Here is a 144,179-nt window from a genome sequence, read left to right on the forward strand (position 1 = left end):
CACAACTACTCAACTCTGCCATTGTAATATGCAGGCATCCATAGACAATAGTAGATGAATGAATGTGGCTGTGTTCTAATAAAACTTTATTTATAAAACCAGGCAGTAATCCAGATTTGGATTTTAGTATGCTGACCCCACTCTATGGCAAATTAAGATAACTGCAAAGTAAAAGATATCGCATTATAATTTGTACCCATTTATTTTTCCCTTATTTATGTTTGATCTCTCAAAGATGGAGAGGAATGTGTTTATTCTACAAGTGCATTTCTAAAGTGTTTTTTTCCCTATTTTCTTCAAAGATTAAATGAAATTTTCTTTATTGATTTATTGCCTCTAATAAAAAATTTCCTCTTAATATATATAATACAAAATTTTAATTCTCCTTTTAATTCTGCCTTTCCTACATTATTTTCTTATTTCTGACTATTCCATTTTAATCTAAGTTTTGTGTCATATTTATTAGACTGAATTCCTCTTATATTTTATTGAGAAAACAAAACATATACAGTCTAAAATCATCTCTTGTCTCTTGTAATGACCCTTTTCTCTAGAATTTTTATCCTGTAAAACTCCTGTTACTTATTATTATAAAATCCCTTACATGCTCCATGTTGTTGCTGTTCTTATTTTTCTCTTCATTCTTTATTGAAGAACAAAAACACTGATATGTGTGAAGGTTCTATTTTCTTATAGCTTAGTCACTTGAGTGCATCAATTACACCATTTTTAGATCTTAAGTTCATGAACAAGTTGATGTGCACAGGCTCTCATCAGATTTCCATTGTCCAGAAAGCATTTACCTAGTGCAGCTTTTCTGAAACGCAGCGAGGTGTATTTCTGTTTTTACGGGGTATCACAAGGGAAATTTATTCCTGGATAGTTTGAAATAGTTTGAAATTCTTTTTTTTCAAAAGCAGTTTATGAACACTAAGTTTTAGAATTAAATGCTCCATCTATTTTTTATGAATTAGCCACAATTTCCCTGGAGGCAACAGTCAGATATCACTTCTAGGAATGGATGGCCCAAGAATGGATGCAAAAATTAAGTTATTGGGGAGACAGAGGTAAATCCTGGCAGGCAACCTATGCTGTCTCATAAGGCAGAGTGTGTAATGTATTGAGTTATCTCCAGATTTTCTTTTCATCTGCAAGAATCCAAGTCTCCAATGTAGTAATTAACCATATTTATGTGTGGAAGCCAGCTATTATGCTCCTTCAGTCTGATATTGCTTCTATTTCATAAGCATATGTCTCTTGTGAAGCCTTTCTCAATTTGGTTTATCTGCTATATAATTTAGAGGGTTGTGTCTACATGAACAATGCTGGAGATATAGTAGATACACAAGAAATGGCAACTGTTTGCTATCGGCATATCCTTAGTTATCAATGCTATCGGGATCTTCCAAGTATTTTCTGTGTGTTCTTTATCTTTCCATAGGACATCCTTTAACTTAGATAAGTGCTCCTCAAACACATATATGAAGCAGATTAAGTTCAATTTTCTCATCTCCACCTTTAGAATGTCTTATTTAATAGAAATGAATGAAACCTAGAAACAATTATTGTTAACACGTCCTCCAAATGATTCTGAGATTGAAAGGCAGGGATCTACACTTTGAAAAACTATCTTAATTTTATGATATTTTGAAGCTCCTGGGTGTTGCATATAATATATAGAAAAACATCTACTTTATTGAATATATATTTCCAGATCGCTTCAAGATCTTTCGTTGTGAAGGTGCACAGCTTGAGTATAGACAGGTATGAGAACTTCCTACCTTGTAGCCAGAAAGTGAGTTCTGACAGTCATTTTAGCTGCAGGCAGTTCTGTCAAAAGATTAAAAGTAGTAACTATTATTTCCCTTGCCTGAAATGGTCTTTATCTGCAGCTGGGTAGCTCTTAGGAAGAGAAGGAATTGTCACTATTTTTTTTCAAAATAACAAAAAGAAAATGTTCCCTGATCGAGTTTTAGTGCTGAACTTCTATGGATCTTCAGAATCAAAGGGCAAGTATATTAGCACTGGGTGGTACTTTTTTTCACAAAGTGGGGCATAGGATACAGAGAAATGGGGGATAATGGTAAGCAATGATCCTTGAACTGAATTTCATTCTATTGCCGCATGCCTGTACACTATGCTGTTCTAGTATATTAGGTTAAAGCCTTTCTGAATTTATTAATATTTCAATACTTCCTATATTAAATAATATTTTCTTAATATTTCCTCTCTAACTACTTGTATGCAGGACAAGTTTGAGAGTTTGTACTCTGGAAATTAGTATAATGCTTAGCTTAAATTATAGTCAATGCATTTTATTTAGATTCGAAAAAGAGCGTCTGTACCACTCTCTAGAATCTAGAGCATCAAGACCAATTTTCAGGGATTCTATTTATTAAAATGGGCCTTATGAGATAAATTTTTCTCTGAAGAATGAAAACAAATCACATTTTTGTTTATATTTCACTGCAGTACATGTATATTACTTTGAAAAAGGTTGCTCAACTAGTAACAGTTACCTAATTCTTAATTACACCATTTCAAATAATCACTGTAACTTGTCTATACTTTATTCATTTAGCAAAATGTTGCAGATCTTACCACATATACCCCATTCTATTTCTACTACAGTTATTTATGTCTCCAGCTTTTTCTTCCTTACTAAGTATTGAAGCCATGTAGTATCTTGATATTCTTATATTTTTCCTGCATTTACATGATCTTTTGCATATGGTGAATGCTCAATATATATGAAATGATTTGATTGTGTTTACTTTATTGCTTTTGTTATAATGATGTTTCATGTTTTAAAGATTTTTATAGAAACTCCCATTATCATCATTACAAATTCTCTCTAAAAGGAAGATTCACTGATATTCTGATAAAAGAAAATGTCTCTTATAAGTGGAAGCTAAGCCTGCCATACCTAGTTACAAATATTTAAAGAACTAGATAATTAAAACTGATTTCCAATTAAAGCCAACATATCCCTGAGATAAATGAGAATATTTATGGGAATAAGTAAGGTCAGATTATTTTACATTAATGCTAAATAAAGTTCTAATCAATGAAAGTATCAAAAATTAGAAGTTTGTTATGTTTTTATTTTTAAATCTGCTTTATAGTTCACATCTCATATAGCATATATATTCAGTATCCCATTGTTTATTTCAATATAACACTGTAGATAAAGGTTATGCACTTAAATGATGGGTTATAAAACACATCAACATATCACCATCTATAAACACTTAGCAGCTAGATACTGGCACAGCAACACACAATACTATGATACAGAGGTGTCCATCCACCAGTTTAGATCCCATGGACTTGACTCAAAATACCACATGCATGCCAAGGCTGGTTTTACTTAGCCCGGCAGATCTCATTTTGAGATCTGGGCTTTGTTTTAGTGCCTTTTGGACCTTCCCTAGGTAAGTCACCTTGCTACCACTGCTCTCTGTATGTGCGGTGGCTTTCCCTGTTTGTAATTGTGTTGTAGCAAGCACTTAATAAAGCCTACCTCCTGCTGCCTTTAAGCCCATCAGTGGCAATTGTTTAGGTGCTCTGTTATCATCCATCTACCCATATACCCTACCCAGCAGAGTTATGCTTCAATATGCATTACTTCAAAGTGGACAGACTGGCTGCCCTCCAGGACCTCATCATTCATGACTCCCCCTCACCACTTAATTAAATAGAAAGTCCCAATGAAGCTTCTCTGGAAACCATTTATAGAGTCCTGAGACACATGAGTAAGCTCTTATCAATCTGTGCGCAATGAGAAATCTATAGATTTTCAGTTTCATTGAGAGTTTGGGGTAAACTGAGCTAGACCTTTATCTTCCTGCTGAATATAAGACACTATCTGACCCCTTTGCCTGAGAAATTCCTATATGTTCAGTAAACACCAGTTGGTGTTAGATGAATGCTATATGTTTGGGATACTCAAATATAAAGTCTTAGCCTCAAGGACCACATTGTCTTATAATTAGTGTAAAATATAATAAATGCTATAATAGAAGTTAGTAAAACATTTTGGAAGTACGGAGGAAGGAGTTCTGCTTAACACATAAAGGAGGAAGAAAAGTTAGGCAGAAGTGACACAAGCTATTACAAGGTAGGCAGTGTCAAAGATATTGGCAAAAAAGCCCAGTCCCACCAAGAGAAAGAAGTAAACTCTAAGAAAAAATGTGTGTCTGGTGAAAATTCAGTATAAAAGATCAATAAAGAAACATGGGTTAGCTCTTTCAGACCATGAGTTATCTCAATCAATTCATTGCAGAAGAGTCCAGTCCCATAAATTTATCCATGAATAAAAATGTCCAAAGAGAGTAAGTAGTTTCCCTACTATATGCAACTATGAGAGGGGGACCCCAAAAACAAGCAAGCAAACAAACAAAAAACAGAATTATCTTCTGGAAGCCTTGCAGTACAAGCTCCCCTAGCTAGGTGAGTATTGTAGGAACCCATCTGTGTCAGCTGGCATTGTTGTGAGATGCTGAGCTTGGCTTCAGTGAATTTTGTTTGAAGACTCTTTCAACACTTTTGCCCTTTTCATGATGAGTGATTTATGAGTGCACCTGCCCACACCGTGCTGAGGGTTCAGCAGCTTTTGACGAAAAATAACATGACCTCCATGACCCACCTTTCCTATTCACCCTGATCTCTCCCTGAAAGACCTTTTTTTAGTTTCCCTGGATGAAAAAAGTCGTCAAAGGGAAATATTTTGCCGATGTGGAAAAGGTGACACAAAAAACAGCAGAAGCACTAAAAGGCATCAAAATCAGTGAGGTCAAAAACTGTTTTAAGCAGTGGGAAAAACATCTCAGTGGGTGTATTTCATCAAATAGAGAGTACTTTGAAGGTGACTGAAGTTTAAATATATATGAATAAATATACAATTTCCTAATAAATAAATTCCGTGCTCCCCGACCCCAGGTAGTTAGTAACATCTTCAGGTCTAGAATGCACACTTCCTGACTGAAGTAGGGTTATAAAAAAGGGGCGGGGACATATTCTAGTGCTTGAATGTTCTGAACTGTGTAAGTCCCCTTCGTGGGCTCTGCAGAGACTTTTCCTAATACATAATATATAGGAATCAGGATTTGGAATTACATGATTTCTCACATACCAACTCTGGGACTACAAAGCATTTCTGGTGAAGAAGTCTTCCAGATTATAATGAGTTGACAAAAGTAATGACAGTAATCTCTTCTTTAGTCATGAGGACCATTATACACACCAAATTAAGACTAATCTCCAAATTTGAATAATACCTATAGGTTTCTATATAAACCAAGCAAATGGCTTAAATATCATGTCAGTGGAGAATAGTTTTAACCTTAACTTTAATTTCTCTTTCATTTCTGACACTTGATTACATGTCTTCCATTTTCAAAATTTTATTTATATTCATATTTTTGATACCATTCTACTGCTTTCTCCTGGGTTTCTCGTACCTTCTGTTTGTGCCTTCTCACTAATCATTTAGGATTCCTCTTTCCTTGAGTCTTGGTTTTCATCAGACCTCCAACCTTAGCTCCCCTATATATATTTTTTTCACTTTGAGATCATATTTAAATGCATTGCTTCCCAATGTGTTATTTATAATTAGACCACTTGGCCAACACTAGAAAGTATCCAACTGCCTTTTGTACTTAAATACACAGAAGGGTCTGAATCCAAACATGTTTTAAACCTAACATCATCTTCTTCCTCAAACCTGCTCCTCCTCCAGTGTCCCTGCCTTTGAAATAGCATCACCATTGGCCCTGTTGTCGAAGGCAGAAATCTGAGAGTCATCTTAATCACCTCACAGAGTCCTCACTCATTGGTCACCATGTGCTCTAAATTCTACTTCACTTGGATCCTCTACTTCCTACATCCATTGCCATGCCTTTTATGCATGCCCTAATCTCTTCTTGCCTGGATAACCTGTCTTCTCCCCTCTCCACCCCGCTCTCATCATCTGCAGAGAACTTTCAAATACATTAATGTGATTACAATTCATCAATACTCCCTGGTTGCTGTCAGCCTAAAATTCAAATAACCAAACTTAGTTACAAGGGTCTTCAAGATTTATCTCTGAATTACCATGTCTGTATAATCTCTTTTGCACCTTTCATCCCATGTATATCAGCTGCTTCAAGATCCCTGAGTATATAGGTCTACTTTCTGTCACCACCACTTTTACTTGCTGCCCCTGCTCAGATGTTTCTTTCTCCACCTGTGATGGCCTTCCCCTCTTTCTTCAGCTAGATGACTTCCATTGATCCTTCAAATCCCAGCTTAAGTGTCATCTCTTTGGGGAAGCCCTCCATGATTTAGGAGCCCTGCCCTTGTTCCCAGGTGCATCTTGTCCTTAGCTCCATTACAGTGTGTGCGGACCCTTCCAGGTAATTCATTAAGAGACTACAAGTTCCCCAAGGTCAGAAACTGATCTTACTCAGATATCTACACTCAGTTCATAGCACAGAAGCTAGATTGTAAATGAATGGACATCTTGTTTAATCAAGCATAGTGGAAGAAGTGGGGGAAAAAAGTCTAAAAAAAGGGATTTATTTAAAATTCCTTCTGGACATTCGGGTAGGAAAAAAAGTGAGATTGACACTAAGTAGGAAAAGTTGGCAGGTGATACAAGTTTGAACCATTGTTTTTACAGAGAAGATGTATAAAGAGGGGCAGTGCTTAAATTTAGCCCTGCAGATACATAGGGACTCTAGGTAATTAGAGCATCCCTTGAGAAATAAAACATTTGTTTTAATTTAAATGTGCAGGAATCTCTGTTTAGAGAAGCTCAATAAAATTTTTATTCTCTTCTGTATACCAGGCTCTGTGTTCTTCCCTGGGGATACAGAGATGAATAAGATAGATAGTTACTCTCTAGTGGAAAGAAAGACACTTGTACACTGCATAGTAAAAGGCAGTGTGATGTTAGGAATAGTAGTATATCTAAGATGACATCGAAGCAAAAAAAAAATGAGGCAATGCTTGTTTGCAGGAGAAGGACAATGGTTGGAAAAGTATTAAGGAAATCCTCTTAGAAGAGAGGACTTCCAATGACCATTAAAATATAATTAGGGATTTACCAGTTAAAGAAGGGAAAAAGCAAAAGAAACCACAAGAGAGAAGACAAGCATATAGCTGTATGTTGTGTATAAAAAATAAGTGCTTCAGTAATTTAGAGCATAATTTATTATGATGGGGACAGCTGCTGTTTCCCTTTCACAGTTTCTAAAGAGTTAGTAGGGACCACACCATGAAAAATTGGTGTGCCATGCTGAGAAGTTTGGGCTGAACATATGCTTAGTGGGTGGACACAAAAGGGTTATCATGAGGGAGGGGGCAAAGTCAAATTTGCAACTTAGAATGGACCACTCTGGGTAGAGTGAAATGGATGTCCTAGAGACAGAGGAAAGAACAGAACAGAACAGAGTGGGGGAGAGAGACCTTTTAAAATGTTTGGCATTGGACACAAATAAGAAGAGTGGAAAGGCTGCTTTCCAAAAACATTTAGGAAATAAAACCAACAGAAATCAGCAACTGGAATTTCTAATTTGAAGCTATTTCAGCATCACATCTTAAGCTTAAAAATCTTATTATTTAGAAAAATTTTAACTTTGTAAGATGAAATAACAAAGGGATTGTAAACTTCACCAGTAAGCATGGGTATTATTCTGCTTTCAGATGGGATTCAGGCCTCAAGAAAATCGTACTGTGTGAATCATTATGAAGTATTCACAGTGCATTGCAGCCATACGGTGAGTTCACCAGCCTTGACATGCTTCTGGGCCCTTAATTAGATGCACCTGATATGGTTTATTTTTTAAATGAGGAACTGCTCCTCTCGCTAAACTGTTCCTGGGAACGAATGCCAGAAGGCACCCCGGTGCCACGTCAAGTACAATGTATATATGCTAATTTAATCTGGTGATTTTAAGTCCAGATGGATTCGATAAGAAGTTATTTTTTAAGTTGAATATATAATATATTAAATATTAATATGTTTACATATGTAATTTTTGACAAAGTTACAAAGAGCAGCAAAGATTTCATGTCTCAAAACATTTTAAAGATCTTTAATCAAGTGATAATAAATTTTTGATCATATTTTTTCATGCCTATATTTGCTTTACTTCTTTGTGTACATTTTCAAATACAGTTTCACTTTTGAATATTTTTAGATTTACATAAAAGTTTCAAAGATAGTACAGAGTGTTCTCATGTATCCATCACCCAGTTTCCCTAATGTTAATAATCACTTACATTAACCGTGACATATTTGTGAAATTTAAAAACTTAACATTGGTGTACTACTATTAACTAAATGACAGGCTTCCTTCAGATTTCACCAGTTTCTCCACAGATGCCCTTTCTCTGTTCCTGGATGTGATTCAGGATACTGCACTGCATTTAGTCATCATGTCCCCTCAGCTCTGTGACAGTCTCTTAGTCTCTTTTATTTTTCATGACGTTGGTCATTTTAGTAGCATTGGTCAGGTATTTTTTAGAATGTCTTTCAGTTTGGATTTTCCTGATATTTCCTCTCATGATCAAACTGGGGTTATAAGCTGGAGCAGGAGGAGGACCACTGAGACGAAGTGTCCTTTTCGTGACATCCTTGCCAGAGGTTACATGAGAGCAACACGACTCATCTCTGGTGATGTTAACCATGATCACTTGCTTAAGGTGGTGTCTGTCATGACTCTTCCCTGTAAAATGATTTCTTTTCCTTTCCATATTCCATTCTTTGGAAGTCACTAAATGCAGCCCACACTCAAGGTAGTGGGAGTTATGCTTTATCTTCTAGTGGAGAAAATACCTACATAAATTTTATGGAATTCTTCCCTAAGGGAGATCTGTCCCTTCTCTTCCATGTATTTATTTATTCAAACATTTACATCAGTATGGACTCATGGGCATTCACTTTATACGTTGGGTTAGAATTCAATACTATTTTGTTGCTCAAATTGTTTCACCTTCGTCCAATAGGGACTCTTCCAATTGGGCTTCCAGTTCTCTTTGGCGTGCCCACATTATTTTGCTTTTTGAAAACCGTGTTACTTTTTGGCCCTTCAAGAGGCTCGAAGTTCATTTGTATAATCTCTTTCCCAGCCTTGGAATTAGCCATTTCTCTAAGGAGTCCTGGTTTCTTGTGTTGGAGAATGAAATTTAGTGATAAAGATCTGGACCACACTGCTTTTTTGAAAACACTGTTTTTCCATTGCTTATCGTATATTCTAAGAGCAAACCACAAGGTCATGCCACCCCATTGTTCTTGTTCAAAGAGCCATTGTGACTTGGAGAATTTTTAAAAATACAAACTTCTGGTCACCACTGTTGGGGACTGTGACTTCATAAGCCTGCAGCTGGGCACTGGCCGGGTGGTATTGGTGTTGGTGTTGTTACACACCTAGGTAATTTTGTTATGAAAAGTAGTTCAGGGACTACCATACACATAATTAACTCCATTTTACAATGGGACCAAATAAGCCCCAGAGAATGAGCCACATATCCAAAGACACCCAGAATAGAAAGTTACTCCTTCACCCTTGTTAAACTGGGTATTTTCCATGCTTACATTCTCAGTGTGTGTTTACTTATACATTTTAAATCAGTGAGTGTCCACCGTGGCTCCTTCTGGGGGAGTTTTAATAATCCTGACACCCAGATCCCACTCTTAGAAATTCTGATTTAAATGTTCTGGAGTGGTACCTAACAACCAGGTTTTTCTTCCATCAGGGCTCTGACACTATAGATTATGTTTTCTCTATTGAGATATTTCAGAGTAATGTTTGATTTATATTGTATAACTTGACATCTCAGGTTCATCAGTTTAATTTGACAAACATATGTAGCATTTACTTTGTGCTTAGCAGAGCGATAGACTGAGGAGGAAGCAGTTAAGAACGTGAATCAGTTATAGTCTCTTCCAACCAAGAGCTTCAACTGTAATAGTGGGACACTGGGGTGGATACAAGTAAGTAGAAAACTAAGTCCAGACAGGTGAGTACTAAGAGGAGCATAAAGTGCCAGAGAGGGAAATGGGGGTTCAAAGGAATAAGGAACTAGATCATGTTGATACAAATGGACAATTACACTCTCTGGCTGAAGTAAGCGGTGCCTTCCCTCTGAGACTCCATGGATGGCCATTGCCAAAGCGGTCACTTTTCAGGGAAGGCAGAAATCATATTATTTTGTGTGAAAAGTCCATTAGTATCACACATTAGCTACCACAGTTATAGCCCGGGTCTTAATTAAGCTCCCTCAAGCAGGATGCTAAGCAAACTATATTAACAATGGATCCAGATGTAAGAAAACTTGTTATTGTTAGGTGGCTTGACTGCAAATTGCTTTGTCCTATAACTGGGCAATGCTTTTATTACTGTTTTTACTGCTGGTAGATTAGATTGTCTGTTGTAGAAATTATGTATAACTGCACTGTTTTTAATATTTGCTACTGTAATCATTTCTGTAATTATGATACGGAAGCTATGGCTGCAAGCTGTTCCCGTGGCTGGCTATTTCACTGAGTTCTAATGATGGTATCTATTGAAAATTTTATCTGCAAAGGCCCTGCTAGCAAGTGCCTCCCTGGTGATACGAAGCAGATAAGCTTTATCAGATGCTGTTAATGAGCTTGATTTATGATGGTGGTGGTTCAGTCTGAAAAGTTATTTGGGGTTTTAGACATTTAAATTCCAGTGTTTGGTATGTCCTCCCCCATCCCCTGGGGAAAGAAAGAAATCTGTTAAAATGCGAAACCACCAAGCGTTGTAAAGTAATACCATTCACATAACACATTTTCTTGTAGAAACTATCGTCAAGGTGCAATGTCAAGTCATGTATTACATACCAAGAACAAGATTCATGAAGCTGTTAATTGAAAAAAAAAACTAATTATTAACCAAGGAATGGCCTCCATGTTAGCTCTGGGAGTTGCCTAAAACACTACAATTAATGAGTCCATTATCAGTTTTCAGAGTTAGGTGATGCCCCAGCAGCTATGGCTTTCCTGGTTGAAATTGTGCCCCACCATCGCATCCTGTTCTGCCTGATTCATACTGTCGTCAGAAAGTGTATGTGTAAACAGTATGTGAGCACACCCCCCGCCCCCAAATTAAACACAAACTAGCTTTACGCATAAATAAAGAGAGTAAGGGCCCACAGTGGTGTGACTTATGGGGTCTCCTCTTCCCCAAACTCATCCTTCTAACACCCTACCACTCAAGCACTATGGTGTCTGGGGTTCGGCCATTTGACCTTTGGGAATGACTTTGCTCTCCCCAGCCTCCTTTTAGAAAATTCACATATTGTGGAGACTAATGCATTAAGTTCTCACGGGTTATATAATTGTTTTGCCCTGAATGAATTATGTCAACTTGGCCAAAATGGAATAAATTGCTGCTCACTGTAGTAGTGAATTTTTCTACATTGAAGTGTTAGAGCAAAAGACTAAAGGTGTTGGCAGGTGTTAAGGACTTGAATTGGTATTAGACTACTAAAGGGTACACATTTTTCTTCCAATTCTGAGCTTTTATCATTGTACCAGGTGAGGAAACTTCCTGGACTTTTGGCCTTACCTATAAAATTGGCTACTAGAGTATCTTCACTCACTTCAAGTCTCATAATTCATCCCTTATTATATGAGAGAATATGGGAGGCTAATATACAGGAGAGGACAGCAGAAGAGAAGAGAAGAAAAGAAAAAGATCTCTGAAGAAATGCTTGACCATGATCATAAAGGAGGTGTTGGTATGATATTACATTGGTGGTTAGGAATTCACCTGGGATCATTAGAGTATGGTCGGCTGTGAAATCCTCTAAGCTTAAAATTTCCCTTTCTCCTGTTTGGTTAAGTTCGGTGAGTGGTGTGCTGTATGTCTGTGCCAACACCTAAACATTCTCTACATGAGACAGAAACAGCATAGGCACAAGACCTCACCAGTCCTATTGAAGCTTGATAAATTCCTGAAACTCATTCACCTTTCTTGTTACCTCTTTTTTCTCTCTAATCCCTCTTTCATCATAATAAGACTAGTGGTCAGCAACCCAGTTTCTGATGTTTTCTGCTGTTTTCTCCACCTAGTTTCCTGGTTCCTTTTCTTCCCCTATGTTTTCCTCTCTATCTCCTTGTAGACAGCTCTATGATGAGGAAGGAGATCATGGCACCAAGGTGAAAGCGAATGACACTTTTTTTCTTGGTAACTATTGAGGTTCAACTGAAGACATAATTAAGAAAATATATTTTAAAAAGGATGCCATTTCTACCATTCTTTCCCCAGAACACTGTGTTTTCTTTTTGTGTATCTCTACAATACTATCTTCTTTATTCAGCTTTGTAAAGTGTTGATGAGGGTATTGACCCAACTAAAAGGAGAGATTATTGAAGAAATTCATGTGAGCACCTTGTTTATTAAGAGAAGCTGCATTCTTCTGGCTCTCTTGAGTTTGTATCATTAGCTAGATTCTCTCTCTGTCTAACCATACTAAAACTAAAAATGTTTCATGAGTTAGATCACTTTAACAATGACATCATTTGAGTACTGTCACCTAGGTAATGGAATTATTTCCATAGCAACAGAGCCTTTATCTTTCAGCTATAAAATTTTGACAGATGGGAGAAACTGATTAAAGATTTAAAGCAGGACATAAATGTAATATCTTACAAATTGCTATAGTTTTATACAGATTAAATATGAGGTGTATATATTGTTATTTATTTCCAGTTAATTATGCTTTTGACCAAAAGGATAGTCTTTTTGAAAAATTGAGGTTAGATTATTAAATGCAGGAACACTAACAGTAGAATGTTTAAAAACTATAAAATGTTAAGAGAGGAGTAAAAGGAAGACAACTATAAAATGATTATTCTTATTAAGTTGACCAATTAAAAATCTGCAGTTTTTGCAGCTTTAACCTGTACCTAATGAAAAATTCTGTTAAACTATATTCTCCTTTGTTTTTCACATTACAATTATAACTTTCAATTGACTTAAGTCTTGGGTGTGTTTTATGGCTGCGCACTTGTGTGTGTATGTGTATGGTGTCTATATGTTTTCCTTTCCTCCATAAAGTGAACTCAATGTGCATTTTTTAGGTGACACTTTGTCATGTTAATAGTTTGAACTTGTCACCTAATTAAAGGGGACACAGATCAAAAGGCCATTTAAGCATTTCTTACTTCTCTACCAAAATATAAAACAAAATGTGGATAGTCAACTTCATTTCTCACTCTGAATTCATTCATCTCCAAGGATATTACTATTTAGTAGGAGAAGTGGGTCCAGTAAATTGCTTTTATTGGACCTTTCCAAGCTTGAAAAACACCACTGATTTCATGGCCAAAGAAGTACAGGGCATTAGAGCAAAGATTTAAACAAAAAGAGAATGCTTATTAATAATAATGTGTTCCTTGGCCTTTCCAGGGACTGGGGAGAAAGTTTACTCATAAAATCATCAGACTATAAAAAATAATCATCTCTATTAATAAATAATATGTGCATGTACATTTTCCTATATCCATTTACCAAAGAATGAATTGTCATAATATCCAAATAAGGCCTTGGGAAAAATCAACATTAGTATATATTAATTTGTTAATATTTATATATAGTACTCATTCTCTTTAGGATTTTTTTTTTTTGTCTCCTTCAGATCACTAAAATTCATGTAGCAACTTGAAGGCTGATTACTTTATCAAGATTTTTTCATGATTTAAACCCAAGTAGAGATCGCAATTCTAATTTATATACATATGCTTAAACAGAAAAAAAAAAAAAGATCTATTTCAGGTCATAGCCAAAATCTACAATGTTCTTTTTGTTTTTTCGGGTTTTTTTGGCCCTTAGAATGCAGTGTGGACTCCATTCAAATCTATTAGTGCAAGTGTTTTGTGGCATAATGTGGTATGTGCATGTGTGTACTTGTCAGAGATTTTTCTAAAGTTATCTGGCAATCTTTACAACTGAGTTAAAACCTTTCTATCTGCTCAAGCAAGGAAATTAAGGTTCATTTCATTCACAGAGGACAAACCTCTTCCAAAAGAAGTCATGAACAGGTTGAAAAAACTAGACCTCAAAAGGCTACTTATAAAATTGAAGAGTGTTTCACTCCATGCTGACCTTGATACAGGACTCTGAAAAAGATGGAGCGTGGACTTTAAAGTAATAAAAACATATTTTAATATTTGGAGTACAACTTACTAGCTCTGAGACCCTGTTCATCAAGACCACAGTTTCTAATTAGGAAAATAAAACATTAGAAAAGAGCCCTGGCTGGTGTGGCTCAGTGGATTGAGCACCAGCTTGTGAACCAAAGTGTCACTGGTTCGATTCCCAGGCAGGGCACATGTCTGGGTTGTGGACCAGGTTCCCAGTAGAGGGCATGCAAGAGGCAACCACATATTCATGTTTCTCTTCCTCTCTTTCTCTCTCCCTTCCCCTCTGTCTAAAAATAAATAAAATAAAATCTTTAGAAAAATAATACCTACTCCTTAGTATTGTTTGAAAATGACTTCATTTACAATGGATATAAGGTGCCTAGTACATTGCCTGGAACATGGTAGACACTTGGTAAATATTGACTCCCTTCACCTTTATTTTTATAATTTCACATTCCCCTTGGATCAGGTTATGATTAGTTTTAGAATCTGGGTGAGTTAAGGAGGAAGTGACCAATTTAAACCCAGTCTGAACTACTCATCTATAGGCTAGAGAGAGGGAAGCAATGGAGGACTAATGAGCTGGGACACAAGGACGGTCCCTGGTGAGGTGTGCAGATAGAATCCCCCCTAAGCTTAGTTTGCAGGTCAATAGTAAATAAAAGAATGAGTTCCTTTCTTTGTTTCAAGAGACTGTTGCTAAAGAAATTGTGGAAAATAAAATTTTCCCACTTGAAGTTGCTGTGGATGAAATTTTGGCAGAGCCATTGCCAGTCCTGTTATCTGGGTCACCTAAAACAATTGTACCAGTAGAGGCTTAAACACATTAGGTTCAAAATGCATTCAAATAATTTCAGGCAACTGCAAATATGTCAGTAGAACGAACTGTGCATGAAGGCGTAACTGATCTGTCTCTTTAGGAAATGAGATCATAATCAGAAGGAATATATTTCATTTACAAGTAGAAAAACTAGGATACAAATTTTATTAAAAAGTGTGGGCAGCTACTTAACTCTTCCTTGGACAAAATTATTTTGGTTAGTTTTAAGGAGGAATAAAACCTCTCACACAAGATTGCATCAGTAGTTTGTTTGCAAATGAGATAAGTGGGTTCCTGGGGTGGTTAGTTTAGGGCATGGATTGTACAGTGGTAATCCATCCACCATGTCTGCTGCGGAGAGACCAGTTTCATAGCCCCAGATATATCTAAAAGGGGGCGAGGAGTAAAAAGTTGGTCAAGTGTTAGATTAAGGAGCAATCAGTGTTTTACATTTCTTCCCTAACAGTCATGGCAAATAAAAATCTCCTGCTGTGGCAGAAGAGTTTGCTCTCTGCACACCGTGCTATGGAGAGGCTTAGATCATGAAACATCAGAGAAAAATGAGCCAAACAAAGCTGTCATACTAAATTCATAAAGATGATATGACAGTCTCCATATAAGATTAGAATAAAATGGGATTTTCTCTACTCTAAACTTGACAGAATAAGCAACAAGGGTGAAATACACAACTAGTAAAAGTCAAAACCAAGTTGAACTATAACAACAAAAACAGAAACAAAATAGTAAGTCTCTGGGTAATGTGAAAAGGCAAAGCACTCTGACCAGAATCTAACCTATACTCAACATTTTCTTCCTTCCTTCATTTCTTATATGAATAATTTATTGGTGAGGTAAAGGAGAAGGTGATCTTAAAATGAGCTTCTGTTTCAGTTTTGTCTGAGGCTTGAGGTAGCTAGAGCAAACCCTGTGTCTAACAGTCAGATTCTGGATCACCTAAACAAGACTGGGAAGGAAGTGGACAGACAACTAGTGGTTTGCCTTCTTTGGCTCAACTTTAATCTTAAGGATATGTAAGAAATTTGAAATGCCAAGAAAAATTTGTATTTTCAGAGACTATTTGTTCCTAGTGTTTCTCCTATGGGAGAAGAAAAGCACTTGCTTAACAATTACCTTAAATTGCATAAAAGGAGCTACAGGGAAACTCATCAGAAAACTGTATTTGCTGGACTTTTCAGGAAGCAGAAATCGGAGCCAGAACCATGATTTTTGTGTGTTTGGTTTTTCTTCTGAATAGCAAAATAAATAATTACATTGGAAAGAATACGCGTGTCCTTAGATGACAAGCCAGAGCAGTGTGTTATCGGGACCACCTGTGGATTCCATGTTGGGAACAGGCCTGGGGTCCTTTTGAAACCCTATTCCAGGACTGCTTGATGGCAAGCGACAAAGAAAGGACTGGGATTGCTAGAAACACAGAGTTTAAGAGAGGAAGTAAAAGTAGCTATTAGAAAATGATGCATGGAAGCAGTATAGTAAATGTAAATGTAGGTTCCAAGAAATCCAAAATGTGCCAATAAACTTGCTTTATGATCGTACTCTATTGACTTCTGCTCTTTCAAAATAATTGTATCATTTATAATGAGAAATGAGACAATCTCCAGCTCACTTTCATCTACAAGCAAGCCTGTAATCAGCCGCTTATCCAGGCAGAAGATTGGAAGATTATTATCTTTAAAAAATTTAATTACTTCAAAGGTATTGCTTATACATTCTGACATTTCGGTTCCCTCAATGAAATGTCAGAACCCCTAAATAGTCATACTCCACAAAACTCCTCTGCTCAAATATCCTTGTCATGCACACAGTTTAGTGCTTTAGTTTTATTCTTAAATATGAAGAGCAGGAAAGAAGCATAGGACAAAGAAAGAAATCATTACCATAAAAGACAGAGGAAAAAAACAAAGTTGAAAAAAATGTAAGCAATGAGACAGAAAACTTTAAAAAAGAACTATAATTAAGATCACAAGAGGTAAAAGCAGATATTTTATACATAAAACAAAAGTGAGGCAAATGGACAAAAATAGGAAAAGAAATAGCTCTTAGGAATTACAATATATGATAGAAACAATTTAATAGATTGTTCAAGTAATAAAATTGGGTAAATTGTCAAGGAGTTGGAACGAATATGTAAAGAGGTGAACAACAAAAAAAGAGTTATATGTCCAAATTAGAGGGTTGTTTCTAAAGATTCACTATCCAACTGAAAAATTACATTTTCTGAAAGAGAAAGAAAAGAAAAAATGGGTAGAATCATAAAATAAATTAATTAAAATATTTCTTAGAATTGAGGAACTGAAGTTTTTAGATTGAATGGGTCCCCTAAGTGCCTAGCATCATGAAAATAAATAAATAAATAAATAAATAAATAAATAACACAAATACAATCCCTATTGAAAACATCTTACTATTTCAAAATTGCTATAAAGAAAAGTCTCTAAAATTTTCTAGAGGTAGAAGATAGAAAAAAGGTATAGAGGACAAGAATTAAGATTTACTGTGGTTTCAATTCTTAGTGGCCACATCTGAACCTTTAAGGTAATAGAGCTAAGTCTTCAAAAATCTGAGTGAAAATTATTTCCAACTCAGAATTCTCTGCTTAACTCATCTAGCAACAAAGTGTAAGATACAATCAAGATATTTTCCTTCAGGTGAGGTATCACTATTTTATCTCCCCTATATCCTAGAGGTGAGGTTAAATCAACTAAACTGAAAAGAATAATCCAGAAAGAAAAATTCAGGAGCCAGGCACCAGGCTTCCTAATACAGAAGGGATGGGAAAGGAACTCCAGGATGAAGGTGAAGGGAAGCCACAGGATGCCACTGTGCACCCAGCCTAGACAAAAAGGGAACAGGAAGATGTAAGACTCTAGAAGGTATGATCTAAAAGTTTAAAAAGAGAAGATGAACTTAGAGATCACTTGATGTTTGACCATATTAACAACTGTTTCATAAAATTTACCTCCCCCAAATTGATATAACTTTTTGGGGAAAATGGGAGAGGTGTTATGAGTATATGGTGCTAAAGAGTTGGTATAGGTTAACTATGAATTTTGAAAATTAGTGATTGAAGGTAGATCAATATAAAATTATTATTAGTTTTATTTAGAAAAGATGGCTCTCAGTTCTTGAAAAAGACATTCCTGGTTTACAGAGGGTTTACTCTCAAAGGGCTAGAGAAAGAATCATGCCTACAACTTTCTAAAGTAGCTGTTCGAAGAAAAAGTAAGTCAGGAGTCAATAATCAAGAATAAACCCGTCTGAAGTGAGGTCAAACTGATGCTGTCTTAGTCACTGAGAATAGAAATAAGGAGATCTCCTTCATTATATCCAAGGCTAATATGACATTTAATCAAAACAGAAAATAGTACATACTAAAAAGGAAAATTATAAGCCAAAATCTCTCATGAATATTGATACAAAAGTCCTCAATAAAATATTAACTACTATACCTAGGAATGGATTTTAAAATTATGTTGGTTTTATCCTGAAAATGAAGTGTTAAATTTAGATTTAAATATCTATTAATGCAATTTACCACAGAAAGAAATTAAAGGAAATTCACAACATTATGTCGATAGCTGCTTAAAACACATTCAGTGGAATTAAACACCAATTCATTAACTGAAAGAAAAAATTAAGTTAGAAAATTACTAAGGTAAATTCTTTTCTAATAAAGAGTATTCACAAATCCTACAGCAAAGTCATAATGTAAACATTAGAAGCATCTGCATTCCTTATAATAGCAAGCACAAACTATGACAGTTGCTGTTGCTACTTTGATTAAATAATATACTGGGTGTGTTTACCAGCATAGTAAATAAATATACAAAACACACAAATAAAAGTTATAATTAAAAGGTATATGGTCTAAAAAGAGAGGAGGAAGGAACAAAGTGCCATTAGTCACAGATGATATTATGATTGCCTACATACATGACCTAAGAGAATCTACAGGCAAATGATTAGAATTAATGGAAGTCAATCAGGTATATAAAGTCTATATTAAAAATAAATTTCATTTATTTTTTTAAAGATTTTAATTATTTATTTTTAGAGAGAGGGGAAGGGAGGGAGAAAGAGAGGGAAAAAAACATCAACGTGTGGTTGCCTCTTGCACGTCCCACCTGGGGATCCAGCCTGCAACCCAGGCATGTGCCCTGACTGGGAACTGAACCAGCAACCCTTTGATTCACAGGCCAGTACTCAATCCACTGAGCCACACCAGTCAGGGCATAAATTTCATTTCTGTACACAGTAAACAACAATAAATATAATTTAAGATATATTTATCATTGGTAGAAGCACCAAATATAAAAGAATTATAAGACTAAGTATAAATAATGATGCTCATGATTTTTATGGAGAATACTGTAAAGCTTTAGTGAAAGGTATTAAAAATGACCTACATAAAAAAGAAATATCCTGTTCATTAATAGTTTCAATATCATAGACATAGCAATTCTCATTAAAATACTCTATATGTCCTATGAATGCCAAAGAAATCCTGACAGGAATTTTAATGAAATTGAACAAGCTGATTCTAAAATTAATATTGAAAAGCAACAAGTCAGGAATAACAATATATTCCTAAAGAGCAGAATAAGAAGACTTGTTTTAATTCATCTTATTATAAACCTATTTTAATGAAGATTTGAGCATTTATATAAGAGTAGATTAATAAGAAAACAGAATAGAAAGCCGACAAACATATGCATACAAATGTACAACTGTACCTATGAAATAAGTGTCATTACAAGTCAATGGGGAAAGGATTATGGAAATTATTCCAGAATATAATATATAGAGGAAAAATAAAATCTGATCCTTTTTCATATGTACCCAAAATCAGATTAAAGTGATTACATAACCTAAATGTGAAACTTAGAATATGAGTAAACATCTTTGTGATTTGAGGACTGGGAAGAATTTCTTAACCAGAACACAAAAAATATAAACATAGTAAAGAGTTATAAATATAAGTATATTAATTATTTCTGTCCATCACAATACATCATTTAACAGGTAAAACAAGGTTATCAATTAGAAGATATTTGCAAAACCTAGTTACACAATGACTAGAATTGAGAAGATAAGAAGTCCTCCTCCAAATCAAAATATAAAAGAATAATTTAGAGATGGGAAAAATATGTGTACCAGCACATCAGAGAGGAAGCAGAGTTGTCAGTAATTACACAAAAAGATGACAAAACTTATATTTATAGAAATGAAGATCAAAATGAAGTATTGTATAAATTTCAATGGAAAAAAATGTTTCACAATACATAGTAGTTACTGTGTGAGAATGTGGAACCATAAGGACTCTCATATACTTCTGGCAGGAGTGTGAATTAGTAGAACCATTTTGAAAAGATCCACAAACCTACATTAAGTTGAATATATACCTATGTTCTTCACAACCCAGCAAATCTTCCCTGAGGACCTATGGATTCTGTTGTACTTGAGCACAAGAAAACAGAGCAAGATTTTTTACAGCATTGTTTTTTTTTAATTGCAATAAAATTAAAACAAATAAATACCCACTAGAAGTTGTGGATAAATTTTATATATTTGAAATACTATATAATAGTAAAATGTAAAGGCCATAAAAGAAAGAGAAAAGACTGAGAATATATGCCAAGTTGTAGGAATAAAAGAGACGTAACAAATAAATGCAGTAAGTGATCCTGAACTGAATCTTAGACTGAACTTGCCAGGGTGGGAGGGTGCAAATAAGGGAGGCTGATTCCAAAATCCATTATGGAAAGAAGTGGTGAAATTTAAGGGTTGCAGATTAGATAATACTGTTGTATTAATGCTAATTCTTTGCTTTTGAGAGTTGTTCTGTAGTTATATAAGAAACTGTCTTTGTTCTTAGTAATTACACACTGGAGTATTTAGGGGCTACCATATAATCTCAAATAGTTCAGAAAAAATATGTTATATATATTATATAAATTCAGTGTAGGTTACTTCTTGTTAGTGGTGCTTTTGCTGTTTACCAGTCATAACTTGAAAAGACATTTCCGTTCCAAAGGACAATATTAACAACAATAAGAAATGATGAAATACAATAAAGGGAAAAAAGATAAAGTAGTAGCTTTAAAAAATTCATACTGAATTTTTACCATGAACAACCTCATGTACTTAGAACTAGAAGTTTAGAAAAAAAAATGCTGGCATCCTCAGCAGGCTAAGCATACTTGCTACATGCAAAAGAAAAAATATATATGGAGTTGAGTCTTAGGTCAGAAACCTGGTACAGTGTGCTTGGCTTTAAAAAAAAAAAACCAAAAAACCCACTGTGTTGGCTATTTATACCTGACTAAAGAAAACCGTATTTCAAAGGCAAGCTGAGGACATGGAACTGATTGCTGCTGCCTGTTCTGTTGCACATTAAGTACAGACCAGGCTAAGAATAATCCACATGCCCTTGATTAGTTTTATACAAAATTGTTACCTCTACCAGGTACTCCCAGTAATAGGCCAGCCAAGAAGGGGCAAAAGCGTGACAGTGAAGGCTGGGCTGTGGTGGTTCGAGGGCGGGAAGTATGACCTTTACCAAATACTTTGTAAATCAACACAAAATGCGATGCTAACCCCTACACCACAATATCCCATGGATAATTGACTAACTGGGTTCACATTTATGGATGTTTTAGCTATGCAGAGACACCATCTTTTAACTGATTTATCCTTTTATTTTCTCGCAGTGCATATTAAAGCATCAACAGGCATTTGGCATACTCTCACCTATAAACACAGTGGTTTTTGGTCCTGAGAGTTACCTTCCAATGATTTCAGAAACCATACCTTAGCAACTGACAAATTTAACAAAATCTAAGTGGCCGATATAAAAAATGTGCAGATGGCTTCTTAGTGATGCAGTTCTTAAAATGTGCCCAGCAGTTGTTTAAAATATAAATTTAAGAAACAAAGCCTCAGGATTGAAAATTACCATAATTTTGCCTGTGTAAGGAGCTTTTAACCAACAGTACATAGAGGTTAAGATCTTTGTTACTTCTCAATTTTATTCAAAGTATCTGAAATATATTTTTCTCCTTGTAAACATGTAAATTTTTTATACGTGAGATATTTTATATTGGCATTTGAAAAACAAACTTTTAACTAAACTTTCAGCTCTTGTTTGGTCATATCTTTTTTTGTCAGAAAACAGGTTTTCTATGCACTATACACCAAGAAATTGACTAATTTGCCCCTGTTGGAATAAAATGTTTCCCATGGTTCTACCTCACTATTATAGTAATTTCATGTGGATAAAATAATATCCCAAATGTTACTCCCACCTTCTCAACATGTGCAGAATGATTTAGAGGCATTGACATATGAACAAAACTCTGGTACAGCATATTATACTTAGATAATAATCAATCAAAATTAAATTATACCCCAGAAATAAACGCATACATATATGGTCAAATAATTTATTGATACAACAAAAGAGTCAAGAATATAAACTGGGGAAAGAATAGCTTCTTCAATAACTGGTACTGGGAAACTGAAAATCTATAAGGAAAAGAATGAAAACAGACCCTTATCTTATACCATCCAAAAATCTGTGACAGGACAGCAAGAAGCTAGGAAAATTCCCAAGCAAGTGGAATGGGGAAACTGAGACAAGAAAATTAAACAAGGCCAAACTGTTTAAGCAACTTACAACCAGCTGGTGAATGACAAGGCTTTATCTCCACTAACTAAGGACACTTTAGAGCAAATGGTTTACACCTCTCTTCTCTAACCAAAGGCTACATAGTTTCAATCTCCCTGGTCTGAGAAATAGAGAACAGAGACCCAGTTAATGTCATTTGTGCCAGCTAAATGCAAGGACAGATGAAGTCAGGGGAACAGATAACAAAAACTCCATTAAAAGCCAGACCCAAGATAAATGTAAAACAGTATAGCAGACCGAAGAATATTCCCAACCACCTCCATGTGCTCATTTTGATGCATCAGCATATTAAAAATGCATCTGGAAAGCTAATGAATATTTTGCTAAACCCTCTCCTAAGAATCTCACCTATTAAAAAAAGATAAAAATCCCTCAGTACAAAGACTCGGTGCAGGGCTCATTCTAGAGCGTGCCCACGCCCCTTTCTGGGCCTGAACCTTTTATTTCCTCTTAGACTCTTAAGGGGCTCCAGGAGACTTGTACCCAGGGGTGCAGTGGGCAAAAGCATTTCAGCCATGGCTTACCCACTAATCCTGTCTCTAAGGCCCCCTTTTGCTCTGACTTTCCAGAAAGCAAAGAGCAGTCCCACCTTAGCTCTCTCTTTTCCTATAACTTTTCTAGGGAGCCAAAGCAGAGCACCACCTAGACTCTCTCCTCTTATTTCATCTACCTTAAGTCCTTCCTTTGTTTCATTGTCCCTAGGCTTGATAAACATACTCTCAAAATCACCTGGATTCATCTTGTGAAATCTTTCCTACACAAAGTCAAGAACCCACACACTCCAGGTCAGCCTTAGGTAGACCTGCTCCAGGCTGGTTCCTGTCTGGTAATAACTCTACACAAATGGATTAAAGGCTTGTACATAGATTGGAAACTATAAAACTCCTAGAACAAAACAGAGAATAAACTCCTCGGCAATGATTTTTTTTTTTATTGACACTAAGAGCAAAAGCAACAAAGGCAAAAATAAAGAAGTGGGGTTACATCAAACTAAAAAGCTTCTGCACAGCAAAGGAAGCTGTCAACAAAGTGAAAAGACAACTTATGAAATGGGAGAAAATACTTTCAAATCATATACCAGATAAGTGATTAATATCTAAAATATATAAATGACTTTACAATTCAACAACAACAAAAATCCACCCAAACAATTAATGAAAATACAGGTAAGAGGATCTGGATAGACATATTTCTAAAGAAGTTATACAAATGGTCAACAGGTACATATAAAGGTGCTCAACATCACTAACCATCAGGGAAATGCAAATAAAAACCGAAATGAGATATAATCTCATACCTGTTAGAATACCTATTATCCAAAAAAGAGAGAGATAAGAGTTGAGGAATATATATTTATATATTTTATATATACATATATACGTGTGTGTGTGTGTGTGTGTGTGTGTGTGTAAAGAGAATCCTTGTGCACTGCTAGTTGGAATGTAGGTTGGTATAAGCACTATGGCAGCAAAATGGAGATTCCACAAAGTTCAAAAATTGATCTACCCAGCAATTCCACTTCTGGGTATATAGTGGTAGGCAAAAGTAGGTTTATAGTTGTGAGTATACACATACATACTCACAAACAGTTTATGTTTGTATTATTATTTATTAATTATTGAATTTTTTCATCTTAATAATTATATACCCCTACTTTTGTTCACCTCTGTATATCCAAAAGAAATGCAAACAGAATGCCAAAGAACTGTCTGCACTCCCATCTCCATTGCAGCATTATTCACAATAACCAAAATAAAATGCAACATAAGTGTCTGTTAATGGGTGAATGGATAAAGAAGATAAATATATAACAGACTGGGCAATGGGAGGGAAAGGGAAAATTTAGCCAAACATTGTAAACTTTCAGATATAAGATGAATAAGTTCTGGGTATCTAATATTCAACTGGTAACTACAGTTACTAATATTATGTAACATATTCAATATAAGAAATTATATTCAATTATATATTCAACTTGAAAATATATTCAAATTATATATTTGAAAGTTGCTAAGAGTAGATTTTAGATATTCTCACCAAAAAAGAAATAGTAATTATGTGATATGATAGAGGTATGGATAATGATATGGTGATAATCATTTTGCAAAATATAACTGTAATGTACACCTTAAACTTATACAACGTAATAAGTCAATTAGGAAGTCCAAGATGCTGGAGAAGTAAGTGGAAACTACACTAACCTCCTCCCAGGACCAATCTGGAATTACAACAAAAAAATAGAGAAATCATCCTGAATAACCAACTGAACACTAAATGGAGAGAAGCCTTATAAACAAGGACAGACAGAAGAAATGACTTAACCACAATGAGACTGATAGTGAGTGCGGAGGAGGCATGAGAGGGCTGGCTGGGCACCCAAAGGTGGCAGCTGAAGTTCTAGAGGGATGTTTCAGCGGCCGGTGGGTTCCCTCTGAGAAGTGTGGCATCTAAACCCCAACTTGAGCTCCCCAGCCTACAGAACCAGAGCTAGAAAGGAACCCAGATAACATCCAGCTGTGAAAAACAGCAGGGTTTCTGTCTGCCAGTGAGAGATGGCTGGACACACAGAGAGCCTCTAAAAGGGACAATGCAAGAAATTTCATTTGCAGCCACTTACCCTGGGCTCCAGCAGAGGGAGGGCAGAGTGGGCTAGAGGCGCTTGAGGAGAGTCTGGGGTTGGTGGCTCTGGGGAGAACTGCAGGAACAGCCTCCAAGATCCCTGTGCTGAATCATTCCCTATACTGCAGAGGCCATCTTTCTCAGGTAGAGCACTCCCCTCCAACTGGCATCAGCCTGAAGAGAAGCAATAACCCTGCTTGAAGGAATTACTCTGCCCCACCCTGGGGAGTTTAAGGTGGGCTGCCGATTACAGCTTGATTATATTAACAATAGATTAATTCAACAGCTGATTAGTTTAACAACTAAGGCAGAATATAAAAAGAAGCAGCTGAAATGGGAACACAAAGAAACAAACCCAAAAATGAAAGAACAAGAGAATTCTCCTAAAGAAGAACAAGATAAAATGGAGGGAAGCAATTTATCAGATAGAGAGTTGAGAGTAATGATTTAAGGATACCCAACGGCATGAAAAAAAAATAGAAAACATAAAAATGGACCAGTAAGAAATAAAGAATGCGATATCTGAAATAAATAATATACTAGAAGGAATAAAGAGTAGGTTAGATGAAACAGAGGATCAAAAAAGTGATTTGAAAGACAAGGTAGATAAAAACACCCAGGCAGAGCAGCAAAACGAAAATAATATTTTTTTAAAAATGAGAAGAGCTTAAGAAACATTTTGGACAACATGAAACATAACAACATCCCCATGATGTGAATATTGAAGAGAAGAGAGCAAGCAAGAGAACGAGAACCTATGTGAAGAAATAATGACCTAAAATTTCCCTAACTTGATGAAGGAAAAATACACACAAGACCAGGAAGTTTAGAGATTCCCAGATAAGTTCGACCCAAAGAGGCCTACATCAAGACACATCATAATTAAAATGACAAGGCTTTGACCTGGCTGATGTGGATCAGTGAATTGAGTGTCACCCTGCAAACCAAAGGGTCACCAATTTCATTCCCAGTCAGGGCACATGCCTGGGTTGCAGGCCAGAACTCCAGTAGGGTACACACAAGAGGCAACTATACATTGATGTTTCCCTCCCTTTCTTTCTCCCTTCCTTTCCTCCAAAGGAAGAAAGGAAGAAAGGAAGAAAAGAAGAAAGGAAGAAAGGAAGGAAGGAAGGAAGGAAGAAAGGAAGGAAGGAAGGAAGGAAGGGAGGGAGGGAGGGAGGGAAGGGGGTGAGGAAGGAAGGAAGGAAGAAAGGAAGAAAGGAAGAAAGGAAGAAGAAAAGGCTTAAAGACCAGGAGAGAATCCTAAAAGCTACAAGAGAAAAGCAGGTAGTTACCTACAAGGGAGCACCCATAGTCTGTCATCTGATTACTCTCAACAGAAACATTTTAGGCCAGAAGGGAGTGGCATGAAATATTCAAGCTGATGAAAAGCAAGGATCTAAAACCAAGACTACTTTACTCAGCAAGAATATAATTTAAAATCGAAGGAAAAATAAGGAGCTTACCAGACAAGAAAAAACTAAAGGAGTTTGTTAACACCAAACAGGTACTGCATCAAATGTTAAAAGGTTTGTTTTAAGAAAAAGAAGAAAAAGAGAAAGAAAAGAAAAATAGAAGAAAATAGTCTAATAATAAAATGGCACTAAGTACATACATATCAATAATCACCTTAAATGTACATGGCTTAAATGTTCCAACCAAAAAACAAAGGGTGGCTGAATGAATAAGAAAACAAGACCCATATATATGCTGCCTCCTAGAGACCCATCTCATATTGAAACATAAACAGAGACTAAAAGTAAAAAGATAGAAAAAGATATTTCATGGAAATAGAAAGAAAAAAAAAGCTGGGCTAGCAATACTTATGTCTGATAAAACAGACTTTAAACCCAAGGCTACAGTAGAAGACAAAGAAGGGCACTACATAATGATAAAGGGAAAATTGAACAAGACAATATAACCCTAATATACATTTATGCACCCAACATAGAGACAACTAAATATGTAAAGCAAATCTTGATGGACATAAAGGGAGAGATCAACAGAAATAAAAGCATAGTCTGGGATTTTAACACTTCATTGATGTCATTAATAGAACTTCCAGACAGAAAATCAACAAGGAGACAGTGGCCTTAAATGACACAAGAGATCAAATGGATTTAATTTATATCTTCAGAGGATTTTACCCCCAAAATGCATAATATATATACTTTTTGAGTGCACATGGAATATTTTTAGGACAGACCATATGTGAGGTCACAAAGCAAGTCTCAATAAATTGAGGAATATTTAAATCATGTCAACCATTTTCTCTGCCCACAATACTTTGAAACTAGAAATCAATCACAAAAAGAACACTGAAAAATACACAAAGACATGGAAGCAAAACAACATGTTATTAAACAATGAATAAGTCAACAGCAAGATCAAGTAAGAAATCAAAGGATACCTTGAAACCAATGAAAATGAAAACACAACAATCCAAAATCTGTGGGACACTGGGAAAGCAATCCTAAGAGGGAAATTCATAGCATTACAGGCCTATCTCGAAAAAACGAGAAAAAACTCAAACAAACAATCTAACTTCACACTTAAAGGAACTTGAAAAAAATCAACAAACAAAGCCCAAAATGAGTAGAAGGGAGGAAATAATAAAGATCAGAGCAAAAATAAATGAAACAGTCTTAAAAAAATGGTATAAAAGTTCAACAAATCTAAGAGATATTACTCTGAAAGCTAAGCAAGATTGATGAAACTAGCCAGACTCACCAAAAATAAATAAATAAATAAATAAATAAAAGAGAAAGAACCCAAACAAATAAAGTCAGAAATGACAGAGGAGAAATAACAACTGACACCAAAGAAGAACAAGGCATTGTAAGAAAATATTGTGAACAACTATACGTCAATAAACTGGACAACCTGGAAAAAAAATGAATGAATTCCTAGAAGCATACAATCTTCCAAAACTAAATCTGAAAGAATGAAGACTCTGAATAGATAGATCATACCTAATTGAAATTGAAGCAGTAATCAAAAAACTCCCAACAAACAAATTACCTGGATCACATAGCTTGACAGGTGAATTCTATGAAATATTCCGAGAAGAACTAACCCCTCTCCTTCTCAAACTATTTCATAAAATTCAAGAGGGGGGAAGGCCCCCAAACTTATTTTACCAGACCAGAATTATCCTAATTCCAAAATCAGATAAAGGCACTACAAAAAAAGAAAATTATAGGCCAATATCCCTGATGAACATAGATGCTAAAATTCTCAAAAAAATGTAGCAAATGAAATATAGCAATGCATCGAAAAAAAGTCATACACCAAGATCAAGTGGGATTTATTCAGGGAATGTAAGATTGGTACAACTTTTGCAAATCAATAATTATGAATCACCACGTAAACAACATGAGGATAAAAATCACATGATCATATCAATAGATGAAGAAAAAACACTTGATAAAATTCAGCACCATTTATGATAAAAACTCTCAGCAAAGTGGGATTGGAGGGAACATACCTAAACACAATAAAAATCATAGATGGCAAACCCACTGCCAGCATCATACTCAACAGGCAAAAACTACAAGTATTCCCCTTAAGACAGGGAACAAGACAGGATGTCTGCTTTCACCTCTCTTATTGAAATAGTACTAGAAGCCCTAACACAGCAATCAGGCAAGAGGAAGAAATACAAAGAACCCAAATTGGAAAGTAAGAAGCAAAATGGTTATTATTTGCAGATGATACTGTACATAAAGAACCCCAAAGATTTCACCAAGAAACTACTAGAACTGATAAATGAATTCAGCAAAGTAACAGGATACAAAATTAATATCCAGAAATCCATTGCATTTTTATATGCCAATAATGAACTAACAGAAAGGGAAATTAAGAAAACAATCTCATTCACAATTGCAACAAAAAGAATAAAATATCTAGGAATAAACCTAACAAAAGATGTAAAAGACTTATATTTGGAAAATTATGACGCTAAAGAAAGAAACAGAAGAAGATACAAATAAGTGGAAGCACATACCATGTTCATGGATAGGAAGGTTTAAGATCATTAAAATGTCCATACTCAAAGCAATCTATAGATTCAATGCAATCCTTATCAAGATTCCAAGGATGTATTTTACAGAACTAGAAGAAATATTTTGAAAATTTATATGGAACCACAAAGACCTTGCAGAGCAACAGCAATCCTGAGAAAGAAGATCAAAGTGGAAGGAATCATGATACCTAATATAAAACTACATTATAAGACCATAGTAATTAAAACAGCATGGTACTGGCATAAAAACAAGCACATAGATATATGGAACCAGATAGAGAGCCCAGAAATAAACCCATACCTTTAGAGTAAATTAACGTTTGACACAGGAAGCAAGCACATATAATGGGCTAAAGATAGTTTACTTAATAAGCGGTGTTGGGAAAATTGACAGGTAGGCAGAAAAATGAAATTAGATCACCTCCTTACACCACACACAAGAATAAATTCAAAATTGATCAAAGACTTAAATGTTAAATCCAAAATCACAAAAATCCCAGAAGGAAACATAAGCAACAAAATCTCGGACATTGCTCATAGAAATTTTTTTATCAGATGTATCTCCCACAAAAGAAAAAATAAACAAACGGAACTTCATTAAACTAAAAAGTTTTTGCACAGCAAAGGAAATCAGCAACAAAATAAAAAGACAACCAACAGAATGGGAGAACATGTACACTGATAAGGAGTTAAAATGCAAAATTGATAAAGTACTTACAAAATTCAACACCAAAAAAATGAAGAACCCAATTGAAAAATGGGCAAAAGACCTGAATAGAAACTTCTCCAAAGAGGACATACAGATGGTCAATAGACATGAAAAGATGCTCAACATCACTAATCATCAGAGAAATGCAAATTAAAGTGACAATAAGATGTCCTCTCACAGCTGTCAGAATGGCTATCATCGATCAATCAACAAACAACAAGTGCTGGTGAGGTTTTAGAGAAAGGGGAATACTTTGCACTGTTTGTGGGAATGCAGATTGGTACATCCACTGTGGAAAGAAGCATGGAGATACAGCAAAAAATTAAAAACAGAACTGCCTTTTGACCCAGCGATCCCTCTTCTGTGAATATAGCCAATGGAACCCAGACACTAATTTGAAAGATCATAAACAACCCTATGTTCATTACAGCATTATTTACAATTGCCAAGAAATGGAAGCAGTCCAAATGTCTATCAGTAGATGAGTGGATAAAATAATTATGGGACATTTACACAATGGAATATTACTTGGCCATAAAAAGAAATTTTTACCCTTTGTGACACTATGGATGGACCTGGAGAATATTATGCTAAGTCACATAAGTCAATCAGAGAAAGACAAATACCATCCATATGATTTCATTCACATGTACAATCTAATGAATAAACTTAACTCACAAGGAAAATGGGGACAGACTCATAGATGGAGAGAGGAGGGTGGCAGTTAGTGGCAGGGGAAGTAAGGAGGTGGAGGGATTGAGCAAAAAGGAAAAAGGACTCATGGACATGGACAACAGTGTGGTGATTGCTGGGGGGAGGGGGTATAAAAGGACTAAATGGTAATGGAAAAAATACAGTAAATATTAAATAAAAAATAAATAGGTCAATTACATTTCAATAAATATGAATAAAATAAATTAATAGCTCTACAGTCAAAGACGGAAAAATAAAATAAAAATTAATTATTAAAAAATTATGTTACATATTTTTACGTGTATTTTTGTCTTCCTCACAAAAGTAGAAGCTTCAATAGGACCGAGGCTTTGTTCTGTTCACTGCTGTATCCCTAATGCCTACTATAGTACATGCTTGTGATGGGTTGTGAAAGGAAGAGAGCAAGGAAGGAAGGAAAGGAGGGAGGGACGGAGGGAGGGAGGGAAAAAATAAATTAGGAATCACAAGCAAGATACAAGTTCTAAAATCTTAACCCTTTGTTCCCAACTCAAAGCGCTGAATCAAATTCCTAATAACATGAAACACACACAGATAACACACACATCGAAAACAGAAGAACAAAAAACATGACTGCAGTTCCAAGTCAAGATAAAACCAATAATGGTTCAGGGAAAATTTTTTCTCAAAGCACATGATAATTGGATGTCATTATATTTACATATATAAAAGTCACACGTGGGTTAAAGTAAAAATAATGAGGTTTATTAATAATTTAATTTCATAATTCTAAGCATTCCTGGAAATTTATTTTATTCTCCTTCGAAATTGATTGCAATTCTGCTCCAAGTTTGTAGATATACTATGCTAGGCATTTGCTGGAAAACTACAATATAAAATCATTATCCAGATGTTGTTTCAAATCAATACTCCAGATGGTAGATATTGCATCTGAAAGATCCAGTTTGGGAAATTTTCGGAATCATTGTTAAGCTAAAACTTCCCGCCAATGCATAAAGTCAAACGAGAACAGATATCGTGTTTTCGCTTTTGTCTTTTTATCTGATCTTGCTTCTTTTCTCCTCTTCTGTTGCCGCCACCGTAAATCAGCATTTTCAAGTTTCATAGGTAGTATCGTAGTAAGGATCCTCTCAACTTGTCACACTCTCGTTCCTAATCAGCTCTAGAAGCTGACTCCGAACGGCAGACACAATGTCTTTGCTTATAAAACCTTAGACCCTCCAGTGCTTTCTGGAGAAATTTGAAATTATTTAAACTAGTTTTAAAGGCTTCTATAATCTGATGCTACCATGCCTATTGAATGTTTCTTTCAGAATTTCCCCAAAGCAGCAGCAACTCTGTTCATCGCTCCAGGTAACCGAGACAAGAAATAAACTCTTAGCTCAGGTTAAAGAATGGTGACAGTAACTTCCCCTCAGAAATCCCAGGGCCTGAGCACCAAACAGGTTACTTTCTCATTCCAGATGTATGTCCACCACCGCTTAGCTGTGGCTGTACTCCATCATACTGTCACTCTGGGACCCAGGCTTCTAGGCTTGTCTTAAACGTTTCAGGATGGGGCTGTGCAGGTCACAAGGTCAAGCCTGACATCAATGGGAAGGGCTAGTGTCAAGCACCCCAGGGAGAGGCAGTGATTAATTTAAACAATACTACAGTCTAGCATAAAGCAAAAGTCATTCTCTCTCTCTATTTTTTTAAAAGAATATATCCATCACTCAAAGATCATATGGTGTTTGCCTTTCACCGCCTCGCTTATTTCAACTCAGCATAATGCTCTCCAGCTCCATCCGTGCTGTCATGAAGGTAGTAGCTCCTTCTTTATTTCTGCTGCGTAGTATTCCATTGTGCAAATGTACCATAGTTTTTTGATCCACTCATTTACTGTTGGGCACTTAGGTTGCTTCCAACACTTGGCTATTGTAAATTGTGCTGCTAGGAACACCTGTAAGTGGACCCTCATCAACAAGATAAACGAGGGAGCAAAATAAAACGAGCAACATTGAAAAAAAGAACACACTGACAGTAACCAGAAGGGTTGGGGAAGGAGGATAACAGGGGAAAAGAAGGGGAAGGGTCATCAAGGAACATGTATAAAGGACCCGTGTATTATAAAGGACCCATGGGCAAAGTCAAAGAGGGGAAGGATTGAGGGTGAGAGGGCCAGGGGAAAGTGGTGGAGGGAAAATGTAGACAACTGTACTAGAACAGTAATAAAAAAAATCACTAAAGAAAAGATAAAATCGTCAGACATACTCTCCCGAGGCCCAGCCCTCTTAAGGCAAGTGTTACCGGGGAGAGACCTCAGTCAGGGCCCCCTCCACCACCCGGAGCTTGTTCCTTGGTTCTCGTATCTCTCAAAAGAGATGAGTTGAAGTGAAAGACAACATGTATAGTGGAAATGAGATAGCAAGTTTATTTATGAAACGCACATGAGCATGAAACTAAATGTAGGCATCCAGCTAGTCTGAATGCCCCACTCGTAGAGAAAATAAATGTGTTAGTAAGTTTGTGCTATACATTCGATCCAAGTCTACAAGTTGGCATTCAGCTATTCTGGGCGTGCCAAAGACCAGGGTTCAGGGATTACTACATACGTTAGTCAGCTGCTAAATTCCCACTCCTTCTTCCCCTTCTAAACCTTGGGAATAATGTACAGCTACAGGTTTTCTTTCGCAGCTAGCAAAGCCTCTTTGTCTTAATGAAATTGCCGCAGAGCCTTCCTTTGCCAGCACAGAGTCTCAAGGACTCCCCTCCTCCTGCGCTCTCCCTGGGACTCCCCTCCTCCTGCGCCATCCCTGCTCGGGACATTCCGAATGCCCGCCAATCTTATTGGACCAGGCTCAGGACTGCAGAATCAACAACTGAGGCATGTCTCCCTCCCCCTCCCCCTCCCAGCCTTAGTTTACTACCTGCCCTACCTAGCAGGAGGAACACGTTCTCCCTCCTGGTGATTTCTTTGTTTCCCTGATTCTCCTTCCTACCCCCACCCTTTAGCACCGAGAGCCTGGAGTTTTCCACATAGCACACATTCTGAACACATCTAAGTGAGAGTGACTTTACATTTCATGCCAAGATGTTGTGTTTCAAAATTGCATTCTTGGTGAATTAATTTTTTCTTTTCTCCTTCCTTCTTTATAATTTCTTCCCAAATTAAAATAACTGCTAGAAATTAATAAGAAAAGGATATAAGACATTTACGACATTTGAGTTCACTTAAAATATATACAAAAGGCCAATAAACTTGTAAAACTATGCTCCCCTACAATTATTATTAAAGAAATTTGAAACAATTGGAATTTTACTTTTCAGTATGTCAAACATAAAAAATTTGTAAGCCAGTGTTAGGTATGTAAGGAGGTATGTACTGTTGACGGCAGTATATATTTCTGTAACCATTTTAGAATCCATTTTGGCAATATCTATAAAACATTTTAATGCATATTAATTTTGACTCAGGCTTCCATAGCTAGTAAGAGAACTATAACAGTGTTAACAAATTATCCCAAAATAAATAAACAAGTGTACTCACTTTAACCTGGAAATAACTTAGTCCTGGAAGAAAAAAGAAAAAAACAAACCAACAGCATACCAAAACATTCATAAAGAGAAATAATCAGAAACTATCTAAATGACCACCAATAGAAATATACCAAACAATAACAGATTATGCATTTAAAACTACATTTTATAATTCGATGTGCTTGTAGGTAAAGATTTCTAAGCTATATTAAAGTGAATGAACAGTGCACACAATGCACAATGCAAACCCAAGCCTGCACACATATGATGGCATGATATGAAATTACTTTCTGGATATCTACACACACACACACACACACACACACACACACACACAAGAGGGAGTGACAGCAGCATTTGTTTTTGAAGGCAGATGATGATAGAAATTTTGACCTTTTATTTGTATATTTGTTTGAATTTTTAAAACATAGTTTGATTTAAAATAATATTAACAGGGATTATTTGTGGGTGGTATTTATAGACCATTGTTACACCTCTATTTTTTTTAAACTTTTGCCTGTCTTTAAAAAATTAATAGTGTTATAGATATGGGAATAGGCGATTCTTTTGCCTGTTTGAAAAATGTGTACTCATGGAAAAAAACAACCAGCAGAAAAAGAATTAAAAGAATAAAAAATTAGCATAGAACCCCACTGCCAGGACTATAGTCTTATAAAAATATGTAACTTGTGGAAGAATAATGAGCATCAATTACAGGTCATGTAAGGTGAGTAGTGATCAGGATGTCCCTACATCCCTCAACACAGAATACATGCACCACAGACTTCTGGTTTACCTAATTAAAAAAAAAAAGATGACGGAATATAGGGTGGTGGGACAGATGGCTTTGCTTAAAATTACTAAATCTGGGGTATACATTATATCTGCTTTCACCAAAAATTTATGATAAGGAATCATTGCATTTAGACATGGTACTTATATATGACACTAAGTGTGAGCAACGGTTCCTTAAACTGATTGAAAATATGTGAGGACGGTCATTTCTTCCCCAATGCTTCAGCTAAGAACATTCCACTTAGCCACATTTTTAAAGTTACGTACCACCACGTTAGCCTCACTACCTCGGAATAAAACTATGATTTTTGTTAAAGCTCAAGAAGCCACTAGTGAGGCAACATATTAAGTTATTACTCCTTGGGGCCACAAGTAGGTTTGTTTATAGTTTTTTTCAAAAAGCGTTGAATATTACATGGAAAGAAAAGGTAAAGATAAAAGGAGGTGGTATTGCTTAATAAAGATAGGGAATACATTTGGTATGCTTTTGGTCAGAGTATTTCTACTTCTTGCTACCACTACAGCCATTGTCAGAAAGCATTTGATTTCTTTCTGAAAAAATTAAATCATTTCATTTTAATTATGACTAATCCTTATTGTGTTTCCCCTTGTCATTTTCTCACCTTCATTAGTGTCCCTCTGTCTGAGGTACCTATATGAGGATTAGACAATGCAAATTTTATTTTAAGCCCCACATCGTGCTGACAGTGAATCAATCCACTGAGCCTCTTGCTTTGCCAAATAAGAACTATGGTTAAGAGAAACTTACTGAATTACCCAGGCCCACCCACTGGGTAAATGTGGACGCCCCATGAAATCCAGAGATTTCTGATGCAAAGACGGTTTTGAATAATACTGCTCACCTTGCATGATTTGGAGCATACGGCGGTGGTGGTTCTGCATTGCCAAGGAAATAATGTTTCTGTCTGCATATATTTTAACGGTTCACACAGAAGCTCTACCTACGTGTGGCTCACAGAAACATTAGAGGGCCTTTGCTGCACCGTGCTGGAATTCACTGCAAAGGCTGATATTCTAAGGAAAATCATCAGGACTCACATGGAATTACATTTTAACCTGATGCCAAAACTGCCACAGCAGCTCCCATACATACAGTGTTTCGGAAGATCACACTTCTGTGTACGTCTATATATGAAATGCTGACAGCCAGCCTGATTGAATTGGTTGAACTTCTCCCATGAAATTGAGATTTTATTGAAAAGTGTAAATTCAACTGATTGATTTCTAAAACATTTGTAATGAATTTTTTTTTTTTTTTAATTTCTAAGTACAGGTTTCTCCCCGCTGTTAGAAAATATTCACTTTGGGGAGACAAATTAACACTTTCATTTATCCTATTCGAAATAATGAAATGAAACACACATTCACTCCCTCCCCTTCTATGCTTCCCTACCACCTCTCTTTCTCTGTACAGCGCTCCCTCTGTGAATCTAATCTTTTTAAACCGCTCCTCAGTCCTCTACTACCCCAACTAGCAAAACCTCTCTCTGGCATTGCCCCAGGAACCCCCACTTTCTCAATCACTGCCGCCTTATCGAGCATTACTCTTCTCTGCGTCACCTTCTCCAGGCTCTCCCTCATCAAACAGACAAACAGCTCATTTTATCCAGTCACGACAAATTTGTGAGTGAGAGATTCAACCTACTATCCCTCTCAGTTAGTCTGTTATCGTTGTGATAACTGCACCCTTAACAGACTACTCCCTGAAGCGATTGCCTTCTGACAACAAACACTCACTTTTCCTACTCAAAGGTCTGAGAATCAGCTGAGGTGTTTTTGGGACAGGCTGGGCTTGGCCCTGGGCTCTGGTCAGGTTTCGGTCCGCGTCACCTAACTCATTCTGGGGCTCAGCCTACAGGGACAGTGGCTTTCTGAGACACGCACTTCTCAACTTCTCATGACAATCAGAGGAAAACATGAGGCCAAGCCAAACTGTGCAAATACATCTACGGTCTCGGCTCACATAGTGTCCAGAAGCACTTCTTCAGCAAAAGCAAGTCTCAGGACCAAGTTCAATATAAATGAGATAGTGAAATACACTTCACTCACTGGAGTGCACTGGAAGGTCACATGGCAGAAAAATAGTGAAGAATTGAAAGTCTGCATAGCTTCCAAGGGAATATATGTGGTCTTTAGTGGGAATTTACTAGAGGCAATACTGTAGCTTAAGTGGAAATAGAATTTGTATGGGTGAAAAATGCTTGAAACTTTGTAATGTGAGAGGCAGTTGAAGGAATGCTGTATCCTATGAATCACATCTGACAAGATACTCTTCTATTTCATCAATCATATAATAAGAATAAAATCTAGTGCCTACTACATGACAGGCACTGTTTTAAGTGCTTTTCATATGTCAGTTCATTTAATTATCACAATAACCTTCCAAATTAAGGACTATTCTGATTCTCTATGACAGGTCAGGAAACTGAGTCCTAGAGAGATTTACCAACTGGCACATTTATCCTCTTCAAAATAATGTCATGAGATACACGCACACTTCCTCCCCTTCCTAGGCCAACAGTTAGTAAGGCGGGCACTTACAGGAAGTGCCATACCCTTATTGCAGTAAGGATATGGGTGTGAAACAGAAAGTTTTCAAATTAATGGCAATCATAATAATACTAATAGAAAGTTTATGATAGTAATAATAAAAATAATAGCTATTTTGTTAAGCACTTATAAACATCACACACATTAAAAACGTCATTTAGGTTAGTTTGTTACATACTCAGATTCATTACCTGAGATAATTACTGGGCTTATCTTTAGTTTACAGAGGAAAAATTTGAAGCTTAAAAGGTTAAGCAACTTTTGTTTTGGCTTTGTTGCTTACTATACAAACAAGGCTTGATGATGGCAGCTTAACTCCAAAATCACGAGAAGTTATACTTAGGCCCATGACTGGAACACTGTAGGAAGTCAACTTAATAAACACTTATAGATAAAAAGGAATGAATTAGTTAATAACCAAGACAGTAAAACCTACACTGGTGCTGAGAACCTATTCATCAAACGCTCAGAACTTATGTCTTTCTCAGCTCCTTGTTTTCTACAAGGGATTATTTGTGTTCATCTGCATTTTTGCATATGTATAAAACTGGATTTTTCCAATTAGATAAGAATATCTTAAGAGCATACAATCAGTTTTGCTTTTTCTCTAGGGTTTAATTTAACTGTGTGCATGCTGTGCACACTCAGTCAGTGCAGGGGAGAAGCAGACCCAGGGTTCTGTGCCTGGGTCGTGCCTCTGTGCCTGCGCAATCTTTCAGTGCCTGTTGCTTACAGTGACTCTGGCCTCTCCCCTCATGAAATCCAATTCAATTCACGAAAATATAAGCTGTAATAAAATAAAAATTAAATATTTTTATAATGTATGTAATAACAGTATGTTTTTCTTTAATGTGGTCATGCTGGGTGAACCACTGATTATCACTTTAAATATATATATAAAATATATATATATTTAAAATAATCATGTCTTATTACAGATTAAGCCAGTTCTCTCTTCCAAGCAGATTATCTCTATTTAAATTAAAATTTGGACTGCTTATTGTCAGTATGTCAATACATGTTAGATAAATTAAAATAAATAATAAGGAAAATGGCAGTTTGTTATCTTGAAGTAGAGCTATTATTAAGTTTAATTATCTCTCATGATTAGAAAATTTGAAATTGAAAAATGTAGTCTAATTTATAATAAGGCATATAATTTAATGCAACAGGGAAGTAACAAAAAAAAGAAAACATTTCAGTAGAATGGGTTGAAGATTCCCCCATGCCTGCTATTTCTAAGTAGTTCTATTTTAGAAAAACATATCTAGTAACCTGATTTTTTTCTAGTTACTTTCATAATTATAATCATATTTCATGCTCACTAAAGTGATGTTAGAATCATAAGGCAAATTTAAGATTTAGGATGAAAGGAGAGAGCTCGTATGTTGTGATGGATGTAAAATGTCGTGTTGTCACACAGACAGACAGCATCACACAAGAAGAAAAATGGTATTTAGTTGTGATAACTCATCCTCTATAAATGTAAATTATAAGATTGCCATTTGGAAATATGGTTCCAAAATAAGCACTTGGGTTATTTCCCATTACTCTTTGATCTTCCAATAAAGGTCAGGCATTCTCCATGTACACTGAAGGCATAACAGAAATGAAGGCCGCCATTTCCTTGCATAAACTTTTTTTCCTTCAGAACTGATCCACTCAGGCACCTCACACATCTTACTCTTTCCTACACTGTGCTTCTGCATACACTGTTCCCTACGACTGAAATGTTTTTTCTCCCTTGCCTTTAAATACACCAATGGCCATTTTTTATAATTCCAAATTTTATCTTCTCCTTGCAGATTTTAAAAAAAGTGTAACAATTTTTACTTGAATACATTCTTCCTATCATTGCTTTGGTGTTTATCACTGAAGTTTATTGTACGTTGTATTTCATTGTCTCCTGACAAAGGATCTCAAGCCCTTTGAAGGAAACGGACTGTGCCTCCCAACTCACAGGCATATCAAGATTACAGTCTCCTTAGCTGACGTCCTAAGGATTGAAACAGGGTATTTTCAACATATCACTGTTAGGAGTATTCGCAGGAGATTTGATGTCAGGAAGTCAATTTGTAGCCGTAAGTTTTCATATACACATCATGTTCAATAGCGATTTGATGGCTACCTCATTGAGAGATGGTGGATCTTTGAATTTGGTGAGGGTGGAAAGCCAGAGTCACTGCAAGCAACAGGCACTGAAAGATTGCGCAGGCACAGAGGCACGACCCAGGCACAGAACCCTGGGTCTGCTTCTCCCCTGCACTGACTGAGTGTGCACAGCATGCACACAGTTAAATTAAACCCTAGAGAAAAAGCAAAACTGATTGTATGCTCTTAAGATATTCTTATCTAATTGGAAAAATCCAGTTTTATACATATGCAAAAATGCAGATGAACACAAATAATCCCTTGTAGAAAACAAGGAGCTGAGAAAGACATAAGTTCTGAGCGTTTGATGAATAGGTTCTCAGCACCAGTGTAGGTTTTACTGTCTTGGTTATTAACTAATTCATTCCTTTTTATCTATAAGTGTTTATTAAGTTGACTTCCTACAGTGTTCCAGTCATGGGCCTAAGTATAACTTCTCGTGATTTTGGAGTTAAGCTGCCATCATCAAGCCTTGTTTGTATAGTAAGCAACAAAGCCAAAACAAAAGTTGCTTAACCTTTTAAGCTTCAAATTTTTCCTCTGTAAACTAAAGATAAGCCCAGTAATTATCTCAGGTAATGAATCTGAGTATGTAACAAACTAACCTAAATGACGTTTTTAATGTGTGTGATGTTTATAAGTGCTTAACAAAATAGCTATTATTTTTATTATTACTATCATAAACTTTCTATTAGTATTATTATGATTGCCATTAATTTGAAAACTTTCTGTTTCACACCCATATCCTTACTGCAATAAGGGTATGGCACTTCCTGTAAGTGCCTGCCTTACTAACTGTTGGCCTAGGAAGGGGAGGAAGTGAGCGTGTATCTCATGACATTATTTTGAAGAGGATAAATGTGCCAGTTGGTAAATCTCTCTAGGACTCAGTTTCCTGACCTGTCATAGAGAATCAGAATAGTCCTTAATTTGGAAGGTTATTGTGATAATTAAATGAACTGACATATGAAAAGCACTTAAAACAGTGCCTGTCATGTAGTAGGCACTAGATTTTATTCTTATTATATGATTGATGAAATAGAAGAGTATCTTGTCAGATGTGATTCATAGGATACAGCATTCCTTCAACTGCCTCTCACATTACAAAGTTTCAAGCATTTTTCACCCATACAAATTCTATTTCCACTTAAGCTACAGTATTGCCTCTAGTAAATTCCCACTAAAGACCACATATATTCCCTTGGAAGCTATGCAGACTTTCAATTCTTCACTATTTTTCTGCCATGTGACCTTCCAGTGCACTCCAGTGAGTGAAGTGTATTTCACTATCTCATTTATATTGAACTTGGTCCTGAGACTTGCTTTTGCTGAAGAAGTGCTTCTGGACACTATGTGAGCCGAGACCGTAGATGTATTTGCACAGTTTGGCTTGGCCTCATGTTTTCCTCTGATTGTCATGAGAAGTTGAGAAGTGCGTGTCTCAGAAAGCCACTGTCCCTGTAGGCTGAGCCCCAGAATGAGTTAGGTGACGCGGACTGAAACCTGACCAGAGCCCAGGGCCAAGCCCAGCCTGTCCCAAAAACACCTCAGCTGATTCTCAGACCTTAGAGTAGGAAAAGTGAGTGTTTGTTGTCAGAAGGCAATCGCTTCAGGGAGTAGTCTGCTAAGGGTGCAGTTATCACAACGATAACAGACTAACTGAGAGGGATAGTAGGTTGAATCTCTCACTCACAAATTTGTCGTGACTGGATAAAATGAGCTGTTTGTCTGTTTGATGAGGGAGAGCCTTGAGAAGGTGACGCAGAGAAGAGTAATGCTCGATAAGGCGGCAGTGATTGAGAAAGTGGGGGTTCCTGGGGCAATGCCAGAGAGAGGTTTTGCTAGTTGGGGTAGTAGAGGACTGAGGAGCGTTTTAAAAAGATTAGATTCACAGAGGGAGCGCTGTACAGAGAAAGAGAGGTGGTAGGGAAGCATAGAAGGGGAGGGAGTGAATGTGTGTTTCATTTCATTATTTCGAATAGGATAAATGAAAGTGTTAATTTGTCTCCCCAAAGTGAATATTTTCTAACAGCGGGGAGAAACCTGTACTTAGAAATTAAAAAAAAAAAAAAATTCATTACAAATGTTTTAGAAATCAATCAGTTGAATTTACACTTTTCAATAAAATCTCAATTTCATGGGAGAAGTTCAACCAATTCAATCAGGCTGGCTGTCAGCATTTCATATATAGACGTACACAGAAGTGTGATCTTCCGAAACACTGTATGTATGGGAGCTGCTGTGGCAGTTTTGGCATCAGGTTAAAATGTAATTCCATGTGAGTCCTGATGATTTTCCTTAGAATATCAGCCTTTGCAGTGAATTCCAGCACGGTGCAGCAAAGGCCCTCTAATGTTTCTGTGAGCCACACGTAGGTAGAGCTTCTGTGTGAACCGTTAAAATATATGCAGACAGAAACATTATTTCCTTGGCAATGCAGAACCACCACCGCCGTATGCTCCAAATCATGCAAGGTGAGCAGTATTATTCAAAACCGTCTTTGCATCAGAAATCTCTGGATTTCATGGGGCGTCCACATTTACCCAGTGGGTGGGCCTGGGTAATTCAGTAAGTTTCTCTTAACCATAGTTTTTATTTGGCAAAGCAAGAGGCTCAGTGGATTGATTCACTGTCAGCACGATGTGGGGCTTAAAATAAAATTTGCATTGTCTAATCCTCATATAGGTACCTCAGACAGAGGGACACTAATGAAGGTGAGAAAATGACAAGGGGAAACACAATAAGGATCAGTCATAATTAAAATGAAATGATTTAATTTTTTCAGAAAGAAATCAAATGCTTTCTGACAATGGCTGTAGTGGTAGCAAGAAGTAGAAATACTCTGACCAAAAGCATACCAAATGTATTCCCTATCTTTATTAAGCAATACCACCTCCTTTTATCTTTACCTTTTCTTTCCATGTAATATTCAACGCTTTTTGAAAAAAACTATAAACAAACCTACTTGTGGCCCCAAGGAGTAATAACTTAATATGTTGCCTCACTAGTGGCTTCTTGAGCTTTAACAAAAATCATAGTTTTATTCCGAGGTAGTGAGGCTAACGTGGTGGTACGTAACTTTAAAAATGTGGCTAAGTGGAATGTTCTTAGCTGAAGCATTGGGGAAGAAATGACCGTCCTCACATATTTTCAATCAGTTTAAGGAACCGTTGCTCACACTTAGTGTCATATATAAGTACCATGTCTAAATGCAATGATTCCTTATCATAAATTTTTGGTGAAAGCAGATATAATGTATACCCCAGATTTAGTAATTTTAAGCAAAGCCATCTGTCCCACCACCCTATATTCCGTCATCTTTTTTTTTTTTAATTAGGTAAACCAGAAGTCTGTGGTGCATGTATTCTGTGTTGAGGGATGTAGGGACATCCTGATCACTACTCACCTTACATGACCTGTAATTGATGCTCATTATTCTTCCACAAGTTACATATTTTTATAAGACTATAGTCCTGGCAGTGGGGTTCTATGCTAATTTTTTATTCTTTTAATTCTTTTTCTGCTGGTTGTTTTTTTCCATGAGTACACATTTTTCAAACAGGCAAAAGAATCACCTATTCCCATATCTATAACACTATTAATTTTTTAAAGACAGGCAAAAGTTTAAAAAAAATAGAGGTGTAACAATGGTCTATAAATACCACCCACAAATAATCCCTGTTAATATTATTTTAAATCAAACTATGTTTTAAAAATTCAAACAAATATACAAATAAAAGGTCAAAATTTCTATCATCATCTGCCTTCAAAAACAAATGCTGCTGTCACTCCCTCTTGTGTGTGTGTGTGTGTGTGTGTGTGTGTGTGTAGATATCCAGAAAGTAATTTCATATCATGCCATCATATGTGTGCAGGCTTGGGTTTGCATTGTGCATTGTGTGCACTGTTCATTCACTTTAATATAGCTTAGAAATCTTTACCTACAAGCACATCGAATTATAAAATGTAGTTTTAAATGCATAATCTGTTATTGTTTGGTATATTTCTATTGGTGGTCATTTAGATAGTTTCTGATTATTTCTCTTTATGAATGTTTTGGTATGCTGTTGGTTTGTTTTTTTCTTTTTTCTTCCAGGACTAAGTTATTTCCCGGTTAAAGTGAGTACACTTGTTTATTTATTTTGGGATAATTTGTTAACACTGTTATAGTTCTCTTACTAGCTATGGAAGCCTGAGTCAAAATTAATATGCATTAAAATGTTTTATAGATATTGCCAAAATGGATTCTAAAATGGTTACAGAAATATATACTGCCGTCAACAGTACATACCTCCTTACATACCTAACACTGGCTTACAAATTTTTAAATGTTTGACATACTGAAAAGTAAAATTCCAATTGTTTCAAATTTCTTTAATAATAATTGTAGGGGAGCATAGTTTTACAAGTTTATTGGCCTTTTGTATATATTTTAAGTGAACTCAAATGTCGTAAATGTCTTATATCCTTTTCTTATTAATTTCTAGCAGTTATTTTAATTTGGGAAGAAATTATAAAGAAGGAAGGAGAAAAGAAAAAATTAATTCACCAAGAATGCAATTTCGAAACACAACATCTTGGCATGAAATGTAAAGTCACTCTCACTTAGATGTGTTCAGAATGTGTGCTATGTGGAAAACTCCAGGCTCTCGGTGCTAAAGGGTGGGGGTAGGAAGGAGAATCAGGGAAACAAAGAAATCACCGGGAGGGAGAACGTGTTCCTCCTGCTAGGTAGGGCAGGTAGTAAACTAAGGCTGGGAGGGGGAGGGAGACATGCCTCAGTTGTTGATTCTGCAGTCCTGAGCCTGGTCCAATAAGATTGGCGGGCATTCGGAATGTCCCGAGCAGGGATGGCGCAGGAGGAGGGGAGTCCCAGGGATAGCGCAGGAGGAGGGGAGTCCTTGAGACTCTGTGCTGGCAAAGGAAGGCTCTGCGGCAATTTCATTAAGACAAAGAGGCTTTGCTAGCTGCGAAAGAAAACCTGTAGCTGTACATTATTCCCAAGGCTTAGAAGGGGAAGAAGGAGTGGGAATTTAGCAGCTGACTAACGTATGTAGTAATCCCTGAACCCTGGTCTTTGGCACGCCCAGAATAGCTGAATGCCAACTTGTAGACTTGGATCGAATGTATAGCACAAACTTACTAACACATTTATTTTCTCTACGAGTGGGGCATTCAGACTAGCTGGATGCCTACATTTAGTTTCATGCTCATGTGCGTTTCATAAATAAACTTGCTATCTCATTTCCACTATACATGTTGTCTTTCACTTCAACTCATCTCTTTTGAGAGATACGAGAACCAAGGAACAAGCTCCGGGTGGTGGAGGGGGCCCTGACTGAGGTCTCTCCCCGGTAACACTTGCCTTAAGAGGGCTGGGCCTCGGGAGAGTATGTCTGACGATTTTATCTTTTCTTTAGTGATTTTTTTTATTACTGTTCTAGTACAGTTGTCTACATTTTCCCTCCACCACTTTCCCCTGGCCCTCTCACCCTCAATCCTTCCCCTCTTTGACTTTGCCCATGGGTCCTTTATAATACACGGGTCCTTTATACATGTTCCTTGATGACCCTTCCCCTTCTTTTCCCCTGTTATCCTCCTTCCCCAACCCTTCTGGTTACTGTCAGTGTGTTCTTTTTTTCAATGTTGCTCGTTTTATTTTGCTTCCTCGTTTATTTTGTTGATGAGGGTCCACTTACAGGTGTTCCTAGCAGCACAATTTACAATAGCCAAGTGTTGGAAGCAACCTAAGTGCCCAACAGTAAATGAGTGGATCAAAAAACTATGGTACATTTGCACAGTGGAATACTACTCAGCAGAAATAAAGAAGGAGCTACTACCTTCATGACAGCACGGATGGAGCTGGAGAGCATTATGCTGAGTTGAAATAAGCGAGGCGGTGAAAGGCAAACACCATATGATCTTTGAGTGATGGATATATTCTTTTAAAAAAATAGAGAGAGAGAATGACTTTTGCTTTATGCTAGACTGTAGTATTGTTTAAATTAATCACTGCCTCTCCCTGGGGTGCTTGACACTAGCCCTTCCCATTGATGTCAGGCTTGACCTCGTGACCTGCACAGCCCCATCCTGAAACGTTTAAGACAAGTCTAGAAGCCTGGGTCCCAGAGTGACAGTATGATGGAGTACAGCCACAGCTAAGCGGTGGTGGACATACATCTGGAATGAGAAAGTAACCTGTTTGGTGCTCAGGCCCTGGGATTTCTGAGGGGAAGTTACTGTCACCATTCTTTAACCTGAGCTAAGAGTTTATTTCTTGTCTCGGTTACCTGGAGCGATGAACAGAGTTGCTGCTGCTTTGGGGAAATTCTGAAAGAAACATTCAATAGGCATGGTAGCATCAGATTATAGAAGCCTTTAAAACTAGTTTAAATAATTTCAAATTTCTCCAGAAAGCACTGGAGGGTCTAAGGTTTTATAAACAAAGACATTGTGTCTGCCGTTCGGAGTCAGCTTCTAGAGCTGATTAGGAACGAGAGTGTGACAAGTTGAGAGGATCCTTACTACGATACTACCTATGAAACTTGAAAATGCTGATTTACGGTGGCGGCAACAGAAGAGGAGAAAAGAAGCAAGATCAGATAAAAAGACAAAAGCGAAAACACAATATCTGTTCTCGTTTGACTTTATGCATTGGCGGGAAGTTTTAGCTTAACAATGATTCTGAAAATTTCCCAAACTGGATCTTTCAGATGCAATATCTACCATCTGGAGTATTGATTTGAAACAACATCTGGATAATGATTTTATATTGTAGTTTTCCAGCAAATGCCTAGCATAGTATATCTACAAACTTGGAGCAGAATTGCAATCAATTTCGAAGGAGAATAAAATAAATTTCCAGGAATGCTTAGAATTATGAAATTAAATTATTAATAAACCTCATTATTTTTACTTTAACCCACGTGTGACTTTTATATATGTAAATATAATGACATCCAATTATCATGTGCTTTGAGAAAAAATTTTCCCTGAACCATTATTGGTTTTATCTTGACTTGGAACTGCAGTCATGTTTTTTGTTCTTCTGTTTTCGATGTGTGTGTTATCTGTGTGTGTTTCATGTTATTAGGAATTTGATTCAGCGCTTTGAGTTGGGAACAAAGGGTCAAGATTTTAGAACTTGTATCTTGCTTGTGATTCCTAATTTATTTTTTCCCTCCCTCCCTCCGTCCCTCCCTCCTTTCCTTCCTTCCTTGCTCTCTTCCTTTCACAACCCATCACAAGCATGTACTATAGTAGGCATTAGGGATACAGCAGTGAACAGAACAAAGCCTCGGTCCTATTGAAGCTTCTACTTTTGTGAAGAAGACAAAAATACACGTAAAAATATGTAACATAATGGCATGTAGCAAGTCCAACGAAAAACAAAGCTAAAGATTAAGAGTAAAATGCCAATTTATTGAGGAAAACCCTCTCTGTATGTCATTTGAGCAGAGAGCTGAATAAGGTAAGAATGTTAGCCAAGCAAATACATGAGGGAAAATTGGTTCAGGCAGTAGTAACAACAGTACAAAGGGCCTGAGGTCAGAGCATACTTCCCATTTTGCAGGAATCCAGAAAGCCATTGTAACTCAAGGAGAGTGAGTGCGTGGGAGATTGGATGAGTTGCAAGCCAGAGGGCACCAAGGGTTGAGAACACCAAGCAGTTTTGTAGGATACAGCAAGGTTCTGGATTTTCTTCCAAATGGGGTGGAAACTAAAGGTACTGAGCAGGGGAATATCATCTAACTAATGTTTTAAAATGCTAAATGTGTGGCACAAGAGCCAAATGCCTGTGTATGAATTCCTAGCCCTATGTCAGATTTCTGAATTACTCTGGGTCTCAGTTTCTTCATGTGTACAGAGGAGTTACTTATATAACTCTTTAGGGATGTTGCGAAGATTTTACAAAAAGTTATTCAATAAAACTCTTACTACAATGCCTGAAACATATTAAAATATTCTTTATAGTTTTATGATTAGTATTGTTGCATAAGCATCATTATTATTAAGTGAGCCTATTGAAAGCCTCGAGAGTAAAAGTGATAACTGTGTCAGAGAACGTAGTAAATTAAAACATAAGGAAGACCCAGTCCTGGCTGGGTGGCTCAGTTGGCTGAAGCATTGTCCAATACACCAAAAGATTAAAGGTTCGATCCCCAGTCAGGGCATGTGCCTAGGTTATGGATTTCAATCTCTGGTTGGGGTGCTTGCGGGAGGCCTACCGATCAATGTTTTTCTCTCACATTGATTTTTCTCTCTGCCCCTCTCTCACTCTCTCTCCCTCTCTCAAATCAATAAACATATCCTCAGGGAGAATTAAAAAAAAAAAACTTTTAAAGTATGGGGATGATTGAGAAAGTGTTGGATTATATGATAGGAAGTAATCTCTAAAATAATAATTTAAAAAAGTGAGTGAAGGCAATGGCCAAATTAAAAGTTTGCTTTTTTCCCCCCTATTACATACAGAGATATTTTACATCTGGTTTTACTTTTATTACTTTTGCTTATTTTTATAAACTATAATAGTGCCAAAACCAAGTGGAGTAATAGATGATCTTTGACATACTTCCATAACACATTTAGTAGTCTTATCTAATTTACTGCAGAAGTGTTAAAAACAGGAATATGTGTGAAGCAATTAACCACAAATATGTGACTACTTGCCCTCACATGGTCCTCAAGTTAGAGTATTGAATGCTATTTTAGTTAGAGCTATTTCTCTCATTTCATTTGTTAAACTTTTTATCAAAATAAATTGATAATATATAGTCACTGTCAGTGAATGATGAAAATGGAAGTTACTTTATAGCCACTGTTGATAAAGACAGCTCTATTTATTGCATTTTTAGTTCAAATTCTAACATTTATGTTTAAAACTCCAGATCAGCCAAGAGTAATAAATTTAGAGAATGCATACTACCACTGAATAATTTAGTAGGCTGAAAGCCTTTCCTCATTTTCCTATGAAGGCCAATTAGAAAATATTGGAATTCCTTTTTAGCTGTGTTATACATTATTATGATACTGTCTGGAGCCAAGTTGGGCTGTTAGGTTGTCCCTGTGAATTTTACACAAAATTAAAATGTGAGTAGTTTCAAGTAGGATCATAATGCTTTTAAATATTTGGGTTTGATGACTGGGTTTCAGGACCAGAGGTGGGCAGGGGGCTGGGGAGGGTACGGATTAGAGGAGCAGAGTGATATGAATGCCAATCAGCTATAATTAGCTTGTAATAGGCTGAAGCAGGTTTTCATACCAAAGTCATCTGGCCAGCCCATCATGCAGCCATTTTCCATGACCATTGGAGATTTCACAGGAGCGGGATCTCAGCCAGGGAACAGTTACTGACTTACAGAAGCGCCGGCTCCAAATGGAAAATATATGGGATAATTGACAGTGTCCAGTATTTAGCTGGAACATGTCAGCATGTTCATCAATGAAAACGTCTGTCATGAGAGTGTTATTGTAATAATTTTTTAGTATTTATATTATTAAGCATGCCAAATGAGAGCCATGTTTACTATTTCTTTTCTTGTTTTGAGACACATTAGGAAAATAGAAAGCTCAAGTCTAATGATATATATACACATCTATACTCACTCTATGTAATATGAATATGCATGCTTTTGCCAGGTTTTCTCTTTCAAGTTAAAAGTAATTGAAAGAATTCACAGCAGTAGTAGGGTTCAAATCTTATTCCTTCCAATATCTGAAAGATGCGTTCTGTTGAAATCAGCCCAATTATTTTTAAAAGGAAAGTATCAAAGGCAATGAATTAAAAGCTAATATTTGTTAGACTAATAGGAGAGAGAAATAAATGTCTATAGTTGATGCATATTTATCAATATATTTGGACAAAGATAAAAAAACTTTATTTTCATATATTACTTTGAAAATCAAATATTTTTATTTTCTTTCAGCTTTTTTGAGGTATAACTGACAAACAAAACCAGAATATTTAGAGTGTACATCCTGATGATTTGATATATGTATAGATTGTAAAAGGATTCCTTCCATCTTGTTAATTGGAAGACTATAAATAAGAAATTTCTATTAACATAACAAGATTCTGTACAAGAGAAATGACTTCTTTCAGGAATCTTGTTGCAGAACAACACTGAGGCCTTTGAGATACTTGAGAAGGAAACAAAAGGACTAGGCATTGAAGCCTGGGGTACAGAGATAGGAAGGGGGATCTGCTCATCTTCAGAAGAAGCTTCTTTCTCTCTCAGGAAGTTTACAGGTTGAATTTGCCAGAAATCAAAGAGCTGTACATATGTTACTTTAGGGTACCATGGGCACCCTTGTACTGTTCATTCACCATTAAAAGATTCATTACTAAGTCTATAGATGCAAACTGGAAACACAATGCACTTTCTCATTTTTACATAGTTATATAAATCACTCATCTGCCTATCAGGATGCAGTGATGTTGCAGAAACTTACACTGAAGGAAACTGAATAGTTGTAATAAAGAAATCATATCATAATAAGCTGGACTAGGACCTAGCAGGTTTTGAAAAATTTGTTTATTAACAAGTCTTTATTGAGTCCATTAGGTGCTGTGTGAAGCAGAGGAGACTTAGTGTAATGAGTATTGATCATCTGGACATCCTTGAGTATTCTTTGATAATCCTTCTTGAGCAACAATAAAATATATCTCTACTACTTTTGTTGAGTGAATTTTACTAGTTTTCAGCTTGAGACTTTGCCATTGAATTGCAGGTACATTCGCGAGATAGTTTACAATGACTGATTTAGCAAGATTGATGTCTGACACCAAATATATTAAATCTGTAATGGCCTCTGCATGCAGCAAAACATATATCTCATAGTCAAGATGAGGTTATTTGGAAATTAACCTACTATTTCGTCATTAATATATGGCTTATCTTAGACCACAGGCGTTCCATATTAAAGCACTAAAACCTTTACTGAAATTTCTGTATAAAACTTAAAAGCAAACCTACATACACGCAAAAGATTAAATAGAAACCACAAAATTTACTTGATCCTCCATATCTTAACTTTATTATATTAGTTTGCTTCTCTGTATTCTCCCACAACTGAATTCCTGTAAGCAATCAAACCTCATCTTTTACATTTTATTGATGTTTTCAGTTGTTAATGCCAACCCAGTGAATTTTTCAAAATTTAGAGAAACAGTTATGTTTCTCTCTCTAGCAATGCAGTTAAATGGATGTGCTGTATTCTTTTTTTTTTTTTTTGAAAGATTCATTTATTTATTTTTAGAGAGAGGGGAAGGAAGAGAGGGAGAAAGACATCAATGTGTGGTTGCCTCTCATCCACCCCCCTATTGGCGATCTGGTCTGCAAACCTGGCATGTGCCCTGACTGGGAATCGAACTTGCAATCCTTTGGTTCACAGGCCAGCATGTAATCCACTGAGCCACACCAGCCAGGGCTTAAATGTATCTGCTAAATTCTTTAATTCAAAGGAATGCATGCTCAAATACTAGGCTTCCTTTATGGATTGAATTCTTAGAATATTGGAGTAGAGTAGAAAACATTAGTTCTATTAGTCTGATTTTATAGGTAGCTTATTAAGACTTAGGCCAGGAAATTCATTGCTTGAATACCATCTCTGAATAGACCAAGAATTTGAGAAATTTATACTCAAAGTGAATATACTCATGCTTCAAATGTTACAATGATAGAAAATGGATACAGAATTAGAAATATAATGAAAAAATAATAAACATATCTTATGACTTCCTTAAAATGTTTTCAAAATGCATAAAAACCTAATTTCTTGCTTCACAATTTTATACCTCATTTCTAAATATGTTTCCTTGTTAAAAATCCCACACTGGTATCTTGAAGAAATAAAGAGTGTTACCATATCAGTTAGTATTTTTAGATATTAGTTTAATTGGTTAGAAAACTAACTTCTGGAACATTGCCTTCTGAGATTTAACAATCACATTCAGTGCTGTGACATTTCTTCCTTTATGCCCTAAACCTTTCATATGGGTATAGAAATGTACAGTCATGTCCTGAATTGCTCATGGTTGCAAAATTCAGCCAATGTCCAATTAGTTGTTAGTGGAGATAGAACCAATTTAAGAAAACCTATTCTATGCAAAGATAAACTTAAGTAATATATGTGACAAAAGTTATATATTTTTGTAAATTCTGTAAAATAATTCACATTAGAGTTTTATTACCATATGGTGCTTTCTCAAATGTGTTTGATGATTAAACATGTTAAAATATAAAAAATCACAACTAAATAAAGCATAACCTAATCATTCATTTTTATAAACACATCTATAAACATATAAATGCTTTTCAAGTCATAAACCTTAATTTCTAATTAGATGGGTATTCAGGAAGTTAAGTCAAAACACCTTTTTCCTACATTATAAGATTGCTTTAGGCAGTAGCATCCTTTTCTGAGGTACTAACTTTTCATATTTTGTTTATATAAGTTGAATACACAAACCAATACACATATGTAATGTTTGAAATTCAATAAAAAAGTAAAAATACTTGATTTTATTTTTCTTTAATAGTATATCACTGTATATCTAAGTTGTATTTTCTATCTTTTTCCTCTGAAATTTTTCAATGAATTTAGGTTGTTTGGTATCATTATCTATGATAGTATCATTTCATATTCTTAGTTTCACAAATTCAGAATACTTTCCTATTTATTTGGGGATGCCATTTCTTTTAAAGTAAAATCCATTCAAAGCTCAGTGCCTTACCTTGAAGCTCTGGCAACACTGATCTCATTACTTCATAAATTCCCATTTGGCCTTGGCTGGGTGGCTCAGTTGGGTGGAGGATTGTCTCATGTGCCAAAAGGCTGTGGGTTGGATCCCCCATCAAGGTACATATCTAGGTTGCAGGTTCGATGGCCAGTCAGGGCATGTACAGGAGGCAACAAATCAATGTTTCCCTCTCTCTTCTTCTCTCTCTAAAATCAGTGAACACGTCCTCAGATGAGGATTAAAAGAAAGGCAAATAAATAAATAAACATCATGAGTATTGTTATGTACTGGTACTTTTTAAAAATAAAAAAAATAATAAACTTCCATGTTGATTCACCACTATATGCTTTTCTTTATTCAAATCACTTTTCTTCCTTGGAATGCCCTCGCCAAATCTCTTAGATGTCTATTTCCCCCTCATTACTTCAGACTCAGCTTGCACATCTTAAATGCATAAATTTCTGTGCTAACATTGAAATGTTAGCTTCTCTGGTACATACACCACAAAATATTTATCTATGGATTTCCAGAGTTGATACAGTGCCCGACACAGAGTGAACATCAAGAAAATGTTTTCATTAAGTTATTGTGGCTTTGAATTCATGTTACATTTTCTTACAAGTAGTATTGAGTTAATATTCACCTTTCCTCTATTAGTAAAATAGATTAAGTATTAATCAGAAAGGTGAACATTTTTTCAAAAATGAAACTTTCTTAAAAAAAATTTTTTTTTCCTATCATGTAACTTTTAGGTAGTCCATCTCTTCTCACATATTTATCATCCCATATAAGTATTTGATATATAAGATGAGCTAATTTGATTGAAGCTCTGAGAGTTTCAGTCTTATTAGAAATTCAGAATATAGCCTCCCATGTATATGCTTACTAGATAAGATATATTTTTGCTTTAACTTTACCTAGAACCAAGAATAATGCAGTAACAGGATCTTAACTATGAGCTTCACTATCTTCCACATATTTCATTGACTTATTTGTCTAACCATATTCTATGGGTGGAAATATTTCTTTAAAAAGAAATTAGTTCCATTAATTTTTAATTTTTTATAACTTAAAAATGACCATGAAAAATTTTAAACATACCCAAAATAAAGAATAGTACAAATAACTCCTGTATACATCTGTTACTCAGATTGAACAATTAATATTTTATGCATTTGTTTTATTTGTGATTTTTCTTTTTTTGTTCTGATAATGTATTTAAAAGTAAATTCCAGGATTTATGAAATTTCACCCATACATACTTCACTATGCATCTATGAGGACATTTTCTTACATAACCACAGAGCTATTATCAAACAACAAAAAAAGTTATTTGTGGAGACTTCTGGTCAAGATACCAGAGAAGGTAAATGCTATGCTCACCTCCTTTTACAACCACAAAAATTACAAGTAAATTATAGAATGATCACCCTGGAGAACCATCTAACAACACTAGCTGAATGGACATTTAATAACTAAATATCTAAAGAAGAAACCACATCAAGATTAGTAGGAAGGGTAGAGATGCAAAACAGGCTGGTCCTCACCCATCTATGGCAGTTGATAGTTGGGAGAGATGTCTCAACTGCAGAGGTTCCCTCTGAGAAGTAAGGGGTCCCAGCCCCGCAGTGGGCTCCATAGCCAGGAAACCAGTGTTTGGGAAGAGGAGTTGCCACAGCACCTGACTGTGAAAATCAGTGGGTATTCCTCCAGGTGAGATGGAGGGATGTTGTCAACTTTTAAGTGGCTGGCATACAGACCCAATAGCTCACAGATACCCTAAGCTCTAGCAAAGAGACAGCAGCTCAAAAGTCACTAGGACATACAGGAAGAAACGGAATTATATATCCTCAGGGTGAGACCTGAAGGGGCAGCTGCCATTGTTCCTGTGTTGAGCCCTCCCGTCACAAAATCTGTAGGTAGGCACCATTGTTCCTGTGTAGAGATCTCCTCCCACATAACCAGCATCAAACCTGAATCTACATTGACCTGGTAAACATCCTCTGCCCCACCCTGGTAACTACCTGAAACCCTGCTCCACCCAGCTCATGCCCTGCCCAAGTCACTTTCAGTGGTAGGCAGCTGGTCTTGGTCCATGCTGCGGACTTTCCTAAAACTCTCAAAGGTCTGCAGTCCTCAGTGCCTCTTGCTGAGTAGCCTCAGACCTGGTACTGGTGGCAGCTTGCCTTGGTTTGCAGCAAGGCCCTCCTTCCCAAACACCTCTGGGCCCAGCACAGGAGGCTACTTACTGTGGATCACTTATAGCTCCTACAAGGTGGCCCCAGGCTGAACAAAGGCAGCTAGTGACATAGGCCTATACCAGAGACCTTCAAAAGAGACTATAAAACCAACACACCCAGTGACCAGCTTCAGACTGCAAGAGATAACCATGCTGTGAGCTTCACAAATGAGACACTGAAAGTGTTGTCTCGGCAGACTGAAGAGTTATGCTGGGATATATCTCATACCATGGAGTCAGCCACCACACAGTGGCTTGTCTGTTGTAGTTGTGGAGAGTCTTCAATCTTTAGACTGATGTGCCAACAGCAATCAAAGCTTAACTACAACAGGACAGAATATAAACACTGTACAATGCACAATGCTGAGGCACTAGACTCAGGTGATCAGCAAACTGTGCCATTGGCCCCCACAATATACATTCTACATAAGGCCTCATTGCCAAGACTGGGAGACATAGCAGATATTCCTAATACATACAAACATAGAGAGGTAGCAAAAATGAGAAGACAAAAAAACATGTCCCAAATTAAAAAAACAGGAAAATTCCAGGAAAAAACTAATGTGTGTGTGTGTATGTGTTTGCGTGTGTTTAAAAACACTAGTTATGAGGATATTCAATGAACTTAGGGGAAGAATAGATGAACTCAGTAAGAACTTCAACAAAAAAGTTAGTAAACATGAAAAATGACATAGAAACCATAAAAAATACAATCAAAATGAGAATATAATAACTGAAATGAATGTACTAGAAGAAATCAAAATTAGATTCTCTGAAGCAGAGTATCAAATCAGCAATTTGGAAGACAAGGTAGTAGAAAACACCCAATCAGAACAGGAAGAGGGTAAAAGAATTTTTAAAAATAAGAATAGTTTAAGGGACCTCTGGGACAACATCAAGAATAGCAACATACTCATCACTGAGGTACAAGAAAAAGAAGACAGCAAGGAATTGAGAACCTAGTTGAAAAAAATAATGGCTAAAAACTCCCCTACCTTGGTGAAGAAAATAAATGTACAAATCCAGGAAGCACAGAAAATCCCAAACAATGTGAACCTAAACAGACTCACACCAAGACACATCTTAATTAAAATGCCAAAGGTTAAAGACAAAGGGAGCTCCCATAAGACTGTTGGTGGATTTTTCAACAGACACTTTACAGGACAGAAGAAATTGGCATGAAATATTCAAAGTGATGGAAAGCAAGAACCTACACTTAAGATTATATTACCCAGAAAAGCTATCATTTAGAATCAAAAAACAGATAAAGAACTTTCAAGATAACAAAAGGTTAAAGGAGTTTATCACCACCAAACCAGTATTACTAGAAATGTTGATGGGACTTCTTTAAGGAGAAAAAAAATCAAGAACATAATAATAAATAAAATAGCAATAACTACATACATATCCATAATCACTTTAAATGTAACTGAAGTGAATGCTTCAATCAAAAGAAATAGAGTAGCTAAATGAATAAGAAAACAAGACCCATAAACATGTTGTCTGCAAGAGGTCGACCTCAGATTAAAACACACACACAGACTGAAAGTAACGGAATCAAAAAAGAAAAAGATATATCATGCAAGCATAAACAATTTTTTTCTTACCACCCAAAGCAATTTATAGATTCAATGTAATCTCTGCTAAAATACCAGTGACATATTTCACAGATATAGAACAAACATTTCAAAAATTTATATGGAACCATAAACAACCCTGAATAACTGCAGCAATTTTGGGAAAGAAGAACAAAGCAGGAGGGAACACTATACCTGACATCAAACTATATTCCAAGGCCACTGTAATCAAAACAGTCCAGTACTGGCATAAGAACAGACACATAGATCAATGGAAGAGAAGAGAGAGCCCAGAAATAAACCCATGTCTCTATAGTCAATTCATATTTGACAAAACGGGCAGAAGCATAAAATGGAATAACAATAGGCTCTTCAACAAATGGTCTTGAGAGATCTGGACAACTACATGCAAAAAACTGAAATTCAACCACCAAATTACACCATACACAAAAATAACCCCAAGATGGATAAATGACTTAAATATAAGTCATGACACCATTAAAGTCTTAGAGGAGAATATAGGCAGAAACTCTCTATTCCACGCAGCAGTATTTTCCCCGATATGTCCCCTAGAGCAAGGGGCATGAAGGAAAGAATAAACAAGTGGGACTTCATCAAATTAAAAGGCTTCTGCACGGCTAAGGAAAAGAGCAAAATGAAAAGGGAACTAACCATATAGGAAAATATATTCGCCAATGATGCCTCAGACAGGGGTTTGATCTCCAAAATATATGAAGAACTCACACATCTCCACTCCGGGAAGACAAACTATCCAATTAAAACATGGGCAAAGGACCTGAACAGACACTTCTCCAAGGAGGACATACAGAGGGCCCAGAGACATATGAAAGGATGCTCAGCATCACCAGCCATCAGAGAGATGCACATTAAAACCACAATGAAGTACCACTTCACACCAGTCAGAACAGCCACCATAAACAAATCAACAAACAGCAAATGCTGGCGAGGTTGTGGAGAAAAGGAAACCATAGTACACTGTTGGTGGGAATGCAGACTGGGGCAACTTCTGTGGAAAACAGTTTGGGATTTTCTCAAAAAGCTAAAAATTGAACTGCCTTTTGACTCAGCAATTCCACTGCTGGGATTATACCCTAAGAAGCCCAAAACAACAATTCAAAAGAACCTATGCACCCCAATGTTTATAGCAGCACAATTACAAAAACCAAGTGCTGGAAGCAACTTAAGTGCCCAACAGTAAATGAGTGGATCAAAAAACTATGGTACATTTACACAATGGAATACTATGCAGCAGAAAGAAAGAAAGAAAGAGCTACTACCCTTCATGACACCATGGATGGAACTTGAGAGCATTATGCTAAACAAAATAAGCCAGTCAGGGTGTAAGACAAATATCACATGATCTCACCTGTAAGTGGGACCTCATCAACAAAACAAACAGGCAAGGGAAATATAACCAGCAACATCGAAAGTAAAAACAAACCTACAGTAACAAGAAGGAAGGGGGTGTGGGTAATAGGGAAATGAAGGGCAAGGGTCAAATCAAGAAACATGTATAAAGGACCCATAGACAAAGCCAAAGTGGGGAATGATTGAGGGTGGGAGGTGAGGGTGGGTAGGGCAGGAGAAAGTGGTGGCGGGAAAGTGGAGACAAATGTATTTGAACTATTAAAAAAAAGAAAAAAATTTTTAAAAATGGAGGTGGAAATATTTATATCAGGCAAAACAGACTTTAAAACAAAGGCTATAACAGGAGACAATGGAAGACATTATATAATGATAAAATGATAAATCCAACAAGAGGATATAACCCTTATAAACATTTACAAACCCACATAGGGTTTGTCTACATATATAAGACAAAATAATAAACAAAAATTAATGGTAATACAGCAATTATAGGAGAATTTAACACTCCATTAACAACAATGGATTGATCATACAAACAGAAAATCAGTAAAGAAAAAATGACCTTAAATGACACATTAGAACAGATGGTTTTAGTAACTGATATTTTTAGAGCATTTCGCCCCAAAGCAGCAAAGCATACATTCTTTTCAAGAACACAAGGGACATTTTGTGCATGTTAAGCTACAAAACAAGTCTTAGTAAATTTAAAAATATTGAAATCATACCAAACATTTTTTCTGACTATTATGGTGTTAAACTAGAAATCAATTACAAAAAGAAAACTGAAAAGCACAAACACATCGAGGCTCAAGAACATGCTACTAAACAATCAATAGGTTAACAATGAAATCAAGGAACAAATCAAAAGAGATCTTGAAACAAATGAAAATGAAATACAATAACCTCAAATCTATGAGACACTGACAAAGCAGTTCATAGCACTACAGGCCTACCTAAAAAAAAAAAAAAAAAAAAAAAAAAAAAAAAAACAAGAAAAATCTCAAATAAACAACCTAATTTTACACCTGAAGGAACTAGGGAAAAACAATTAGCAAAGTGAGTAGAAATAGAAAATAATAAAGATTAGAGTGGAAATAAATAAAAAAGTGTCTAAAAGAACTATAAAATAAAACCCACAACTGGTTCTTTAAAAAGATAAACAAAATTGGTAAACTGTTGACCAGACTCATGAAGAAAATGAGAGACAGGACCCAAATAAATAAAATCAGAAACAAAAGAGATGTGAAAACTGGCACCATAGAAATACAAAATATTGTAAGAAAATATCATGAACAATTATATGCCAACAAATTGGATAATCTGGAAGAAATGGATAAATTTCTAGAAACAGACAATCTTTCAAGACTGAATCAAGAAGAAACAGAAAATCTGAACAAACCAATAACTATTAACAAATTTGAAAAAGTAATAAAAATCTTCCAACAAACCAAAGTCCTGGTCTAGATGGCTTCACAAATTCACAGGTAAATTTTACAAATCATTCAAAGAAGAATTAACACCTATCTTTCTCAAACTGCTTCAAAAAATTCAAGAGGAGGGGACTCCTAAGCTTCTTTTATGAGGCCAGCATTATTTTAATTTCAAAAGCAGAGAAAGAGACTACAAGAAAAGAAAATTATAGGCCAATATTTCTGATGAACAGAGATGAAAAAGTCCTCAACAAAATATTAGCAAACTGAATCCAACAATAAATTAAATGGTTATCCACTATAATCAAGTCAGATTTATTCCTGGGATGCAATATTTGCAAATCAAATATGTCATATACCACATAAACAAAACAAAAGATAAAAATCATATTATCATATCAATAGATACAGAAAAAGCATTTGACTAAATCAAACATTCATTTATGATAAAAAAAAGAAAATCCCAGCAAAGCAGAAACAGAGGGAATATAATAAGGGCCATACATGACAAGGACACAGCTCATGTAATACTCAATGATGAAAAATTAAGTGTTTTCCATAATGTTAGGAAGAAGATGAATAAGAATGTCCATTTCTACCACTTCAATTAGAAATCCTAGCCACAGCAATCAGACAAAAAAAAGAAAAAAAAGATGTGAAAGGCAGCCAAATTGGAAGAAAAAAGCAAAACAGCCATTGTTTACAGATGACATATTATATAGAGAGAACCCTACAGATGCCACCAAAAAACTATTAGCACTGATAAATGAATTCAGTAAAGTAGCAGGAGACAAAATTAATATTCAGAAATCAGTTGCATTTTTAAATACCAATAATGAACTATCAGAAGAGAAATTAAGTAAATATCCTATTTATAATGGAATAAAAAATGCCTATGAATAAAGTCAACCAGTAAGTAAATGACCTGTACTCAGAAAATTATAAGACATTGAAAAATAATTTGTGGAAAATACAAATAAATATAAGCATATATCATGGTCACAGAGAGAAGTGACATCATTACAATGTTCCTACTTCCAAAAGCAATCTATAGATTCAATGCAATTCCTATTAAAACACCAGTGATATTTTTCACAGAACTAAAAAAAGAAAAATCCTAAAATGTATAAGAAAGCACAAAAGTTCCCAAATAACCACAGTGATCTTGAGAAAGAACTAGGCATGATGCAGTTTGATGTCATGCTACCTGATATCAAAATACATTACAAGGCGATAGTAATCAGAACATATTGGTACTAGCATAAAAACAGATACATAGATCAATGGAACAGAATAGAGAGCCCAGAAATAAACCCATGTCTATATGGTTAATTAGTTTCTGACAGAGGAGGCAGGAAGATACAATGTGGTACAGACAGTCTTTTCAATACCTGGTTTTGGGAAAACTGGACAGATATACATACACATACAAAATAACCAAACCACCATCTTACACTTTGTACAAGAAAAAAATTCAAAATAAATTAATTACCTAAATGTAAGACTTGAAACCATAAAACTCCTAGAAGGATACATAGGCAGTGAAGTCTTTGACATTGCTATTAATATATTTTTATAATATGTCTCTGGGGTAAGGGAAACAAAAGAAAAAATAAACAAATGGGATTACATCAGACTAAAGTATTTTTGCACAGTAAGGGAAACCATCAACAAAATGAAAAGAAAACCTGCTGAATGAGAGAAAGTATTTCCAGTAATTCACCTGATAAGGGGCTAATCTCCCAAATGTATATATGTAAACCTCATACAACTTAACATCAAAAAATGTAACAATCCAATTTAAAAAATGGATAGAGGACCTGAATAGAAATTTCTTCAAAGAGGACATAACAGATGGCCAATAGATATATGAAAAGATGCTCAACATCACTAATCATCAGAGAAACACAAATTAACACTTTTCAGAATACCTATAATCAATAAATCAACAAACATCAAGTATTGGTGAGGACATGGAGAAAAGAGAACCCTTGTTCCTGTTGGCAGAATTGTAAATTGCTGCAGCCAACATGGAAAACAATATGAAAGTTCCTCAAAAATTTAAAACTAGAAATATCATGTGACCCAGCAATTTTACTTCTGGGTATTTATCTGAAGAAATTCAAAAGACTAATTTGAAAAGGTATATGCATCCTTATGTTCATTGAAACATTATTCACAATAGCCAAGATACTGAAGTAACTTAAGTGTCCATCAATAGATGATTAGGTTAAAAAATGATACATATATACCATGGAATATTATTGAGCCATAAGAAGAATGAAATCTTGCTATGTGAGACAACATGAGTGGACCTAGAGGATATTATGCTAAGTGAAATAAATAAGACAGAGAAAGACTAATACTATATGGTTTTACCCATATGTACATACTAAAAACAAAATGAACAAACAAAAACAAAAGCAGACTCATGGATGCACAGAACAAACCGATGATTGTCAGAACAGATCAAGAGATGGATGAAAAGGATGTATGTATTAAAAAGTACAAGTTGGAAATTACAAAATAGTCACAGGGATGTGAAGTTCAGCATAGGAGATATACTCAACAATATCTGAGTAACTATGGTTTCAAGTGCATACTAGACTTATGGTATATGGGGGTCACTTCATAGTTGTATAAACGTCTAACTACTATGCTATGCAACTGAAACTAATATAATATTGAATGTCAACTGTGATTGAAATATTTTTTTAAAATTTAAAGAAATGTAATTTGCTGGTATCAATATGCAATTCATGCTCGTATGTCTGTAATTTTTTAAAACAATACCAGTTATAGATAGTTTGTTCCTATCAGGGTGAAAACAATGTTTATGCTATGAGTGTCATTTCTCTTAAAACTTTTCAATCAAATTGATGCCTCTCTCCTTTATTTTTCATGTTCTTGACTTTTCACAGAAGCCAAATCAGTTCCATTAGTGTCTACCATTTAGATTTGTCTGTTAACTTCCTATTGCTGTAGTTTAATTTGTTTCTCTTTTCTTTATATATCTTGTAAACAGAGGTTAATGATATAGTCTTAATTAAATTTTAGTTTAGTTTTGGTTTTCTTTTTTTGTTTTTTGTTTTTCTTTGGTCAAGAATGCTTAGAAAATGATGCTATGTACTTCATGTTGTATCATATAAACAGAACAGTAATATTTGTCCCACTTTCATTAATGCTAAGATTGATAAGAGGAATCAGGTGGTATTAGACTGATCCCATCATTATGAAGTTCACCATCAATATTTCATCAAATATTTTCATTCATTGAAAATGATTGCCAAAATCAACTCTTTCATAAAAGGTTGAAAAATGGTGTTTTCTAGTTTTATTATTCTTTCCAGTGTGTATATTTCCTTCATCAGCTTGGGCTATTAGGTTACTAAAAAATGCAATTCATAAAGACAAGATAAATATTTGAACCTTTCCATTTTTCAGTTTTCTGATTAGAAGTTGATACCCTAGTTGCTTCCAATTGCGTCCTGGATAGTTTTCTATTTTTGTCTTCCCTATTCCCTTATGTAACATATTGAATACATAATTTTTACATATTCAGTATGGTAAATGATTATATTACTTATTATTTTTCATGTGCAGATCGTCTCAAATTTGGCCAAGAGATTCCCTGTGTGTTTGTTTCTTAACCCTCTGACAAAATCCACTTATCTTAGTTTCCTTGTTTTCTGTTATGATTAGATAGTCCAACATCATGTTGTATATTTTCTACCTCAGATATATAGAATTCATTCACTACTCCAAGGAGCTCTTGTAGTTAAAGACAACAATCTGGACATGAGATGTGCTCATTAGTATTGTTTTGTCATTACTTTAAGGAATTACTAAGAAATAAATATAGTTGAGAAAAAATCAAGAGTTCATATTTATATTTCTAAATCCAATTTAATATTGTAAAACTTTCATTTAACATTTGGATTTTACACTTATCTTTTTTTTCTTTTAAGCTGAATTTTATTTCTTAACAAAGAGTTATTTGTATTAATTTGTGACATATATAGTTTAAAATTTATAATGTCAATATACGACTCTCAGACTACAGAGTACCAGATTTCTTTGTATTCTACTTGCCCTTAGAATATTTTGCATTAAGTCCATACAGTAAAAATAACGTGTTCTAAAGTTGCTCGAAAGAATTCTTATCTGTGTGGTTTATTAAGAATACTTTCCTTTCTTGGTTTAATTTTTAGATATTGTTTCCTATTTTAGATTTTATTTTAAATGTTTTAGAACATTTATGAAAGTGAACTATATTAACAATTTTTTTAAAAATCTTGCCTCTTTACTCATCCCATCTACCCTGTTTCCTCCTGTTCTCTGTAAGTAATTTTATTAATTTTTGATTTATTCTTTTAGTTTCATTTTGTAAAACTAAGCAATATTTATTTATACATAACTTCTTTCTTTCACCAAAAGTAGGCTATTTCATTTACCATTCTATGCCTTGCTTTTTTATCTGTTTGAATATATAATGGAGATATTCCGTATCTGTGCATTAGAGATCACTCCTATACACTGCTGCATAGTGTTTCAGTGGGTTGATGTACAATAGTTTTTCAGTTGTCTATCTCATGCATATTTGGGTTGTTACCAGACTTCCACCATTATAAATAATGCCAGAATAAACAACCTAAGTCTTTTCATATATTTCCCAGTGTAACTTGCTATAGATACTTAGACATGGGTTTGCTAGGTCAAAAGGCAAAGACATACATTACCCTTCCAATATTGCCAAAATTCCTCCAATAAATTTGAGGTGTTGTGCTTACCTTTTATATTCTGAAGAACAATATTTTGAGAGTGAAATGTACACTACATAATAAAAAATGAATTGAATGACATGAGGGGACTTAAGCTTACTTTTGTGGAATTTTTTGATACTTTCATGGTAGTAATGTCAAAATTATACCTTTTTCACATGTTCTGGGGTTTTGGGTAACTGGTTTGCTGCTTGATTGAATAAGCAGATTTTAATTCTTAAGCAATTTTCCAGAGTCTTGGTTTGAATGACATTTGGTTGTTTAAAAAATTGATGCTCAAGAGTTAGTCTTGTTTATTTAGAGGTCAATTCAAGTCTCTCTTTATTTTCCAGCTTCCATTCACATGACTGCCTAAGCAAAAGCTGTTTCTATTACTTCAAAAGGTTTTATTATGGGTTGTGTGTGATGGATGGTTTTGCCCTCCCTGTTGTTTCCAAAGCATTAAAGGTTGATATTGGATTCCTATTCCTTGAAATAAAACTCTATTTATGTTTTCATCATTCTGCTAAGAGGCAAAGATTTTATGAATGACCCTAAAGGGAAAATATTAATTTCCCTCCTAGCTTCCTTTTAATTCTTTCAATTTACCTAGCATCTCTCATTGGAAAAAAAGAAAACATTCTAAGCTTGACAAATTGTAAGTAGGAGATAGATCCTTTTGGGGATCATTTCTCGATAAGCTTTGAAAAAGAAAATATGTTTATAGAAAACAAGAGGAAGACACCCTAGACACTTGAACCTGATCTCATTCTGCTTCAGAGGGCTTTATTTTTGTTTTGTTTTCTAATATATTTTTTTCTTGTACCTTTTAGAAAGATGTGAAGGTAGGAAACAATTAAGGATTTTCCTTCTCTCTATAAAACCCTTATCTTGCAGCAAGCCCGTTTCTTGAGGACAGAAAAGAAGATCACCATCTATTCTCAGAGATAACAAGACAAAAGTCTTTAGTCTCTTTTGTTCTCACAGCTTCATTAGTGATGAGCAGTAAACCTGAACAGAGGGAAACACACAGGAAGATGATGATAAACAAAAGTGCCTGAGTACAGGATGAGTTTTGACCACATCTCTATTCAAAGACAAAATAAATGAGTATACTATGAGGTTCAAAATTATCTTTGTCATAAGTTAGATATTCAGGATCAATTCTAGGAAGAAGAAATAGATAATTAAAACACCAATAATAACAATATATATCTTTACTAATTAAATAAATATGGTGTTCAATGTAGGTAAAACTCACTTATTTCTTTTCCATGTGTGGTTTGTTTTGTATAATATTTCTTTAAAGCAAATTGAGCATGTGCCCTTTTGAAGAACTGAAAGACTCTAGCCCTATGTTAAACAACAAGGCAGAGTATGTTTCATTAATTGAAGTATAAATTTTGAGAATATCTATCTAGAGAAAAACTAATCATCAATGATTACTATCAAACAGAAAATTACTTAGCAATATATAATATTATGTATGAAAAGGTAATTTTATAGCATGAAGGGTACTTAAATATCATGAAGGAGCCAACTTTTAAAAAGATATTTGTAATTTATAGAAATGTATCCTTTTTGAGACTAATTTGGTTATTTTACACCTTTCATATAAAATCTGTCCATCCATCCCTTGTACTTAATATTGTTTTGTAATTTTTATTAATAATGAATGTATTTTATCTCAATGTTTAAATTGATGAAGCCATTAAATGTGTCTTTAAAAACACTAAAAGCGACAAGCAGTCAATCATAAAAACTCTGCCATTTTTCTTTTTCATCTTGGAACAATTGCACATGTATCCAAACTGACTTCCCCAAAAAGCAACTTTCTAAGGCTTTGGATATTCCCACCTCCCACTTCTACAACTATATTTCCATTGACCTTGGCACTAGCACAGCTGATAGGTAAGAGAGCTATCAGTTGTTAGAATGTTAGGTTAAATCCTCTGACCACAAAGTAATCTGACACCAAAGTAAACTACTGAATAACCTTCAATTCTTCCTTGATAAATTAGTACCACTATTGATAAAAACTTTATCCTGGGGATGAGGGTTGACACATGTCTAAATCATAAATATATCCTGTGCTTTATTCAGTTACAGAAAATTCATTTTTGAACTCAGTTTCTGTGAAGTACTTGTCAGTCCGTCTTTAGGCACCCATCTCCAATGAGAATTTTACAAACAAGAGTATATTTCCAATATATGAGGGTTCTCAGATGCCTAGATCACCTTGATCCTGTTTAACTCATATATCTGAATTTGTAGTATAGGGAAGCCAAACCTAAGATGAGGTAACGTGTGTAAGAATCATTTTATGAACTGAAAAGCAGTATGTAAAACTCAGCTAATATACAATTAAGAGTATTTTTTAAGTTATTATTCATTTTATACCTTAACTTCTAAATATTTTGTTCTGGTACAGAGTTAAATTACTTGACAAAGTTTGATCCTTTTCAGATTTGCTTCTAAACTCTGATGAGTGAAACCAGAGGGAGGCTTCAGTCCCAGGGCTAATGTGTTTCCACCACTGAGTGCTCAATCTGATGTCCTGCATATTAGTAGGTTTTTTTCATCCTGGTTGTGAATACGAACTATGCCCAGTACTGTGAAAGCTTTAGGAATTGTTCCACCGTTCCTTTATAATTGTTCTTTCCTCAGTTTTGGGTAATTCCTCACATGTATGTTGTGATCAGTACATTGCTCCACACTTAAGGGGAAGGCCCTGTTTGTCTCCAGAGCTCCTTGCTCTGTGGCTCTCTCTTCTCCAGCCTTCTGCTCCGTGAATTCTAGCTGCTTTGTTTTCCCTGAAAATTCAGCTGTGTTTCTCAAACCAGGGAGACCATCAGGCCCTGTTTGGTTTCTCCCTTTCTGCTTTGCTGCCTGAGCACTGCAGCAGTAGAAACCGGAATGTTGCAGGGCTCACCTCAATTTTGTTCCTTCTTTTAAGGGTTACTTTCTTGTACAGCCTGTTGTCCATGTCTATAAAGCATCGTTGCATATATATTGCCTGTTTTTAAAAATTTTGTTTAAGATGGTAGGATAATTCCAGTTCCTGTTACTCAGTTGTGACAAAAAAAAAAAAAAAAGGAAAAGTTGCCCGTTTTCTATTAATGCTATAGCATATCTACAAAAATTTTCCTAGATAGTCAAATTTATCAGTATTTGTTTTATGATGTTTGCCTTTGGTATAGTACATAGAAATTTTCTTTCTATATAAAGTGACACAAATACTGCCCTCTATTTCTCCTGGGACTATCATAATTCCATTTTTTAATAGAGTCTTTAAACTACTAGAAATTTTGTCGTGGAGTATGAGGTTGGATGAGATTTTTATATATTTTTTGTGATTACCTAGTTATTCTCAAACATTTTTTGAATAATTCATTATTTTCTAACTGCTAAAAAAGCCACTTTTATCATTTAATTTATTTCTTAAAATAACATTTGGTTCTCTTTCAAGATCCACAATTTTATTCATTAATGAGTTTGCGTATTCTTGACATCATTTATATGCAGTATTTATTATTGTAGAATTATAGTATACTTTAAGAGTTTTAGTCTGTATCCTATTATTTTTCTGGTAAAATTTCTCAGATGACTTTTATATTTATTCTACTTCATGAATTTTAGAGAGCTTAGCCATTTTCCTTTATTGATGAATCATTATTTGATATTTGGCATCAGACAGAAACTAGCTTTGCAAAAATAAGTTCTGGAGTTTTCATTCTTTCTCTATTCACTTTAACTATTAAATTGCCTAAAATTTGGAGTCCTTTTGTAGGTTTAACTAAACTTTTATGCAAAATTATCTGAGATCATCATGTTAAAGACGTGGAAAGGATAAGAACATAGGCTTTTATGGGGGTTTTTTTTTTGCCTATTTGTTTTATAAAAATGTTTGCAATATTGTCCAAGGTTATTGTTGTTTTTGTCTTTCTACCTCTTCTTGACTTAATTTTAATAATTTATACTTTTGTAAAAATTAATTTATTTTATCCATGTTTTAAATGTATAACTATAAAATTGTAAAAATATTTCTCACATAATTACAATATTTTATATATAGGTTGTTATATCTCCTCTCTTTATTTTTAATTTTTAATTTTTGTCTTTTTTTGATTGTTCAAGTACAGTTGTCTCCATTTTCCCACCACCACTTCCCCCTACTCCACCCACCCACCTCTCCCACACTCAATACTCCCCTCTTTGGCTTTGTCTATGGGTCCTTTATACAGGTTCCTTGATGACCCTTTCCCTTCTTTCCTGCATTATCCCCCTCTCCCATCCCCTTGGTTACTGTCAGTTTGTTCTTTATTTCAATGTTGATGGTTATATTTTTCTTGCTTGTTTATTTTGTTGATTACATTCCTCTTATAGGTGAGATCATGTGATATTTGTCTTCACTGACTGGCTTATTTCTCTTAGCATAATGCCCTCAAGTTCCATCCATGCTGTTATGAAGGGTAGTTACCCTTTCTTTCTTTCTTTCTGTTGCGTTGTATTCCATTGTAAAAATTTACCAGTTTTTGATCCACTCATTTACTGTTGGGCACTTAAGTTGCTTCCAGCACTTGGTTTTTGTAATTGTGCTGCTATAAACATTGGGGTGCATAGGTTCTTTTGAATTGTTGTTTTGGGCTTCTTAGGGTATAATCCCAGCAGTGGAATTGCTGAGTCAAAAGGCAGTTCAATTTTTAGCTTTTTGAGAAAATCCCAAACTGTTTTCCACAGAAGTTGCCCCAGTCTGCATTCCCACCAACAGTGTACTATGGTTTCCTTTTCTCCACAACCTCACCAGCATTTGCTGTTTGTTGATTTGTTTATGGTGGCCGTTCTGACTGGTGTGAAGTGGTACTTCATTGTGGTTTTAATGTGCATCTCTCTGATGGCTGGTGATGCTGAGCATCCTTTCATATGTCTCTGGGCCCTCTGTATGTCCTCCTTGGAGAAGTGTCTGTTCAGGTCCTTTGCCCATGTTTTAATTGGATAGTTTGTCTTCCCGGAGTGGAGATGTGTGAGTTCTTCATATATTTTGGAGATCAAACCCCTGTCTGAGGCATCATTGGCGAATATATTTTCCTATATGGTTAGTTCCCTTTTCATTTTGCTCTTTTCCTTAGTCGTGCAGAAGCTTTTTAATTTGATGAAGTCCCACTTGTTTATTCTTTCCTTCATGCCCCTTGCTCTAGGGGACATATCGGGGAAAATACTGCTGCGTGGAATAGAGAGTTTCTGCCTATATTCTCCTCTAAGACTTTAATGGTGTCATGACTTATATTTAAGTCATTTATCCATCTTGGGGTTATTTTTGTGTATGGTGTAATTTGGTGGTTGAATTTCAGTTTTTTGCATGTAGTTGTCCAGATCTCTCAAGACCATTTGTTGAAGAGCCTATTGTTATTCCATTTTATGCTTCTGCCCGTTTTGTCAAATATGAATTGACTATAGAGACATGGGTTTATTTCTGGGCTCTCTCTTCTCTTCCATTGATCTATGTGTCTGTTCTTATGCCAGTACTGGACTGTTTTGATTACAGTGGCCTTGGAATATAGTTTGATGTCAGGTATAGTGTTCCCTCCTGCTTTGTTCTTCTTTCCCAAAATTGCTGCAGTTATTCAGGGTTGTTTATGGTTCCATATAAATTTTTGAAATGTTTGTTCTACATTTGTGAAGTATATCATTGGTATTTTCATAGGGACTGCATTAAATCTATAAATTGCTTTGGGTACTATGGACATTTCCATGATGTTAATTCTTCCAATCCATGGAACTGCTTCCAGTAGTGTATTGAATGGAAGTGATGAAAGTGAACATGCTTATCTTGTTCATGATCGTAGCAGGAGAGCTTTTAGTTTTTGCCCATTAAGTATGATGTTGGCTGTAGGTTTTTCATCTGTGGACTTTAATATATTGAGGTATGCCCCCTTTACTCCCACTTTGCTGAGTGTTTTTATCTTAAATGGATGTTGTACCTTACTTATAAAATGCTTTTTTCCACAGCTATTGATATGATCATGTGATCTTTGTCTTTCCTTTTGTTTATGTGATGTATTACTTTTATTGATCTGTGAATATTGTACCACCCTTGCATCCCTGGGATGAATCCTACTTGATCAGGGTGGATGATCTTTTTAATGTATTACTGGATGTCGTTTTCCAATATTTTGTTTAGGATTTTAGCATTTATGTTCATCAGTAATATTGGTCTGTAGTTTTTTTTCTTTGTTGTGTCTTTATCTGGTTTTGGGATTAGGATGATGCTGGCCTCATAAAAAGAGTTTGGGAGTCTTCCCTCTTGGAATTTTTGGAATAGTCTCAGAAGGACAGGGGTTAGATCTTCTTTAAACATTTGTAAAACTCTCCTGTGAAACCATACAGTCCAGGGTTTTTGTGTGCCTGGAGTTCTTTGATTACTGCTTCAATTTCACCATCTGTTAGTCTGTTCAGTCTTTCTGCTTCTTCTTCATTCAGTTTTGGAAGATTATATTTTTCTAGAAATTTTTTCATTTCACCCAGGTTTTCAAATTTCTTATCATACCGTTGTTCATAGAAATTTCTTACAATACTTTGTATTTCTGTGGTATCATTTGTAATCTCTCCTCTTCCATTTCTGATTTTATTTATTTGGGTCTTTTCTCTTTTTTTCTTGATGAGTCTGCTTAAAGGCTTGTCAATTTTGTTTATCTTTTCAAAGAACCAGCTCCTGAATTTATTGGTCCTTTGAATTGTTCTTTTAGTCTCTATGTCATTCAATTCTGCTCTGATCTTGGTTATTTCCTTCCTTCTACTCATTCTGGGCTTTCCTTGTTGTTTCTCCAGTTCTTGGAGATGTAGGGTTGTTCATTTGAAATGTTTCTATCTTTTTTAGGTAGGCCCGTATTGCTATGAACTTCCCTCTCAGAGACTGCTTTCACTGTGTCCCTTAGATTTTGGACTGTTATGTGTTCATTTTCATTTGTTTCCAGAAACTTAGATTTCTTCTTTGATCTCATTATGGACCCATTCATTGTTTAATAGCATTCTATTTAGTCTCCATGAGTTTGAATGTTTTTGAATTTTTTCCTTGAGATTGGTTTCTAGTTTCAAGCCCTTGTAGTCCAAGAAAATGCTTGTTATGATTTCAATTTTCCTGGATTTGCTGAGGTTTGTGTCCTGTCACATAGTCTCTCTTTGAAAATATTCCATGTGCATTTGGAAAGAATGTGTATTTTACTTCTGTGGGATGAAAAGTTTTATATAAATATAAACTGTTATATTTATAAAAGTTATATATTAAATATAAATATATATATATAAATATATATATATAGTCAGTTAAGTCCATTTGATCTAACGTGTTGTTCAGTTCCACAATATCCTTTTTGATATTTTGTTTGGAAGATCTATCCATTGTTGACAGTGGGGTGTTAAAATCCCCTACTATCAGTGTGTTGCTGTCTACATCTTTCTTGAAGTCCTCCAAGATTTTCCTTACATATTTGGGTGCTCCTATGTTGGGCACATATAGGTTTACAATGCTTATATCTTCTTGATGTATTCTTGCTTTGAGTATTATGAAGTGTCCTTCTGAGTCTCTTTTTAAGGCCTTTGTTTTGAAGCTGATTTTGTCTGATATAAGTATTGCTACCCCACCGTTTTTTTCCCTGTCCATTTGCTAGGAATATTTTTTTTCTAACCCTTTACTTTCAGTCTGCGTAGGTCTTTTGTTCTGAGGTGGATCTCCTGAGGCAGCATATGTGTGGGCCATGTTTTCTTATCAATTCAGCTACCCTATGCCTTTTGATTGGAGCATTTAATCCATTTACATTTAAGGTTATTATTGATAGGTACTTATTCATTTTTCCCCTTTATACCTGTGTTCCTCTCTCCCTCACTCTTTTTCTTTATCTTCTTAAAGCAGTCCCTTTTGCATATTGTGCAATGCTGGTATGGTGGAGGCGTATTCTTTTAGTCTTCTTTTATCTGGGAAACTCCTTATTTCACCTTCATTTTAATTGAGAGCTTTGCTGGGTAAAGCAGTCTTGGTTGCAGGCCTTTGCTTTTCGTTACTTGGAATATTTCTTGCCACTCCCTTCTGGCTTGCAGTGTTTCTGTTGAGAAGTCAGCTGCTAGCCTTATCAGGGATCCCTTGTATGTTACTTCCTGTTTCTCCCTTGCTGCCTTTAATATTCTCTTTTTTGTCTTTGATAGTTGCTGTTTTAATTATGATGTGTCTTGGCGTGTGCCTCTTTGGATTCCTATTGATTGGGACCCTCTGTACTTCCTGGACTTGTGTGACATTTTCTCTCCTTAAATTAGGGAAGTTTTCCATCATTACTTTTTCAAACAGGTGTTCTATCCCTTGCTCCTCTTCTTCTCCTTCTGGTATCCCTATTATATGGATATTATAATGTTTCATGTTGTCCTGCATTTCCCTAAACTCCTCTCCATCTTTTTGAGTATTTTTTCATTTTCTTGGTCTTTCTGGGAGCTTTCTTCTACCTTGCCCTTCAGCTTTCTGATTTGGTCCTCTGTTTCTTCTAGCCTACTTTTGATGCCTTCTACTGTTCTTCAAATAAGAAATTGTGATCTTCATTTCCTCTTGCCTCTTGTTAGTTTCTATGTCCTTTTTTGTGCTGATATAGTTTTCAGTGAGTTCCTTGTAGTTTCCCTGTAGTTTTTTGTAATTCTCTCTGAGCTCATTGAGCTCATTGAACTTCCTTAAAGCCACTGCTTTGAACTCAATATCTGATAGTTTCTTGCCTCTATTTCATTAACACTCTTTCTGAGGATTCCTGACTTCCTTTTGATTGGAGGTTGTTTCTTTGTCTTCTCATTAGTTACAAGACACATATTTTTTTCTTCAATTGATCTTTTTTGACTTCCTGACTTTGTGGTCTGAACTTCAATGGTAAGAGACCTGTGAGATTCAGTGGTGCAGTCTCCTTGTTCTCCTGAACTTGATGCTCTTGGGATGCCTTTTATGCCATTTATCTTGGCTCTCTTGAAGTAATTGGGTTTTGATTGTTGTTTGATTGTTCTTTGGTGAGTCCTTCCCTCCAACTTGTTGACTGAGGGCCACTCTGTCTACCACATCTTATGTGTTGATGTGCAGGTGCTGCCAGAAGAAAACCACAAGCCCAGGAAACAAACCCACATCTACAAAAATAACTCACCCTGCAATCCCAGTATCAACAGCAAATGGACCATTATTAATAAAGCTATAAAGAGATTAAGACTATAATAAGAAAGGAAAGAAATAAACTATAGTATAAAATCTAGTGACTTAATATGCACAAACTTGATGAATAAGAAATGAATGTTAAAAAGCTACATAGTAAAGAAAATATTGCAAATCACAGAGAAAACCACTGTGAATTTCATCTCAGTAGCCTCTAGTGTTTACCACTGTTGCTTTTTTTTTTTTTCTGGATCTGCCTCTGGTAATTTCAGATGTTGACCCCATCTGACCTTAGGCAGTCTGTTTGAGACTTCCAGGGATCTACTGTCTGTGGCTGTCTCCTTCAGTTGTTAATCTAGTCATGCTGCACTTAGCAGTCAAGCTTAAGCACCACAGGGCCAAGGCAGAGTCCCTCTGGGGGGTGGGGCTATTGTTTCTTTTCAGGCTGATGCCACTCAGGGGAGTGGTCTGCCTGAGCCAGATGGCTGCTGCCGTATGCGGGAGGATTCAGCACCAGGATCCCGCTGGCTACTCTCTCAGTTCTCTCCCCAAAGCCTCTGTCCCCAGTCTCTCCTCAGGTGTCTCTAGGCCCCTTTGTCCCTGCCTTTGCCAGAGCCCAGGGTAAGTGGCTCCAAATGAAAATATATGTTCTTGGCTCTTTAAATGGCTCTTTGCATTTCCAGCCTCTCATGTCTGGCAGAGAGCAACCCTGCCACCTTTTTGCAGCTGGCTGTTTTCTGTCTGTACTTTTTGGGCTCTGGTGCTGTAGGCTGGAGATCTCTGCTTATAGTTTAGACCCCACTTTTCTCAGGGGGATCCAACTTGCTGTTTAAATATGCCTCTGGCGCTGCCACCCATGGGATCCCAGCCAGCCTTCTTGAGTCTCCACTGCACTCCTTACCAGTCAGGTTGTGCCAAAGCTGATTTTTCTGTCTGTCCAAGGTTATAACTCTTCTCTCTCGCTATTGTTCAGTTGTTTGTTCTGGGTGATTTCTCCATGATTTAATTGTACTTCCAGATTTGTCCTGGGAGGAGGTCAGTGTGACTTTCATTCACTGCTCCACCATCTTGTTGATCCCTATTTTTAATTTTTTAATTAAATTTTTTTTGTTTCTTTATGAGAGTATTGATTTTTACTATGTATTTTGAGTTGAGTTTTAAGTAACTTATTCTTTTTGTTTGTTTTTGAAGGTATTTATTATTCCATTATTTGCATTAGAATATGATATTTTATCTTTTTACTCATTACTGAATTTGAGAGGCTTTTTCCTCTTTTTCTCCTTCTTTTTGAAAACTATCTTTTTTCCTTCTGCTCCTTTTTCTTTTTTTTTATGTTTTTATTGCTTTTAAATATACTTTTTCACACCATGAGTAACCAAATGGTACAGACCTGACCTCTCATCAAAACAACTATGACAATGGACAAATTCAAGAAAACATCTCTTTTTAGACATTGGACAGAAGGACTAAGTGCTGGGAGAAAAAGAAAACAAGCAAGGCAAGTCCTATGATAACCCCAGCTTACTGCATGAGAGACTTTGCAGAGCACAGTGCAGAACTGGAGAAGACAAGCAGAGCATGACAGACCAGCTGAGCTGAGGAGAGAGAGATCAAAGCTTGAGCAAACTGAGGCAGATGAAATCAGAGACAAAGGTAAGGGAGCTAAACGGAAAAAGAGCTCCACAGTAATCCTCTTGAGCTCATTCATTAAGTTGATTATTTTCCTCAGAGACTAGCTCTTGGATTTATCAATGTTACTGACTTCTTTTTTTTATTATTTTTTATTTCATTTTCATCAATTACTTTCCTTAAATTTATTATATGAGTATAATTCTAAACATCATGGCGACAATATTACTTCATTTTTTTTGTCATTTACTTTCTGAGCTATTACTCAAATTGTCAAATTAGATGCCCACAGACCAAAGTTCTTGCTCAAGATGAAGCTTTATGAACAGTTATTCAAGGCTATCATTGGGAACTGTCCCTGTTGGTTTCAGGGACTGTAGCCTTACCAATAGGCAAGTGGGTTCCAAGGCCGGAGCTGAGTAAGGAAGCCTTGGGAAAATAGGCCACTGAGGAGACAAAACCTGTCCCCCTGGCAGGGGCACAGTCCCTGACTCTTCACATCACCCTGCTTGACCCCGGAGGATGGCTGGTTAGTCAATGACAGGTAAGACCCTTCGATGGTAGGGGCAACCTAAGATAGGCACAGTTGCATAGGGGCCATTATGGGAAGGACTTGGGGGACACACAGGAAGGGCAAAGGACCTTCACCCTTCGGCTTTGTCATGGCCAGAGTCCTCATTCTATCTGAAAAAACTCTCCTTATCTGTTGGTGGCTATGCCCTGCCCGCCTGGCTCAGGCTTGAAACAATACTAAAGGTAGGTACAGCCCTAAACTGGATGAGGTGGTTTTGGGGGACAATTAGGCCAAGAAAAGGAATGAATTAAATCCTATGAAACTTACTTTGCTAAGAATGCCCTCCAGTTAATGAGTACTGATGTTTGGGGTTGAGCATAGAATGGTATCAGTTTCCCAGGTTTCAGGGCAGAATGGGCTCCGCTCTGTCTACCAGACCCTGACCTGAGGCAAATCTCTTGTGTTCCTTCAATTGTTATCCATGATCTCTATTTGCTTTCTGTAAACATAGCCTTTTGATATTTATTTATGAGCTTTGCATCCATGCTGTATACCCCTGCACATATAGTTCTCAATAAAAGCCACTTTAAGGGAAGGGCTAGGGCATTCTAGACTAGAGGGAATCACCACCCCTTTCTCTGGCAGACCAAGAAAAGTGTCTGGGATGACTTATTTTATTTCCCCATCTGTGAAGACAGGGAATATACTCTGTGGGACAGGGTCCACCCTCCTCCTCAGGCTATGAGGACTCCAAAGTAGATAAAGTTCTGGGACATTATGGATGACTTCCCAGACACTTTCTTTTCAGGTCGAACCTATACTTTCTGGTCCATGATAACAGATAAGGTCTCTAAATGGAGTTCACAAGTCATTTCACATAGCAGGAGAATTTAAATTGAGTAAAATCTCTGTTTTATACCCAGAGAGTTGTGTAGCTTAAATATATTTTTCTAGTTAGCCATGTCTCATGTTTCCATAGGTTTTGTGTTTATTTACTCTCAGTAAGGCTTTTAGCTAGTGATATTCTCTAAAGGGAATTCTATAGATAATATTCTTCCTCCCTGCAAATATCATTAGTCTCTTTACCCAGAGATCTGTTGACTAGGAGAGTAACCAGATCACCTGACTTTTCCCCTCCTTGGATTGTATTTCTCCACTAAAAGAAGTACATGAATCACAAGCCAGCTGTTTTAATTTTTCCTCTCTATTCTCTATCTCATTTAGTAATAAAATAATTCAGGCATATTCATTTTTTTCTGATGAAATTGTTACCCATATATTTTATATATGCTCAAAATAATAATTAAAATTATATTAATATGACTAATAATTAAAATTTATCACTATTCTATTTTCTAAATATTGTATAAATAATAGTTTGTATTTTTGCTTTGAGTTGACTTGTTAAAGTGTACTTTTAATCTTATTACCAATACCATTTTATTATAACATTATCGGAGAATACACATGACACCATTTTATTGAGGAGGCTTTGGTTGTAAGTGAGCCATTTTTACAAACACTTTGTGGGTATTTTTTAAAGAGCTACTCCCTGTAAGATACAGAATTTAATATAGAGTTATGATACTAACTTTATTAAAGTAATGTTCAGATTCCCTATTTCTGTGTCATAAATTCTCAACTCTGGCTGCACACTGCAATTGCTTGGGAGGTCTTTACAAACCAACAATGTCTGGGAAGCACCCCAAACCAACTGGAAGCAAATATGTGGAGGAAAGACCAGGCATCTCCACATTTCGAGCTCCTCCATGATGCTGATACACTGAGGTTTTACAAACACTGTTCCACATCCTCTTTTGTGTTAGTTTATAATTTATTTTATTTGCTAGAAACAGAGAAAAGCATATTGACATGTCACACTAATTTTATGTTAGAGTCCATTTTTCTCTTGTAGGTCATACATTTTTCAGCAGTTATTTCTGTATTTCAGCAGTTATGAGAATTAACAGTTATATGTTTATTGACGAGAAATGATTCATGCAGATTCTAATTGATTTAATATTTTATTTTCAATCATATATTTTACTTTGAAAAAACATTTCAAATCCTTTTGTCTTTCTTTGCATGTGCATGCTTTATATTTGATCTTTTTCTCTTAAAATTCCTGAATTATGTTTCTTTATGCATATTTCTTATAGTTAATAGTTAAGTGAATTTTTTAAATCCTGTCTGCTCATTTCTTTTTTTCTTATCACTGAGATTTTCAATTTTTAGTTATTATTGTATCATATGTGCTTTTTTTACTACCTCAACTAATTTGCTTTATGTTTTATTCTTATGTTGTCTTTTCCTTTCAGTAGTTTTCTATCTCTTGATGTTTGTATTCTATATTTATATCACACATTAGTGATTTAGAAAAGAGAAATTTGAATAGTAAGGAGGGTAATTAAGTTTTAAAATGTACATACCATTTGTGGTACTGGCAGACTATGTAATTTAGACCAAGCTGCCAATAGAAAACATTTAGAAATACTGGATCAAATTTTTAAAAAAATAAAATGAGGAATCAGGAAAGTGATCAAGAGAGTGAAGATCTGCAGTATTGAGGCCCTTTTCCTCTGGGGGCACCGCCTGATCCTAGAAGATGTGGCTGAGAAGCTGAGAAAAAGATATTTCAGTGGAACTGAGGCTCCAGGTGATAAAAATTAGAGCACAGTTCTCACCAAGAAGGATTGGTGCTGATGGCTCTCCATCAAGCATAAATGGACTGGCTTTCTTAGAAATTAAGGACACGCTTTATTTTAACATTAGTATTGGCTTGTGGAATTTTAATTCTATCTACAAAACAGGCTTATTATTGTTATTTTATATATAACAATATGTATAAAGGTAGTACCATATACAGAGTTCTTTTAGAATTAACTAAATTTAGCATTATTGCTTTGCATTCATTCTTGCACCTTCCACAAGTTTTTATAAAGGATCATTATTCTTCTGACTGAAGTATATTTTCTTTGTTACAAATTGTTACAAATTAATTCTCAAAGTTTTAGAATGTCTGAAAATGTCTTTCACCACCATTTTCATATGAAAATGAAATTGCCATTTCATTTCATTCTCTAAAGGGAATTCTATAGATAATATTCTTCCTCCCTGTAAATATCATTAGTCTCTTTACCCAGAGATCTGTTGACTAGGAGAGTAACTAGATCACCCAGAATATTTGCTGGGCGTAGACTTTTAGGTTGGCAGCTATATTCTATCAGCTACTTTGAAGATATAATCTTATCATCTTCCTTCCAGTTTCTTTTGGGACATCAGCTATTAGGCTTATTATTTCTTCTTCTTTACATATTACGTATTTTTTTCTGGCCTCCTTAAAGTTTTCCCTTGTTCTTTGGCTTTTGTCAGTTCTACTATGCTCAGCCTAAGTGTTCTTTTCTTTGCATTTATCTTGCGTGGGGTTTCTAATGTTTCTTGACTCCATGACTTGATGTCTTTAGCAAGTTAAGGAAAATAAACAGCTCTTTTTTATTCAAATATTGGTCTTCCCATTTTTTTCTTCCCTCTTTCTGGGATTCTAGTTCCATGTATGTTAGGCCTTTTCATCACAACTTGTATGTTTTGTGTTTAATTTGTGTATGTATGTGTTCCCATGCTCATTATGGTTATTTCTAAACAAGTGTTTAATATTTCATTAATGTTGTAGAGCTAAGTTGTGGCTTACTATGATGTTATTGTTTTGCAAAGTGGAATTCTATTTCCTTCTAACAGAAAGCTAGAAGTTCTAGAAATGCAAGATCAGCCTCACGCAACCAGGAACTGAAATGAATCAATATCTGAACAAGGAAATAGGGTTTCAACCCCTTGCTTTTAATATCAATACCATACTACTTTCCCTTAAGGGTTTGTTTCAGAATGTGCTTTACACTGATTGAGTCCTTGCTTTTCATTGTTGGGCTTCTTTCGGAATCCTTGAATATCTGAAAGTATCTTTCCGTTCTCTTCATATGAAAACAACAACTTGTTTCCATCTCAGATTCCTGGGTCACTATTTTTTGTCTGTCTCACCCTATATCAGTACTCATGTATTAATTAAATGTTAGGAAAGAGAAATCCTAGGACAGCCCAATGCTTTTGTTTCTGTAAGTCAATTTAAATAGGAACCCTGATGGAATGTTTCTGGTAATCTCTCTCTCTCTCTCTCTTTTAATTTCATAACTTAATTCAGATGTGTAGCTATGACTCTAAGGATAGGTTTTGATAAAATTTGTTTCTCATAAAGAGCAAGGCTTTTTTTTTTCTTTTGACTCAGAGTTCTCTCAGGAATGAACACTTTTTTTCTTTCTTTGAATATAGCTCCTATTTCATTTATATCACTTCTTTCTATTTATTTAGGCACACCAATTACTCACAGGTGGTATTTCTATTTCCTGGCCTCCATATTGACCATCACTCTTTCACTGCTTTCAATAATTTAAGCTTTAATTGGCACCCTGGGAGATTTCCCTCAGCTTCATATTGTGAGATATATTTCTTGAAGTGGTAATTCTGCCATCTAATATTACTACTGTAAATATTAATATTATACTGTTTGATTAATGTATTCCATCACTTTACTTAATAAATGTATTACAGTACAGATTGGTTTAGAAAAAAATGTAAGTTACCTGCCTAAGTCCTACTTTCCTCAGTCTTAATCCTGTCCTCCCTATGAATACACATTCTTATATGAATACACATTCTTATATGTGTTCCTGCCTCCTTTGTGTGTTGAAATAATACACAAAAATCTTTCTTTCATAGGTAGTGTCTCGATATCATTTTTTGCAGAATGAAAATATTAAAGCACCTGCTTTCTCTTTGCCAATCTCCCTTCAACTTCATCTTTTAAATTCTATCGGCTTTTTTAGAGTCAGTGCTGATAATATTTATATTCTTTCGCATAATCATAATTAAACTTCTGTGCTTTATCCATACCTTGATGTTAAAAGTTAAAAATCATTAAGTAACTCACATTAGTGCCCGTGTTGGAGATTCGCTGCAGAACCAGTGAAAGTTGTGTAATTGTGCTTCTTTTCTTAGAGAGCTTTTAGTTACTCTAAGTGCCCTTCTCAATTTCTTTATTAGATCTTTAAATTATTCCAGTATCTCAAGCACTCTATGGAAACTGTCCATAAGACATACGTTTTTGCTTCCATTCTCCCAATAGCCTTCGTGAGACTGTCGCAGTTCCTGAGTCTGCACCGTTGCTCTCTAGGACCCAGAGGTCAGCCATTTAGGGAAGCCTCCACTTTGTGCTCTTAATGCACTATTTCCTGGTTCCTAAATCTACCTTGGTTTATTTTATTTTATTTTATTTTATTTTATTTTATTTTATTTTATTTTATTTTATTTTTTAGCTGGGTGAAATCTTCAAGAAATCCTAATATAGACTATATGGAAAGTAAATTTCCTGAGTCATTTTATATCAAAAATGCCTTTATTCTTCCTTCATACTTGATTTAGAGTTTAGCTGTATATCCAGTTGCAATATATACACATAGAGAAAAGAATTACTTCAAGTCCCTTTAGAACACAGTTTTTTTTTTTACTGTATATTCTTACAGGATAAATTCTGTTCCATTTTTACATTATTAGTGGTACTTATATACTAAATTTCATTATGCAGCCCAATTATTAATATTTATATTCTAATTTAAAAATCTATTTTATGTAGAGAATAGAAAAATGCAAGTTACAAATCAAATTAGTGCTTTTAGGAGCCAAGAATTTTAGTATAAAAAAATAGATATGCAGATAAAAAATTTTTAAATTAAGTGAAAATGCTGTAGTGTTACATAGGAATTGGAAAATATCAGTATGGACTCTGGATTATTTTGCCTTGTGTTTAAACTTATATAATTTCTAGCTTTGTCCACTGATAACTGCTCGAATCAGTGACCTCCCATTAGCAATGAGTAACCCGGTATGCAGGGCTTGGAGGAATAGCTGATTCCAGGTCTAATGCTGGAAATATACAGGATTTGGCTGAAATATCTTGTGACAGAAAGTTTTCAAGAATCATAAGCTAATGCCAAAAACAAACAAACAAACAGCAACCACAACAGGATACAACCTCAAAAACCCCCTTTGGTCAAAGGAAGAACAACCAATAATCTGATAAGTACAGCTGATTAAAACACATTGACTATATAAAAATCTTTGATGTCAAAATTATACTTAAAAAGAGAAAGGGAAAAACTGCCTCATTGGACATGACTGAAAGTAACTAAGGCAACAACTCTGAAAACTAGTCATTAAAAAGAACATTATCCTGTCTATCCCATGTTCAACATATTTTAATATAATCAAATATCTCTGGTTAATGAGGGAAAGTTCTCCTTTGCTGAAGAATTACAGCTGGAGATATGGAAGGAATAACAGAAGAGGAAATCTGTTTTGCAGTTTCTACTGAAATAAAGAATAGACCCAGGCCATGGCCATAATTCAATGAAAATAGTAGATGAAAGATTATGAGATATTTCATAATGATATGATTAGGTTTCCAGGACCTGTATCCACCAACTAGTCTTAGCATCACTAAAGATGGAGCAAGCAATGACTGTAGTCCTAAAACATGATGCAACACGACAAAGAGCATTACCTAAAAGTGCTTTTGCAAAACAAAGAAAGAAAAAAATCTAATTAAGATTCACAACTAACTTTCACATATAGGAGATATATATATAATTAATTAAATGGCACTGAAAAAGAGCAAATAAGCATATCCAGAATATGTGGAATATTCTTTAAAACATTAATCTAGTTTTTGCAAAAATTCAATAGCATGATAGTAAAAAGGGAGAAGTGGGTAGGTTATAGAGAAAATAAGAGACTCGAGAGACACAAATGCAATAAGTAGGGATTGTATGAATCCTAATTCAAACAAACCAACCATATCAGATAATTTTTTAGATAATCATGGAAGTTTGAATATAGACTGAATATTAAGTGGCACTTAAAAATTATTTATTTTAGGTTCCGAGATGACTGCAGAGTAGCTGGAAGCTCAGTCCATATTCTCCGAGCCCCAGACTGATTGCAACTAAACCACAGAGCGACCAACTCAAAACTCCAGCTGAGTGTGAGTGAGAGCGTGTGTGTATAGGGGTGAGTGTGTGGGTGTGCGTGCAAGTGTGCGAGTGCCTGTCCACCTATGAGAGCACTCACAAGTCGGAGGCCCAGGCTCTCCTGGCAGAGCCACTGCCGCCGCCACCGCAACCGCTGCCCAGTCTGGTGCTTCTGGCTGCTGCAGATTTGGAGCGAGACCCATTTTGTGGAATTTGCAATCTCCTCCTCAGGAAGGAGCTGCCTCGGCACCCAAACTTGCCTCTGTGACTTCTGTGCCTTGCCAGGCTGGGCCTTGCACCCTGCCGCCACCAGGAGCCAGGGTCCAGGAGACCGCGGTACTTGCTATGGAGAGGGTTGTAGCCTTCCCCAGCCCCACCCGCCACTGAAACCGTGAACAGGACAGAATCCGACCCAAGAGGCTACAGATCAGCTGAGGAACCAGGAGCATAAGGGCAGAGAGAGGCAGCCGGGGCAGCACTGGCAGCAGAGGCCATGTGGGGAACGCAGCAGTGGGACCACAGTGGCAAAAGTCAGAGGCGGAGCCTCACTGGAGAGAGTTGCATGAGTACCCAGTCACCGTCCCGTGTTACAGTTTTGTTGCTGGACTCTTCCCTCTCTTCCCCCGCTCCATCAGGATGATATGAGGCTTAAAAGAAGATGATGCACACAGGATATGTTCTGTTGAATTGGGAGAGTGGGGAGGGGCTTCTGTGTGACAGATGGAGTTGATGGGTAGGTAGCCTCCTATACGGGGCCTGACTGAGGATGCAACCCACCCCTAGAAGTCCTCTCAGAGCAGAGGGGGCCGTGGTAAGGGCTGAGCCAGCCCCTCAGTCAGCCAGACAGGGGAAAGCTCCTACCAAGGAACGGGCCAACAAAAATCAGGCCCAAATACAACAGGACAGTCCAGGTAATCCACACAAAGGATATTCCTAGAGCACCTAGATCAGGAGACCGAAGAGTCTGCGCCATGGGGGCTTTCCGCTTTGAGGAGAGATGAAAACCAGTGACAATAAACCCATCATCTTTGTTTTTTTAAAGGGGCAAAGCACAGGTTGTGTGTTTGCAGCTACCCCTGTTGGGCCCGAGAGAAGGAAGGGTGGCCCAGACTAGAGTCCTGCAATGATAGTCTGGAGTGGGAGGCACTGGGGAGAATTTTGGGAAAGCAGCTGTGGGATTTTCAGGCTGGATATACCTGGGCTGTACAGCAGCCATCTTTCTTGAGAAGAGCTAGCCCCTCCCAGGGGAAAATCAATGACCTTACCCTGTGACATACCATTCTCCCTACCCTCTGGAAATCCCCTTACAACAACCTCTGAAATCCTGTTCATTCTGCTCAGCAACTTTTTTTTTTTTCCAGTTTTATCAGTTGTGGTGTTCTGTTTTGTCTCAATTTTTTTTTTCCCATCCTGCATCTTAACGCTTGCTGAAGAGACAGCAACATAAACAGACTCAGGGGTCATCGGAGACTGGCGGTAGGGTGCAGCCCATCCATATACTATCCTGAGAAACAGACTGGTGCTTTCCCCTAATGGGAGAGCCACAGAAACTCCTTCCTGACATCTGGCAGACCCAAAATCTGGGCTCTGAAAGCTCACTACGGGCCCCATCCTGACAGATATAGAGAAATAATCCTGGACAGATTGAGATTAGTGGCTCAGGGGAGGGGGAAAACCCATCTTTTCCCTTGAAGTTTGAAAAAGAACCATCCATGGGAGATCTCCAGCCATGGGAGATCCAGGAATCATAGCCCCCTGTTTCTGTCAGAAGTCATCTCAGAAATAGTCAGGTCTGCAACTAGTATATAATTGGCAGCATCCCAGAAGGCAGAGAAAGGCAGAAGAGAATTTTGTGGTGACCTGAGATAGTTGCTGACACATGCCTGGACACAGTGCTGATAAAAGCTGGCTCTGCAGAGCAGCTTGGCCCACCCTGGGAGCAGCCAAGCCTGGAGAAAGCAGCCACAAACTGTGGATCACCAGTAGCTTCGAAAAGGCAGCCAAGGGCCAGATGTGGATAGCATTTGTCATTGGCTTACACCAAACTCAGACAACAGAGCGGTATACAAAGGGAAAACCCAGAAGGTAAGATCTAAACTGTGCTGAGACAAATCAGCTTGTTTTTTTCCCTCATTATCTTAGCTATGTTTTCTTTTTCATTGCCTTTTTATTTTTTATCCATTTTTCCTTTTATTGTTGATGCTCTAATTTTTCTTTCATATCTCCTATTCTATTCTTATCTTTGATTACTCCACTGTTCCCTTCTTCTCTCCCTTTATTATTTTTGTTACTTTTTCTGAGTTCCTTTTGCCTGTTTTCCTCTTTCAATTCATTATGAGTAGTAGTTCTCTTCACCTTTCTCCTCTCATAATCATTTTTCTTGTTTTTAGTCCTCTCATATTCTTTTTTCTCTTCTTCTTTCTTTACTATTTCATTTCTCTTTCTGCTTTTAGTATCCTTTGCTCTCTTGTTATTGATATCATTGTGGTGGTCGGGGGTGGGGGTGCTTGTTTTGGTGTTGTTTTGCTTTGTTCTGCCAGCACCAATACAACAGCATACAACATGTGGTGGAGGTTGAGTCTCTTAGCAAGACAGAGGGGAGTACCCACCAATGAGCAGGTCAATAGCAATCAGGACCCAAGTACAGCAGGAGAGTCCACATAACCCACACAGAGGACATTCTTTGAACATCCAGATCAAGAGAATGAGGAGTCAGCACCACTGGGGTTCACAGGACTCCTAACACACAATGCCACTCCACAAGACAGAGAGTCAAAGCAAATCAATCTAATGCATAGAAACAAACACAAAGAGACAACTAAAATGGGGACACAAATAAATGATCCCCAAATGAAAGAAAAGAAAGACTCTCCAGAAAAAGAGCTAAGTGAAATCGAGGCAAACAACTTATCAGACATAGAGTTCAAGGTAATGGTTATAAGGAAGCTCAAAAAACTTAGTGAGAGCTATAAGAAACTTAGTGAGACTTACATCAGTATGAAAAAGGACATAGAAACCTTGAATTAGAACCCAATGGAAATGAAGAATTTAATATCTGAAATGAAGAACACATTTGTAGGAATTAAAAGCAGGCTAGATGAAGCAGAGGATCAAATCAGCAAGCCAGAAGACAAGGTAGAAAAAAACACCCAGCCAGAGCAACAAAATGAAAAAAAGATTCAAAAAGAAGAAGGATAGTTTAAGGGAGCTTTGGGACAACATGAAATGTAACAATATTCACAACATAGGAATACCAGAAAAAGAAGAAAAGGAGCAAGGGATAGAAAACCTGTTTGAAAAAATGACAAAAAACTTCCCTAACTTGGTGAGGGGAAAAAACCTCACTCAAGTTCAGGGAGAACAGGTGGTCCCAATCAACATGAACCCAAAAAGGCCCACTCCAGGACACATTGCAATCAAAATGGCAAAATTTAAACACAAAGAAAAATCGTAAAGGCAGCAGGGGAGAAACAGATAGTAACATAAAGGGAGCTCCAATAAGGCTATCAGATGATTTCTCAACAGAAACACTATAAGCCAGAAGGGACTGATATGAAATATTTCAAGTAATGAAAAGCAAAAAACTGCAACCAAGATTATACTATCCAACAAGCTCTCATTTAAAATGGAAGGTGAAATAAAGAGCTTTCTAGACAAAAGGAGGCTAAAAGAGTACATTTCCACCAAACCAGCACTTCAAGAGATACTAAAGGGACTACTTTAAGAAGAAATAGAGGGAGGAACACAAGTAAAAAGGGGAAAAAATGACAATAAATAAGTACCTATAAATAATAACCTTAAATGTAAATAGATTAAATGCTCAAATAAAAAGATGTAGGGTAGCGGAATAGATAAGAAAACACGACCTGCATATATACTGTCTATAAGAGAACAATCTCAGAACAAAAGATATACACAGGCTGCAAGTAAAAGGACGGAAAAAAAAATATTCCATGCAAATGGACATGAAAAGAAAGGTAGGGTAACAATACTTATATCAGACAAAGTAGACCCCAAATCAGAGGCCATAACAAGAGACAAAGAATGTCACTACTTGATGATTAAGGGAGTGGCCCAACAAGAGTCTATAACTCTTGTAAATATATAAGCACTAAATATATAAAGAAAATATTGGAGGACTTTAAGAAAGAGATAGGCAGCAATACAGTCATTGTAGGGGATTTTAACACCCCACTGTCAACAATGAATAGACCTTCCAAACAAAGAATCAGTAAAAATATTGCAGAATTGAATGATACTCTAGATCAAATGGACTTAATTGATATTTTTGGAACATTTCACCCCAAAGAAGCAAAATACACATTCTTCTCAAATATACTTGGATCATTCTCAAAGTTAGACCTCATGGTAGGACATAAAACAAGCCTTTAAAAATTCAAGAAAATTGAAATAATATCAAACACCTTTTTGTGCTACAATGGCTTAAGACTCAAGAAAAACACTCAAAAACATTCAAATACATGGAGGCTGAATAACAGGTTATTGAATAATGAATGGATTAACATTGAGATCAAGGAAGATATCAAAAAGTATCTGGAAACAAATGAAAGTGAACACACAACAACCAAAAACCAATGGGATGCAGTGAAGGCAGTCCTGAGAGGGAAGTTCATAGCAATTTAAGCTGAACTAAAACAGATAGAAAGATCTCAAGTAAATAACCTAACCCTACATCTAAAAAAGCTAGAGAAAAAACAACAAGCAAAGCCCAGAGCACACAGAAGGAAGGAAATGAGATCAGAGCAGAATTAAACTACATAGAGACTCAAAAAACAATTCAAAGGCTCAATTAATCCAGGAGCTGGTTCTTTGAAAATATAAACAAAATTGACCAACAATTAACCAGACTCACCAAGAAAAGAAAGAGAACTCAAGTAAATGAAATCAGAAACAAAAGAGGAGAAATTACAACCCATACCAAAGAAATACAAAGGATTTTAAGAAATTACTGTGAGTAACTAGATGGCAAGAAATTGTACAACCTGGGAAAAATGGTTATATTTCTAGAAACATACAATCTTCCAAAACTGAATCAGGAAGAGGCAGAATCTGAGTAAACCAATAACAACTAGGAAAATTGCAGCAGTAATCAAAAAACGACTGACACACAAAAGTCCTGGTCCAGATGTCTTCATGGGCAAATTTTACCAAACATTCAAAGAAGAACTAACTCCTATCCTTCTCAAACTATTCCAAAAAAATCCAAGAGTGAAGACTCCCAAACTCTTTCTTTGAGGCCAGTATTATCCCCAAACCAGGTAAAGACACAACAAAGAAAGAAAATTACAGGCCAATATCTCCAATGAACATAGATGCTAAAATCTTCAACAAAATACTTGCAAACCAGATTCAACAATACCATTAAAAAAGATCATACACAGTGATCAAGTGGTATTTATTCTAGGGATACAAGGATGGAAAAATATTCACAAATCAATGAATGTGATACATCACAGAAACAAAATGAAAGACAAAAATCACATGATCACATCAATAGATGCTGAAAAAACCTTTAATAAAGTCCAGCATCCATTTATAATAAAACACTCAGCAAAGTAGGATTAGAGGGAATACACCTCAATATAATAAAGGTCATATATGAAAAACCTACTGCCAACATCATACTCAGTGGGCAAAAACTATAAAGGTTTCCTTTAATATCAGGAACAAGACAAGGGTGCCTGCTTTCACCATTCTTATTCAACACAGTACTGGAGGTCCTTGCCACAGTGATCGGACAAAAGTAAGAAATCAAAAGTGTCCAAATTGGAAAGGAGGAATTAAAACTGTCATTTCTTGCAGATGGCATGATTGTATATAGAGAGAAACCCATTGGCACCACCAAAAAATTATTCGATCTACTAAGTGAATTTAGAAAAGTAGTGAGATACAAAGTTAATATTCAGAAATTGATGGCATTTTTGTACTATCAGAAAGAAAAAACTAAGAGAAAAAAAATCCCACTTACTATAGCAGCAAGAAAAACAAAGTACCTAGGAATAAACTTAACCAAGGAGGTAAAATATCTGTACTTGGAAAACTATAGAACACTGAATAAAAAAATTGAGGAAGAGACAAATAAATGGAAGCACATAACCTGTTCATGAATTGGAAAAATTAACATCATTAAACTGTCCATACTATTCAAAGCAATCTATATAAAACAGTCTGTTACTGGCATAAGAACAGACACATAGATCAATGGAACAGAATAGAAAGCCCAGAAATAAACTCATGTCTCTATGGTCAATTAGACTAGGGCACAAGCATACAAGGGAAAATAGCCTCTTCAGTAAATGGTGATAGGAGAACTGGATTGGTACATGTGAAAAAATGAAACTAGACTGATAACTTACACCATGCACCAGAAGGATAAAAGACTTAAATACAAGTTGTGAGATCATAAATGTCCTAGTGGAAAACACAGGCAGTAAAATTTCAGATATTCCACATAGCAATATTTTTTCCAATATATCTCCTCAGGCAAGGAAAATAAAGGAAAGAATAAACAAATGGGACTACATCAAATTAAAAATCTTCAGCACAGCTAAAGAAATTACCATCAAAATGAAAAGGGAAGACTCTATGGGAGAATATATTTGCCAATGATACATCAGACAAGGGTTTAATCTCTAAAATATACAAAGAATTCACATGACTCAACACCAGGAATACAACCAACCCAATTAAAAAATGGCTAACGGACCTGAATAGATATTTCTCCAAAGAGGACATACAGATGGCCCATAGACATATGAAAGAATGCTCAACATCACTAGCCATCATAGGGATATAAATTAAAACCACAATGAGATCACCTCACACCAGCCAAAATGACTATCATTAATAAATCAACAAATAGCAAGTGTTAGTGAGGATGTGAAGAAAAGGGAACTCTAGTACACTGTTGGTGGGAATTGGAAAACAGTATGGAATTTATTCAAAAATTAAAAATGGAACTGCCTTTTGACATAGTGATTCCACTTCTGGGAATATACCTTAAGAATCCTGAAATACCAATTCAAAAGAAGTTATGCACCCCTGTGTTCATAGCAGCGCTATATATGTAACAGGGTACAGCCAGCCCCCCGCTTCGCAAAGGTTATTTGTAATGGGGTCCAGAAGGTGGGGTGTCCAAGAAAAATAAATTCTCCCCACCCCAGGGCAGGCTGCCATGGGGGATGGGAGCCTTGAGCAGGGCCATTGAGAATCATTTTGTATGTCAATAACAGGATAGCTTCATTCCTCTTATGCAAAGAGGGCTATTTTGCATATCACCAAAGCTAATCAAGAAGGTTTCAAAGACTTAATAGAGGATGTAACTGGGAGAGAGAGAGGAGAGACAGGGGCCTGCAGGAGAGACAAAGGGACACAGACTCTGGAGAACAGTGTGAAGACCATTCGGGAAGAAAGAGGGGAGAAAGGACTCTTGCTGGTGGGCCCTGAGAAGGTGCCACATGATTATGGATTAAGAGCTGGAGATCACAGCAATGCAGTGGATGGTGCTGAGACCCGCGAGAGGCCTGCCTAGTCGAGCCGGACTTCTGTTCTTTTTCTTCTGAAGGACGGTACCCCTGACTGGCCTGACTGGCCTGACTGGGCGAAGTGGGGAAGGCAGGACAGTGTGTGTGCTGGTGGTTGTTTAAAAGGGATTTTGAGGTTTAAGGGTGACATTTAGCCATTAATCAAACCTGTATAACTTTTGAATAAACAGTTCCTTTCCTCTTCACCAAACTCTGTCATTCAGAGCCATAATTCCAAGGGCGGCGGGCAAAGGACCCACAACCGAGGGCTCCCAGGTAAGTAGGGTGTCATTGTTTTGGTAATAGCATCTGGGCACCCCACCCCCCACAGGTCCATTTATTCGGTAACATATATGATAGCCAAGTGTTGGAAACAGCCTAAGTGCCTACGAGTAAATGAATGGATTAAGAAACTGTGGTACATTTATATAATGGAATACTATGCAGCAAAAAGAAAGAAGGAATTCCTACCTTTTACAACAGCATGGATGGAACTGGGGAGTATTATGCTGCGTGAAATAAGCCAGTCAGTGAAAGAAAAATACCATATGTTCTCAGTTATAAGAGGAAGCTAATGAAGTGAGATCAGGAAATTATTCTGGCAACAACGGGGAAAGCAGGGAGAAAAAGTACAAAGTGATTGGAATAACCTAGGCCAAACTGACGTAAGCCTGAACGACTAGTGGCAATGAAAACAAACTAATGTCAAAACAGAACCAGAGAAATGGAAACAGGAAACCCTGACAGCTGCCAGAGAGAAGGTGGGAGCGGGGGAAGGGAGTGGTGGGAAAAAGAGGAAAGGATTGGTCAAAGAACAGGCGTGAATGACCGTGGGCAAGTATATTGGTGTGGGGATGTACGGCAGGGGCAGAGGCTGGGCTGGGTGGAGAAGGGCAAAGGGGGAATAAATTGGGAAAACTGTAATAGAATAAACAAGAATAATTTTTTAAAAATCGACAAGTTCAAAAGCTGTTTTGAGAAGTGGAAAAAATGCCTCAAAAGGTATATTACATCAAATGGAGAGTCCTTTGAAGGTGACTGAAGTTTAAACAGGTATGAATAAACACACAATTTTTTATTAAAAATAATTTATTTTGTCAGGTAAGACAATAACAGTATAGTTTTGTAAGAAAATGTCTATATTTTTAAAAATATATACTTACATATGTCAAAGCGAAATGACCTCTCTTTATTGACTTAAGATTCTTGAGCAAAGGGAAAAAGGAGATAGATGAAGCAAATATTACAAGATTTTGATGATTGTATCTGGGTGATAGGTATGTGAAGGTTCGGTGTGCTCTGTTTAAAAAACTACTAACAACTTTTATAATTAGCATATAAAACAGATACTTATTTTGTGATATCTTCTGTGCATTTTAAATACTAAACTTTAATATTTAATTTTATCTTGTACTATTTCTAAGATTTAATGTTTAACATTTAGCTCCAATTTGTGTGTGTGTGTGTGTGTGTGTGTGTAAGGGGGTGAGTAATGTTAGGGGAAGATGGAAATTCATCAATTTGATTCAATTCAACTGATATTTATTAAGCACCTAATCTTTGCCGGGTATTTGGGATATGAAGATGGATATGATACAGTAGAAATAATATCAGTTTGTACTCAGTAAATAGAAGTAAATGATTAACTTCTGTCAGGAAGAAATGAGAAATAGCTTCATACAGAATTTATAATTTGAGCTGGGACTTTAAGAATGAATAAGAGCTTGTCAGGAGGTGAGTAGAAAATTCCTCACAGAGGAAACACAAAGGTAAAGGCACAGATTTGTGGAACAAAACCTTAAGGTTTGGGCAACTGCTATTAACTCTGCTGGAAAATAAATGCAAGAAGGGGAAGAGGTAAAATAAAATAGTGATGCAGGCAATAGCCCTGTTTCTCATATTCAGAAGCTGGGAAAGAGAGAAAGTAATTGGAAGCCTGAAAGAGGGAAATTATTCTGTAACAAAGGGAAAGGCAGGGAGAAAAAGTGCGAGGTGATTGGAATAACAGGCTGAACTGACGTGAGCCTGAACTGCTAGCGGCAACGAAAATAAATAAAATAGTATGAATTTAGAAGACATTTATCAATTGACTAGAGGAAAAAGGTGAGAGAATGACTTCATAACCACACCTTTTGCATTATCTTTAGACCATATTCCTTGGAAGTACCCTGGATTTGATCTTTGCTTCTACATTGATTCTTTATCTCATTTGCCATTTAAAAAGGCTAGTGGTTTACTGATGACTAGACTAGAGACTAGAAAGAGACCCACAGTAATTTAGTCACTTGGTCTGTGAAAAATTCCACTCTAGTATGTTATCAAGATTATGGTTTGATCAATAATTGATACTTGGTTAATTGGATATCATATGTCTTAAGCAGGCCACACACACACACACACACACACACACACACACACACACACACACACACAGCCCCAAAATAAACACACAAGCACCAACCATACAGGAAAAGACTGATAAACGGGACATCAATAAAATTGAAAACTTGGTTCATCAAAAAAAACCAAGAAAGTAAAAATGTAAGTAGAAAGTAGAAAATATTTCTAAAACAAATAACAGGAAAAGGACTCATTCAGAATCTAGAAAGAAGTATAAAACAGTAACGACAGACAACCAAATAATAAAATGGCCGAGAGACGTGGACAGCCAATTTCGTAAGGAAAGTAAAGGATGTACAAGATTTCAATAAACATGGAAATGCACTTTAACTGATTAATCATCTGAGTAAATCAAAGTTAATACCTCTGTGGAAAACTATCACACAAGCACTAAAATGATAAATATTGAAACAAACACACAAAAACAGATAAACTACTAATATTAAACACTGGCAAAAGTTTGAAGAACCAGAATCCTCACATATAAGAGATATAAATTTAAGCAACCATTTTTGAAAGTCATTTGTTAATATCTACTGAAACTTAAAACATGCATACCCTATGACCTAGAATTTTCAATCCTAAATGTTTATTTAAAAGGTAAGTATCTATATGTTCACAAAAAGAATGTTCACAGCAGTAATATTGGAAAAGCCAAAATTTGAAAACAATAAAAATGAGCTGAATAACAGGGATAAAGAAGTTGTGATGCATTCATACAATAGAATAATAATAAAAAGGGAAAATAAACAGTCTCATGTAGCATGAATAAATCTAAAATTCTGAGTGAAAGAAGCAGATCAAAAGAACATACTCTGTATGATTCTATTTGCATGAAGTTCTAAAATAGAAAAGAAACTATGGTTAGAGAGGTCAAGATACTGGTTTCCTCTGTAAAGGTAGTAATTGGAAGGAGCACAATTGAGATTTATAGTATGCTGGAAATGTTATATTTCTTAATCTGTGCGCTGGTTATATGGTGTATTCACTTTGTAAAACTTATCAATATGTATACATGTATAATTTGTACACTATTTTATGTATGTGTACTTCATTTAAAAATTCATTTATAAAATCATTGGAGTTTATATAGCTTGAGATCTTATCACAAAAATCAATGGGCTATTTGAGAAAAACTGAATTACCCTATGAAATGAGCTATATACAGTTTTTACTAACCAACTCACTAACCAAGTGCATCCTATCTTGACTGAAGGCATGTTCATAATTACTAATGTTAACACATTTGTCTTATAGGTATACCCTGACTTATAGGAAATAGGTAATAAAGATTATCCATCCTTTAAAGTCCATTCCTAGTCTAATTTTTCTGTAAAGACTTCTCAGCTCTTTCACATACCTAAGCCTTTTGCTAAGCTTCTTCAGAACTTATCAATTATATCAATAATTGCAAAACTTAACATATTCTGTCTTATAGTTTTCCTTAGATATTTTATATAGGTTAGTCTTATCCCCTAGACTATACTTTTCTGAATAAGAAATAATATAGACACACAACGCAATTATGTTTTTGAGGTATACCCCAAAATACTTGGTAAACCAATGTGTAAAATATTTTAGACAGATGTCATTGACAGTATGATTTATGCCTAACACAATAGTATCAAATGCTATCTAAACACTCAAACATACACATTCACAGGACACTCACGTGCAAATCTGAAAATACATAGTTCTTCCTGTTTCTGAGGGTTAAGGCATTATGAGACACAGTAGTCTCCCGCTAGAGAAGTCACCATCAAATGACTGTTTTTCCTTGTCTCCTGGTAGCCAGGTCAAGGATCCAAATTTCAGGCTTGGCCAATCAGATGTGCTGCAATGAAGCAAGGACAGAGAATCCTTCGCAGCACTAACAGCGAGAGTATTCCACAGGCAGTGGTGGCAGTGAAGAAGGCTCCTGTGGCATGACTTTGGCTATGGTTTGAATGGCTTAGTGGCTGAATCCTCACCTTTTATTGCTTAAGATTCCTAGGGAATCTGTGACTCATCTGGTATCCTTTCAAACATTCCTCTTCTGTTTAAGTTAGAATCATTTTTTTTTGGTTGTAAATAAAAACTCTTAGAATATATTTTTATATGTGTATGTGTATGTGTGTACACACCTATATTCATACACTCACATAAACACCCACATATCCAAAAACAAATAACCAAAAACAAATGCACATGTGAGTATGTGTGCGTGTATTTCATGTCAATGCCACATAGTTTACATTTTTAGGAACTATAAAGAGGAAGCTACAATGATTTTTACCTCCTCAATGATTTAAACAGTACAGTTCTTGTTCTGTTGTTTTTTAACTACATTGATTTTTGTTTGTTTATTTGTTTTAATAAAACTGATATTAGCTTATTGTAGAAACTGAGTGATTTTCAAAATGACTTTTTTCTAGACCTAGAATATATAAATACTTATCTATAACTTCTTAACAATTTTGTTTTTATTTTTTAATTTTACTCATTTCCTTGCAAGTTGTATGGTATAAGAGAAAAAAATATCTTTTTCTAACTGATCAGCCAGTTGCTTGACACTACTTATTCAATAATTTTTCTATTTCTAATTGATTTGAGTTGCCATCTTTGCGAAGTATATTAAATTTATATGGGTATCTAGACTTCCTTATGGATATTTTCTCCAATTTCATTAGTCTATAAGTTTATTCCTGTACTAATTTGTCCCCATTTAATTATTGTAATTTCATGATTTGATTTATTTTCTAATTGAGCAGATGGTATCTTATTTTCACTGAAATAGACTCTTTTATATCTGCAATTTGTATCCACTTCCTCATTCTAGTAGTCTTTTTTTTTAATCTTTTTCCAATTATTTTGTAAGAAGTTTATCTACAGTATTGTTCTTCTTAAATAAATAGTTTTTGAATTTATTCATCAATCTTATAGTCATTCTATCTACTAATTCATGGTTTATTTGAATATTTTTATTTAAATAGTACATATCTGCTACCACCAATGCTATTCACTCTAAGATCTTTGGGGATAGTTCTAATTTTTTGAACCTAAAATGTGTTTTTTTCTTTGGTTTATGCTATTTTCATCTCATTAATTGTCTTCCCCAAAATTCAACTGGGCACATTTCACACTCCTTCATGGTCCATTTTATATGTCACAGGGAAGCCCTCCTCTCCTTCTTAGGCTAAATCCATTTCATGCAATATTTGCTCTTACATATAAGATTGTTTCTTAATCTGAAGTTTTGCATTTATCTAACTCGTCTCTCCTGGTAGACTGAATTTATTGGAAACAGGAACCAACTTCCAAAACAATTTAGAACAGTAGTCAACAAAGAATATTTTTATGAACCACTGACAAGCATATATTAATCTTCTACTTTATTTTAGTTAGTCCTCTATCTTTTGATACAAATGAGATACCATATTAAAATTAGAAATATGTTATCAGTAGGTTAAAATGTCAAATCAGGAAATACAAGAGTCAGATCGAAGAGGAAAAAATGAATAAAATTTGAGAGGCAAGGAAGCCTGTGTATTTACAAACATGAGACATAATTTAGTTTTGGGTTTTTCAGTCACCAAAGCAAAAATTGAAGAATGATTGGCATTTCCTATGAGAAAAATGTGTAGTATATTTAGTATATACTGCATTGCCCATGGAGACTTTTCATATACAAGTTGGAAATTCTTGATGTTGCAGATACGATGTAGTAAAGTAGAACATTAGGGTGTGTACCTTAGAAAAAGAAAAAATAGAAAGAAAACAAATGGCTCTACATTAAGGGCAAATAAGTGGCCTAAAGAAGCAAAGAGAGCAAGTCATTACTGGCCAACATAGTGGATCATTTAAGTATGATTTCACATGGACCTCTTGAGGCTAAATCTCAGATAAGTTTAATGTCACAGCAAGAATATTCCAAATAGGAGCAACAGTAAGAGACCTATTAAGATGTTCTACACTTTTTATTTGAAAAGTACAGATGGGTAAATCAGGAACTGAGGCTGTGACATAGGTAAAATAAAGCTGTAACACCATCTCTTTATTTCTTTCTCATTCCAGACATTTATTTGAATATGGAATGAATGTAGGATTGTTGGAAGTTTAACCTATGTGGGTCATGTTATGATGGTACTACATTCACTAAGAAATTCCCAGTTCAATTAAAACAAGATTAAAGCATTCCCAGATTTCAAGAGAATCCTTCAATAGTGTGCTTATTACCAACTGACAAATAGATGGGAAACTCATACATTTCTGTGATTCTGATGTACGTAAACCTTATAATTAACGCAGTATCTAATTTTAATTTTCCTGATGTTTTCCAAAAACAAGTGAGAGTATTGGGTGGATCCAAACAGGTTACGACTACATGCAAGAATAGTTTATTCTCAAAATATGGGTAATTTATTTGTATGCAACAAAAGGCCATAGAGCACGAAAAGAAATAATCTAGGATCTTTCAGTTAGCTGCAATGCCAGAAGTCAAACAGACTTGGAGGTGTTTAAAACCCCGAAGTAAGATGGTCAGTAGTGTCTGCATGGAAGTGCTTTGAGTATAGTCAAAGAAGGTCCTTCAGCAATGCAAACATGGATAACAAGACTCTAAATCTGAATTACAAGGCTTCTGCCTGAGTATATTGGTTTTGCCTTCTTGAATGAAGTATCTTCATTGTTTGCTTCTTTTTCATGGGATGTTAAACATTCAGAACAATTTATGAAGCCATAAACCTGCAAGATTTCTTTTCCAGCTCAAGCTAAGTCTAAGCAATCTTTATTTTTATTTGTCTAGTCCGTACCACTAAAATCAGTTTATCATTGACTGAAGTGACCATAGTTATTCCCTCTGGGGCACTGTTATAATGATCCTTTTTATTTTTATTTCCTACTTTACTGTTTTGATAAAATCAATATTTGAGGGTTCATTAAATTGACAACTAAATCTAAAATGTCTTTGCTATCGTTCAAAATGCAAATGACTATTTGGTGTTCTTAGATCTAAAAAAAGTAAACATGTTTGTGATATTATGAATGTATATATTTATTTTGAAATTTTTTACCCAGCAGGTTTCTTTTTACTTTTGTAGATAGATCTTTTATATGAATATAAATTAGAAAATATATTTCTTGATTTAGCTTGCTACCATTATTTTTGCAGAAAGTAAAAAACAAAATTAGAAAACAGTCAATACTAATGATATATGAACTATGTTTTTTACAGAGTCATGAATTTGTTCTAAGTTTCCCTGCTGTTGTGTGAATTTGAACAAGGAATCTGAAGAATACAAGGTGAGAATTTGCCTTATTTGTTACCACACAGCTTGGTTATGTCATTTTCTACATTAATAGGATTTTGTGACTGAATGACCTTGTTAATACAGCAATATGTTTTCTGCTATATCATCAGTAACAATCTTCTAAATAGGAAAAAGTAGCATTAAAAAAAGTCACACTTGACTTCACTCCATTTTTTTTCTCCTCCTTTAGCAAAAGCAAACAACTTCCATTATATCTTAATGCAACAACTACCTTTTTTTTGAGAAAGAAAAAAAAAAGCTACTTTGAGTGTTGAAAATCCAGCATTTTGAAATACAAGGCTAAATGCCTGCTGTCCTACAGCACAGATAGAGACATATGTGTATTTGGCAAAATGTCAATTTTAAAAAGTGGTGATAGCATAGGAAAAATACTTCCCACCAAACATTAAAAAAAATGGAATTAGGAGGCCATCGAAAGACCTCTACAAATTACAAAATAATGAGCTGTATTAAGATGACTAAAAGTCATTTTATTTCCTTTTCAGATCTTTGAACCCATATCATGTTATATCAGTGTCTGTTCATCCTACACTATCATATCAGTCCATTCTGGAGCCATAATTTAGTGTTAGAGAGGTTGTCCCTTAGACAAAAAGTATGCTAAAAATCAGAAAAGAGAACATTTTGCTAAAGGGTGACCAAGAATCCCAGTAATTTGTCTCAACTGTTAGGAACTCTTGCTCTTCAAGAGTTAAATAACCTTCATTGGGAACATTCAAGATGTATTTCCCTTGCTGATCGCTCCTTTTCCCATTCCTTACCAAGCCTCACCATCAGATCCTTGTGCTGTCTGGAAACTTTCTACAAATATATTTCCTCTCACTAACATTCCTTTAGGTAATTCATTACTTTCAGGACCCTCATTCAATTCTCTGTTCCAAAGCTTCCTTATTTTCACTAGCATCCTTAAATCAGCCTTATCTCCAATTCTCATTCCTTTCACATAGCCTCATCTTTCCTGCCATCCTTTCTTCTCCACCCTATGTTGACCCTCATCTGGCTCTTCAATTTGAGTTTTCACAGTTTCCTTTTGTCCTCACAGCAATTGTTCCAAAATCCCAGATGGGTGGATAGCAACTTAGAGGAACAGCAAAGTCTAAATGCAATTTTGTCTAAAACGGAATGATGGACAAGATATCAGTCTAATAAAAGCTTTCAAAATTTGTCTCAGAAGACTTAAGCTCAATTTACTTTTTTTTTTTTTTTTTTTTTGGCTCCTTTGAGCTTGGCCTCAAGTGTCTCAGTGTAATTAATTAATGACCATGAGGCTAATATAGATTGCTTCTACTTTGTGAGACTATCAGAATCGTGTTGTATTGTGTTTACTGGTAGGGCTGCCATAGCAATGTGCCACAAGCTGTGTGGCTTAAATGGGAGAAATTTATTGCCTTAAATTCTGGAGGCTAGAAGTCTGAAATGGAGGGGTGAGGAGAGTTAGTTCCTTCTGAGGGCTAGAAAGGACATGTTCTAGGCCTTTCTTCTTGGCTTGTAGGTGGCTATGTTCTCTCTCTCTCTCTCTCTCTTTCTCTCTCTCTTCACATTATCTTCTTTGTGTGTGTGTCTGTCATGGACTGAACTGGGATCCTCCAAAATTCATACGTTGAAGCTCTAACCCACAATGCAACTGTATTTGGAGATAGGCCCTATAATAAATTTATTAAGGTTAAATGAGGTCATAATCTGGTGGGACTGGTGTCCCTATAAGAAGAGAAAGAGAGAGAGGTATCCCTGTCTTTCTCTGCATGTGTGTAGAAGAAAAGCCATATGAAGACAGAGTGAGAAGATGGCCACCTACAAGCCAGTAAGAGAGGTCTCCTCAGACTCCAGCCCTAAGGAAACTTGATCTTGGACTTCTAACCTCCAGAAGAGAACTGTGCAAAATATGCAAAATAAATTTCTGTTAAGCCACTCAGTCTAGTCTTTTATTACAATAGCCCAAGGAGACTAATGTCCAAAGTTATTCTTCTTATAAGGAAACCAGTCATATTGGATTAGGACTCATCCCAATGGCCTCATTTTAACTGTAAAAACCCTATCATCAAATTGTCACTTGCTGGGGTTTAGGACTCCAACATATTTTTTCAGAAGATACAATTCAACCTATAACATACACCAAACCTGAAGCATACCTCTTGTTATTTAAGAAACCCTCTATTTGAAAAATGTCTAACTATTTAAGTTGACATATAAGGCTACTAAAAATTATCCTTGAAATAATTGACCTGGGTCATGTGAAAAGACATTAGTCAAAGCCTAAGGAGTAGGAATATTTGAAAATCTGTATTAGCAGTACCAGTACATGACACGGTTCTGATTTTACCTATACAGTGAGGTAATAAGCCTCAACTAAACTTCATACATAGAAGCTGATGAGTAAATATTAGAGGAATGAATGAATGAAACTCATGGGTAAGGGGGAAAGCCCCTTCTTTGTAGACAGGAGATGAATCCAGACCCCACCTAGCCCTGTCAGTATAGCACCTGGTAGTTCCTGCTGAGAGAACACTGGGTGTTTCCCTCTCCACATAACCCCAAACAAAGGACTTCAGCTCTTAGTGCATTCATCCTGACTCTTGTCAGTTCTTTATTATACACAATTCCCCTTATGCAACATTAAGCACAGGAAGTTCACACAGAATATGGATTCTCAGTTGGACCACTATCATCCCCAGGGGAGTAAACATCAGAGGGGCATAAAATTTGTACTCTTTTTATATATAAAGCACAGATGAAGATGCAGTACAAAACAGATACAGTATTATATATGGTATTAAAATTTCATTGGGATTGAGACAGTGATTAGGAAAAAAATGCTTCAGGGGGTGATTAAAAAAAAAGAAAGGTTGAAAAACACTGAAATACAGTATTGACATAATCCCTAGCCATGGCTCCTTTTAAATATCTAACATCAAATTCCAATCCCCAAACATTCTGCCCCCCACTCCCCTTACATGGTGTGTGCCCTGTTCTGGTCCCTTTTCCCTCCCTTCTTTTTACTTTATTAAAGATGAACATTATAAAGGAATTCTATATTGAATGCCTTTAAATGGAAGTTCCCTTAATGTATTTAAATGTGACTTTACCCACGATTAATGATAGATATCAGAATAAACGAAGGACAGAAAAAAAGCATCACAAGTTTTGGACATACCTTCAGTGGAAGATGAGTTTAAGGAGAAAGTGCTGTGATTCTATTTCAATATTAAGGAAAATAAAAAAAGAGTTCTTTATAAAAATGTATTGTACATGGCTTGATGTTAGTTTTCTTAGCTCCTATTGTTTAAAAATGTTTAATATGTATTACTGTACATATTAATATTGTACATATTGAAACAATATTTCAAATATTTTTTAATTACTTCAATGACAGTTGTGATATATCCAGGGAAAAGCAAGCTGATATAAAAGGGCAAGGTCATTCTAAGTGTTTATTAAGTATTCTATGATATATCATGGTTAAAACAACTTTCATCTCCCAGGATCTGCGTTTTAAATCTTCTATCCTTTTTACTTAACAACTGCATGTACAGCCTCTAGAAATTAGTCCATTAACCTGAATCAACTTGATGGCAGTAACAATCCGTAGGGCTTGTTTTCCAAAGAAAAGTATTGTCCAGAGTAACAAAATTATAAACTGACCTGACCTAAGCATTTATAAAGCCCTTTGAAAGTAAACTCAGAGCGAGTTTTGTGAATGAAAATGTAGTGTTCGGGTCTCATTCTGCTTGAAAAGTCGTGACAAATACAAATAAATTAAGAAGAAAAAGAAGAATATTACAAAAACCCACAAACAAGCAAAAGCCCTTCACAACTGCCATTCAATCTGGGAAGAAAACAATATAAATTCAATTCGATAAGTAAAGTTAACAGATTTCAGGAAAGGTGCCAAAATTTGAGTAAGGCCAGGGTGCCCCTTTAACTGTTTGTTTTTTCTGCAAACAAACAAAAAAGGAAAAAACCCACATAGTGGCTTTTTCCATAACATACATATGTTATGTTTTTTGCTATATTTTTTCTTCAAAGGAAGCAAGTTTCTGACTTATTACAAACAAGACTTAAGAATCAATCCCTTGAGTCTCAATCTTAATCGAGCCTAAGCAGCAGGGACTGTGGCTGTTTAAAAGTCTAAAATGTTCATCATGAGCCACTCTGTTTGTCAGGTATCACTGGGCCAGGAATGAGCAGCCAGAGAGGTTGTTTAAAGCTCAGATGCTGTGGCAAGGGCATCTGTCTTCCAGGCAGCTCCGATCCTGCTTGGTCCACTGGCTCTACCTTTATGAGTTCTTTTGATTGGTAATTGAAAGAATAAATCTTTGAAGGACTTACATGAATGCAAAAATATATATTAAGATTTGAGTAATAAAATACCTACCAAAGTATTTTATGCAGTCTCTTTTCAGGACCCAGACATTTAATTCCTTTTGCTAGACAAAGATTTGGAATTAGGATTCAGTTATAGGGTTTTTGCTTTTGTTCTTGTTTTTGCTTTTCTCATGTGTGGTTAGGCAATTTCAAATTTCTATTTTTTGTATCAATCTGGGCATTATGTAATTTAGGTGAGGGCTGGGAGGGAAGAAAGGTCACAACACAGACCTAAATACAAATTACATCGACATAAGTGGAAAGCTACAGGGAGAATTCAAAGGATTAGTTTGGAAAGCATCAAGTTGTATAAGGAAAGGTTGAAAGGTTAATATTACTTGGGTTGTTTAACCTGAAGAAAAAGAAGATTAATTATTGATTGTCTCAAAATATCGTTTTCCTTAAAACACTGTCTTACTCTAGAATCATAAAGTCTCCTAGAAAAGGGGCTCGGAGAAGCTCCCAGAGGCCATGAAACAGGATTTGAGCAGGCACTCAAAACCTACTAACTCAGACTACGAACTTCTCTTTGAGTTTTTTCTCATGTTTTCCTTACAGGATTCCCCCCGACTCCCAAGAGATAGTTTTACTCAATATTTCCCATTATCCCCAAGGAGAGCCATATAATATCAAGCTTAATACTAATAACAATATTGACATAACCATTATTTACTGAACATCCACTATGTGCAAGACTGTTCTAAGCATGTCACACTTCACAATTATTAATTTTCATTCTCAAAATACTCAGAAATTATCATAGTGATGCCTATTTTATATTTTAGGAAACAAAGGCTCAAAAGAGGTTAGACACATTGTCTAAGCCCACAAGCTAGGAGTGGCGGAACTAAAAATCGAAACCTCGTCTATCTAACTCTGAAGTCTATGTTTCGTCCACTCCCTCTGGAGCCTTCTCTAAGTAAACCCAAGGGAGAAAAGCATTATGTACAAAGACGTTAATAGCAAAATTATTTATAACAATAATGAATGTGACATTATTTGAAGCCGTAAGTGTATATGAATTATTAAGTAAAACTATGGTAGATGTACTTGATAGACTGAAATAAATGCATAATTAATGTGGAAAATGCTTATTATCGCAATGTTAAATTTTAAAATCCACCTGCTATAGACATGATTGAAACTACGCTTTTAAAATGTCCAGAATAAGTCTGGAATCATCTACACTAAAACATCAATAGCAACTATGATGGAATAGTGTGTTTACAGGTAATTTTTTTTATCCTTGCTATCTTAAATGTACTTATATTTTCTTTAATAAGAATATATTATTCTTATCACAATTATTTAATTAAATGTCTTTAGGTAGCATATAAGCTATGATGTTAGGAAAAAATGCAGTAAAACTTTACCCTAAAAATCATCCTCTTATGAAACTTAGTCCCGGCTGCCTTTCTCGCCTCCACGTCCCCTCCTTTCTGCCCGGGTTTCTCCTCTGCTTCAATGCCCATCATGAGTCTCATTTTCTCCAAGGTCCTTGTCCTGGCTCCCTCTTCCCACTGTGCTGTTTTGCCTAGACCATACTTTTGGCCTTTATGTAGCCTAGAATTGTTACTTTTCTGTTTATTGCAAGCATGTTTTATTTCCTAAGGTATAACTCAGTGTCTTATGAACCTCAACAAATACGCCCATGATTTAATTAAAGGAAATCTTAATACTCTTCTTCCTAGGGAAACAGCCAGATTTTCTCCATCTCTGTTGAGTCAAGAAAAAGACAATTAGGCCTAGTGTTCACATGAGGAAGAAAAGTTAACATCTCTCCCTAACAAATATTTACTGGCATTCAAAGCTCTCATACATTGGAGTAAGTGACCCAGTGGCATTTTGGATTTACCACACTGGACAGTACAACTAATAATTTGGCTTGATGAATATGGTTTTTGATAAAGGCCATAATTATACCAAAATTATATCTGGAGCCATTTTTCATTTCAAGAATTACTTAAATGTTCACTCCTTTAAACACACCAAAGAAAGTTGTTTATTCCCTTTGTAACAAAAATGCAGTTGACAATAATTTCTAAGCCACAATATTTTCCTTAATTGATGTGAGTCTATGTTGAGGGAGAGAACTCTCCCAGAAAAGGTAAGTTTCCCTTTTATGGGTACTTTTGAGGGTCAACAGGATATTATCTGAAAAGTTATGAACATGAGCCTTTTAAAATTACATAGCTCAAAAGTATTATATTCTTTCATTTGCTTCCCTTTGGGAAAATAAAACCTTAGTTTTTCAGCCTCCTCCATATATCAAAAGATGCTTGAAAACTGACACTCTGTTTTATCCATCTCAGTGTTGGCTAGACTAAAATTGTGCTTCTTACTTAGGAAATACTAAATAAATACTCACTGAATGTACGGTTGAATTAACGTTTATCTTCTATTGGCCCAAGAAGGCAAATCTGGGGCTTCAGCATAAACTAGAAATGCAGAAGAAGCCTTTCCTCTAGGAACAGAAAATGTTGACAGTCTACAGCCATATGGCCCTGAACACACCAGATCTCATCCGGTCTCAGAAACTGAGCAGGGTTGGGCCTCATTAATACTTGGACGGAAGAAAATATTGACAAATTTACATCACTGCTTGCAAGATTTATCCGAAAATGTCATGCCCCTTCTATCTGACACCCAATACAAACTAACGCATTGAAATTCACATACTGATCAGCCAATTTCATAAATTGACAATCTCATTGAGCTCTATGATGCTTAGGACTTAAGGCCAGTTATAGTCTTTAGCCTTGTTGAGAACAAGAGAAGTTTATTTATTTAAAAATCTGGAGAGAAAATTGGCAAGTGCAGAAAAAGGTTTTGAACCCTCATGCACTATTGGTGGGAATACAGACTGATGTAGCCACTTTGGAAATTAGTATGGAGTTACCTCAAAAAATTAAAAATGGAACTGCCTTACGACCAAACTATCCCACTTCTTCGAATTCATCTGAAGAAATCCAAAACATTAATTTGAAAGAATATATGCACCCCAGTGTTTATTGCAGTGTTATTTACAACAGTCAAGATTTGGAAGCAGCTCAAGTGTCCCCTAGTAGATGAGTAGATGAAAACAGTTATGATACATTTACACAATGGAATGCTACTCAGCCATAAAAAAAAGGAAATCTTACCCTTTGCAACAGCATGGGTCGACCTAGAGAACATTCTTCCAAGTGAAATAAGCCAGTCAGAAAAAGACAAGTACCATTTGACCTGACTCATATGTGGAATCTAGTGAACAAAATGAACTAACAAGCAAAATAGAGAGACTCATAGTTAGACTGCAGGTTGACATTTGGGGAGGGGTGCTAGATGGAAGGTGGAGGGATTGAGCAAAAAAGAGAAAAAATTCATGCACGTGCACAGCAGTGTGGCAATTGCTGGGGGGCAAAGGAGATGTAGCAGAGAGTATAGAATGAACAAACAGTGATGGACAGAGATTGTCTTGGGGTGGTGACGCCATACAGTGAACAGGTAATGTGTTGTAGAATTGTGCACCTGAAACTTTGTATAATGTTGTTAACTAGTGTCACCCCCATAAATTCAATAAAAAGGACATTTTTAAAATAAATAAGTAAAATTTAAATGATTTAATTTAAAGGTGTTAGCAATCCGTGAGTATGAAATACTCAGAGTCTCCGAATTGTGGGGCAAAGTACTCACTAAATTAGGCTGAGAAAACTTTTCACAGTTTGAGTTAGTTTCTCTATTTTGACATTTCCGGAGAAACAAGTCAGCCTTTAAAATATTTTCCAAAAATAAAAACAAAAACAAATAATTAATAAGATTCTAATTTAGAGACAGATGAGGGTTAGACAGAGGGTAATCTTATAACTTACCATTCAAATTTGGATACTTGTGTTCTGAAAATATTCTTAGTAGGATTGACTACAAAGAAAACAGGAATAAACAGGGACTTTCCTGAAAAAACCCATGTGTAGTCCTCACATAAGATACTACTATTGACTCCTGTGTGACCTGAGACAAATTATTGTCATCCTCTATATTTCACTATAGCAAGGGGCATTAATTGATGTCTTCAGTAAACACTTGAACTGAACACTTACTCTGTTCAGGAATATGCCTGCTGTCAAAGTGGAAATAAAAACATTTTAAGTTCAAGATTCTAATTTCAGACTGATTACCATGAAGTAATTGAGTAAATAAAAGCATTTTTATACAGTAGAACCTTGTCATTCTTAGATTTATTATTCATATTTCAACAGTTACTATGTGTTCAAAGTTTACAACAAAGTAACTTGTAATTATGTAGAAGCATGGACTGGAATTATGATACATAATGTTTGGGATCTGTATGGAGAGTGAGGTTGGAGGGGAATATTTAGCTAGGAAGTTAGCCAAGCACACGGCTCATCAACTCAGCATCTGTAGTTCAGTGGGGATTTGTTTTGTTCACCACTTTTTCCCTTGTAAACATCTCAGAGGGGGAATAGTAAGGCCCATTTGTATCTGTGAATTCTAAGATTTAGGGTCCCATGACAATTCCTTTCAGAATATCAAGGATCAACCCCACATACTTTATCCCCTGCCCTGCCTCTACACTTCGTAAGGTTCATTGTTGGTTCATGCAGCAAAGCTTATTGATTGATTCATTTATTCCAAATATAAAAGTGCCATGTTCAAACATCTTCCTCAAGGGAATAACTTAGTGTAGATTGGCTTATCAGAACAATTTCTAATCCTGACTGTGGGTTAAGAGGTTAGACTCTAAGAAGCAGAGGTATTGGTAGGACACAGATGAGTAAAATAAACAATGGAGTTAGGAGAACAGCAAGGACACATTGTGCTCCTCCCAGCCTGGCCCAGGGTAAAGTGAAAGAAAGAATCATTTCAGATTGAAGCCTAGAAAATGTCATATACATTTAGTACCCAGGTTTATTATTGTTAATGTGAGAACAATGAAATACTTCTGCCAGGTCATGCAGGATCCCTTCAGTATAGATAAGTAGAGACATTTATCTTATCCACTTTTCCTATACAACACTCTACCCAAATTTCTGTCTATTTAATAAAAAAAAACTTTGTTGAGCTCTTATTATATGTGAGGATCTATGTTGGGGCCTATTGATTGTTGAACACTTTATAGCACACACCAGAGACACCTGTTGGTCAGGCAAAGCTGAATTTATTAGATGTATTGCAGCAAGGGAGGAAACCACATTGATAGTCCTATTAGTGTCTCAAAGGAGAATTTAGGGAAGGATATTTATAGGGTTTGGGGGGTTAGACTAAAATAATTTAAGGTGAGTTTTCTAAGATTGAGGGTTTTTGGAACTGGGCAAAACTCATGACACAATAGTTTAAGATTGGTAGACATACAAACTTAAGTTATTGATGAGAAAACAGTTGTCTGATAAGAGCTTTTGTCTAGTGAGAAGTATGTTGTCCAATGAGAACTATTTGCCCACATGAACAAACTAGTTGCCTGGATAAATTGGTTTGTAAGAACAGCCTGAAACAAACCACAGATTTTTATTGGTTTATAGTCTTAGCTTTACATTTACCTCACATTGACAGACAGTCTTACTTTTCAGTTTGGTATATATAAAGTTAAATAAGACATATTCCTGATCTCAAGAAACTTACTGTCTAATGTGGCTGACAAGACATGTAAACAAACGATTTTGGTTAAAGCGGAAGGAGCAGATACAACGTACTGCAGAGACAGGATCAAAGGACTTACTTCTTGATTGGATATGGATAGCAAGGAATAAGGAGGAATCTAAAATATTTCCCTGTTTACTTGGGTGTTTTAGAAAATATTGGTAACTCTAAATAGGATAGAAAGTATGGAAGAAATGGGTGGAAATGAAAGATAAAAAAAAAATGTTGTCCAATCTAGACATGTTAACATTAAGATGCTTTGGGATAATCAAGTAGCAGTAAGTAGGTATTTAGCTATATGGGTCCATGTTTGGGTGGGGAGAGACCTAAAGCAAGTCACTAACCATAAATACCATTCAGCCCTAGCTGGGGGTACAAGCCATGGACACAGAGAACTCAGCTAGAGAACTACAGAGTGAAAAGAAACCAAGGATTAAACCCTAGATAACTTCAGGATTTATGAGACAGGTAGGAGAAGAGAACCCAGCCAAAGAAATAGCAAAGATATCACAGAAATCAAAAGTATAAAGAATTTTAAACAACATGGGAAGTCAAAGGTATCAAATACTGTAGAGAAGTTACTAATGATATAGGCTAAAAGTAACCATTTAATAGTTGGAGAGTTAAGAATAACTTTGGTACTAATAATTTCAGTGGAGTGAAAAGAACAAAAGTCTAGGATACAGGTTTCTCTAGCTTTTTTAGTTGCACTCCCCAGTACAAACTCTCCATGTTTTAGACCAACATAGGGTGATAACTGTTTTGTTTTGGTTTGTTTTTCCAATAATTTCCATGATAATCACCTCTCAGAGTCACTGACTGCAGTATCTCAGCACAATGGGTATTTGTGTTTCTTTTTGTCTACCTGAACTCCTTCCTATTGTTTGGGGAATCCCCATCTTATAAAGCTTGGTGGGAAGCAGTCCCACCTCCCATAACAGGAGCTGAAAATGTCAGAAATTCTCTTTCTATCCTCCCTTGCAGCTCGAGCATAATCAGCCATCTATCTTTGATCAGTCAGATACACTAACACTAGACTTTGACTCAGGAGCTAATGATGCCAAGAATCAAAAACCTTGTGGGAGTCTCTCTCTGGAAGCAGAAGGTACAAGCCAGATCAGAGTCCTAGCTAAATATCTGGGACCACTGAAAAGTTGAGTGTTTGGTGATTTTCTCTCCAGAGCAGTTCTGTGTTGTTCGGACTCTGCACTAAGAAAAGCAACAGCTGACACTCACTGAGAACTATGTGCCAGGTGAGAGTTTTTTTGGTGTTGGGGTACAAGGTTCCTCAATCTCAGCACTGTTGAAACTTTGGGCTGGGTAATCCTTCATTTTATGGGAGTAGGGGATGTTTGTAGAGGGACAAGAGGATCTTTCCTGTGTATTGTCTAATGTTCAGCAGCATGTCTTACCCACTAGATGCCAGTAGCACCCTCCTGGCCCAAAGATGTGACCATAAAAAATGTCTTTAGACGTTGCCAAACACCCTCTGGAAGGCAAAATATCCCTCCATTAAATCATTCAATATTCACAACCACCCCAAGATGCAAGAACCATGCTAGATTTTCAAGGAGATTCAGTTCAATCTCCTTTTAATAAATCTTACGGTGGGGTCTAAATCAGTTTTTGTCAAAATCTGTCGGTTCTGGTTTCCACTGTTAGCAAACTAAAACCCACTTGCTAGCGTTTCTCATTCTGCTTCATTCTATTCTCAGTGGAATCTCAAAATAGTGTCTGCATTCCCTTGGACAGCAAATCCTTGGGTCCTATGTAATGAGAACCCTGATGTTAATGAGACATTCCTGCAAGGGAGTTAGCAGCTTGGGAAAGACAAGTGGTTTTCTGTTTCTCCAATCCAGGGAGGTGATTTCCAAGCTTAATTAGCTCTCTGGCTGACAAGGGTCCAGCGCCTCTGCAGCCCTCATTAAAGCATCATCAGTAAAAGAGAGGCTCCACTGTCCCCTTTTAATGAGGCAACTTCACACCCTATTTTCCAAACAATAGGTCAGAGGAAATCTCCCTTTTTCCTCTCAAAACTGTGGATGGCAGGTAATTGGATTGTTACTTCGTCTTCTGGAAAGCCTACTTTCTTCTTTGAAATACTCACTGTTTCCTAGGGCAACACCTTGATAGGTAATCTACCCACCTCTCAGGAACCTGTTGGTAAGTTATGAAATCAAGCCTATTACCTGCTCAGAAGCAGCAGGCTAAAGACAAAGACCATCACTTTACAACACATCATGCCCAAACGTCCTCCCAAGGCTTTTCTTTTTATTGGAAATGTAGAGCGGTGTGGTTGGTTAAGCACGTGGACTTTCAGATGGATGGGTTCCAAGCCTGCCTCAGCTGCTTCTGATTACTGGGCCTGGAGAGTTTGCCTGGTCACCTGAACTCCTCACTCATAAAATAGAGGTAATCATGTAAAGTCCTCTGTGAGAATGGAATGAGAACACAGTACTTATTCAGTAAATGGCAATTGTTATCATTATTGTTATTTAATTGTGTCCTTTTTCCCTAGCTTGCAGATATTTGTAGGACGCTTCTTTTTCCTTACAGCTGCCTACATATAATTATCCACAAATTCTCCAAATTCTTGTTCCTGGGACTACTCAAGTCTGTGATTAAAGCTGTGCATGCATCGTTATCCAAGTCTTGGGCTTTATTTTTTGGCCATCTTCACAATTTTCAAAGAACATTCAAAAGCACATTTGACCTTCAAACTATGTGATTACACACGGAAGGCAAGTGTTTTGGAGGATGAATCCACAATGTAGAAAAGACTTGAGCAGGAATCTTCTGAAGGCCTGTTGACATCTACTTGGTTGCTCTTCCCCCATACCTCATGGACCATAATGATGTGACCCTTGTCTCATATTTTTTCATAAACACATCTTTTTCATTAGTTGCTAAAAGAGGGGGTTGAACTAGAGGATCACTCAGTGTTTATGCCACCTCTCACAATCTATATGAACTCACAAAAGAGGTTTAAGTGAGCCAAGGCCATGTAAGGAAGTCAGCAAAGGAAGTCACTTTAAGCCAGAATAAGTGGAAAAAAAAGTCAGGTTCAGATGTAGCTAAATGCCAAAGCTTTCAAGGACATTTTCCCATGGTGCTGGCATGACTCTGTGACATTATGCCCTTTACAATAATCAGTGACACCAAATGACTGTCTCCAACCTTGTTCAATTCAATTATCATCCTGACTCAGCTTTCCAGTGTCACTGCCTCATGACTGGCTTCTCTTACCTGACACTTCATTTTCAATTCCAGCCACTTATGTGTAACTCCCCACTGTCTACTATGTGAGACATTTTTTGTTTCTGGTTTTCCTAACCCTCAACTGTCTCCCAGTCCTTACCTGCTCTCCACCTATGAACTCCCAGACACCAGAAAACCCTAAAATGTATCCACTGTGTACTGGGAATTGTAAAAGTTGGTCTCTGTTTTCCTAGCTTCTGAAAATTCACTTAACAGGACTTTGAATCTAAGTCGTTTTGTTCATTTCACAGGACTTCCTGGTATGGTTTTCTCTGCATAACCCCAGAGTCATTGTGTAGAAATATCCAAAATCATCATTCTCGGACTGGACAATGGCTATCACCATGTTTGAACAGCTGCAGAGATACAAACTTCTCACTTGAGGGAAAATACTGCCTCCTTTTATTGAATAGTCAGGGTAGTTACATCGTCTAATCAGTGTGTCACAGATGGATAAAGACTCCTTTGCTGGAGTGAATGAGGAGCCACACCTACAAACAATGAAAACAGTAAACAAAAGGATGTTATTCCTTTGAGAGGAGCCAAGACTCATGGACTAGAGAATACAACTATAAGAATTTTGTAAAATTTCTCAAACCTGTGTAAGTTTCCTGGTAATGCTAGTTTTTTTCTATTACCATCTGTTTAATCCCCATAGTGATTAGCACTAAATTTCTTAAAATAAAAATGGTTTCCATGCTTATCTTCAGGACATTAAGAAAGAGTAAAGCAGGAATATAGCTTTTCACTTTGCAGGCAAGCTTGCTAGAAGGAAGACCCAGAGGCAGAGGGGTGTTAGTAATTTTCAAAGGAGAGGAAAATAGGTTGAGTCCTTGAAGCAAATAGAAAAGAGAAAAAGTAGAATCAATTAGGGCCTAAGAAGGGACTTGGGACTAGATAGAGCAAAGTCCTTTGTAAGAATTCCCCCAAATTGGCCTCAAGATTTATCTCATTTGTCAATTGACTAGCAGAAATATTCCTGAAGATGAGAGTTAGAGGCTGTCCTTTCTGATATCCCTTTGGGCAAGAACTGAGTGCCATTTCATCAAGGACAGGTTGCGTGAGAGTCTTATCTCTGAGAAGCAATAATTTGTGTGAAATACAGCAAATGAGGTGTTGGCAGAAATTGACAAACTAATTCTAAATTTATATGGAAATGCCAAGATCCTGTTATAATCAAAATATCTTTGAAAATAAATAAGGTTGAATCTTATACTACCCGATTTCAAGAGCTATTATAAAGTTACTATAATCAAAAGACTGCAATATTGGTGGCAAGATAAATAGTTTAAGGAAAAAAAGAGTTGGCAAATATATTCACACACATGTTCAATAGATTTTTTGACAGCTGAATTCAATAGAGCCTTTACAAAAACAACTGCAGTTGAAACAATTTGATATTCATATACAAAGAATGAATTTTAATCCATGCTACTTATCATATAGAAAAATAAGTTTAAAAAACACCATAGTTCTTCATATAGAACCTAAAACTTATAGAAAAAGAAGAAAATCTTATGAACTTGAATTATACATAAAAATTCTTACATAAAATACCAAAGTATGATTAATAAGTTTGTAAATTTGACTTCATTATAAAGACATTAAGAGAAATGAAGAGGCAAACCACACTCACAGAAGAAAAACAGTTGCAAATCATATAGCTGATAAAAGATTTGTGTCCAAAATACACAAGGAACAATTCTCAAATCTCAATAATAAGAAAATATCATAAACGAGCGCTGACTTGTGTGGCTCAGTGGATTGAGTGCCGGCTTGCAAACCAAATGGTTGTCGGTTTGATTCCCAGTCAGGGCCCATGTCTGGGTTGTGGACCAGGTCCCTGGTAAGTGGTGCGTGAAGGGCAATCATATATTGATGTTTCTCTCCCTCTCTTTATCCCTCACTTCCCCTCTCTCTAAAAATAAATAAAATCTTTTAAAAAATAAGTGTAAGTACTTTATTTTTTCAAAAAAAGAAAAAAATCATAAATGAGTTAAAAAAATTCAACCAATCCTTCACAAAAAAGAAGATACGCAGATGGTAAGTAAATACATGAAAAATGTGCTCAAAATCTAAGGCATTAGGGAAAGGAAAATTTAAACCTTAATGAAATGCTAGTATATAACTAAGTCTAACAACATTCAAAGACTAGCTGTACCAAATGTTGATGAGAATGTGGAGAAATTAGAATGCTCATACATTACTGACAGGAATGTTTTCCACTTTGGAAAACAATTTGTCAGTTTCTTATACAGTTAAATGTGAATGTACCCTATGATCCATTTATTCCACTCCTAGGAGTTTACCCAAGTGAAATGAAAGCATGTGTCATAAAAAGATGTGCGAATGTTCACAGCAGCTTCATTTATAATAGCTAAAAATTAGAAACTAACCAAATATACTTCAATAGGTGAATAGATAAACAAATGTGGTATATCCATACAATGGAGCACTGCTCAGCAATAAAAAAGAAATAGACTATCAGTGCCCGCAAAAATATGAATGTCTCTCACAACAATTATTCTGAGGAAACAAAGACAGAAAAAAAGGTACAGATTTTATGATTCCATGATTTCATTTTTATTAAATTCTCAATAATGCAAACTAATCAGTAGTGACAGAAAGCTAATCAGTTTGATGGGGTGGACACTGGGAAAGAAGGAGTTGGCAGGGGAGGAGATAAAGGAAGGCTTGGAAAGGATGCAAAGACACTATAGCTGTGATAGATATATTCATCATCTAGACTTTGATGCTGGTTGTCAAAAGTATCTTACTCCTTAAATATCATTTATTTATAATTGACTTATGTAACTAATATAAGTACAGTTATACATCAATAAAGCTGTCTAAAAGAGTGTCAGATAACTTGTCCAGAATAAGAGAGAACATCAAAAGCCCTGGAAATTTATCATGCAGCCAGAAGGCTTTAGAAGCCTTTATTTCCTTTTTCCAAGTCACAGTGTTCTAATACTACTGTTCCTCTAACGGGAAGTTAGGACTTAAAGGGAAGCTACTATTTCTAGCTAAAGCATTAACCACAGGAGGAACTCAAAACACCTGATGAGCTCCTCTTCCTGAAATTTACCCCCAAACAAGGTTAGAAACAGAATTTTTACCTTCTCTAAAGCTCAGATATTTGTAACCCCAAGCCATAATGGAGATTTGGCAAAGTGGCAAGAGGCCCATCATTAAAGCAACAGTCTTCTACAAGGGCAAACCCCAAGAAACCTGGAATTTATTTATGAAAAATTGAGCACTTATTCTTACATGTTTAAATGTTAGTCCCCTTCAAAGTAATCTCCATTTGATGCAATACACCTACAGAGACATTTTTTTCCACTGCTCGAAACAGTTTTTGAACTCATCAATTTTGATGCCTTTTAGTGCTTCTACCATTTTTTTTTTTTTTTACTTCTTCCACATGGGCAAGAGGTCAAACAAAATTCAAAACAAACATTTAACTTCCAAATGTTTCCATTTGAGGATGTTTTTTAATTTGGGAAAACAACAAAAAATGTCACTTGGGGTGAATAGGGAGAGTGGGGCATGGGGGTCATGCTGTTTTTGGTCAGAAACTGCTGAACACGAAGCACAGTGTGGGCAGGTGTGATCATAAATCACCCATCGTGAGATGGGCAAACCCGTTCAAAGAGCCTTCAAAAAAAATTCCCTGAAGCCAAACACGGCCCCTCACAACAATGCCAGCTGGTGCACTGATACAGATGGGTTCCTAGAACACTCACCTAGCAGGGGAAGCCTGTGCTACAAGGGGCCCGCCTTCCAGAAGATAATTCCAGTTTTGGAGGGGGGGGTCCCCTCTCTCAGTGGTTTAAGACAGATTTTTGAGCCAAATTGCCTGAATTCAAAATCTAACACTTCCATTTAGTACCTATGTGACTTGGGTAAGTTACCCTGTGTTCAGTCTCCTCATTTGTAAAAGGGGGATAATAATATTACCTAATAGGACTATGGTGTTATTGAAATGAGTTATACTTGCAGGGTGCAGAGACATGCACCAGCACACAGTAAACACCACGTAAGTTTTTTGTTAAGAAAATAAAATATTGCAGGAAAACCTATTCTAAACTAAATGTGTGCTGATAGGGGATAATAAAGAACAAGGCTATCCAGAAAGGATGACTAGGTGTTTTGTTTTGTTTTTTTAAGACTGAAAAAAGAGAGCTTATTTCAAAGTCTCTATAATAAGAATCAGACATTTGGTTATTCCTTCCCCACACTGATTCTTGCCAGAAGACGATGGGTTTATTTTCTTAAAAAAAAAAAAAAAAAAAAGAAGTGGAACCAGGGAGACTCAGGAGGCAAATATATTAGGCTTAAAATGGGCAAGGATAAGCAACTAGATTGTAACAAGAGGCTATAGTGAACGCTGCACACGGAATAAAGACTCCATAGGCCCTTCCCCCACCGCTCCAGAATACCTGTCAGGCAACTTAGACACACAATCTGGGTAAGAGAGACGGAACTCTTCTCCAGAGAAAATGAGCCACTCATAAGTTAAATGTTTGGGTATATCTGATGATAAGCCAGTGGCCATTTTTACTAGTGATGTGCTCCAAAGACAAGTCCACCATTCACACAGAGCTGCCTAATCATTTTTTTGAGGGTGTCCCCCCTCAAATAGGAATGGTAAGATGATGTCACCAGACACTTGAAGAAATCCTTCAATGTGAAGGAAAAACCAAAGCAAACAGATACAAAGAAATAGAGAGGTGCAGAAAACAGAAGAAACCTTTGAAAAAGATCACATTCATGTAATGAGAACACGATACTATAAACAAATAATAAAATGGAGAAAAAGAGTTCTTTGAATTTACATGTATAATTGCTGTCTTAGATCAAGTAGCCCGGAAACAGAGCCTGAACTGGGGACCTTTGTTTAAATGGTAAATGGAGGGGGCCCTTTTAGAAAAGAGGATGGAAGCAGGCTAGGGCAGAGCAAGAAACCTGAGCGAGAATCTAGCCTCAGTAGGAGGCTTCCTGCACTCTGGTCCCACAGTGAAAAACCTAGGAGAAGCACTCCACCACTGAATCAATCCCATTTTGAAGCAAGGGTCCAACCTTTTCACTCCTATGTCAGTCAGTGACTGAGTTCTGATCCCCAATATACAAGTGCATAGACACTCAAACTAGGCAGCTCCTGGTTGACTAGGACAATTCTCCAGAGAAGGGGATGCTTTGAGTTATCAGTCCACACCCCCAGCAACTAGGGGATGGTAGTACTGGCTGGCAAAGGGCAACCTTCTCATTCTCTTTCCTCAAACAATCTTATTGTACGCTTTCCGAGTAGCTCTCAGCAGCCTGTCATCTTGCTCAAACATGCTACGCAAATAATGAGCTTCTGAAATGATCTAAGTTATTTTGGATATTTTGACTTTAAGCTTTTGAAAATTTAAACAAATAACTGCAAGACTTGCTTACAATAAACCTCCAACAAATATATGCCAACTCTTAGACTGACACCTGATATCAGTCTCCTTTCACGTCTATTTTTGTAGTTCAGATTATATAACCAAGGAAGTTTCCATTAAATCTTCTTCCAATTTCACTGTATTAACAGAAGTTCTAGAAAAAATGATGAGAGAATTATTTAAAAAATTATACAAGAAAATTTTCCAAAAGTGAAAGAAAGGTAACTCTAGATTAAAAGTATCCACTGAATATCCAGTGAAATAAATGAAAAAGAACCCATAAAAAGTCACATCAGGGATAAAGAAAAGGTTCTAAAAGTTTTGAAACAGAAATCCAGGGCTATTTTTAGCATTATTTGACTTGTTTTATGGAAGTACTAACAGCTATAACATAATATATGTATTTTAGAGAAATCTTACATTCCACAAAATCAATCACTAAAAATAACAGAGCTCATAGGGAAAATTTGGTTGAGGAAGACAACTCAAAACTTAGGCACATTCGTTAATGAAAGGACAAAAAAAAAGTCAACAAAAATCCTGATAAAAATTTACATACATTTCAAAGTTAGTGAGGGAAAATCAGACAGCCGGGTATAAAATAAGCAAAATATCCAACTAAAAGCTAGATCCAGAGTGTCTACCAAGAAGTAGCGGGGCAGGCGAAAACCATGGCAGAGGTTACTTGATATAACTTCTCTAAACCTTTTCATTATATGATGTATAAAGTCACGGAGTTTTAATGAAAAGAGACTCATAGATTTAGCCCAGTTTTCCAGTCTGGAGAGCACATGGTGTTGTGAAAGTCTGGAAGCAAGCGCACGGAGTGACGCCCGATGACACCATACACAACTCCTTAAAGAGGGTATCCTGCTCCCTGTTCTCTTCAAATGTCAGAAGCCAATTCTTATAAATGAGTCTCTGTTAAGTGAGTACAGAAACAATAAGAAGAAAGCAGCCTGGGCTTAAGCCCAAGCTTTGCCACAAACTAGCTGTGTTCTTATTCTCTAGACAGCGGTCCTCCATGAGGGGCAATCCCCCTGCCAAGGGACATTTTTTATCATCACAGATGGCGGATGGAGTGAGCAGGGTGCTAGGTGGAAGGGTACTATTGGGATCTGGTGTGATAAGGCCAGAGATCCTACAGCACAAAGGACAGCCTCACACAATAAATGTTCATCGCACCCAAAGTGTCATTACTGCAGATGCTGAGAAACCTTGCTCCAGGACAAGGAGAGCCTGGCCTTATTCCCATAGTTAGTCCCCTGACTCAGGATAAGGGCTGCAAATTGCAGGGTGGCTCTGCCTGGAAACTGAAGTCTCCCGTAAGTGGCATGTGATGCCTGCTGAACAGCAAGCTCTCTTTCTCTGTAAATTTTCAAACAGAAGCTGAATGATGACATTGCAGGGCTCTCTGGAGGCAACCTCCCCTTGGCAGAGATGTAAAGTGAAATACTTAGGGTTCTTTTCAACATGGAACTTATATGAAAGAGATGAGACAGAGAGCTCAGAAAGGTCAATTGAATTGAGCAACATGCAATAAAGATCTGAAACAACTCACAGACCCATTGGCCAGTAAATACTAGAAAACATCATGAGGTAAAACTATAGATGACCATAGAATTGTGAGATAATTTTTATTTTTTTCTTGAAACAGCATGATTTCCACTTTATTTTACATCAACTGTGCACAGTCTTCAATCTTCAGTACAAAGTATTTTTCCACTCAAGGTCTTTAATTAAAATATGGAAGGTATAAAAAATGGAGAAAAAGAATAAAACAAAAAGACGAGGGGATTATAATTTTTAAAGTTCCTTTGATGAAGATTTTAAATGGTAAGCACGGCCCTATGTCCTGTGGCATATTGAAACAGAGCAGCAGAGATAACTTTCATGATTCAGACCATGCATTTAATCTTAACAGTCGCTTCAATTTTTTTCTTTAATTTTTTTTTTGATGTGAACATCAACGTTGCATTCTGGGCAATGAACAAGACCAAGAAGGGAGAGAAGATGCTATCCAACAAAACTTGAAATTTTAAGCTGAGTAACCCTGAGTCTTAGGGACATATTTAACCTTATTTAAGAGTGCCAATTTTATTTTTTTTATATTGGGTACATGCTTAAGCTTATAGGGTAGACTAATGCCAGTGTGTGCACGTGTCACCTGAAGGTGATCAAGAAGTGATTCGACTGGAACCATTTCTTCCCTAAGTGAACTTAGCTTTGCTAACTGATGCCACCTGCTACGTTCTGTGGCCTATTTTCCTGATACTTAATGACAATTTCTTTTTATTCAACATCTTTAATGAAAGACAATGTTGGAGTTAAAATTGGATAAAAGTACATTGATACCATAATTGGCTTAAAACTTACCAATTAAACATTATGTGAATTAAAATTTTACCTGTTTTTATTGTAGCTTCAATAAGTGAAGAGTACAACTTGCCTGTTAACTATACAATAAATAATTTAAATATTGGATTTAGTCCTGAATCTCATATATTTAATTACCTAGAGAATAAATATAAATAGATGACAAGGGAAAAACCTAGAGAAGGAACGATCAAGAAGAGCCAGTCTGCACTTCTCAGTCTGAGCAAACATCTAGCCACAGAATGATACTCGTATAATCATAAAGTAATTAAAGTTGTGATTAGTATTTATCTCAACATAGATATTAAACAATCATCACCAAAAAAGTTACTCAAGATTACAGTTCACAGGCTATAGGCTACTTTACAGAAATAGGACCCAGTTGTCTACCAATTCAAAATATTTCTTTAGCAATGGTTCCAATTTGACTGAAAACAAGAAAGTAGGTTGCTTAGTTTTCATAATGCTAAATAAAAATCTCTCTTTGGAAAGCATCCCAATCCCAATGGTAATTTGCAAAGTAAAAAATGAAATAATGAGAGGACATTAACCAGCTCCCTCCCAAGACCTGAGAAGCACAAGGGAAATTTGTAACTATTCATCAACCTGCCTCCCACTTAGTGAGCATCTCCTACATTGAGGCACTGAGACAGGTACCGGCTGCACACGGACATGAATAAGATGTTAGGCCGGTTTGTTAAAAATGGAGGCCAAAGGTACAATTAGTTCTACCCTAAGCAGATCCTTTCTTTATATTCTACTTCACTCAGAGGGCATCTTCTCAAGGCTCAAGTAAACACTCTGGAAGCAAAATGGAAAAAGAATCTCATTCTTGTAAATTGCATCCAAGCATCCTTTATTTTTAAATGCTAGGTGTTATTTTTGATGTGATATTCATTTCACTGTGCTTGGGAAAAAGACCCTGTAATTCTTTAGACAAGCCTGGCAGCTGCAGCTTTATTTTGAAACCACAGTAACTCCCACATCCACTGTCATTAAAGCATACTGTGAAATGATTCAGTGGCAGCTCTTGAAAAAGAAGGGGAAAACATTGGCAGAAAGGGAGTGATGATGTAATGTAATTTGGTGATCCCCAAATTGTTACACTCGATAATAAGATGACTACAATCCTCTTGATAAACTCAATTCTCTGGGTCTCCTCCTGGTGGCATTTGTGAGATCAGCTGGAAGTACTGCCTTAATGACATCTGCAGGGCTTAATACTCTGCAGACACCACACTGTGCCTATGGGAGCATCCATACCTCACCGGAATAGACAGAGCTTTCAGAAATAAGGAGACACGTCCACTGGGCCTGGCACTAAGGAAGGGCACGGAAGCACAAATAGAGGCCCATCTCCCCTCAGCATTTCTCATTTTTCGATCTTTCTCCCGGGGTTAGTATAATTGATTAGAGATAGAGTAAGAAATTTGAATCATCTGCTGAAAGAAAAATCAGGCCTTGCTTAATGAGGCTGATGGGTTCCTGGTTCAGAGAATTAGCTCCAGAAGAATTAAGAGCCCAAGTCCCCTTGACTGCTAGCCTTTTTATTGCAATGCTTTTATATTATCACCTATTGTTATACCACTGGATCCTTTCTACCCTGATGTGTGCTATTTCTTTGAATGATTTGACCTCCATGCTTACTTCTGTCCTTCCACTTAGCCTCCTCAAATAGGCTTGGTCTCTCATTTCATTTGGCTTTTATTTCTCCCACAGAGTGCCACACATTTTTCTGTATTTTAAAACATCACAAATCCATCATCTCCCTGCCACACTGCTTCATTCCTTCCTTTTACATCCATAGAGTTTTAACAAAACATATTAATCATTTTGAGGGTGTCCACTAGTATGTTTGGTTCTCTTTAGGGTCACTGTCTGGAAGTTTCATCCTTCTTCACCTACCCAAGCCTGGGTTAGGGTGTCTTTTCTTTGCAGACCAGGTATTGGCAAACTATGGCCTATGGACCAAATACAGCCCATCACCTTTTCTTTTCTTTTTTTAAAAATGATTTTATTTATTTATTTTTTGAGAAAGGAGAAGGGAGGGAGAAAGAGATAGAGAGAAACATGGATGTGTGGAAGAACCATTGATCAGTTACCTCACACACCCCCAACTGGAAACCTGGCCCACAAGCCAGGCATGTACCCTGACTGGGAATTAAACCAGTGACCTTTTGGTTTGAGGGGACACCCAACCCACTGAGCCACACCAGTCATGGCTGGCCCATCACCTTTTCATAAATTAAGTTTTACTGGGACACGGTCATGCTCATTTGCTTTTTCTTTGTCTATGGCTGCTTTTATGAATGACCAAGTTGAGGGCTTACACAGAGATTGTATGGTCCTTAGAAAAAACTGTGGACATCTGCTCCAGAAAAAGGCTTTTTCTTGGTGTTTTTTTCTGTCCATGTTTCACCTGCTTCTTTTAGTTAGACAAAGATCACAAGGTAAGAAAACTTGACCAGAAATAATAGCAAACCAAAGCTGCTAATAGTTTTTATTTAAATTTACAGAAGAATGGCCCCCATTCTCACATCATTGAGAATCCTTATGATTTCTCAAATGTAACAAACTATCATTTCTACCTTTACCACCTCTTAAAATTAAAAGTTGTTTTCCTGTTTATTTTTTAAAACCCTGCTCAAGCAAGCCCACTTCCACGAGGTCTTTCTGATTGTTTCTAATTGCTTAGACCATTCCCCCCTTCTGAGACACATCTCAATTGCTAACCCGCGTCTGCTTCCCTTCCCTTGCCCCCTTCTTCCCCTAGCCTTTCTTCTTTTTGTGATTTATGGCTTGGCAATAGTTTTTATTGCTTGAGAATGCCTTTGTAGGTTTCTTCTTACTCTAATAACATTTTTTTCAATGAGTGTTTCACCTAAGATGGATTCTGGAAAATAAAAATGTCTCCATCTCCTTCCATGAATAAATACCCTATTCTAGTCTTTTCTGGTCTCCATGAGCATTTTTATATTGACCATTGGCTCTGAGATAGCTTCTCTAATGGATACAAGAAACAATTCTGAAGAGGCAACGGAGACTGGGAACTAAACAGTATTTTATTTTATTATTTTACTGGAGATAGTTAACAAAATTTAAAATTTGGAAGCATTCAACTAAAATCTGTATTCTCAGCTTCTCTTGGAAAATCAGAAATTCTAGTACCCCTGGGATTTCACGTGGCTTCAGTCAGCTGGAGGGCTGCAGCAACGCTCCGTTTAGAAGAGCCATGTGCTTTCAGATTCCCAGGTCACCATAGTTCCTAACACCCCTATTAGCCTATGCTGGCCCACGTTCGTCGTTTGTGTTGCCTACTCATTCCACATATACATTTGTAATAGTCTCTCCTTATCCACACTTTTGTTCCCTACTGTTTCAATTATTGCAGTCATCTGTGGTCTAAAATATGGAATGTTAAATTCCAGAAATAAGCAATTCATAAGTTTTATTTATTTTTTATTTAATCTTTATTGTATTTTTCCATTACCATGTAGTTCCCTTATAACCTGTCCCCGCAGCAATCACCACACTGTTGTCCCTGCCTATGAATCCTTTCTCCTTTTGTTCAGTCCCTTCAAATTTTATGCCATTCTGAGCAGCATGATGACATCTCATGTTGTGCAACTCTGTCCTGCCCAGGACATGAATTGTCCCTTATTTCAGCATATCCAGACTATATGCACTACCCACCCATTGGTCACTTAGTAGCTGTCTTGATTATCAGACTGACTGTTGTGGTATCATAGTGGTCATGTTCAAGTAACCCTTATTCCTCATTTTACTTAATAATGGCCCCCAACAGCAAGACTAGTGATGCTGGTGGTTCTGAAATGCCAAAGAAAAGTGGCAAAGTATAGGCATGTGTAAGAAAGACCTCATTCTATAGGGTTCTATACTATCCCAGGTTCCAGGCATCCATAGCAGGGTCTTGGAACCCATGCCCTCTTTGGATGGGCCTTAATCCAATCTGACTGGTGTCTTACAAAGAGAGGAAATTTGGACACATGAAGAGATACCAGGAGCCTGTGTTCACAGGGAGGGCCATGTGAAGAGGTGGCAAGCCAAAGAGAGAGGCTTCAGAGGAAGCCAAACGTGCTGATATCTTGATCTTCAACTACTATCTAGAACTGTGGGGGAAAATTCATTTCTGTTGTTTAAGACACCAGGTCTGTAGCATTCCGTTAGGACAGCCCAAGCAAATGAATACAGTGGAGCCCCTACAAGAGTCTCTGTGGCTTTATACAAGGTTTTTCTCTCACTCTCCTACAGCTCTGAAAAGCACCACGTTCACTCATCATCTCCCACTCTCCACAAGCCATTCTCATAGCCTGTCATGCATTCCCCTCTCCTCACTGTTCACCAAACTAGACCTATCTGCATCTTCACGCAAAGTGATGATTCCCGAGATGCCACAGTTTACCAAGTCCTACTCTGGGAGACAAAGAATGGAGACTGAGGGACTATAACAAGCATATTTATTCTTGTTATATTTATTCTTCCGTATTCAACCTAGAAATACACAACACAACAGCATCCATCAATTATTTCATTACTACGTCTGAGTTACTTTTTTCTTTCAATGCTCCTACAATATCACATATCCCTACTTTTGTAGTACTCTGTTGTTCAGAAGTCCCCAATGCAGATGATACCTTTCTTGGCCTCGTAAATGTCCCTATTTATTTTTTCCTGACTCGAGAAAACTGACCTGAAAGTTTCCTCACCAGACTCACCCTCTCTTCCACCACTATGTGAAGGTGACTATGGCTTGTTGAAAAGGGTCCCTTAGAGCAGGAATAGGGAGATTTTTTGGGTAAGTTTTCATGGTATAAATGCTGCATAATGGGAACAAATAGTCAATTGGTCTTTCAACTTAACAAAATCGGAACAAAACCACAACTCTATACTTTTCTTTGAGCTGTTGCAAAATATATCATATTCTTCTTTGCACCGTTGAGAGATGACCCAAAAAGAGTGCAAGCTCCTTAAACACAGTGATTTTCTTTTTCCTTTCTGATTATTACTGACTATGTTGCTGCAGCTTGACCTTCCATTAGATGACCATTTGTATGGCCATGGCTTTGCCCCAGTTAAAGGGATATTCCTCTTAGAATACCTCATCTAAACTTCGCAGAGAGTAATATTATCCAAAATGACAGTAAACCAAAGCCAGTTCCTTGAAAGGAGATTTCTAATGGGGTTTTGAGTTTATAGAGAGAAGTTCCTTTTAGAGGAGGGCATTTCCAAGTGGGTGCCAGACAGAGGGATCTGACTGGTTACCCAGGGGATAGTCAAAGGGAGGGAATCAGCTCTAGGTAGAGAGTGCCACAGATGAGGAAGCTTGGAGAGAACTATTATCATCCTGCTGGGAGAGGGCTCTGCAGGGAAAGATGTAATCAGAGGTCTCACATAGGCAGAGACAGACATTGGTTTCCAAGGTACTTCCAAGGTATTTTAAGCTATCCTCAGATCTAATTGCTCTTCTGCTTGACCAAAGTCAGCACTATCATTTACAGTTTTGTTGTTTAAAATAAATATAATCTAAAGCACTTAAATGTGTAGAAGTTACAAAAAGGTATATTATTCACTTTTCCCAATAAATATTTGCTGTGAAATCATTTACAACACATCTCCTTTTAAAAATACACTCATCTATTATAATTTCAGATGTTTCCATGTGATTACCAGTTTTTTCAAAACCATAAATGTAACTTTCAACAAATCCTAAGTGCATAAAATATAAGGATGCTTAGAAGTATGTATATATTTTAAATATGTTAACATACATGCACACACACAAATTCCAAACATATAAGTGTGCACATTCACAGAAGTATACCTACACATGTGCACAAATTTCACACCAGCCACTTCCCTTTAGGTTTTAATTAAAGTGCCAATTCCTAAGATTGATGATTTCCAGGAGCAGGTACTGAAAGAAGTAAATAAAAGGGCCAGTGGCATTTTGACAGCTGACAGTGTGACAGGGATTCATTGCCCAAGTTTTACTAGAATAAATCACCTTCATGCTAATTTTCACCTTTGACTCCATTTCTCTACCTGCTCCTAAATAAGTTCTGAGAGGGACGCTTGCTAAGGCAGAGATCAGATGCACAGAACAGAGACTGACCCTTTTCAGAATCTTCCCTGAAATCCTATATAAAGCATTAAGAACCAAAGAGCCATACATTGCTAATAATTAAACATCTATTGAATCAGCTCAAAGTCTTAGCTTTCCTTCCCAGGTCTTGCCCTGACTGTGGGTATCCAAACGGATAGAGTGTGTCAAAGCAAGGAGAACAGATCACATCTGGGGAAAAGACAAAGAGGTAGCATCCTTTGAAGAGCACATTTCAGTTTTAGATTTCAATTCTCCTTCTGTTGCTACCGCTGCTGGCCAGGACCTTTCTTCACACCTCTGATCCCTCTCTCTGAGGAAAGATTCTCCCTCTGATAAAACCAGCAGCAATCTGAAACCTTCATTTCCTGAACAGACTCTTCCAGCCACACTAAATTCATCTGAGTGAAAAAAAAAGTTGTGATTCGGAGAACTTTTTTAGATTATATCCCCCTAAATGTATCACCCCGACTAACAAGATTTATTTGGATGAAATGAGAAATCATCTTAAACTCTGTCTTTCACTTGTACCAAACCTCAAAGAAACTTGCCAAGTTTGTAAATGTTTAGCCATCATTTTTCCTTAATCTTTCTTCTCACTTAGTGAAGTACCTACCTCTAGTTTCTTGTCTGTGAGGAGACAAATACAATAGAAATTTTAAAGAACTGATTAGAGTTTTCTCTCGCCATTTTGCTGATAAAGAAACACAAACTATACACATGAATTTCAGATAAGCATCCAAACTTTTTTTTGGAGGGGCCCTAGGTATCAATATCTGAATTTAACCCACACCAATTATGATGAATCTCACATTTCATACATTCAATATCATGCAACTGAGAGTATATACATTTATTGAATGGAAACATGCTCAATTATTTTCCCCACAGGAATATATCCTAATGTTATCCTTTCTTAGTAACTGTTGACAGTTAATTCTTCTTGCTTCTTGCTTCTTGCTTCTGGCATGTATAGTGTAACCAGTAATATTTTGAAATGTTCGAAGACAAAGTAGAGTTTTCTAACGTTTACCACTTAAAACAATTAAACAGATAATAGCCAGATTTATTTGCAATAAACAACTCTGATACTCTTCCAATGAATATATGCAAACCTTAGGCAAACATTTGGCATCAGCCTCTTCTCATTTCTATTTTTATGAGTTAGGTAACAGAGGAGTTTTTGTATAAATACTCTTAAACTCAGTGGAAACTATAGATATTCTGAACTGTTCCTCTAATACATGCATATACAAATTAGCTTCCTCCAATGTGGAGAGATATAATCAGTATCCCCATTATCCAATGATATAAATGATATAAGATGTCCTGCATTGCCTCCAGATTTAAAGACAAAGGAATAAATTCATGTCACAATTATTATGTTGACTTTCTTAAAATAGTCTTGCTGTTCCCCCTAAATTCTTTTAGATTAAATTAACTTGAAAATAATACTGGAAAATAAGAGATATTGACAATATTATATAAAGTATTATGACTGCCATGGCATAAATATATTTCTATGATATATATTTTATGACCAATGAACACAGGATGATATAAAATTGAGCTGTGCTCAAAAGCCACAAATTAGGATATAGAAGCACATGAAGCTGATCCTTGACTTGAGACCTACTTGTTTTCTGAGATTCTCCCAGTATCACTTTATATTCCAAAGAATGCTGCTGTGCAGTTCCATTTCTCTGCTTTATAAGTACAAGAGTCACAGTGACCTGCCAAAATGTTGGGCAGAATATCAACTCATCATTAGAAAAAAAATATCCCTAATACATGTGATTTTGATATGAAGAACTTGCTCATGAAGTCACGTCTATTCACTTTAATGTGACAGTGTAGTGTTCAGCATGGGATGATGCTTACAGTCTGTTGAAAAGATGACATTACGTTCACTCAGGTTATTTATCCCCAGGACAATCATTCCTCCAAGGAACCAAGTCAGAACTATAGAATGTGCAATAACTCTTCTATTTAGTTCATTGGGTCATTTTGCTGCAAAGTCCCTGAGAGCCATTAAAGAAGTAAGGCAGTGTTAAAAAGAATTCTCCTTGACAGGGCTGTACCTGAGAATAATTGTAGGGAGTGTTGTTTCAACTTAATGGTTTCATTTTCCCTTACTTTTCTCCCACTGTCAGAACACCAAGTTGGCATGAAGCAGGTTTCCATCTATTTCTTCATGAGGGATGAACTTGAAGCAATAATTCCAAATGTATCTGTTCATCAGAATCATTGGGAAGCTTTTAAAAAAATGCAGATTCTCAACTTCAGAGATTCTTATTCAGTAGGACTCAAATTTGAAAAGGTTTTATCTCTTCCTTCTTATTATGAGACCTTAGTAATACGAAAATTTTTCAATATCCAAAGAAAAAGATCCTTAAGTAGACATTCAGGTTTTGACAGTCATATGATAAAAATATGTTTTGTATGACTCACACATCACCCAGTGTTCAATCTCATGCCTCATCCATGACCAGGCAAATCATGTCTGAGTATTAAGAATTTTTCTGAACCCCTTTTGTGTCTTTTATTTTTGTATTTTTTTAAATTTAAGTATACTTGGTATACAACATTATATCAGTTTCAGGTGTTCAATATTTGACATTTATATGCAGTTCAGCTTTTTATATAAGGAAGGACCATGTGCATAGATGTTAAGAGCATCATATGTCATTTAAGACTTCTTGTGTTCAAATAATGACTTTGCCACTTACTACTTCTTTAAGCCTCAGTTAGAATGAATAATAGCAGTGTCTAATCCCAAGGGATCACTGAGAGAATTCATTGACATAATGGATGTGCCACACTGTCTAAAACATAGGAAGCACTCTATATAAATGTAGGTTATTGGGAACTATTGTATTTTTAATGATTTATTAGAATCTTAAACTTTTGACTTAACCTTTTGGAAATCTTCACCACTTATAATAATTGGAGTGTAGAAAAGTGTTTCCCAAATACCCTAAACTCTTTGAGTATAGTGTCAATTTTCTATTTGATGCATAGTATGCTAATCTTTTGTGGAAAGACAAACATTCTCCCTAGATGTCTTTAGAACATTCCCATATCTTCTCTATATTCTAGTAACTTTTGCTGGTCCTAGATGAGAATCCCACCCCTACTGACTTTGAGTATTAAGCTTTCCAGCAGTTTCAATTAATTTCTCGCAGGCTCTCATTTCTCCTAGTTGTAATAGCTATTAATAGAGTTACCTAAACTTTCCTGAGGACATCTCCCTATTTCTCACAAGCTAGGGACAAGCACTTCTTCTACTTTCTTTTTAAAATATTTTATTTTTGTGCTATTACAATTGTCCCACTTTTCCCCCCTTCATTCTCCCTTCATCTAGCTCATCCCCCACTTTCATAATCAGTCTCTCGACCATCATCCATGTCCATGGGTTCTTCATAAATGTTCTTTGTAACAGAGTTTTGTAACTAACAAAATTATCACTGATTATTATGCTGTAAGAGAATTATAAATGATCCACCAAAACTATCAAGTATTTTAGTAAACCATTCATGCTTTGTTATTTTCTAGCTCCTGCTGGAACAAACCTTCCAAAATCTCTTAGAGGCTATACAATGGCTACTCAAAGTATAGTCTGCAGACCATAACCATCCATAAACTGATAAGGATCAATGCGCAGATAGGAAGATTTGGTCAGAATGTAAATCAACCATATCAGAGGCACATTATTTTTTTAGCTGAAACTTCCTCAATGAAGAAAGCAGTATGCTGATTCACATTTTTGTCAACCGTTAAATAACTCGTAGACCAGCTATGTTAGGTAGCACAACGCTAGAACCTGTGCTAGGTGTTAGAGATGCAGTATCGGGCAGGAGAGAAAAAGTCTGATCTCTCATACAGCTCATTTCCTATCTGAGTTTGGAACTGGGGGAGGAGATTTTAAACAAGTTGACATTAGTAAATTTTAGCAGTAATAACAGCTAAGAAACAAAATGATGGGATAGATAGAATTTGAAGGAAGGAGTCAAAAAGGGTTTCTGCAGGAGGTAACACTTGAGCTGAGATTTGAAAGATATCAAGTACAAAGTTAGAGAAAAGAAAAAAACATTCCAGTTGGAGGAAGAAGCTAATACAGAGGCTTAAAGTGGGACAACTTGGTGTGGCCCAGGAAATACAAGAAGGGCAATGGCTGAACGGAAATGAAAGAGGAAGAAGGCATAGGTGGCGCTTTTTCTGAACAGTAGGTGGCAACTAAACCATTCAAGACCTTGAAAATAATTCACATTTAATTCTTGTTCTAAGAAACCATTGGAGAATCCTAAGCACAGGAAAGTCATGATAGGGTTTACATTTTTTAACTGAAATCTGTTCTTTTGCCTAAGAACATTTCATATTCCTGGAATTGTGCCTTTGGCCTTGCTCCTATTTGATTCACCCTCCTGTCCTCCTTCTTTCCGTGAGGCTGTCTCTGACCCTTCCCGGCTCAAGCCCAACTTCTTGCACTGATATTTCCTAACCATTCTAGACTCCATTTCTTTTTCCCCATTTCCATAGTACTTAACAATTTAGAACTTGAATGTTTACATTATAAAGAAAAATTTATGCTGGTCTTCAGGTCAGGCAAATTGCGCCTTGTTTGCTTATTTAAAACACCTACCTGAAACAACCAATAGGTGAGAAATGAATTCCTGTTAACTGACCCTCTCTTTGCTTTTGATACCATTGCCTGGAGAAATAAATACAAGGGCATTCAGAGTAGAGATAGGAATTGACGAATGGTCAAATATAAATAAATACAAGGGAAATGGTTCATGGTGAGAAAATAAATGAACAAAGGTGAGACCATTTAACATGTACAGAAAAAAATGAAAAGCATAATCTTCAGCAATTCCCCACTCACCTCACTCCAGGACAGGTTACATTCATTGGGGTTTTCACAATGTTGAATTTCCCCTCATCTCATCTCTTGAATTGTTGCTTAATATACATTTGGAGTCACTGTATTTAGAATGCCTTCTCACATCTATTACCTAAGATTCTCCTTGCATTTCTTATGCTTCTTTTATCTGCTCCACCATCTTCCTGAAAGCTACCTACTCTTCAGTTCTTAATTTTAAAAAGTTACTTTTGTGAGGTTGAATAGTTTCTTTTGAAACCTAATCAGTAAGATTCTTTGCAGATTTCAGTATTTATCTTGATGAGTGCTTACTTAGTAGATTATTCAAGAACCGAGGAGGTTAAAAGGCTGCTTCAGTTTCAGGGAAAACTGGGAGGGGAAAGAGAAGATACTGATGTTGATATGGTCTGTGAGTTTTTCTCCTTCATTTATTTCATTAAAAAAGATAATTGCATGAAAACAAGATTTTTTCTTCCTTTGAGGATGCACCTGCTCTTTCTGTGACACATGACAGAATTTCTTCTTCACTGTGATATCTGTTATTTCCAGTGGAGTTTGGGGAATATTTCTTGCAGTTAGAAAAAGAAGCTAGGTAGACAACAATTCTTCTAAGTTAAAAGGAACAACAGTCCTGAAACCTTGTATTTAGTTGTTTTGACTGTGGAGGATATTTTATTCATTCATAAAAAGGATACTTTTCTAAGAAAATGGCTACTAGATGGAGTGAAATCACTTATTGCTCCTACCAATGTGTGTGTGTGTATATATATATATATATATATATATATATATATATATATATAGTATGATCAAGACTCTGAGAATTCAGAAATCGGGTTGCCTAAAATGGCCAGAATATTTGTCTTATAAATGCTTGAAGATACACAACTTTTCACATTTTTCCTTCCTACCTAATTAAATGGGATATAAAATTCTCCAATCAAAATTTGTTATACAATGAGAATTAAATACCTCTTTCTCCAAATTGCAGCTTCACTTTTAAGTAAAGATGACTGTTGGCTAAATAAAAGGAAAATCTAAACTGGTTTGCAAAACAGCATGTCTACATTACTACTAAGCAATTGTTCCTGTTGTATTGGAGGGTGTCCGAAGTCATTTTAGGTTTCTTCTGGCTGGACATGGGAATCTTATTTCCCTCTTCCCTTGATGTTTTTTCATCTCAACTTTTTCTCTTTTTTATTCACTAAGCAAAATAGGGGAATGATGTGCTCACTTTCTATAACTCAATCCGTCCTAGGATTTGTGGGTATTCACTATCTCTGTTTACTTGCTAACTTCTACACATAACTGTAGGTTCAGGAGTAAAATTTACAGAAAATAGGGAAGAAAGGAAGTCAAGATTCACTACTCTTGTACATGGGGTAGTAAAAGAGAAAAGAAAAAATTTGGATAATCTAGAGCCTCTAATTACCTAGCCATGTCCTTTGTCTCTCCACTACGTCTCAGATGGGGAGGTCTATTTTCAGTCTACATTTTTGAATCATAAGCTAAGCCTTCTTTGTGGGTATCTGGAATTTTGATAGTTTGCTCAATCCAAGAAAATTCATCATCATCAATATTATTTATTAATTACCCCACAAACACCTGATGCTGCAGCAGGCACTATATCCATATCCATGTATGGATGTCATTTAATACTAGATACTTCAGACAAATCTGAATAAATTGCTTGGTAAAGATTAGGAGAAAGATTATGTGGACTACATAATTACTTTAAAGTAACATTTCATATGGTGATCTAATATCAAAGTAAAAAGAGCCACGGTATAGGTTTTTCAAAATATGTAAATGATTTGATGTGCTTTGACAGTCCTTCAATATTTGACTGTTTAAAATAAATTTTACTTCCTACAAAGATATAAAGAGGTTATGATTCCTGCTTTTCTCTATTAAAGCTTGTCTTAGGCTAGGTATATGTAATTTGAAGGTAGTAGGAAGGACTGCCTTTTAAAAATTCCTTCTTCTTTGCTCCAAGAATATCATAATATTTCAAATTTTACTTTTAGAAATTAATTTCTTTTAGTCTTGAAGGCTTTTGTGCTATAAAGAGTTCTCTATTAAAATGCAAATGCCCCATGAGTGGAAACATCTTAATCCAGTAACGAACAACCTAAGGCTCCATGTAGCTTGAAGCTATGGCCAAGATCTAATTCTGCATAAAGAAAAAAAATGATTCAAAAGTTGCCTCCTTTTTGCTATTTTTCAAATATACCCAAATATTAACTTTTCTTGGGTAGAAAAAAAGTATTATTTCCTCATTTACATTAGTTAATAGAGTAAGGAAAACAAGTCATCAGGATGTACATTATAAAACTAGATCAAGATATAGACTGGATATATCTAATATTAAAAGCAGAATTTGAGTTAACTTCTAACATAAAATCTTTATGCCTTTCTCAATATTTTATTTACCAAAAGAATAATTTAAATATACATTAAACAGAAAGTTGTGGTATTCAATTCAACAATTGTTTATTATGAAAGACTGATATTCAAAATAACATGTGTTCTTAAAAATGCCTGATTTGATATGGTTGCAGAACTTTTTTCAAATGTGAATATAAATTTTTATGTATGCTGAATAGTTTGAATTATATTTAATAAATTCATTTGAACAACAAGACGAGACTGGGCCCCTAACAAATTAAAAAAATCCCAACAACACAAGGAAACTTAAGATATTGTAAGAGAATCCTGAAATACAAAAAAACAGATGGATTGGGCCTGATGAAATTGGGTAAACCACAGCATAAAGCATGAGCAGGTAAAAGTTATCATGAAGATAATCACAGACAGAGACATATCAAACTCAAAGGAAACACACACAACAAAACAAGCAAAGGAAAGCAAAATTCAGCAGGTTCCTGGAGCAATCCATCAGGCTATTAAAGGACTATATTTAAAGAAATCATGCTAGCTGGTCTCTACACACATATATACATGCTGTCCCTAGAAAGCTCTATAAACCAGTCACAAGAAAAGATTTTGTTGAAGAAGTGGGAGTCTCAGGCTGAATTTGAATAATGGATATAACACAGATAGGTAAAGAACAGAAAGACAGAGACGTGACTGAAGAGGGAGTACAGAAACAACTGGAATAAGAACTCAGAAGCAAATAGTCTTCCCTTACCAGTTTTAAATTTAAAATAATTAAGGAAATGAGAATTTATGCAGGTCAATTAAATGTCCCAAATATTTGTAATAACTAGTCTTTGCTCACTTGAAATAGAAAAGAAATGAGTTCATTTCCTTTTTATTTTCTGACCTTATCACATACTCGCAAAATTCTATATTTGCATGGACAAAGCCAGTTTTGAAAAATACATGGAAGGCCTCTTTGGGGATTGTAGTCATTGGCCCAGTATATTCATCTTGTTTTAAATCATAGTATAATGAATAATTCTGGTGGTAATGACTGAACCTCCATATTTATAGAAAACTGACATTTCTTGAACACGAAATTGTTCCTGTGTCTATGTAAATGAAGCGCTGCATTTAGGTGCAGTGGCTTCTGTTCATTTTACATGCTCTGGCTTATTTAAGTAAAAAGATTGTATCACCAGTTTTCACCCTTCACCACCCCCACCCTCTAACAGTCTCCGTAGGGCCTTTGCTCCTGCTCAAAGAATATTTTCTTTCCTTTATGTCTCTCACCCAACAAGCTGACTTTGTTCTTACTGGATTATAAAATTATAAATATCATATAATCAAGTAAAGTTGGTATATAAAACTAAAATAAAGTGTGATATATGTGTGTATTTTATCTTCCTACTCTCCTACTTATCACAACACTTGCACTTGGAACATTTCCCTGCTTGACATGGGTCTTGCAATGTTTTCTGTTTCTGGCAGAATATAAAATCTGACAGGGAAGAGGCTGCCTCTCTTTTCTGGATAATTTCTGTCTGAATCAGCTCAGGCTGCCATAATGAAGTACCATAGATTGTGTGGCTTAAACAACACAAATTTATTTTCTCACAGCCCGGGAGCCTGGAAAGTCCAAGATCAAGGGGCAGGCAGTTTGGGTTTCTGGTGAGAGCCCTTCCCCAGCTTGCAGATGGCTGCTTTCTCACTGTATTTACATGGCCTTGGCACATGAACATGGAGAGAGAGATCTCTCCCTCCTCCTCCTCCCCCTCTTCTTTCTCCTCTTTCTCTTCCAACTCCCCTTTCTCTCCTCCTCCTCCTCCTTCTTCTTCAATCAATCCTATTGAATTAAAACCCCTGTGGACTTCATTTAATCTTAATTACCTCCTAAAAGCCTTATCTCCAAACGTACTCACATTGAGGGTTAGGACTTCAACATATGAATTTGGGGTAGGGGAGGAACAATTCAGTTCATAGCAATTTCTGTCTGTGGGACACAGCACTGGGATGGACAAATTCAATTTAAATCCTCCTTTCTTTCCCTAAAGATTCCAAAAATTCCACATGAAATTATTTTTATTTTAATATTCTGTTAGTATCTTGACTATGTCCTCCCTTCTACGGCTCTAGCTCCTATAGCAGATGTTATCTGTAGTCCCGCCTTGAATAGTTAACCATGTACAGTCTTATGGCTATTGTATTATAAAGTGAGTTCCTTTTAATCTCCTGTTCTGAACATTTTTTTCATATGTTTCTTGCTTCTCAATAGGGCCGTAAGCCACTTATAGTCACATGGTATCCTATTGTGCCACAAAGCCCTTTAATAGTTTCTAGATATAGTAGTGCCTGGCATGAAGGTGTTTAATGTTTTCTTTTCTTTCTGCTTCTTTTGATCCTCATATACTTAGTCAATAATCATACACCAATTAAAAGAAAATTAAGTGTAAAAGTTTAAAACAGAAAGCTGGTGGTAATAATTTTTAAGAGACTTATTTTTAAAAGACTAAGAAGCAAAAAGGATGTAACACATTCTAGTACAACTTTCCCCCAAATTAGTATTTTATGCAAAACTTTTCTGTCATGGTAGAGTTTCGTGAAGCAGGTACTTAGGATGTAGAGTGTTTTCAGAGTCGTAGATAGATGCAAGCTCTGAGCATAGCTATCATTCTTATGATTGATTTTGAGTTGAGAGTTTTCTATTAATTAGTAATTTCAAATGATTGTTTAAAGCTGTTCACTTTTAAAGGGTTTAAGTTACTGTTTTACAAAACTCACCAGTTGTGTTAATCCAATAAATTGGTGCTCTCTCACAAGAAATTGACCGAGAGGTGAGCCCTGCTGTGTTTTGGGGATGTCATCAAAAATATTTGAAAGGAGAAAGAGGAAGTAACCCACGTCCATACTGACTATCTCAGGCTCAGCAGTTTTCTTCACAAATGAGGGTCCCCCTGTGAGGCCGTATTTTAAATGTTCAAGTCTTAGGATATGCCCTAGTCTCTGGCTGTGGAAGAAGAAAATAAGTCTTGTGCTTGTCTTAGGAAAAATATTTAGGAAGAAATCTATTTTTGTTTTCTTTGACTAAGATAGTCAAAACTATTTACAATGAAAGCTGGAAAAAATGAGTAGAGCTGAATACACTTAATTGTTTATGGGATCATCTGCACACAACCGCATATTTTCAGACTCCTTTGGCTCCTCTTAAAAGAAAATGCTAAGGCAGTTGAGAGTCCATTTTCACCTATTGTTTACACTAAAGCATTACACCTCAGTAAAAGTTATGTCCTGTACTGGAAATGATATGGGAATTCTGATTCAGCTTTACCTTCTGATGCCTCTAACTTGACCCCATACAATTTCCATAAGGAACTGGCTGAGTTTCAGTTTCCCTTGTCAGTAAAATGGAGATTATTTACAAAAGAGTCATTTATAAGAATTTGAGGCATGTATATGTTAGATCTAGTTCGCTACCCAGCGACCAGTGGGCATTTAATAAATGGAGGTAGCTGTTATTGTGAGCACAAACATTCAGGTTATTATTCCCCTTCCTTTCTCTGGAAATTCTTGTTAGATTTTAAAATCAGAGAATTTAAGTAGATGGTGATTACCTAACTCTATTGGATTCATTATGTATATTTAAATTATGTGAAGCGCTATAATGACAAAAACTATTTCTTTTGGCAAAGATCTATCTATTGCATTGTGCTGAGATGACAAATAGCTATTGCACACATGACGTCAGTGAAGCTTTTAAACAAATTGCCCTTCTGTAATCACAAAGAGAACACCATCCCTAATGCTGCTACAACTTTTTTTTTTTTTTTTGTAATTATTTGTAATGGAAACTGTGTAATAGGGGCTCTTATGGTGCCTTCCATAAGTGCTAATTAAATTACATGGTGAATACATGTGCAATTGATTTAAATGCCTTAAATTCTTTTCAGCATTATTATGAATAAATGCACATATGCTTACAGATCCTAATGTGGTACTTTATTCCATTATCCTGAGTGGTTTGCTTTCTGTCTGTGATGAAAGACATACAAAGAAAAACATGTGGCTGTCAAATACCCAGTGCAATGAGAAATCAATTATTCCAGGAAATGCCATAGCAAGGGTTACTAGCTTCTGGGAATATGAATCTTTATAGTCTCATCTGTCCCTATGTCTTCTGAAAATGTATAGCTACTTAGATACAGGAGAGAAGAAGGTGAGGAGGAATTAGGTTTGAGAGGGGTCTCAGAAGATTAACATAGCCAGAGATATTCATATAAATCGTTTCTAAATGCAGATGTCTTGGCAATGTTTTGACTTTATTAGGACATGAGAAAAATTTTAAACATGTTTTCCTTAATGCTATAAAAAAAAAGTGATGTAATTGTGTCTTTCCGACTTTGGAAGGAAGGGTGTTAAAATTGTCTTTCCTTTATGAAATGACCAATAGAGTAGATGACAGTTTGGTTTGTATTAGTGTCCTTTTTTAGTCAAATAAAGCACAGGCAACTCTGTCAGTTACCCGGGTTGATCAAGATGTTAAAGGTCTCTTTAAAAAGTAAATAAAAACTGTGACAACCAGTGATTTATAATGCTTGGTCTTCGCTCTGGCTCATTCTCTCCCCCAAGGAGTCCATTCTTATAAATCCCTTAGGAGTAAAACCTGAAAGGAACCAATATTTGATGAGCCTTCACTGTTACTAAATCATTTAAGAATTATTTTACTTAACTTACTATGCAGATGCTATGGAGGCTAGGTCAAAGGAAGATATAAGTGTGAGTTAGCTGAACTTGCTTCCCCAAGTTCATCCACTAGAAATCAGTCATGTCAGTTTAGCGTCTCAGGACCTGAGAGCCTTCTAAGCAAAAAGAAATACAATCTTGTCAGATCACTTCCTGAGAAATTAATGGTCATGTTAATGGAGACAATTAACATTTATGTAGGAGTCTAAATTTTTTAAAAAATATTTCTATCTCATTTAATGTAGAAAATACCCCTTTGAGGCAGACTTGACTATCTCCTTATTTCAGAAGACGTAACTAAAAGCTCAAAACGGGGGAGGGGGGGGAACATCTAGCTGGTAACTGGCTTGCACTTAGATCTTCTACCCAAATTCAAGCACCCTTCTCTAGAGCACTGCTATGTCAGTCTTCCAGAGAACAGCTTCTCCTGTACCTATAAAAGGGGTTAAAAGAGTGTAGTTTTCTTATCTTTTCCCCTCAAAGGTGATACTCTTTAGAAACTGGAGAAGACCCACCTACCTAGTCCCAGCTTGAATTGTCCTTCATGTCTTCCTGTTTCCCTGTTCTTTCCCAACAGCCTCAGTGCCCTGGGTTCACCAGTTCCTAGAGAAAACCGCGGCCGGCTGCGATTTCTTAGATTTCTTCTTTGTTCCTGGTGTCTGACCTGTTCCTCTGAGATGTCACAGCCACAGGGCTCTTGCCGCCTCTTCTGTGCCATTATCACTAGAGGGCGGCACAGCAGATGCCTACGGAGCAGCAAAGCTCTCCACGGGAAGCATCTGTCAAGCCTAACTCCACACAATGTCACAGCCCTAGCTGTTCTGTCGTGTTCCTCCTTCAGCTCAAGTGAGCTTGGTTCCCTCAAGGCTAAGTGTGGCAAAGTGGAGGACATCTCATCTGACTGGATGATAAGAACCATGGCCCCAAATTCCCTCTTTTGCTTCCCAAGTATGTGGATACACACACAAATCAATTCAAAGAATTGCCCTGAGCATTCCAAAGCTTCCTGAGATAAACATACAAAATGAAATACTGACCTTGGATTTTACTCTTAAAAGATTAACACCAGGCCAACTCTAATGTGCTGGACTTCAAAAGACTCTGGAAAGCTGAATGATTTAAAGTGTCATTTTCACTGTTTTTATTTATTTTTTAAGTGCCAGGGCTTGAATGTTTCTGCAAGCAGGTTTTAGCATTTTTTGCACAGTCCTAAGCAGCTCACAATTGAATTAGAGCAGATTTTTGCAAACCATCATGAAGAATATGTATTTATCAGTTTTAAAAGCTTCCTGGAAGATTTAAGAGGGCAGGAGTATTTCAGTCACAATCCATTAACCCCATTTATCATCCATTGAAAATGTCTAAGTGTGAAACCATTTTCAATCTCCGTTAATGTGCCTAGAACTGATATAGCGTATCATACTTAATTTCCACACTGCATTATGTAGTTGTGTTTTGTATTTGTGCATCCAAAGACTGCAAATCTCACAAATTCAGGGTCTCATTCCTGCACAGCCACTAGCACGACTGAGGCTACAGCTTTCCAGCCTTTAACTGAATAGGAACCAGAGCTATGCAAATTGGTTCCTCTTAGTCCTCTGCTCAGTATACCATATAACTTCCTCATCCCAGAAAAGGTGGCATGGAGCATAAAACATGTAATAAGTTTGATTTATAAGAATAACTCCAGTCCTGGCTAGTGTGGCTCATTGGATTGAGTGCCAGCTTTCAAACCAAAAGAATAACTCCAGCTCTGAAGGACATTTTGTGCATGTTCTTATTTTGGCTCTTTCGGCTATTTTCTCTGTTGATTTTGCACAATGTTTATTGAACATCTGTTACACGTGGCTGGGTGGCAATTGGTACAATAAGTAAAATTTATTGAAAATTTACTGTTTTAGTTACTGTGCTAAATGGCTTATGGGCAATGTTTCATTAACTACTCACAACAGCACTAAGACTCAAGCAGTGCAGGTATGATTATCATAACCATTTCACACATGAGGGAAGTAACAAAGACTCAGAGAGTTTAAGTAACTTGCCCAAGGACACACAGTTATTAAACATGATTCAAACCCAGTGCCATCTCACTGTGAAACTCAGCTCCTCCTCTATAAAACATGAGAGCCAGAGCAATGTCTTGAGAAATAAACACACATAAACAGTTATCATGTAGATTAGCTAAACATCAATCATTTCATGCCAAAATGTATAAAAGAAGAAAAGTCAGATCAGGCCCTCAGGAAAATCCAGGAAGAAAATGGGATACTACAAAGAGATGAGTCCAGGATCTGGGTTGCAGGTAAGGAAAGTAATTTGGGGGCCAGGTCTTTAGGGGAAAGCAGGGCAAAGATGTGCAGCAAAGGCCACAGGAAAAGCAGGGATGAGGCAGGGACAAGGGCCAGGATTCAGGTGAGTCATAGAGCAACAGAGTCAGAACCTCCATCAAGAGGAGACACCTGCAAATCCTGCTTTAATCCTGTGTGCTGAATGCAGGATGTCCGGCAACCCCTCTGCAAAGGCAACTTGCTAGTAATCCAGGGCAAGGCTGGTCCAAGTGAAAGCACCTCATAGAAGTGGAGGTCAAAAATGAGCTAAAATCTGAGGGAAATGGAGAAGTCCCACCATTGACACAGTTCCGATTGGGGCAGGGATTACAGGCAGAGGTGCACTGCACAACTGGGATGGTGCTCTTGGCATTGTGTGGGGCTCAAGCTGTATGGTTCTAGCACCTACTTAAATGTATGAGCCTTTCCTTACACCCACTCCCAATCTGATTGAGGAAAAATCAATCATACTCTCCTCGGTGATCTCAGAACACTGGGTATGTGTCTTTCTGTGTGGCACTTACTGCTGGAGTAGTCTGTGTCTCACCCCACTGGCTTTGAATGTTCTGAGGGCATGGCCAATGAGGGCATTCCATTATTTTAAAAAATATCGTAAGTCTTCCTTTAACAAACATGCTTGGTATTTTTTCCCTTGTGACTTTTTTTTCAAGTGATGGGAGAGAAGAAAAGTGACGGTAAGTAAGGAAAAGTATGCATAGTATAGCTTGGGACCCCAAGAGCCCTCACTAACTGAAGTTGGCTTACCATGCACATGTTTTTATGGATTGCTGCCCTACCATGCTAATAATTACCAGCTCAACTCAACTTACCTGTTTAGAGCTCTCTGGAATAATGACTATCACTTTGGCTCTCTAGGAACAAGGAGCTATTCTTATTTTATTTGGGACAATATTCTATTTCCTTGGGCCTTCATTCCTGAACCACATAGGGATGCTGCTGAGGTAGCTGAGCTTCCCAGGAGGTGATGGGAATGGAATCTCCTCCTAACGGAAGCTTGGGTGAGAGCTTGTTTTAGCAATCCCGTTAGGCAGACAGATTGGAAAGCATACTCAGCATTTCTCCATGCGTCTCTCTCTCTCTGTGTCCTTTTCCTTCCATAGGTCTCTATGTCTATGTTTAAGCATGCCTCCTGAGCCTGGATTTTCATTCTGATTTTAATCACGTGTGGGAATGGATAATGCATCTCACTTCACTGAACTCACAGGTGCTTAAGTAGATTATTAGTTCCATGTCTTCAAATTACTGTGCTTACAAAGGTCAGCTGAGAATAGAAGCTTTGCTTGCAGAGAAAGTGGTAAGCCCTAAATGATGATATTCCCAGAGGATGTTCTCTTTGTAATGAGTTGACGTGCTGATTGTCTAGGCCCAGAGGCGGTCAACTAAAGCTTCGCTTCTCCTGGGTGGCAGTGGGAGGAGATGATGCAAAGGAGAAGCAGCAGCATGCTTTATGCTTCTTAACTTTCACCCCTTACTTGTGCTGCTTCCTCAACTTGGACTTTTCTTGTTCCACTTCTACTCTATGCTGGGGAGAAATGCAGTTTTGTAGTTGAGAGTTTGAGTTCTGGAATCATACAAACCTGAGCTTCAATGCCAGCTCCTCTGAGTAAATACTAAGTTTTTGAAGATCCAAAAATTCCCATATCTAGGTTGTAAGTAGTTCCTGAATTTATTGCCTGACACATAGAAAGTATTCAACAAATATGAAAAATGACTGGTTTATATCTTCAAAGACAAACTCAGTCCTATCCCCTCACTGAATATTTTCTTTAGAGAACTACCATGTCTTAAAGTCTGTACCAGAGAACAAAGGAATAGAATATGACCCTCGGATCTGGACATTCTATTTTATTATTGTCATGGTCATTAAAATGGAATGAATATTTTAAAAACTTAACAATTAGAAGATATCACATGCCAATCCTAATTTCTAGCTTCCTTTGAAAATTCGGAAACTTGGGAGGGTAGAGGTAGAAGAGGGTATAGAAGGTATAAATAGTAATGGGAAAAATACAATAAAAACAAACTATTTAGAAAAAAGAAAATTCAGAAACTCTAGAGATATGGGCCACCATCATTTCCTTACACAGACAGTTGTCACCAGCTCAGTAGGTGCTGCTTTCCTGACACAAGTGTGCCTCCAGCTTGACACAGGCTCCCAGGAAACAAGGCCATTGTTAGTTGTCAATTTTTCACTGGACTCTTACTGTTATTTTCCAATTTGAGTGGGGAAAAATAGGTTTACAATTGTTCATATGGAAAATATTATAATAATCAATAAAAATAATACAAGAATAAACTGTGTTTCATTCACTCACAACTATAAACTTACTTTTGCCCCACCCTGTATATTGAGACTTTATTTTTTTAAAAAACGTGGTCTATAATTGTGGGATTTGGTATTTTCTAAATGTTAATTAGGCCCACTGGGTTGACTGTGTTATTTAGATCCTCTGTACCCTTGTGTATTATTTTTCCAACTTTGTCTAACAATTACAAAGAATAAAATATTATAATATCCAACTATAATTATGGATTTATATATCTCTTCTTTTAGTTCTGTCAATTGTTTGCTTTATAAATCATGAATCTGTTTTGAGTTAAATACAACTTTAAAATTATGTCTTTCCATTGATTGACTCGTTTATCATTATTAAATGACAGTCTTTGTATGAAACACTCCTTTCCTTTATCATACCATTGACATGTCTTATCATTTCCAAAACTCTTAATTTCAAACCATCTGTGTCTTTATAGTTAAAGTGTTTTACTTTTATATATTTGGAGCTTGCTATTTTATCCAGTCTGACAATATCTAACTTTAATTGGAGTATTTAGTTTATTACATATGATGAGATCTATCCAAAAGTTATCCAGTCTTTAATATGAAAAATAAAAACATTTATTAAAGAAGATACAAGATACAAGAAACACTGTACATAGGACAATGATGCCTCGGCCCCCTTCAGAGTAGGCACCTTGGGACCTCACATGGTTCTCCCAGTCACCATCAGCTGCCCCATCGTATTTCCCTGAATCTCACTGATGGTCTGAAATCCCCTCCCTTTCAAAGGTGATTTTAATTTTGGGAAAAGCCAGAAGTCTCTGTGCACCAAATCTGGGTTGTAGATGGGGCTGAATCACCTGGGTGATTTGATGTTTTGCCAAAATACACTGCATAAGACATCATGCATGAGCAGGTGCAGTGTCGTAATGAAGCTGCCAACCACCAGTTGTGCATAGCCACCACCTTCTGAATGAATCATCCAAATAGTTTCCACAGAAGAATGTTCAAGCTTAACACAAAATTTGATGCAGATCCATTGCGTGACTTGCTCAGTCATTTTGAATGGAACAGCCACACGGTATACATGCTCGCTCAACAGAGTCTACCACCCCCACTGATTAGTATATTGAAGTCATCATTGTTCACGCATGCACACTCCAGTCCACTTTCCTTGGCTGCCAGGTTACATTGATGTTGTGCAAACCATTAAAATGATCTTAACAATGGCTAGGCTTTTTCCTCACATGTACATCAGTTTGTTATTGTTTTCCATTTATCCCATAAGTTTTAATTTACTTTCAGTTTTTCCTTCTCTTTTCCTGTTATCTTTAGGTAAATTAAACATCTTTTGTATTTCATTTATTTTCCATCAGAGATCTAAGGAATTGCAGTTTGCCTATTGTCAAAGCCTGAAAATAACTACCTTGCATATATTGTCCAGTGTTATACTTGATGGTGGGAGGTCAACCGCAGAACCAGTTCCACTGTGGCTGGTAATTCCATACATTTTTCTTTTTTGATGAGTATCTTGTAATATGAATTTTTGAATTTCTGTATTTGTAGGGTACAAACTTGTAGCAGTGTTGAAAACAGTAGGTACAATAGTTTTTTTGAGTCATACATATTTTATGTATCACAACTGAAAGTTGACATAAGTGAAGACCTTCTAGAGGAGCTGTTTGATATGGTCTGTTTTATAAATCTTTAAACTGAACAAAAACCAATATTGTTTTACAAATTGTAAAGCCAGCAAGAAAGCAGACATCCTGACCACAAGAACTGATGCTTATGGACTCTCTGAAGATGGAATCAGTAACCAATCATATACTGCCAAGAGTAGCTTATCAGCCCTATAGAAATTCTTTCTTGCTTTCACGTAATTATCTCTTGCTTTTTCTCATAGAACCCCATTGTCTTTAACTTGTAATCAGGGCTCTATTTGGAGTTCTGTCCAAATCTGTGCTTCCAAAACTGTAATCTTTCATACCAAATAAACACATACTGCCTTTCCTTTCAGTTTTTTTTTTAATTTTTAGGTTAATATACCTAATTATAATACTACTACTACTAAATAATAATAATAATAATAACAAAAACAATAATAAAAAATAATAAAAAGAAGATGAAGGAGAAGGAAGACAAGAAGAAGGAGGGGAGGAACAATAGAATTGTCTTTTTATTCTCCCAAGAGAAAATAATACTACAAATTTGTCAAATGAAGAGGCAATAAAAAGAATGCAGTCAAAATATATAGAAAAAAAGACTTTATGTACGTGTCTTAGGCAGTTAATTAACAGAAATACTTTGCTACTTTTCTGGAATTTGTGAGTTTTGTGCTGCCAGCATTTAAAAGCTGTTTTCCTTAACAAGGATTCACAAGAACATATAGGTTTCATGCCCCACAAAATCTACATTTTAGAAGTCTAAAAGATCCTGTAATGATATTTAAAGTAAATCAATAGAGACCAAGAAAATAATAGAATTTGAAAGTTTAATTTGCTCAAAGCAGCATGCAGTGACTTTGGAGGTAAGGGACAGAGAGGCATTGGTTTGTGATGAGAAAAGAGCAAACCACCTAGTCTCTCATTTGTGCCTGTGCAGTTTGGAGAAAGTCAGCATTAGGGAAAAAAATTCTTTGAAATCTCAACTTGAATCACTGGATGTATCATGTGATAATAATGTAGAGAGAAATCTATCAATAGACTATAAAGAAAAGCAAATATCCAAAGTTCAAATTCCAGGAGAGAGAGAATATAAACACATGTGCACACACATATAGACATATATATATATTTTCCACCTTCTATTT

The sequence above is a fragment of the Pteronotus mesoamericanus genome, unplaced genomic scaffold (genome assembly GCF_021234165.1).
Source record: "Pteronotus mesoamericanus isolate MK-2021 breed Mesoamerican mustached bat unplaced genomic scaffold, CSHL_Meso_final contig_291, whole genome shotgun sequence".
NCBI lineage: Eukaryota > Metazoa > Chordata > Mammalia > Chiroptera > Mormoopidae > Pteronotus > Pteronotus mesoamericanus.